This window comes from Callithrix jacchus, chromosome 2, assembly GCF_049354715.1.
Source record: "Callithrix jacchus isolate 240 chromosome 2, calJac240_pri, whole genome shotgun sequence".
Classification (NCBI taxonomy): Eukaryota; Metazoa; Chordata; class Mammalia; order Primates; family Cebidae; genus Callithrix; species Callithrix jacchus.
Window position 1 is genome coordinate 128,030,311 of NC_133503.1, and position 144,179 is coordinate 128,174,489.

General features: G+C 38.3%; 1 long non-coding RNA gene across 2 annotated transcripts; it reads left to right on the forward strand.

The window, feature by feature from the left end:
- The first annotated feature begins 14,520 nt into the window (after positions 1-14,520).
- LOC103791520 (uncharacterized) lies at positions 14,521-69,253 on the forward strand. Of its 2 annotated transcripts, XR_004739824.3 has the most exons (3): positions 14,521-14,721; positions 61,487-63,834; positions 68,716-69,253. It is a non-coding gene; the product is annotated as an uncharacterized LOC103791520 (long non-coding RNA). The 2 variants fall into 2 exon arrangements; XR_617937.6 differs by lacking the exon at positions 68,716-69,253 and having other exon boundaries at positions 61,487-66,253.
- The last annotated feature ends 74,926 nt before the right edge of the window (positions 69,254-144,179 follow it).

Below are 144,179 nucleotides of genomic sequence, written 5' to 3' on the forward strand. Positions count from 1 at the left end.
TTCTCTGTAGCAATGCAAGAACAACCTAATATATCTACAGGAAAAACTCTTTTACCTACAAAAGCAAATTCACAAAATTGGAGGAAGCCACTGTCACACCAGATGCACAGATATCAACCTAAAAACACAAGAAACATAGAAATGCAAGAAAACATAACACCTCCAAATGAACACAATAGTTATCTAGTAAGATTCCAAAGAAAAGAAAGTCTATGCAATGCCTGAAAAATTCAAAATACTGATATTAAAGAAAACCAGTGAGGTACAAGATAACACAGATAACCAACACGAAGAAGAATTTATGTTCTGAATGAGAAATTAATTAAGAGATAGAAATAATTAAAAAATAAAGAATTAAACCAAAATTTCGGAGATAAAGAATTTAATGAGTAAAATAAAAAATACAATCCAGAAGTTCAATAATAGACTAGATCAAGCAGAAGAAAGAATTTCTAAACTTGAAGACAAATCTTTTCAAAGAACCTACTCAGACAAAAAATAAATAAATTAAAAAAATGAAGAAAGCCTACATGACATATGAGACATGGTAATGAAATAATAGCTAAAAACTTACGAAATTTAGCAAAGGATATATACATCCCGATACAGGAAACTCCAAGATCTGCACATAGATTCAACCAATGAAGATTGTCTCCAAGACCCCTTATAGGAAAACTGCTTAAAGTCAATACAAAGAGAATTCTCAAAACAACAAGAGAAAAGCATCAAGTTACATAAAAGGGAATTATCATCTGACTAACAATGGATTGCTTAGCAGAAATCTTGCAGACAAGGAGACAATGGAGAGAAATATTCAAAGTACTGAAGGAAAAAACTTTCAGCCAAGAATACTTTACTTAACAATTCTGTGCTTCAAAATGGAAGGAGAAATATAAAGCCTTTCCTTAAAAAACAAAAACAAGTAATTCATTGCCACTAGACCAGCCCTACAAGAAATGATTGAGGGAGTTCTACATCTGAAAGCAAAAAGGAAGATATTTACCATTGTGAAGACACATGAAAGTATAAAACTCATGGGTAGAACAGATATACAAATGAGAACAAAACCAAATGTTATCACCACAAAAAACCTCATCACGTTGTACAATAAATAATAAAAGTGAAAGACAGAAATAAAGGATGTAAAAATTAATAAAATTGCAAAAGTTAGTCCTCATCTATTAATAAAAACCTTGAATATAAATGGTTTAAATCCATTAACTAAAATACATGCTAATTGAATGGATTTTGAAAAAACTTAATATCCAGCTATTTCCTGTCTACAGGAAACTCCCTTCACCTGTAAAGATACATAGACTGAAAGTGAAAGGATGGAAAACTATTCCACATAAATGGAAACTAAAAGCATGCAGAACTAGCTATATTTATGTTAGCAAAAACAGATTTTCTCTACATTTATATTAGAGAGAAAGAAAGAAGGTCATTATATAATAATAAAGAGATCAATTCAGAAAAGGAATATAAAATCTGTAAATATATATTCACCTAGCAAGAGAGCACCCAGATAATATAAAGCAAGTATTATTTGGGCTGAAAAGAGAGATAGACTCTAGTACAGGAATAGTTGGGGATTTCAACACTCCACTTTCACCATTAGACAGAGAGTCTAGACAACAAGAAAAATTGGACTTAATCTGTATTATAGACCAAATGAACTTAACAGACATCTATCAAATATTTCATTCAACAGTTGCAGCATGCACATTCTTCTCATTAGTACACAGAATATTCTTCAGGATAGAACATATGTTAGGTCATAAAACAATTCTCAAAATATCTTTAAAAATCAAATTTATATCAAGATCTTTTCAGATTATGATAGAATAAAACAAGAAATTAATACGATTTTGTTACTTTGGAAATACTATAAATACACGGAAATTAAATAACATGCACCTGAATGACCATTAGGTCAATGAAAAAAGTAACAATAAAATAAAAACATTTCTTGAAAGAAATGAAAATGGAAACACAACGTGCCAAAACCTATGGGATATAACAAAAGAGGTGCTAAAAAAGAAGTTCACAGCAATAAATAGCTACATCAACGAAGCAGAAAATGTTCAAATAAACAACCTAATGGTATACCTCAAGGAACTACAAAAGCAGAAACAAACTTAACCTGAAGTTAAAAGAAGAAAAGAAATAATAAAAACCAGAGCAGAACTAAATGAAATATAGACAAAAAAATACAAAAGATCAACCAAAGGTGGTGTTTTGAAAAGATAAACAAAATTGATAGACAGCTAGCTACACTAACCAAGAGAAAGAGAGAATCCAAATAAATAAAACCAAAAATAAAAGAGAAAAGAGATATTATAACTCAGATACAAAACATCATTAGAGACTGTTATGAACAACTATACACTAACAAATTGGAAAACCCAGAAAAAAACATGATACATTTTTGGACACATATGACCTACCAAGATTGAACCAGAAAGAAAACCTGAAGAGACCAGTAATAAGTAATGAGGTTGAGATAGTAACAGCCTCTCAAAAACAAAACAAAACAAAACAAAAAACCAGAACTGAATGTCTTTAATCTTGAATTCTACCAAATTTATAATGAACTAACACCAATTCTTCTCAATTAAAAAAGAAAAACTGGAAGGAGAAGGAAATGCTTCCTATTCATCCCACAAGGTTTATATACCCTAATACCAAAACAGACAAGGGCATAACAACAAAATAGAAAATTACTGGCCAATATTTCTGATGAACATAGATACAAAATGTACTCTCAACATAATAGTAGCAAACTGAATTCAACAGCACATTAAAAAGGTTAGACACCATGATTAAGTGAGATTTATTCCAGGGATGCAGAGATAGTTCAATATATGCAAATCAACAAATGTGATATATTACATTAACAGAATGAAGGACAAAAACTGTAGTATCATCTCAATAGATTCAGAAAAACATCTGATAAAACTCAACTTCCCTTCATGATAAAAACTCTCAACAAAATAGGTATAGAAAGAACATGCCTCAACATAACAAAGCCTATATATAAAACAGACTCACAGGTAATATCCTATTGAATGGGGAAAAGCTAAAAGACTTTCCTCTATTAACTGGAATAAGGCAAGAATACCCACTTTCTCCAACTTATTTAAAAGAGTGCTGGAAGTCCTAGTCAGAGGAATTAGAGAAGAGAAAGAAAGAAAAGACATGTGAATTGGAAAAAAGGAGATTGGACTGTCCTTCTTTGCAGATGATATAATCTTGTGTACTAAAAAACCCCTGAGTACTCAAACAAAAATGCTTAGAACTAATAAAATAAATTCAGTAAAGTTGTAGATTACAACAATCACATACAATAATCAGTAGAGTTTCTTTAAAGACATAGAGAAAATAATCCCATTTACAATAGTTACAAAAAGAGTAAAAACCTAGGAATACATTTAGCCAAGGAAGTGAAAGACCACTACAATGAAAAGCATAAAACACCAGTGAAAAATTTTGAAGAAAACACAAATGGAAAGACTGCCCATGCTCATGGATTAGAGGAATTAATATTGCTAAGATGACCATAGTATCTAAAGCAATTTAATCCCTATTAAAACACCAATGACCTTCTTTACAGAAATCGAACAAATAATCCTGAAAATTGTATGAAATCACAAAAGATCCTGTGATTATATAACCAAAGCTATCCTGAGCAAAAAGAGCAAAACTGGAAGCATCACACTACCTGACTTCCAAATATACTACAAAGTGATAGTAACCAAAACAGCATAATATTGGGGCATAAAAACAGACACATAGACCACTGGAACAGAATAAAAAACCCACAAATAAACTCACGTGTTTACAGCCAATTGATGCTTTACGAAGGTGCCTAGGATATACGACGGGGAAAGGATACCTTCTATAATAAATAGTGGTGGAAAAACCAAATATTTATATACAGAAGAATACAATTTTATGTCCTATATCTCACCATATACAAAAAAAAACTCAAATGAGTTAAGGCTTAAACATAAGACTAAAAGATATACAACTGGTAGAAAAAAATCAGCTCAAAATGAACTAAGGACTTAAACATAAGACATCAGAATGGAAAACTAGAAGACAGCACAGGAGAAAAAGCTTCAGGACGTAGGTCTAGGTTGAGATTTTATGACTAAGACTTCAAAAGCACGAGCAACAAAAAAAGAGACAAATGAGACCGTAGTAAACCAAAAAGCCTCTGTACAGCAACAGGAACAATGAACAGAGTGAAGAAACAGCCTGCAGAGTGGGAGAAAACTATAATGCTGGTGGAAATGTAAAATTAGTAAAGCCATTATAAAAAATAGTATGAAGATTTCTCAAAAAACTAAAAACAAAACTACCACATGATCTAGCAAATTCACTTAAGGGTATTTATTTAAAGGAAGGGAAATCAATGTATAAAAGGGACACCTGATTGCAGTACTATTCCCAACAGCCAAGATACGGAATTAACTTTAGTGTCCATCAGTGAATAAATAGGTAAAGAAAATATGGTAAATATATACATACAATGCAATACTATTCAACCAGAAAAAAAGAATGACAACCTGTCATTTGCAGCAACATGGATGAGCCTGGATGCCATTATATTAAGTGGAATAAACCAGTCATGTAGTCACTGCCTAGCTCATCTGGGTATTATACAATTCTATAGAGGTATGCGACTTTGATTGAGATTTTATTGACTAAGCTGTTTTGCAACTTAGTGGTAGAGATTAACTTATAGAGAAAAACTGGTATTAATGCAAGTGATTCTGTACTGAGAGAAATGCAAATTATTTCTGCCTCCTGCAATAAACTAGTTTGGTTTAGAATAGATGCAACTTATTTCATCAGGTAGAAAAAGTAACCCCAAACATCACAGTTTACTGGCCTGTAGGATATTAACCAATTTTTTGTTTAGTAGTAAATTAATTTTATTATGCCTTAGACTATTCAAATATCTGGCCTTCAAATTCTCCTCTGAACTAGTCATACTGTTTTTTTTTTAACTAATGAGTTGGATAAATTATTTGATTTTAGTGAATTTAATGGTTTTATGAAGTTCATGTTTTTAACTTTTAGAAAATCATACCTCTGGGTTATTCAGGAGCATGGACAGTACCAACCACTCTCTCCAGCTGAAAACAGTCTCTGAAATTTCCATGACATTCGATTCTTCTAGTCTTTCTCCCACTTCACTGGGCCACTCTTTCCTGATTTTATTTGCCAGATCTTTCCCTTCTTTTCATTATTTAAATATTGGGGTTCCCTGGGGCTTGATTAAAAGCCCTATTTTCTTCTTTTATATTTTTCCTCTAGATGATTTCATCTGCTTTTCTGTTTTCACCTACATGCTGAAATGCACCAATTTATATTTCTAGGTCAGTCCTTGTCTTATATATCCAGGTGTATACACAACAGGTCCATTTGGGTGATTTGTACTGCCTCAAATTTATTACTTCTCAGAGCAAACTTACTTAATAGTACAGAAGAATATTAATACAAATAGAAATACCACATTTATACTTTAATAATCTTGATGAAATGTTCTGAGGCCAGGGTGAAGTATAACGAGGTATTTGTGTTAAAGCAGACTACATGTTTGTAGTGACTGGGATCTTATTGTCTACAAGATTCTGTGACTTCTTTTTCTGATGATAGTGAATAAAAAATGTAAAAATTTTGCATATTGATCTTTCCATTGTGTAATTGAGGCAGACCACCTCCCTTCTGTATTCTTTCTTTAGACTGAAGGGTGTAGCTGATAACATTCTAATTCGTCTTCATATTAATGATATATATTGGGATATCTTTAAATCTCCTAAAACACATACTTATAGATTTTTTTTTAGCCTGGGTAAAAAAAAGCCTAATTATGTAATTAATTAATCCATAGGATATCTTTAAATCTCCTAAAACACATACTTATAGATTTTTTTTAGCCTGGGTAAAAAAAAGCCTAATTATGTAATTAATTAATCCATAGTTAAAAAATTAAAAAATTAACTATGGATTAATTAATTACATAATTAGGTAGAGTTAATTACCCTGAAGTAGCGAATCACTTTGCTACTCTGTGGGATGGCTAAGACCTATCTGTTTTGATACTCAAGAGGAACCAAGAAGTTTGTGGGAAAGAACTCATTCCAAAGAAATACAGAGACGTAGAGAAGCCTGTGCATTGATATTGAAGAAGAGGGGTGACTCTGAACACAAATTTCACTTAGATTATACTCCGGCCCAATTTCTGTGGACTCATAACTGAGCTCGTAGAAAACAAAATTTTAATGAAAGAACAAGTAAAAAAAAAGCTGTTTTTCCTTAGATGTCTCTGGGGCTTCAAACTCTTAGGCACCAGGAGTGGCACTGATGGTGGTGACAGCAGTACTGGCAATGAAAGCAGTAACTTTAGTGGAAGCAGAGTTTGCTGCAGCTGTGGCTGGATGTCAGTGCTCTTGACATTGTACATAGTTACCCTTGATATTTATCTAGTGACCTCTTTTTCTGCAGGTAGAAGTCTCAGCCTGGAAGGCAGTGGCAGCAGCAGAAGCAGCTGCAGTGGTGTTTCAGGCAGGAGATTCAGCTACTACTGTTGGCATCAGCTGCAGCCAGGGTGTTCATTGCAAGGATTCAACACAAAGAAGGTATAGAACGCAGGAATGCCACGGCAGTCGAGAGGCTTACTTCTCAGCACACATAGGAGAAACTCTCTAGAATGACAAACTCTACTGGTAAAAATGTTAAGGAAGAGAGCAATTCTTTCAGTGCACAAGAGGGTGGACCTTGAAAAATATTATTTGGCTGCTGATTTACATGTTCCACCTCCAGGCTGGTATGACTTAGAAAACACAGGAAAGTGGTACCATACCAGCCACTATACTTATCTGGCTGAAGTCAAAAAGCTATACCTTTCTCACTAATTCTGTTTGAGGGGCTACGGCCAAGAAATCTCTGCTACCAACACAGGCTGCTTTGAGCTGCTTTCTATGGCATTCTGTCATTTCAATGACCAATGCCAAGACCAATGTTTATGGCTGAACAAGAGTTGATGTCTTCAATAAGGAACCAAAATCTAAAATTTTTGCCTATTAAACAAGCCATTCCATTCTGAAGGCCTGGCACATGCTTGGTGTCTTTCTGAGAAAAGCAGCTACAGTGGGGGTTGGGGGGGTATTCCCTGGACACGGATACTCATGTTTTCTGCCATGTGACCCTGCCCCAGTCACAATTAATTGGACTAGGGACTGATGCCTGATACAAACCAAGTAGCCTATTTAAAGACTATGACAAAAACTTTTCCGTAAGGATGGTGACCGGCTGAACTAATCAGATTCTCTCTGTGGATGAGTTTGAAGGCCAGACATCAAGAAAGATTTGGCAGAGTGGAGTTGCGCAGGATGAGAGAGACGGAGTGAAAGAAGGCTTTGATGCAGTCACATGCTATGAGTAAGAAGAAGCCCACAAATGAGGTGGATAAGAGTAGAGATAACTAGTCCAAAGGGGTCAGTAGTCTCAGAAGAAGTAAAAGCAGAGATAAGTTGAGTCACCACTAGGAAAGCATGTTAGACTAGGATGCGTTGTGTTCTGATGCCACTTTAAATCCTGTTCTAGTTCCTGGAAGCCCAAGTGGGCAGTTTTATTATACTGTCAAACAATTTATTCGTTGAATGTAAGTGAATAAGACCACTTACATAAAGTCAAGAGGGAAATAAAAGTATTCAAGAGGTGGACCATTTAATATTAAAATTGTCATTTGTATATTTTCAGAAAATACCCAGAATTTTTGTGTATTGCTTATGTGAGAAAGTAATTATAGGTAGGACAGATAATCCACACTTAAAATACATAATACATATCTATCAGTATAAAACCTGTGTTATTTTCTGTCATTCTTATTTCAACGGGCATCCTTATATTTAACTACCACTACAAGGTTCTCATTTTCTTGGAACCTGAAAGAGCGGAATGATTCCTCCTTTCACCGGGACTCTTCAAGTAAAATTCCATAACCTCGAGGTAACTTGAGTGTGTTCCTGCTCATGGTAACCTACGACAACATAAGACAAAGGCGAAGAGGCAAGTGAACAGGTAGTAAGTTTGTGTTGCCGAACTGTATACACGTTTTCTGAAAGAATAAAGAATAACGAGCAGGAAGACCGAGGCTTTCATAGCCCACCTTCCAACTTGTCATTTAGTTTGCTCCTCCTTCCCACATCTAACCTCTTCCCTGACAACAGCTTATACCATATGATCCCTATAAAGAGAGCAGCAGTCAACTGAGGGTCTAATAATACCTCACCTTCATGAGGTGCTGATGGATCAGAATGACCTGCTCACACCTCTCAGACACACTGGAAAAAACATAGTGCACAAATAGAATGAATGACCAACCGTGTTTGCCAGTTCTAATTTACCATGAGGACAAATATTAGGCATTAAAGGTCAACAGAGCTTCTGGTGATCCTCACTGAAGCACAATGCTGATAGCATTTAATAGAGTTCCATTTAAAGATCATGCCTACAGATGCAGTAATTTCTCTTAGCTGCCCAAAATACTATTTCTGTAAAGTCAAAGTTTAATTCAGTTCTTGACCAAATGATTCTGAAGTATATCTGGAAAAATAAGCAAGTGAGATCCACCAACAAAATTCTAAGGAAAAAATAAGAGTAATTATTTCATAATATGGCTTGGCCCTGCTAGATATTAAATTGTTTTTTTGTAACTACAGCAATTAAAACTCTGTGATTTTGGTGTAGACATATAATCTGAGATATTTTTATACAATCATACCAGAAGGACCCTGCTATAGTATAAAATACATTTTTTATTACCAAGAAATGTGTATTGAAAAGATTCTTGACCCTTATTCTATCTTTAACCCTTATACCAATGAGGAAAAACTTTTACTTTGTTTAATACTACACTGTCGGCATTTTAAAATTAAATATATATCAATTTTACAGTCATGTTAACTCAATAAAATATTTTAAGAGCCTGTAATAACTTAGCTCCTATAATACATTTATTTTATCCTTATTAACTATGACTATAAATCTAATATGATTAACACAATCATTGAAAGTATTGAATAAATGGTCATCATTTATATGAGATCTGAATATCCCCCCATTCCAACATCTACTGCCCCACTGTACCTAGTTTGCATTCATTCAAATAGATTTAGAATAATAAGAAAGTCCACAAAAATGGAAGTGTATATCTTTTAGATCCTCAGTAAGTGCCGTTAGTAAACAGTCAAATCATTTATTAATTGAATGTAAATGAACAAGAACATAGCCCCATCAAGAGAGAAATCACAGTATCAAGGGCCAGACCATTTAATATGTAAATGAGCCAGACTCTCAGAAGATGCACAGATTTCTTTGCTTCCTTGGCTTCTCTGATGAAGTATTCACGGGTAGGATAGATAAAGCATATTACATACAAATAGGTAATAGTTTAGGTCAGTGTACAACTTTTTCACTATTTTCTTGCTTGGGTCATGAGGGAAGGCCACATGCTGGTTTATAGAGTGGGTATTTCACCAACCCAGAAAGAGTAGTCCTTCTCTCAGTAATCCTGGAAATTGATACTGTTGGAGCAGAAAATGAGTATGGAGAGGCCTAAAGAACTCATTAGTGAGTATGGGGTACTTAAGGGAGGAGAGTCCAGCAGTAGGGTGGTGATAAAGACAGACATGGAGTAACTGGGACATTGAAGTTCTGTATTTTGCATATGGCAGTTACTATGACAGGAAAAATCATGCAGTATTCAGTCAGTCTCTAGGTGGCAAGTTGGGTTCAGCCACTGTGGATTTCTCTGGTCTTAGGGAGTACATCTGGATTTCCCATTACTAGTGATATGAGTGCCGCCAGGGATGAGCCCAGGCCTTGTGAGAACTCTGTTCTCTCCCTGGAATGGACGAAGACATCGTAGGGGACATCTGAAGAGAGTGACTGTGGCCAGAGTTGGCTCAGGAAATAGGTGAGGTAATCTATTTTACATAGTACTCAGGTATGATTTATATATATATATATATATCATTGCTCTTTAAGTCTAAAGAAATAGACTAGAAAATGATATATTACATATATTATATATAAAACAATATATTATATATATCATTTTCTAGTATGAAGCATCATCACTAGAAAACAGTAATATCAATAGTGTCACATTCAAATGGCTGCTACAAAAGCATAACATCAAAATTTCACATACCCTACAGAAAGATGAAACAGAATATGTGATATTTTTATTTTACTCTATTTTTGCCACAAAGCCCTTTATTAAGACAAAATCTCACACAGAAGTCCAAATTAAAAAAAAATAAATAAATAAAAGCTGGTCTGATAAAAAGAGGGCTGGGAGACCTAGTCCTCATGCTCATAGCAGACTGATCCTCTCCCCCAGTTCCTCTGAAGGAATTCCTCACATTACAAAGGATCTATAAGAGTCTTCAGAACTCTCCAAGTTAATATGGAAGAAATCACTGGAACTGTGTCTAGAAACACACCTATGGATAGTTGGGAATTCACTTTCTCAGTGGTATTTAAGATAAGTGGGAAAGAACATAGAGGATAAATATATAAGGAGAAGGAGTCGGAAAAATCTGAAAGAAACTATCTCCAAATATTATTTGGTATTTATTTGATGATGATTTTTTAAAAAATTTGGAAATTCTCAGTGATTCTTAACTTGTTGCTTTCTATCTTTCCATGTGTTAACTGTGTTATTTTTCTTACACACAAAGAAGAAAAGGTAGATGGAAGAAAAGCCAGAGTAAAATGAGTCAGATTGAGGCAAATCTGAGAGCTTCTTAGTGACTGAGATGTGGGAGAGATAAGGTTCCAAGTGTGAATGAAATCAGCAGCTTACATTTTATCCCACATTTGCTTATTCTCTGCTCATGCAGCCTCCAGCATCCAGGGCAGACAAAGGACGGTAACTGTTGGTGACCGGCTCTTTGTCAGCCCTGGTCTCTGTGGAAACAAGGTGAAATGGGAAACAGCCTATTTTAGTATTTAGGCTGCAAATTCATCAGAAGTGAGAAGCCTGGTGCTACGTCTACATATTACTTTTTGTCAAGCCTTTCCTTTTGTAAGCACTTTCTCTTTTGATGGGCAGTTTTTTTTTTAATTTTTAACAAGTTGGAATTGTTTTTCTTTTTTCACTCTGAACAACCAAGAGAATGAAAAGCTAAAGTAGTACCTATTTAGTTGTCTTCCTAGGCTGAAAGCAACATCTTGCAGAATTATCACAGAACCATTTCCTCTAGACACCACGTTACAGAATAAATGGAGATAATTAGAAATAGTCAATGCGCTAATGTTTCAGTATTTGTTTAATGCAATTGCACATTGGCGCCTTTATTGTGCTTGCCATCAAATTGCTCTGGGGTATCATCCTCAGAGGCAAAGGCAGATGATGTTTCATGTTAGTTTATTTCTGTAGCTCTCACAGCATTGCACATGAAGTGGTTCATAGGAATACTTTCCAGCTGCTGCTGCTGCTGCTAAGGGAAGAAGCTGCCACTGTGAACCTGCTAACAGGGAAACACATTGGGTCAAAATCCTGTCAGGAAGTTATTCTTCCTGCCAAAGGAGGAATTAAAATCTTTATGTCTCTCCGCAGAGCATCAATATTGGGCCAGACAGAAGAGTTACTTATGAGGAAGACAGAAGGAAGGATGGTACAATTAGTCAAATTGTTCTTTCTGATTTTGTTGAACCTGAAGGAGGGAATCAGAGTTTTTAATGGAAATCTATTGGAAAATTCAGTACTTTGAGCATTTTTGGTACAAGCAAAGACTAAAAGCTATCTAATTGTTGGGAGTCTAAAGCGATGTGGGGGTGGGGGGACATCAGAGAGCAGATTGTCTTGGATACACAAGAGGGTTCCCAGAACTTGGAAGAAGGGAAATCCCAGCTGGGCCAGCACCTTTCCCTTGTATATTCTGGTTAAGGGTCATCAGCATTTCCTTGGTGACAGGATCGGAGGCTGATTTCAGAACTCACTGTGTATCTTTTCAGCATGTTTAATAAACTGCGTTATTGTTCTTTCTCACACTGCTTTGTCAGGGACTCTCAGAAAACACATTCAGTAAAGGCTAAGGAATCTCTTAGGTATTATAAAATCATTTAGCAATGACTATTATTTTTAAGTACAGATATTTTATAGTCTTTATTTGCAGTTACAGTGGTACTTTTTTGGCACTCCAATTAGAGTGAGGAGAGTAAGGCGACATTTAATGGGGAAGCAAAAACCTCACCACTCAATGTGTATAATATTTTAATGCAATATATTTTTTTAAATTAATGCCAAGCATTCACAAAGCTTAAACATCATAATTTTAAATAAGAACAGGTTGTTTTGTTCTACAACTCTGTATTATTGTGCAATAGTCACAGTCATTTCCGATCAGCAGCATCCCCACCAGCTGAGTTATTAGGGTTGATAATGCCATGCAAACAGATTGGGCAATGCAGACCTTTAAATGGAAGTCATGACTTGTCACTAAAAAGCTTCAATTAACTATTGCCATTTGATTTTTTTTTAAAGGGTTATTTTGATCATGTTTATAGGAACATGCAATTTTCCTTTTGTTTCAAGCTCTGACATGGCTCAGCAGGGCAATCCATTTTATTAGTGACATTTTCATGAAGCTTAGAGAAGTGAGCCAACTTGCCAATGTGATGGAAGCTAGTGAGGTTGAGGCTGGAGCTCCACCCGGCTCAGATTGCCTTGCTATCTATGCCACACCACAAACACCATAGTCAGCTGTGTTGGGCCAACATTCCTTTCTATTATATTTGAGATTCCAACTCTCTACAGGGCAAATCCACGTAAGGACCATGTCTCAAATATACAGAGCTTCCCAATAGATATGGTGGACCTCAGGTGCACCAGACCTGTTAACCTTGGAAGCAGTGGACCAGGCCTAGGGGACTTGTTTTCCTTTGACACAAGTCCTTTTTGCCTGATGGATTGTAAAAATAAAATTCTATCTATCTGTCTATATCTATCTATCTATCATCTATCTATCTATCTATCTATCTATCTATCTATCTATCTATCTATCTATCTATCTATCATCTATCTCTATCTATGTATCTATGTATGTATCTATCTATCTATCTGTCTGTCTTTCTGTCTATCTATCTATCTATCATCTGTCTATGCACACACACCATAACGTTGAAAAGGTTGGAAGGTATAGAATGCTGTCAGACCCAGCTACATTTCTATTTGAGAGCTCTAATTCTTTAACATTCCCTCTGTTCTGCTCTCCTGCCCTATCTTAGTAGACTAGAACCATAATGTTCTAATTTGGCAATTTGAAGCTAGTGATTTCTATAATTATTACATCATTCAGAGTTTCCTAATTCCTCCTTTCAATGCTTCTTGTAGTATCTGTATACAAGTTTATCTCCCGAATTAAAGCTATACAACACCTCTTTGAATGGTTGGACCTTGTATTGTTTCTTTGTACATCTTCTTCCTTCACCTTCTTCAACTCTAGTGTCTGGCATGGTGCTCTGCACAAATTGAGTTCTTAGCAAATGTTAATCAAACCAGAAAGTGTTTCCCTGTGTCTTCCTAAGGCGATGTGTAGGGAATATATAAACATGTAGAGATCTATTTGGAATCCTTAAACTCTAAAGATCTAGTCAATGATTCTTTGTTATTATCTTTGTATTAGCTACTTCAAAAATAATAATTTTTGTCATAAGAATGTATAACTGGCTGGGCACAGTGGCTCACACCTGTAATCCTAGCACTTTGGGAGGCCAAGGCAAGCAGATCACAAGGTTAGGAGTTTGAGATCAGCCTGACAAACATGGTGAAACCCCATCTGTACTAAAAATGCAAAAGGAACCGGGTGTGGCGGCATGTGCCTCTAATCCCTGCTACTCAGGAGGCTGAGTTAGGATAATCTCTTGAACCTGGGAGGCAGAGGCTGCAGTGAGCCAAGATCGTGCCACTGCACTCCAGCCTGGGCCACAGAACAAGACTCCATCTCAAAAAAAAAAAAACACAAAAGAATGTATAACTTACATAATACGAAAACAATGAAAAAAATTTAAGTTCCAAACTAAACATTGACTTAGTTGCTAAAACCATTATTTAAATGACAATTGCCCTCCATTCAGATGCCCAGCGAGAGATGATACACATTCATCATATGAGGTGCCATTTTAACATGAAATTTATTAGCAGTAATTTAAAACATTACTTGAAGTTACTTTATACAATTGCAGCATTCTTTCTAATTTGATTTCTGCAAGGTTGTGATATGCTGGTAAAGGTAAACTAGCTTGAGGGTTAATGTACTCAATGGAGAAGAGTGGGTTGTATTATTAGCTCTGTGTACCAGGGCTTTTTGGTTTTCTTTTGTTTTTAAAATCAAGACTTTCTCTTATTGCATAACTCAGTGGGAGTATAGTTGCTTAGTAACCCTGCACTGACTGGGGGCTGTTGCTCTCGGACCCGGGAGGAACCTGCGTGTGAATGAGACAGCTGTCAGCAAGCCTACACTCAGGATTTACCCGGTGCAGAGAGCTCCAAAAGAACACAGCAGAACTCCAGAGCCCTTGGCATTCTGGCTCACTTGAATTTGTCCTCCTGCCTATGACATATTCTTTTCACACATACAATCATTTGTTTGCAGTCTGGAAATATAAAACCATTCAAGAAACGGAGCCCAACTACTGGTAAGCAATTTCTAATCCACATTCAGTATCTCACAATGTGTGTGGTAAGCAACTAAGTGATTTATTTTGTTTTACGTCTGTCTGCTTCCTAAGTTGCGTGTCCTTCCCGTTGGATGGAATCCATCTGTTGTTCTGCTTACAGTGTGCTATGAGCATTTGAAATTCAGTGCTAATAGAGTGGAAACACTTAAAAAATGTTTCTCTTTTTCTTGTTATCTTTTTGTAAAGCAATTCAGCAATTATTAGTTTAGAAATACCAAACAATAATTCCGAAAACTAAAAAACAATGGAGACCAACATTATTGTGGGCATACTGTGGGTGAGGCACTATGTTTTGCATGTATTGTCTGATTTGGTGGTGTGTGTGTGTGTGTGTGTGTGTGTGTGTGTATGTTGGGAGGGAGGTTCTATTATTATCTCAGCTTTACAGATTGGAACTTGTAGTTTAGAGATGTAAAGTCACCTTTGAGGACACACAGCAATTTGCAGAGCTAGGATTGAAGCCAGGCAATCTTAATCACAATGCCATACTATATTGCTAAAATCACTTTAAATTACTTAGTTCAGTGAAAGGTGAGTTGTTTATAGCATACTTTGTCAATGCATGCCATATAACGCTCCAGTATTAAAATCCAAATAACTGGTCTCTTGGATGCTCAGAATAAAAGATCCTCTGCCAGTTGTTCATCTCCAAAAAAAAAAAAAAAAAAAAAAATGTGGTTCAGCAAGAAGGTTGAGAACACTATCACTTTGCAATAACATGATATCATTTTATGGCAGAATTCTGGGTCATCGGAATTTTCCCTGGATCATTAATAGAGCACTGCTTGTCCAGACAGCCCATGTTTATTGGTCCCTCTGAGGGAGAAAAGAAAAAAGAAGAGGAAAGGTCATAGAGATGTGTGAAAGAGGACCTTAGGGAAAGAGACCAATCAGGGCTTCTCTCTGTCCTAGTGGAAATGAGCTCCGGCTCATTTTTTGTTCTGCTCCAAGTTATTTGGCATCTTTTTCTTCTGTCTCTTGTTTCTATTAACCTCCCTCAGGGCAGAATGATAGTCACAACAGCCAATTAGGGAGACACTGAAGGAAGAAGGTGCTCCACAGCCCCTTCATTGTCTGCAGAGAAACAATCACTTCAGTGGGAAGGTGGTTTTAATTGCCCCTATTCTTTTCTTTTCCTCTCCTCCCTCCCCATCAATACCCCCTCGATCAAGCTCCTTGGCCTAAAGCTAGTGAGTTACCAGGGAACCAGACAGAAAAGCACTAATAAGCTAGCACTCAGGTGGTCTGAATTACTGTACAGGCAAAACTCAAGTATTCTGAGATTTTCTAGACCTTGTTTCTAAGCCCCATACGTACAGCAGTGTTTCCAAGGTGAGCACCTTGGACCACCTGCATCAAGGTCACCTGGGAGCTTGTTAAAAAGGCAGATTCCTGGGCAAGGCCCCAGATTTGTGTAATCGGAATCTCTGAGGGTGACACTGGAAGTCAGCATTTTTAACAAGCTGTCCCGGTAGTTCTGGAACACATCATAGTTTGAAAACCACTGCCCTGCAACTTGCAAAGTGCCTTTACATACATCACTAGACTCAAATGTCAAATTCTTCAGAGGTTTATTTTCTTATTCCCCTTTTTGTGTTGCTGTTATTTTCCTCTCTAATCAGTCCATTATCTCAAAATCAGTAGGTCCTCTGTTAAGAAGACTGAATAAGCCAGAGTCAATTTCTCTGCCAAAGATAACAAAAAAAAAAAAAAAAAATACCATTAAAAACCATGTAGGACAGGAAGTCAGATGATTCCTAGTGGGGGACCCAGCATGGAAGAACTTAGCTTTAACATACTCTTTGCATAATTTCTGGAGCGAGACTGAGTTCAAACCCTACTTTGTCACTTTGCCTCAGCTTCCTCGTCTGTAAAACAAGGGTAATAAAGTACTTACCTTATAGGGTTGTTGTTAGGGTTAAATGAATTGATACAGGTAAAGTGCATAGAATGACACCTGGCTCAATACTAATAGCTAGTTAACTAAGACGGCCAGAACGGCAGGTTGAAAAGCTACAATTCAACACGAGTCACTGAGATATAGTTTATAAAAGTTAGGTATCATTGCTATGTTTCATTGTCTTCAATAAAGACATAAGAACAAATTTTAATAGACTGAGTATTAAGAAATGCCATAGCATGCCTTTTGTCGGGATTTTTCAACTTTAGCACTGTTCACACTTTGGGCCTGATCATTCCTTGTCGAGCAGCTGTCCTGTGCAATGCAGATTTAAAATATTTTTTATCAGCATTCCTCTACTAGTAGCATTCCACTATTTGAGATGACCAAAAATGTCTCCAGACATTGCTAAATATCCTTGGGAGGGTGGTGGTGCAAAATCACTCTTGATTGAGAATAATCTTACATCTGACAGTGTAAAATTTCAGAAGTGTCCACAAATACTATTTGGCCTCATCTTCTTATAACCCCCACCCACAGTAGACAGGACAAATATTGTATCATTACTCCTAGTTTATACGTTAGATGATAATGAGATTAAGTGGCTTACCCAAGGTTACCTAGATCATTCTCAGGCTGGTTATGTTCCACATTTAGTTTTTCACTGATAGATGTACCGCACATCTATGTTCACGGCATGCTGAAATGCTGATGTATAAAGCTAAAGTTTTGTGATGTGTGATGATTTTTTAATGGTTTACTTTGGCAAAAGTAACTATGCAAATATTAAATTTCAAATTAATTTAAAGTTTTATACTTTACAGGTAGCCTTCTGTGGTAGTCTGTTTTTGCTTTGCTCTAAAGAAATACCAGAGGCTGGGTGACTTAGAAATAAAAGAGGTTTAATTGGCTCATCATTCTTCAGGCTGTACAAGAAGCATAGTGTTAGCATCTGCTTCTAGTGAGGGCCTCAAGGAGCTTACAGTCATGGCCAGAGGTGAAGGGGGAGCTGGTTGGGCAAGAGAGAGCAGGGTGGTGGAGGAGGGCTCCGATTTTTAAACAACCAGATCTCAGGTTAATTCACTGAGCAAGAACTCACTTGTCATCAAGGGGATAGTGGTAAACCATTCATGATGGTTTCATCCCCATGATCCAGTCACCTCTCACCAGGCCCCATCCAACACTGGGAATCACATTCCAACACGAGATCTGGAGGGACACATCAAACCACAGCAACTTCTTTCTAGAAACAGTTCAATACGGAGACAGTGTACATGTAGTCCCATTCCTACGTGCTCTCTGATGCTTCCGTTGGACACTCACTGAACAGCTGCCATGTAGGGGTTATTGTACTACCCACTGGAAAGTATAGGCCTATTAAGATGGAGTAGCATTCCTTACAGAGCTCAAATGCTACTTGAGGATCAGGCACACACATGCATACATGATAACGGATGTGGGGATGAGAGGCTGTGGATTGGGAGTTGAGGGCCATAAATGCAGTGATAGGAGATGCAGACAAAATGAAGAATTAAACAAATTGACTTTCCCATACAGGGGACGGGAGGCTTTTTCAGGTAAGACTTCTCACAGAAAATAATACTTAGGCTTAGTCTTGTAGGATATGTAGAAGTTAAAAATATTAACTATTTCCTATGTGCCAGGCACTACTCTGCATATTTTACATGTTAATTCATTTAAGGCCAACAACCTTGTGAGATAGCCACTACCATTCTTTTACTGGACAAGAGAAAACTGAGGCACAAAGAGATTAAGTCATTTGCCTAAGGTCACACCACTAACAAAGACCCAGAGCTATAATGGGTGGCAGTTTTGCTCCAAACTCCATGATTCTGATTTTCAGACAAGGCAAAGGAGGTAGGTAAAGTGTGCAGAGATGAAATAGCTCTGAACTGAGGACACCCCAGAAGTCTGCATTGAATCGAATATTCTATTTATTTTTTGTTTTTTGAGACAGAGTCTTGCTCTGTCACCCAGGCTGGAGTGCAATGGCCTGATCTCTGCTCCCTGCAACCTCTGCCTACCAGGTTAAACAATTCTCCTGCTTCAGGCCTCCTGAGTAGCTGGGATTATAGGCGTGTGCCACTACGCCTAGATAATTTTTTTGTATTTTTGGTATAGATGGGGTTTCACTATTTTGGCCTGGGTGGTCTTGAACTCCTGACTTTGTGATCTGCCCATCTCAGCCTCCCAACATGCTGGGATTACAGGCCTGAGCCACCGCACCTGGACTGGATGAAATATTCTTTGTGAGCAGAGAAGTGGCAGGATGTTAGGCTATGCAGCCAAGGAGGAACCCACCAAGAAGGGAGTCTGAGGTCCCCCCGGGAATGAACTTTACTCTGTGGACAGTGGGGAGCCACTGGAAGGAGAGGGGCCTCATCAGATTGTTTTAATAAAGTCAATCTGGCCTAGGTGAAGGGGAAAGACTAGCAAAAAAAGAGACTCTGGTTTTGTATAAAATTAAAATTGCCAATATTTACTGCCACATTTTCTTCCCAAGATACTAAGAAAAAACCCAAACCTTAAATAGCAGAAAAGATACAGCTGCTCTGGCCTATATACAGAATCCTTTACTACTATCTTCTGCATGATATACATCTGTGTTTACTCAAGTCCCATATTTAATTGGATTTAAATAAGAATCTGAGCACAGTCACCCAGAAGGCCTGACATAAATAGAATAGTATCAAGGGGTCGGAGAAGATACATCCTGTCTGCTTCTATAGAAAGCAGATTCAAGGATTCCCCACCTGCGTCTTCTTCCCACTCCTGGTAAAGAGCTGCTCCTGATGTCACGAAGCAACAAATGTGCACTTGGATGAGAGTCCACATCCAACCACTCCCGCTCCTTTCCTCCTCTCAAGAAGCCAACCACATGCTATGGTTTCAATTTCTTTCTCTTGTGTATCAAGCATGATAAAAATGCTTTGTTCTACTTTTGGCTCTCACAAAGAGCCTGTTTCATCATCAACATAGCTGTAAAGCTGAAATACGGTTGGGACTTTTGCCATCACTTTGCAGGTTTAGGTTGCCAGGCACACTTGCAGAGCTTAAGTCTTTGTTTTCTACTTACAGTTGCCTGCCTGCTTTTTGAGGAAGCTCTTAGTAGGTGAGAAGTACTGTGGCCTCGTGATCTGATCATAAAGGCTTCATATGCTCAGGGTTAACTAGGTCTTCTCTTAATCATGACAGTATATTATGCTTTGAACAAAGCTAAAAATAATTAAAATATTAGCCTCTAACTCTGCTGTATAAAATAAGGCTAATCATTGCTAAAGTAGTGAAATTATATAGCAACAGTATTTTTCCTTAATACTACCATTCCAGAACGTAGCATTAAGGAAAATGGAATTGTCCTCTGAGAACAAAACTATAAACTACATCATTGTTGAGGTGAGAGAGATGCAAAATCACCTTAAGAAACACAGGGACTCATGGCTGAGCAAGATGAGACTCATTTGATTGAGGATATTCATGTATCTAAAGGCGTAATGAGTTAATTGGCCTGTGGTTGGTGGAGCATAAACCTAGCTGAACCACTGGGGCAAATACTGGCTGTGGCCTTTAGAGACTGTCTTTTCAGACTCCTCCAAATATTTACTTGTAGAGAAAGAGGCACCCAGTTATCACAACCTGGTGCCCCTAAACATTTTGAATCATGCAATTAACTCCTCTCTGCTCTGATTCCATCTCTACCCAGCAACTTTCTGATGACCATTTGGCTTTCTGTGTCATTTGCCCGTGGGAAGAATACACGTGTTTGGCTGCCTTGGTTGTTGTTTCTCAGTGAAAATTAATAGCTGCTATACTGTGTTAGAGACCTGAGCCTCCTAGGGCTTAGTCAGCATCAGTTAGCACCCACTAATTCTCAGGTTTTGATAAGATGGGGTGCCTCGATGTGGCAGGTTGTCGGCAGGAAGATAATTGATTCAAATGGTGGCTCTTTGTGCGACCAGCAGTTTTCTCTGGCCACACCCTGACAGCCACACAAGGCTTTGCTGTCACCCTACATAGATTTACCACCCTCTGGGCTTCGATTCCATTCCATGATCTGCCCATGTAAGCAGTCAGAAAATCCTAGGAACTCGCATTTATTGCCACTCCTCATACTTTGTTTTTAGGATTTGTACCCTTATTTGTCTTTCCAGAATAGCAGTTCCCAAAAGCCAGTGTGGGAACCATCTGCATCAGAATGACCAGCCTGTGAAGATCAAGGATAGGAGTGCCAGGACCCCACTCTAGATGTCCTTTATCTGGGGTAGTACCCAGGAATCTATTTAATAAGCTCCCTGGGTAATTCTGATAAAGAGCCACATTCCAGAATCCCTGTCTAGATAAGTGGTTCTCAAAATTGGCAACATGATAGAATCACTCTAAGAAAATGCTAATGCCCAGGCTTTGTCCCAGACTAATTAAAACCTAATTTTTGGGCCGGGCATGGTGGCTCAAGGCTGTAATCCCAGCATTTTGGGAGGCCGAGGCGGGTGGATCACGAGGTTAAGAGATCGAGACCATCCTGGTCAATATCGTGAAACCCCGTCTCTACTAAAAATACAAAAAATTAGCTGGGCATGGTGGCGCGTGCCTGTTATCCCAGCTACTCGGGAGGCTGAGGCAGAAGAATTGCCTGAACCCAGGAGGCGAAGGTTGCGGTGAGCTGAGATCGTGCCATTGCACTCCAACCTGGGTAACAAAAAACCTAATTTTTTTTTCTTTTTTGGAGGTGAAATGTGGGCATGGGTGTTTATAAAACACTCTCTAGATGAGTCTAATGTATTGTGAATGTTTTTGGTTCAGAACTGTGATTCTCAAAATGTGGAGCTAAGACCAGATTACCTGGAAACTTAAAATTCAAATTCTCAGATTCCCTAAACCTTCTAAAGCAGCAGACCTGGGGAGGGGTCCCAGCAACCTGCGGCTTAAACCTCTCTCGGTGATTCTGAGGCTTCATTGGCTTACACTGTTTCACAGAGCCTCCTCAATGATTTTCTGTGACTAGTCCATTTTTTCCCAGATCCATCTTCCATAGTAAAAATATTTTCACCTTGTCACCCTGTACTCAAAAGCACTGAGTCCTGGAGGTCCCTTTGTCATCAAGAATTTCTGCATCTTTCCTGCCAGATTTCACGGGGAGAGGTAAGAAGAGCCAGGGTGGTTAGAAAGGAATGTGGGGGTTTTGGGCAGTGGTTATTTAGTAACTGCTGTAGAAGTCTTCCTTCTTCCCTCTCTCCCTCCCTCCCTCCCTCCTCCCTCCCTCCCTCCCTCCTTCCTTCCCTTCTTCCTTCCTTCCTTCCTTCCTTCCTTCCTTCCTTCCTTCCTTCCTTCCTTCCTTCCTTCCTTCCTTCCTTCCTTCCTTCCCTCTCTTTCTCTCTCTCTCTCTTTCTCTCGTTCTTTCTCTCTCTCTTTCTTTCTTTCTATGGAGTCTTGCTCTTGTTGCCCAGGCTGAAGTGCAATGGCATGATCTCGTCTCACTGCAACCTCTGCCTCCTGGGTTCAAGTGATTCTCCTTCCTCAGCCTCCTAAGTAGCTGGGATTACAGGCTCCTGCCACCATGCCTGGCTAATTTTTTTGTGTGTTTTTAGTGGAGACAGGGTTTCACCATGTTGGCCAGGCTGATCTCAAACTCCTGACCTCGTGATCCTCCTGCCTCAGCCACCCAAAGTGCTGGGATTACAGGTGTGAGCCACCATGCCTGTCCCAGAAGTATTCCAGTCATGCAGCTCCTGGTATAGGTTGTGCTGCTGTGTGCAAGGATAATACCAGACCTGGGGTGAGTTGAATCTAAAGTAGAATATAGTCCTGCCCTGCATACACACCTTTGATGACGAGAGACTTTTCACAAGAGTCTTGGCTTTACAATTGGCCATCTTGACAATAACATACAATTTGGTTAAGAACTCATGCTGATTTTCTTCACTAATGTCTATAGGCTTCCTAATCGTTTATAAACTCTACTGAATCCTTGTTCTTAGTTGCACAATTAGCTGTGAAACAGAGACAGAGGTTACCTTACAATAAGGGGAATGTGAAAAGGAGTCCTTCTGCCTATGAGTGTAAGGCAAGAAACAAAAAGGAGAAAAAAGAGAAATTGTGTAGAGTAGAAAGCAACAAGCAACTGGAAAAGTCTCCTGTGCCCCACAATGTATTGTAATTTTTATACATTTAGTGCCACTGTTACATATTGCTTTAATAACAGAATAAATGCTGAACATGAAACAAACTAAAATTGTTTAAGACTAAGCAGTGGAAAAGGATGCAGGCCTGTGAGCTCGATCCAGCATTGTTCCCAGTGAACTTACTTGGAAATCAAGAACAGTATATGACATCTCTGCTGTCTCAAAACCCCCACATAGTACATACTTTGTAATAAAACTGGCTGGCCTGGTCCCTAGTAAAACCCAAATGTTACTACTGATTTTCTTATATCCTCCAGGCACCAATTAGAACTTAGAATAAAAACAACAAAAGAGAAATTTAAAAAATAGTCCTCCAGAGGAAGTAGACCATGCGGCTGCTTATTTAACAGTGATTCTTCCTTTCCTTTTTCTAAGAAACCTTAAATTGCATTCAAGTATATACCTCATCCCCACTTCAGTGGGAATCTCAGTTAGTTAGCTAGCACAGTCCAACAGAAACACAGGAAGCCATATATGTAACTTAAAGGTTTCTAGTAGTCAAATTTATAAAAAGTAAAAAGAAACAGGTGAATTCATTTTAATAATGTATTTTATTTCATCTATCTGAAATATCTTGTCAACATAATCAATATAGAAATTATTTATAAGATATATAGCATTCTTTTTTTCATACTATATTTTTTTAATCCAGTGTATCTTTTTCACATACAGTGTGTATCATTTTGGACTAGCCATATTTCAAGGGCTCAGTAGCCATTTATGGCTAGTGGCCACCATATTGGACATTGACGGTCAAAACCTAGTCACGTTCCCCTGACCACTATGATGGGTATGGGATCTATGATGGCCCAACTAGGCTGATAGAAAAGACCTTGCCTGTTGGCAAAGGTCATCTTTCTCTCTTCTGCTGGCAAGAACAAGGAAGAATAAAGGTCTCATTAACCCATGAGCCTTCTTGGAATTTATGAGGGGAACCAGACTTTGGATGAAATTGACGTTGAAATTAGCAGAATGGGGAGAAAAAATCTAGGGATTTGGTGCCATTACTGGTCTGCTGATTAAACTTGGAGCTTGCCCTGACTCTGAACTTTCTATTTAGTGAGATAATAATTGTCCCAATTGTTTTAGCCAGCTAGTGTTGCTTCCAGCTAAAAGAGTGCTAGCTATATACAATGTACAAGCTGATATGTTGTCATGCTCTGACCCTGATGAACATACCCCCACAAGACTGTGAAATAGTAGGGGAAGAACTAACCTGCATAGGATTGGAAGGGAGGAAAAACCTAAAATCAAACCATATGGAAAGCAGTTGAATTCACTGCATTAAATATAATTTTTAAAATGTACAACATGATAGCCATGTATTGAAGTCAGAATCATCTACAAAGCATGCATGTCCACTTTCTGTTCCAGAGTCATGCGTCTGAATTCTGAGAGTGAGCAAAGCCCAAGGAAAAAAACTAAGCCTATGCCAGATTTATGAGAATAGTTATCTTTATAAAGACAATATGAACTGTAATACAAAGTTATGAAACTGAAGGCAAAACTATTCAATAAAACTAAAGCAAGTGAATCTTAAAGAGATACCTTTAAAAGTATGGGCCTAGGCCGGGCACGGTGGCTCATGCCTATGATCCTAGCACTTTGGGAGGCCAAGGTTGGTGGATCACCTGAGGTCAGGAGTTCAAGACCAGCCTGGCCATCATGGTAAAACCCCATCTTTAAAAAAAAATAAACAAATAAAATAAATAAAAGTGTAGGTCTAAGTTTCCTGCCTAGTGCTAAGTAAAACACACATTTCAATTTGAATTAGAATGTACTTCAGGAAGGAAATTATTAAATGACCTAGCATATTTTTGATGTTTTTAAATGTCCAAACTCCCAGCTTTGGAGAAGAATGAGTCTTTAATTTAATCCCCCTCCTGTTCCCAGCATTGCTAGATAGCTGGGGGCCCTCCATACTTATTGGGCTCCAGGGACCAAATGTGGGCATTGTCAGAAGGGGATTCCAATTAGCAGGTCTGGTTTCACAAAGAAGCAAAGATTGCCCTGAGGTGAAAAGCTCTGTCTCAGAGAAAACACCTTTGAACTTGAACTATCTTTTTTGCTCATCATTAGAAGTCAGCAAAGAATTTAGCCTCTCCTTCATTATCCACACTCTTCAGTAAAACAACAACAATAACAAAATGTATTTTCTCTTATTATGAAGGTGACAATAAAGACAGTAAGTTTACCACATACAGAAAAGAGAGTGACCACTTTCTACTAGTTTTAATGGCACTATTACTGCTACCAAAAATTGCCTTAGGTCACTTAGGGTCCCCAGAGATAAACATCTGAGGATTTAGCATAAGGCCTCATTGGGTGTTTTCAGGACTGCATAATTACCTGGGGCTTGTAAGAGTGAAAAGCATCAGCCTCAAGGTTACTGAATAATGTATGGTTGTGTGTTGGTCTATTAGAGAGAGATAAAGAAGAACAAAAATTCAGTCACCATATAAATCACAATTTTATTATCTTTTTCATTCATTTATTATTTCATTCAATATATTTGAAAGCATTTACTATGTACCAGGCACTGTACTAAGCACTTTACATTCTATTATGATTGAGATAGTAGAGTTCTACCCGTTGAGATGTTCACAGTCTAGGTGGGGAGGGACAAGCAAATCATTAATTCCCAGAAAGGAGTAGGGTACCTCTGGGCCTCTGAGGAGGCCAATGAAGCTTTGCCAATTCCTTTAAGAGCTTCTCACTTTTCTCAGCAGCAGGAATCTCTTCATTCTATACTTTTTAATTTTTTCAATCTATAAACATTTTATTACCTTTCTGGCTACATAGTGAATTTATTGTCTTCATACTGACTGGTAGAAGATAGGAAGGAATTTTTCTTTTGGATGGAAGTAAGTAACCACTTTTTCATTGCTAGAGTCAATATTCAGGCCCAAAATAGACAAATGGGACCTAATGAAACTCCACAGCTTCTGCACGGCAAAAGAAACAGTAACTAGAGTGGATCGGCAACCAACAGAATGGGAAAAAATTTTCACAGTCTACCCATCTGACAAAGGGCTGATATCCAGAATTTACAAAGAACTCAAACAGATTTATAGGAAAAAAACAAACAAGCCCATTCAAAAGTGGGCAAAGGATATGAACAGATACTTTACGAAAGAAGACATATATGAGGCCAAAGATCATATGAAAAAATGCTCATCGTCACTGGTCATCAGAGAGATGCAAATCAAAACCACATTGAGATACCATCTCACGCCAGTTAGAATGGCGATCATTAAAAAATCTGGAGACAACAGATGCTGGAGAGGATGTGGAGAAAAAGGAACACTTTTACACTGTTGGTGGGAGTGTAAATTAGTTCAACCATTGTGGAAGACAGTGTGGCGATTCCTCAAGACCTTAGAAATAGAAATTCCATTTGACCCAGCAATCCCATTACTGGGTATATATCCAAAAGACTATAAATCGTTCTACTATAAGGACACATGTACACGAATGTTCATTGCAGCACTGTTTACAATAGCAAAGACCTGGAATCAACCCAAATGCCCATTGATAATAGACTGGATTGGAAAAATGTGGCACATATACACCATGGAATATTATGCAGCAATCAGAAATGATGAGTTTGTGTCATTTGTAGGGACATGGATGAATCTGGAGAACATCATCCTCAGCAAACTGACACAAGAACAGAAAATGAAACACCACATATTCTCACTCATAGGTGGGTGATGAAAAATGAGAACACATGGACACAGAAAGGGGACTACTAAACACTGGGTTCTATTGGGGGGAAAAGGGGAGGGCCAGTGGGAGGGGTGGTGGGGAGGGATAGCCTGGGGAAAAATGCCAAATGTGGGTGAAGGGGAGAAGAAAAGCAAAGCACACTGCCATGTGTGTACCTACGTAACTGTCTTGCATGCTCTGCTCATGTACCCCAAAACCTAAAATCCAATAAAAAATTAAAAAAAGAAAAAAATATTCAGGCCCTTCCCTGAGCATCCCCTCCCTCGGTCCCTGTGCCCTGGCACCCATATAAAAGTAAATAAAAATTTTAACATTAAGTCAATATTTATTCATAAAATTATATCCTAGTCTTAAAGAAGCTCAGACTTCAGAGCCAGACTGCCTGGGTTTGAAACACAAGCTCTACTCTTATGAAATGTATGATGCTGACAGGTTGTTAAATCTCTCTGTTCCTCAGTTCTTTCATAAGTAAAATGAGAAGTTCATAGGATAGAATGGATGGATGGATGGATGGATGTATAAATATAAGTACACAGACTTATTCTGAGTATTGAATAAATTAATATACTAGCACCTGGGATACAATGTTAATGGTGAGACTGAAGAGGAATTCACACATCAATTATTTATTGAACTCTTTAATGTGCCAGACACATTCCTCTCAATACAAGAAACTTACATTGCTACTTATTGATTAGATTTGATGATCAGTAAGAAAAATGAATTTAAACTTAACTAGTCCTTGAAAGTCCTTAAGAAGTTACCTTTTTGGAGACCCACAGCCCACCTCTCAATAAATCTAGCACTGTCGATTTTTCCTTCCATGTTAAAACAAATTGTTGTTTCTCTGATTGAACATCAAGTGGTATAGCAGGTTTGCTCACAGGGACCATGTTACACCAAAAGGCCACATTTTGAAACAGCACATGTTGACAGTCCTGATCTGAGAAAAGCAGACTTTCTTTCCATGTCGTGGTCATTTAGTGAAATGGCAGGCCAGAACTGTGACCCAATTTGAATAATTTGTTTCCTCCTCTTTGACCCACTCCTCCTTTTGTCTGATTTTGCCAAGACAGAATAATTGAATTCAGAAAAATTAAATATAAAGCAATTACCTTTTACTAACCTCTTGAGGTGTAACCCTTGCTAATTTTAATTTGGAAAGGTAATTCAGGCTGTGCCATGTAAGACATAACAGTGCTTCTCTTCTGAGATGTCGTATGTTACTATTCCCCATGTTATTTCAAATGATAGCAACGTTAAAACAATTTTGTATTATACTTCCCTGAATGTTAGCATTCATTGGGCCACTCTTGTTGCCTTCAAAGCTAAGACCTTGACCCAAAACCACTACCGTCTCTCACCCAGGTGGTGGCAACAGCCTCCTCACTGATGTCTCAGCCTCTAGCATTGCACCTCTCTTCCCCCACAAGAGGAAACCAATAGCCTGAAGAGCCTTACAGGGTCCCTCTTGTTCAACACCCTGCAATGAGCCTCAATTCATTCTCAGTAAAAGCCAAAATCTTCCTGCTCTTTTTAATTATCAAAGTTCATTTTATTGTCCAGGATACAGTTTACCTTGAAATTTTATGAGTGCAAGAAAAAAATCTGACTGCTGCTGCTGCTCGTCGGCGTATTCACACATAGAGTACGGCATCCGTCTTGTTGGTTGATTGCGTTGTTCAAATATTCTCTGTTTTTACTCACCCCAAACTCTCAATCCCCTCGTCATATTTATCACCTTCTAATGCAATATAGGCTTGCTTATTATGCTTAGTGTTTATTGTCTATCTTGCCTTGCTAGAATGTAAGCTCCACAAGGCAGGCGTTATTGATTGATTTGTTTCCTGATGTATCTCATTTTTCTGGAACAGTGTCTAGCACAGAGGAGTGCACAACAAATATTCATTGGATGTTTGAGGAATTATCCATCCCAAGCAAAGATAAAATAAAACAGTAACTTATCTATTTATTTTGAGACAGGGTCTTGCTGTGTCACACAGGCTGGAGTGCAGTGGTGTGATCACAGCTCACTGCAGCCTCAGCCTCCTGGCTCAAATGATCCTCCTTCCTCAGCCTCCTGAGTAGCTGGGACTACAGGTGTGCATCACTACACTTGACTATTTTTTAAAAAATTTTTTGTAGATACTGGGTCTCAACATGTTGCCCAGGCTAGTCTCAAACTCTTGAGCTCAAGGGATCCTCCCCTCTCAGCCTTCCAAAGGGTTGGCATTATAGACACGAGCCACTGTGCCCAGCCCAGGTATGTTTGTTTCTATGCATTTTCTTCCCTTTATTACTCTGTCTCACCCACAAATATGTCTTTTAATCTGTTGTCCCACTAATATGATATCAATATATTTTAGTCAACATTTTTTATTCTTATGGGTTATATATTTTTTAGTCAGAATATCATTTAAGGGTGGATCCAGGATTTGGGGGCCCTCTTCAAGAAAAAGAATGAGAAATTAAAAATACAAAAAGTGCTTGGAAAGAGATTTCTCAGTCATTCATTCCGGCTGTCATGTTGAGATAGGAGATACCACACCCCTTTCTTTCCATTGTGGAAGGAATTTCAGATAGTAGCAAACAGGGGCTTACACTGATAGTTTCCTAGCATAAGCTACAATGTTAATGACAAACAAGATTAAACTAAAAGGCAAAGAGAAGATGAAGCCAAAAAAAGTAGTTTGATTCTGCTAACACGTAACAAATTAAAGTGATTTACCCAAACCACTTAAGGTTAATTACAATGAAGCACAAGGTAGACCATGAATGTCACTAGTCTGACAGATTCACTTTGGCTGCCACAAAAACTAGCACTCGATTTTATGCTGAACTAAGGAGTTTTTTCACCTTCTAACACACAAACCAAAGCTCCCTCCCCTCCCACCTTTTCTTCATTGTTTTAAAATCAGTGGAAGGCTGGAAGAGAGGGAAAGGAAGAGAGAGAATCAGCATATAGTAATCTGAGGAAAAGAAGAGGTTGAAGACATTAGTGTAGTATACATAGTCCCAACTGAGTTTCTGTTCATCTCCCTTCAATACCCATTCTCTATCCAAACAGTGATGTGGTGCTTTGTTTCATTATTTGTTTAATAGAAGTCTTCTCTCATAGAATGGAAGCTTCCTGAGAGCAAGGGTCCCATCCACCTTCCTCCTGCTCTTCCTGCAACACGTCTCCCTCCATGTGTCTGGCATATGAAAGGATTTAATAAATAGCTGATGTGAGAATTCCTTTTATGAATGAGTAAACAAATGGAAGAAAATGCGGCTCTTAGAATCCTCCACTTAGCAGAGCATCTCCTTATTCTTCTTGTTTTATTTCATTTCTACACCAAGGATTTCTTTTGCTCCTCCAAGGCTGGAAGACTTCAACCCCTGAATGGGAAAGTTTGTTATAGCAACTGCCTTCATCAAAACTAATTACACCATAAAGACATCTAATCTGCACTCTCTCTTACCTACTACTCTCATTTTATTTGCATTATGTTAATAATCAAGGCAGAGCAGGAGAAATGAAAAATACTACAGTATTTCTCTTTATCTCATGTGAGCATACATTTGGCCAAGTAACCATAAAATGTTTGATATTTTCACAGGGAGGCCAATGACTTGCAGTCTCTGAAGCTGGTGCTTTAGTTTATTCGACACATTTTCCATAGTCATGTTACCAGTAATTTCAGGGGTCCCAGGGGAAGAAACACTTCTCCTCCCCAAGTTCAGTAATTGTGATCCAAAGGTCTGAGAGCTGTATCACTTGCTTCTTGATTGTTTGGTTAGAGAAAAGTTTTATAAAATGTCCTTTCTATTTTCAGAATATATATTTAACATAGAAAACCTACTGATAATTGTGCCAGCACTTAAGCTATTGTTTTTTGAAAGGGCCTATTCTGTTGCATGTGCCTTTTAAATGTAATGTCTTTAAAACATGAGTTCAAAGGACCACCTCTCCTTTCATTAAACTGTAGGGACTTTGGAATGCTGCAAATTCATGTTCCCAGTAATTCTGGTCCTGGACAAATTTCCTCTTCAACACCCCCTGTCCTTTGTTGTCATCCCTCTTCTCAGCGTCCTTCTGATGTCCAGCTTTGTGATTCCTGCCACGGACATTTCCTGAGATCACTCGAGCATATATTCCATCTCCAAGAGGAATCTGATGAGAATTAGTCATCCATAAATGTGATTATGGATGATAATGAACCCTTTTCAGTTGAGGTATTGCAGCTTAGTAGACTTTTGAAATATTATCACTTTGCATAATATGATTTTTCCCAATGTTCACAACAACTCTGTGAAGGAGAAGATGTGGCTAGAAATATTTCCATTTGTAGGTGACAACACTGTGGTTCTGAAGAGCTAAATGATTTGCTGATAGTGATGTTACAAGACCCCACCACTTAGCCAAAGGTAGCCATTGGGTCAGGGTTTCTGCTCTATAATCCTTTCTGTGTTCACTAAAAAGATGTTACAGGACCCCACCACTTGCTCAAAGTTAGCCTTTGGGTCAAAGATTTCCTCACTATAGTCCCTTTGGGTTTTGTCAGAAAGATGTTACAGGAAAGGGGTCTGGATCCAGACCCCAAGAGAGGGTTCTTGGATCTCGTGCAAAAAAGAATTCAGGGCAAGTCTGCAGCGCAAACTAAAAGCAAGTTTATTAAGAGAGTAAAGTAGTGAAAGAACCGCTACTCCATAGACAGAGTAGGATGTTCCTGAAAGTAAGAGGAGAAATGCACCTGCCGTGAGTACAATGATCGTATATATGGGGAGATGTGTTCTGCTACAAGGTTTGTGATAAAGGATTAATTTTCTTAAGTACTATATTTTGCAAGAATCGATATTATTATCTTTAAAGCAAAAATAGGAATGGCTTTGTTCTCCAGCTTTCGGAATATCTGGACACGCCCAAGTCTGAGTCTGTTTAGTAAACATTATTAATTTGTTCCCTTAACCAAAGACATCTAGAGGCTAGGAATGCCTTTCTGGGAATGCAGCTTGCAAATCCCAGTCTCATTTTCTTAGCCCTCACTCAAAATGGAGTCACTCTGGTTCAAATGCCTCTGACGGTGACACAAAAAGTAGCAAAGTCTGAACTGAAAACAAACTGAGTGAAGATACTTTTGCATTTTTCTGTCATCAGGTTACTAGCATCTGGAACAATCAGATGACAAAATTGTAAGCAAAATAGTTGGCGAATTGGAAGGACTGTGCCTGCACACTAATCTTCTACCCCTTCCCTGATCTTTGAATTATCTGCTCTTACTTCTTTGATTCCACATTTCCTTTCTCCTCCTCCTTTTCAAACCGTATCTTCTACTTTCCTAAGCAGATTCCTTTCTCTCTGTGTCCCTTGGAGCATCCAGTGGTTTTGGCCATACTCTTTGTTCACTTTATACTCTCTACATGCATCACCTTAGATATTTCTTTGGTTTAAACCACCATCTTCAGGTTGATGACCTTAAAAACCCAAATCTTGAACTTAGGTAAGTCTTTGCTGAGTACCACCCTGGTGCACACAAATGCCTACAGGATAGCTATTCTGGATGGTCAACTATTGCTCTAATAAGACATAGCAAACTCAGTTGCCAACTTATAGACTGAATATTTGTGTGCCCCCCACATCCATAATATGATGCCCTAACCTCCAATGTGATGGTATTAGAAACTGAGGCCTTTGGGAGATAGTTAGGTTTAGATGAGACAATGAGGGTAGAGGCCCCAGTGATGGCATTAATGCCCATACAAGAGAAAATAGAGTGTTCTCTATTTGTCAGGTGAGGATACTCTGAGAAGATCACCATGTGCAAACCAGGTATTGGACCCTCACCAAGAATCAAATGTGTCAGCACATAGATCTTGGATTTCCCAAGCCTCCAAAACTGTGATAAATAAATGTCTGTTGTTTAAGTCAAAAATATTAGTTTGGTATTTTGTTATGGCAGCCTGAGCAGACTATGATAAGATGTACTCCTTACCTGCTACCCTCGTCTATTGATTACAATATGAAATTCAGAGTTTGCTATTTTCCAATTTTAGAAAGGCCATTTTCCAATTTTGTCACCTATCAATCTACCCTACTATAGTTTGGATATTTGACCCTTCAGACTTCATGTTAAAATTTGATCCCAATGTTAGAGTTAGAGCCTAATGGGAATGTTTGGGTCATAGGGGTAGATTCCTCTTGAATGGCTTGGTGTCATCCTGTGGTACTGAGTGACTTCTCACTATATTAGTTCCCATGAGAGTTCTCCTATGAACTGGTTGTTGAAAACAGCCTGGCACCTCCTCCTCTCACTTGCCTCCTCTCTCATCATGTGATCTGCACATGTTGGCTCCCCTTCACCTTCCACCATTATCGAAAGCTCCTTGAGGCCCTCATCAGAAGCAGATGTTCTCACCATTCTTCTGGTACAGCCTGCAGAATATTGACCTAAATAAACCTCTTTTCTTTACAAATTACTCAGCCTCAGGTATTCCTTACAGCAACACAGATTAAAACACTCCACTGTATCCACAGCGGAGTGTTAAAAAAACAGATACCTGAAAAATGCAGAAGAGGCATTTGAACTGGATAATGGGCTGAGATGGGAAGACTTTGGAGGGCTCAGAAAAAGACAAGTTGAGAGAAAGTTTGGAATTTTTTAGAGATTAGTTAAGTGGTTGTGATCAAAATGCTGATAGAAATATAGGCAGGAAAGGCCATGCTGATGAAGTCTCAATGGAAATGAGAAACTAATTGGGAAGTGCAGTGGTCACCCTTGCTACTCCTAGCAAAGAAACAGAAAACTTGACTACATTGTGTGCATGCCCTAGGGCTTTGTGGAAGGCTAAACTTAAGAGTGATGACCTAGGGTATCTCACAGAAGATATTTCTGAGCAGCAAAGGGCTCAGGCTGCTGTGTGGTTACTTCTAATTGCTTAGGGTAAACTGGTAGAGAAAAAGGAAACAGAGTGGAAAATTTTGGTAAATTTACATCCTGGCCAAGTATTAGAAAAGAAAAGAGCATTTTCAAGAGGGCAATCAAACGGTGTTGGGAAGACAGTACTTGCTACAGAGATTTGCAGAGATATAAGCAGGCAGGTGCTAATAGTCAAGACAACAGGAAAAAGACAATTTCAAAAGCACTTCTGAAATTTTCAAGGCCGAGCCTCCCATCACAGGCCCAGAGGCCTAGGAAGACAGAATGGTTTCAAGGGCCAGGCTCATGGTGTTGCTGTCCTTTGCCACTTGGGCATTCTGCTCTCCACATCCTGTCCACTATGGTTCCACCCACAGGTCAAGTAGCCCCTGGTACCACTGGGGCCACTGCTCCAAAGGGCACAAGCCATAAGCCTTGGCAGCTTCCATGTGGTGTTAAGTCTGCAGGTGTGCAGAATGCAGGAGTGGTGGTGAAGAATTGGCACCTGCCACCTAGATTTCAGAGAATATATCAGAAAGCCTGGGTGCTCAGGCAGAAGACTACACAAGAAAGACTACTCCCATGGAAAGTCCCCATGGCAAGACTACTAGGACAATGCTGAGCAGAAATATAGGATTGGAGCCTTCACAGAATCCCCACTGCGGAACTGTCTAGTGGAGTTGTGGGAGCAGGGCCACTGCCTTCCAAACCTGAGTTATGGAGCCACTGGCAATGTGAACCCTCAGCCTGGAAAAGTCAAAGGCATTTAATTCCAACCTGTGAGAATAACCATGTAGGCTACATCTAGCAAAGTCATGAAAACAGGGCTGCCCGAGACCTTGGCTTCCCACGCCTCTCACCAGTATGCCTTGGATACAGAGCGTGCAAGCAAGAGGGATTATTTTAGAGTTTTAAACTATAATATATGCTCTGCTGAGTTCCATACTTGCATGGGGCCTGTTATCCCCCTTTTTGGCTGATTTTTTTCCTTTTGGAATAGGAATTGTTAAAATGCACACTTCGAATGAATAGACTCCCCCAAACAGGATTTGTGTGAGCCACATGACTGTTGACTCACTTGGGTGCAGGTGGGCTGAGGCCAAAAAGGGTGTCAGCGAAGCGTGGAGGGACAGGAGTTGGTTTTATATGTTTGGGGTAGGCAGTGGAAAGTTACAGAAGTTACAGTTGGCATTTTTTTGCAAGCTGGGAGGGGGTTGTAGGTTTGCAAGCTGGGAGAGGGTCATAGGGTATGGAGTTATGAGGTTGGCCAAGATCAGCTACAGAGTCCAATGGCCTTGTCAATTGAGGCCGGAATAAGAAACTAGAGAAGAATGTCTCAGGTTAGTTAGGTGCAGCAGGGGCTGATCATTCTTTTTTCCAGCTACTTCAGGTTTTCTAATTCCGGAGGCCCTCAAGAGATGTATGCGGGGGTCACAGGAGTCGCCATGCATCCATGGTGTGGTCAGACCTTACAGGAATGTTTACCAATGTCTGTTTCATCATTGTATCTTGGAAGCAAATAACTTGCCTTTCATTTATTTCTTTTTCCATCCATTCACTTTCAATCTATGTGTGTCTTTGTAGGTGAAGTGAGTTTCTTGTCGGCAGCATATAATTAGTTGTTCCAATTTTTAAAATTCAGTCACTCTGTCTTTTAATAGGAGAATTTAACTTTGATTACAAAAAAAGAAAGAGACAAATAAACAAAAAACTGCACACAGTAACTGCCTCCTTCTCCAAATTTTGAATTTTTGATGTCACAGTTTGCTTTTTTATATTGTCTGTCTCTTAACAAATTGTTGTAGCTATTGGTTTTCATAGTTTTGTTTTTTAGTTTACTTCTAAAGATATAAGTGGTTTAAACTTTGTTATTATAATATTAGTATTGCAATATAGCATCACTTGTTTTCCCTTGAAGTCTGCCAAAGTGATGTTAATTGTAGTACCACTCAGCAAGTGACTTCAACTTTACATTCTTAAAAAGTCCCTCTGCATTCTAATACCTCCTACAGAGCCAGATTTCTCACTATTTTACCAGGATCCTGCTTTTTCCATAGGTTCTCCCTCTTCTCCTTAAGCTGTTTTCAACTGTGTGCCCCTCGCCGCCCATGAATTTCCTGTTTCTTTCTTGTGCAAAGCAGTTTATTTTTTTCTCCGTTTTGCGATCTCCTTTGAAACTGTTGTATATGCATCTCAACCAGTACAAATTAATATTGTGAAATAATTTACAGAATGCTTTGCAGCCTAAATGCTTAATCTCAATTAGGTGCTGGAGAAAAACAGCAATAGCCTGAAAGCCCTAAGGTAAAAACCAGGGATGAGCTTTAATGACTATTTATTCTCCTCTTCTTTTCTTTTGTCCTTTCTTCCCCTCTCTGCTCCTTCTACTCCGCCTCCTTCCCCACTGGATCACACAAACCTTCAGAGAAGCACAAATGAGATAAGCTATATACCTAAGAGAATACATATATATTTGACAATGTGCTACAGGACTGCTCTGTTCACTACACATTAGTTACTGTTCCCTTTACTACTAATTATTTGGGAATGATGAATCCTTAAAAGCTTACTGCAATGTCAGGTTTAGTGCTTGTGCAAAGATAACTAACTTTGATGTTGTACTTGTTTAGAAATATTAACATTTTTATTCTATATTTTAGCGTTATAATTAAAATTAATATTTAACAATCACACACCACACAAACATATAATAGAGTAAGTTCACTTAGAAAATGATGCTTTTTCGCTTTTTTGTATACTTTTAAATGAGCCATTCCAAAACATTTTACCCCAAAATATACTTCTTTGACATATTTCAAGATAACTAGTCACAGTGGCAAGAAACGCAGAATAGCTAAAAGATGCTTTTTGCAGGAAGGAGATTTGCATCTGTAGAGAAAATCTGCATTGGTATGTCCAGATCTTGAAAAGGTTAACTCAACCACAGGCTACTGTCTATTCTTTCTGAGGGCTGCTACATGTGAGGTTTCATCTGCATCACAAGACTGCCTTTGCCCCATGCCTTCATTCTCTCTCCCTCCCATAATGTGTCTTGCCATGCTCCAAGCCCCTATTCTTTCTGTAACTTCAAGATGGTATAAAAGTATCAACCATCTGGCTCTCTCTTTGAGTTTTCCTATTTTGTATGACTCTTGGGTGCATATTAACAAATTTTGTATGTCTTTTCCCTTATGAATATGCCATTTTCCAGTTGATTTTCAGTGAAACTTCAGAGGGTAAAGAGAAAGTTTTCCCTTGGCCCCTACACTTTAACAGATTAAAATAAAATTTACATACCATAAAATTGTCACTTTTAAAGTGTAAACTTCTGGGGCCTTCAGTGTATTCACAAGGTCATATAACTATCACCACTATATAATTCCAGAACATTTCGTCACCCCAAAAATAAATCTATTATCATACCCATGAACAGATACTCAGTTTCTGTCTCCCCCTAGCTTCTGCCAACCACCAATTTCTTATCTGTCTCTATGGATTTGCTTCTTCTGGGGATTTCATAGAAATGGAATTATACAAGATAGGGCCTTTTATGTCTGGCTTCTTTCACTAACCATAGTGTTTTCATAGTCATTTATGTTTTAGCATATATCAGTACTATTTCTTTTTATGATTGAATAATATTCCACTTATGGATATACTACACTTTGATTATTCATTAGTTGATTTGAATTGTTTTCACATTTTGGCTATGATGAATAATTATTCCATGAACATTCACGTGCAAGTTTTTGTGTGAACATATATTTTCAGTTCTCTTGAGTATATACCTAAGAGTGGAATTGCTGAGTAACTCTATGTTTAACTTCTTGAGAAACTGTTAAACTGCTCTCCAAAGTAGCTGCATGATTTAAAATTCTCACCAGTGTCATTAAAAAATTACGTTAGATGATAAAAATGCACTTATAATGCAATGATAAATAGAATTAAACAGGAGACCATTGTGATAAGAGAGAGAAATTGAACTGAACTTTGCATACAACAGGGGCAGCTGGAGAGTTATAGCAATGAGCAAAGTGAGGGAGTCCGTGTGTGGAAAAGTACCAAGAAGAACCTGGTTGGTCACTAAGGGTGAATGATTCTTGTTAACTGGCTTGGCACAATTTTTACTACTATGGGCTCAGCAGGCCAAGGACAGCAGGATAATAATGCCTAATAGAGAAGAGGTCTCAGAGGAGGCTGGCTAAAGTTTGACCAAGAAGGGAGTCCTCTTCACCAGTGTTGTATAAGCATTCCAACTCCACATCCTTATTAACATTTGTTTTCGTCTGTCTTTTTGATTCTAAGCATCCTAGTGGGTGTAAAGTGGTATCTGAGGTTCTGATTGGCATTTCTCTAATGACTCATGCTGTTAAATATCTTTTCATGTGTTTATTGGCCATTTGTCTATCTTCTTTGGAGAAATGTTTATTCACATTCTCTGCCCATTTTCAACTGGGTTATTTGTCCTTTTGTTTTTGAGTTGGAATAATCCTTCATATATTCTGGAAAGTAGACTATATAAAGGACTTATCAGATACATGGTTTGTAAATGTTGTGTCCCATTTTGTAAGCTCTTTACGTGGTTGATAGTGTCCTGTGAGGCACATTTTTATTTTGATGAAGTCCAATTACACCCTAGGGTCATCCCCAGTGATTCACAGCCCTAGTATACAGTGTCTTCCCCTTGAGTGATGGAACCTGGGGTCTGCTTCAAACCAATATAATACAGCAGAGGTGATGGGATATCACTCCTGTGATTGCCTTATTATGTAAGACTCTGTCTTAGTGGATTGGAGAGACAGTTTCTCCCACTGGTCTTGAAGAAGCAAACAGCCATGGTATGAGCTGCCTATCAATAGAGCTGGGAACTGTAAGCCGTCTTCAGTTGACAGCCAATAAGAAACCAGGCCTTCTCAGTCAGAAAACCAAAAAGAAAGTAATTATCCCAACAACTGGAATGAGCTTGGAAGCAGATTCTTCCCTAGCCAAGTCTTCAAATCAAACCAACACATTGTATGCAGCCTTATGAAATCTCATTGAGGTTTTGATTAGCGTTTGACCAGAAGACCCAACTAAATTGTGCCCAGATTTCAGACTCACAGAAACTGTAAGTCTGTGTTCTTTGAAATATTTAACTGATTAATTAACATTTGTTAACATTAATTAATATTTGTGGTAATTAGCTACAGTGAAAGAAAAGAAATACCACCTTCTAAACTAATACTTTTCAATCTGTTTTAATCCATGCCCTGTTTTATAAATGTAAATTTAACCCTCTGTGGTGTAACCTAAAATAAAAATAAAATATTTGATGAAAAAAGCAATGACATAGAATTGCTTTTTCTTCAAATAATATAAAACTTATTTCCAATTTTGATGTTTGCCTTAAAATCCAGAAAAACTTCAAATAGATTAAATAACTTGCCCCCAAATTCACAAAAATAGTTTGCAGCTGTCACCATCATTTGCTGACTCCTTTCTAAATAGCACATTCAATCTTCTTAAGGAAAGAGACCACATTTAATATTATAAAGATCCTTTTTCTGAAGGAAAAATATGACAAGTAGTCTGAGGAAGAATATTTTTTCTGTTGGTAAATACATTAATAGGAAAGGTCTTATGATGTTTAAATATTAAGTCACATATAATTGCACATCGAAAACATCACTGTTGAAAAGATGAGAGTGACCTGAAATCAGGGCCATATGAGAACTCTGTGTCACAGCAAGCATAATTAGTCAGCACACTGTCTGTGGGTCCCAGATTGCTAAGAATCATTTTGGGGCATTATTTAAACATACACAACCCCCAATCTCCAGAGCAGGGACTGGGATTTGTGTGTTAAATAAGTGCCCAGGTAAGTTTATGATTAGGTATATTTGGGAGACTGGATGATGTGGGAAATACACCTGAAATACACCTGCAAATCAATCTATCTGTTAATTAACTAATTAATTAACAGATAGATTGATGTGTAGATATTCAAGTGTTTAATTGCCAATGTGCAGGCTCACTCTCTTTGTTGTGTTTTCAGGGAAAGTTTAAGTAAAAGACGTGTGTCCTGAAACACAGTATCAGTTAAGTATGAAAGAAACTAAAAGCAAATGCGCTAAATTTATTATACAATTGACTTCTATTTTTTTAAATCTTTTTTAAATTTTTTATTTTTTTAATTGCATTTTAGGTTTTGGGGTACATGTGAAGAACATGGAAGATTGTTGCATAGGTACATACATGGCAGTGTGATTTGCTGCCTTCCTCCCCATCAGCTCCATCTGGCATTCCTCCCCATGCTATTTTTTTTCTTTGACACAAAGTTTTACTCTTGTTGCCCAGGTCAGAGTGCAATGGCATTATATTGGCTCACTGCAACCTCTGCCTTCCAGGTTCAAGTAATTCTCCTGTCCCAGCCTCCCAAGTAACTGGGATTACAGTCATGCACCACCACACTAAGCTAATTTTGTATTTTTAGTAGAAATGGGGTTTTGCCATGTTGATCAGGCTGGTCTTGAACTTCTAACCTCAAGTGATCCACCCACCTTCGTCTTCCAAAATGCTGATATTACAGGCATGAGCCACCATGCCCAGCCAGTTGACTTCTATTAGTAACTTCTTTTTTCTGTTAGAATATAAGACCCATGGGGTATGGAAGTATTACCCAGAATAAATATTTTTTGAATTTGTTATTACTAATATTATTTTTTAATTTTAAATTAATTAATTTTATTTTATTAAAAATTTTTTTTTTATAAAGATGAGGTTTCACCATGATGGCCAAGCTAGTCTTGAACTCCTGACCTCAGGTGGTCCACCCACCTCGGCCTCCCAAAGTGCTAGGATTACAGGTGTGAGCCACCACGCCTGGCCTGTTAGTAATAACATTATTAATGAACATGTGAACATGTTCCACTTATCTTGAGAACAGGGCAAGCAAAGGAAAAAGAGGTCTCTCAGATTGGCAAAATAGATCAGATAGTAACAATAGAGTGAAATGAAACACTCAATGGCTTCTCGATTTTTAAGAAACTTTCATAATCAAGTTTGAATCCCCTCTGAATTAACTGACTGGTCCAAATAAAAAATTTAAGAATACTTTTAAAAAACACACGCACATAAAAAACTGGCTTTCTAGACCCTGTGGTCAGCAAATAGATCTTGCCAATTTTGATAAATCAGATGCAAATGAATCAGAAACATATGTAATCATATTTTGAAATTGGGGAAAAGTGCTTAGAAAATGTGTTTAGTTAATGCCAAAGTTTAAATGTTTCAGAAGTAGTCTGTGCCATTCTCAGAAAACAAAACATGCTCACTCTGTCAGCATTCTAACTTCAATGTATTTATATAGTGTCATTTAGCCTTAGAACCAAATTAACAGAAAGAATCATCTTGCAAAATAATCAATATTTTTACTCACGCGTGAACACTGACCTGGCTGGTCTTTATTATTCTTAGTCCATCACATAGTCTTTAATATTCATTTCTTCTCTTTTCCTATCCATACTGCAATACAGGAATAGCCCAAAGATAAGTGGTTTAAACTTCAGTACATCTTTATTCCCGCATCTTCCCATTGGTTGGTGGGTATTAACAAATGCAAATAGGCAGGTGCCCGTAGCTCGGGTCTGAAATTCCAGCACTTTGGGAGGCTGAGGCGGGCAGATCATGACGTCAAGAGATGGAGACCATCCTGGCCAACATGGTGCAACCCCGTCTCTACTAAAAATACAAAAATTAGCTGGGCTTGGTGGTGCACACCTGCAGTCCCAGCTACTCTGGAGGCTGAGGCAGGAGAATCTCCTGAAGTCCGCGAGGCGGAGGTTGCAGTGGGCCGGGATCACACCTCTGCACTTTAGCCTGGCGACAGAGTGAGACTCCGTCTCAAAAAAAAAAAAAAAAGCAAATAATATATGTAATTCTGCATATGTTCTTCAATGTGTGTTCTGGAAAAAACAACCAACAAAACTGAAAACTATTGTAATGCTGGAATATCACAGTATGAACTTGAATCGTAATTGTAATTGCACAGTTAAGAAGGCACTATATAAAGAATAATATATTGCTGGGCACGGTGGCTCATTCCTTGTAATTCCGGCACTTTGAGAGACCGAGGTAGGTAAATCATGAGGTCAGGAGGTCAAGACCATCCTGGCTAACATGGTGAAACCCCGTCTCTACTAAAATACAAAAAATTAGCCTGGCGTGGTGGCGGGTGCCAGTAGTTCCAGCTACTTGGGAGGCTGAAGCAGGAGAATCTCTTGAATCCTAGAGGTGGAGGTTGCAGTGAGCCAAGATGGGGCCACTGCACTCTAGCCTATAGACAGAGCAAGAGTCCGTCTCAAAAAAAAAAAGAGGAATATTTTGTTTGGTATATATCAGACTAGATTTTTTTTTTCTATTTTAAATTTGCTTTGATATTGAGTTGCTATTATTGTTCAATTTTAAGCTTTATTTTTATGTTCAATAAGAGGTTATTTTTATGGTTATGGACTACAATGAGACAGTAACAAAAAACAACCAAACAAAACCCCAGTGTTTTCCGAAATTCATTAAGACAGCCACTCAATATACTAAAACAACAAAAAACCATTCCCCAATCATCAAGCCTGCTACCAGAATTCACTAGTTATATGACTGAATGTACTAACCAGTTTGATCAAATCAGTTCATCCTCCTCAAACGTCTAATACCCTCTTTTTAGACACTTTGTGAATGGAATGAGTCTCAGTCTTTAAGTAACATGATAGCAAATTGTCAAAAAGATTTTTCTCTTCAGTGTTTCTGGAAATGGAACTCTAGAGCTACTTTAATAAAGCCTTTAAAATTGGAGATAATTCAATAGGTCTGAAAAAAAAGACTCTCAAGAAACAGGAAAATAAAAGGATTTATGTAGAACAGATATTAAATCTATAGTGTCACATAAATTCTAGCAAAGAAAACCTGTTCTGACAACTTACAATGTTACATTGATTAGAAAAGTTTTGGAACATTACCAAGGTCCATGAAAGGCATGGGAAGTAATTTCAAAGGAAAGGGAAAAAATTAAAAAATACTCTTTCCTTCTGCGATGAAGAATTTTACAGTATAATAACAGTACAAAGGTTTCTGAAAAGTTGCCATATGTCCCATGGAAGAAGAAATAACATGCAACAGTATGTGTAATTATAACAAATGCCGGATCACTAATATTCTATTCCCATTGTCAAGTGACTTAAAGTACCCAAGAAATGCCAATGCAAACTAATTTCTTGAATTTGCTTTTTACTTTTGTGTATAAAGGAATGGTACATTGTCTTTATAACATCTAATGAAGAAGCCTGTTTTTTCCTCTTTTTTCCATCTTGTCTGACACAGAAATAAGTTAAAAAATGAAAAGAGATGGCTTCTATGACTCCTCACTTAAATGGTTCACAGTCTTAAGCTAGGCAACACTAATCAGTTTATAAAAATGTATCTGACAACATGGATGTGCTTGTGGGACACTATGTTAAATGAAATAAGTCAGGCACATAAAGACAAGTATTGCATGTTCTCACTTATATTTGGGAGCTAAAAAAGTTGATTTCAGGGAAATAGAGAGGAGAATTGTGGTTACTAGGGAAGGGGTGTGGGACACAGGTTGGTTAACAGAAAGCAATAATAGCTATATAAAAGGAAAATGTTATAATGTTCTGTAGTGCTGTAGGGTGAATATAATTAATAACAATTTACTGTATATTTTTTAAATAGCTAGAAGAGCAGATTTTGAATGTACTAACACAAAGGAATGATCGGTGTTTGAGATGATGGATATGGCAATTTGCTTGACTTGATCATTACACATTGTATACATGTATTGAAATATTACACTGTACTTCATTAATATGTGCAATTATTGTGTCAACGAAAAATAATAATAAAATAAAATAAATGAGCAGAAAGAAATGTATCTTAATTAAGCTTAAGAAAAGGCTCAGTCTTATTAAAGTAGATGAATGAGGTATACCTCTACAGCAGTGGTCCTCAAACTTCAGGTGGGAGAGAATCTTCTAAAGAGTTTGTCAAAATGCATTCCCAGGCCTCTCCTCCAGAGGTTCTGATAGAGAGAATCTTCTAAAGAGTTTGTCAAAATGCATTCCCAGGCCTCTCCTCCAGAGGTTCTGATTCAGTGGGTTTGGGATGGGGCTTATTAACCTGCATGTAAACCAGAGCCTCAGATGTACCTGATACAGATGGTTCTCAGACCACAATGTAGAGAATCTCTGCTCTAGAACCTGCCCCTTTCTCCTGTTCTCCTCTCCTCCAGATGCTGGAGGATCAGGGTCTTGATGGAAGTCTATTAGACCTCTGTGAGGGAAAAAACAAAGTTTGAGAACAACGTCCACAGGCTTACTTTCTTCTTCTTCTTTTCTGACTTAAATGCAGAAGAAATGATTAATTATACCCTTCACTCCACAGTTCAAGGCACACAGTAATCATTGTTGACAGCAAAGGATCTCCTTCCCTCCCCACCTCCCTTCTTCCTTTCTTCTCCCATTCTCTTCCTTTCTTCTCCCTCTCTTCCTTATTTCCTTTTTCTTCATTCCAGTTAATCATTTTTCTCTATCCTGCAGACAGATTCTCTAATGCTTTTACTGTGAATCTTTTGTTAGTGTGCTTTTCCTGCAAAATGAGTATTGCTGCTTTGCATGACTACAGTAAATGGGGTTGTGTTTTATTTATTGTCCCTAAGCACCATGGTTATGAGATACATTCATGTGTTGCCATGTGTATATTGAATCTATTGTTTCTAACAGCTACAACCCTGGTGTTTATCTACCACATTATTACATGATAGACAACCAGGGTGTTCCAAATTCTTTGCCACCACATATAATGCTGCAAAGCATGTCCTTGTTCACGTCCCCTCAGATCTGTGTAAGACCCTCTTTGAGATGTATGTCAAGAATAGAATAGCTGGAGGTTTTTGGTCTGAAAGAATATCTTCCCTAAACCACTCCAACCACATTTGCCACTCAAGGTCTCATTTTTACCACTTCAAGAAGAGCATAGTATAGCTTGGCTGGGATGGGAATGTAGAAATATGGGTGTTTATTCTACTTTCATGTGCTCAACACTTTACTGAGTATTACATATTTGATGACATAAAGATAAAAAATTCACATCCTTCATCATAACGATACACACACACACCTACACACACACACACATATATCCCATTTTTACAGATTGGGAAAATAAGGCTTGAGCTCATACAACGAGTACGTGGCAGTTAAGATTTTAGACAAAAATCTAATTCCAAATGCCCTAGAAATAATAAAATAGAGAGACTATTGTCTCTACAGGAGAAATATTACCTTGCTCTTCTGAGAATGTGAAATGACGGGAAAGAATATTTTCCTCACATAACACTTGGTTGCTTGGCAAAAAATAGTTCCTTGTCAAGGTAAGTCTCCAACCCAAGACATAAAGTGTATCTGGCAACATGGATATGCTTGGGAGATATTATGTTAAGCAAAATAAGCCAGGCAGGAAGGATGTGGCAGCAGAATCTTTTAAGGGAAAATCTCTCCTTCAAGCTACCATCTCTTCCTCAGTATTTTATTTAAGGCAAACTCTAGCATAAGGTGGACAGGCCACAGAGCAGCCTCATAAGAATAAAATAGCCCAAATGATTCCCATATGATCACATGCCAGGATGGGGAGGGTTGAAGGGGCAATGATCATTCCCCAGTTTAAGAAAGTTTAAAGCAGTGGGGCTCAACTTTTTCCAGTTTGGTATCTTTTAAAGACAAAAGCAGTGTGTTATTATGACAATGGCTATTCTTTTTTCAGTTTTGAGTGAAATATATAATAGCAAAAAACTACAATGAATTTAGTAATACTTTAGCTTGTATCTAAACATTTTTATGAATACTAGTATTATTTTATTTTTTAGAAATTTTTATTTCATCATATTATTTTTTGCTGGCTGCTGGAAGTTTGTTTTCTACTTGGTGCCAGGCAAATTGTTAGAGGGTATCAGGTAAACTTTGGTGTGACTTGGATAGTAAAGAGTAGGGTGCTCTCAACTTCCTTTTTGGTATTTTGCTCTTTGACAAAAATAACCCAGCTGCGTTCAGCTCATTGCAGCTTGCCTAGTCTAGGGCTGTGATGGGCCTAGGACCTCCAGAAGTGGGTCAGGCCTCTTTCTCAAGGCTTCCCCAGCCAGGCCACTAGTGGACATTCTGCTGGAAACCTTGGGAGATTCCAAGTGCTCTGACGACTCCAATACTGTAGCCATGAATGGGAGAGTGAATTTTTCAAAAGGAAGCTTGCTCACCAGTGATTAGGACCAGAATCGGGGAGACTTTTGTGATGGTAGGGGGATGGCATCCCCAAATGGTCAGTACTTCCATAAAGCTGCTGAAGGAAGTGGAGCCCAGGAGCATTAGTAATAGTGATGAATGAGCAGGAGTGAGCTACTAGAGGGGATGGCTGCTGTGTCCTGCTGGTGGGCTGATGAAAACACTGGCACACCATCACGGGTGGCAGGGACAGAGCTGCCAGGCCATGGTGTTTGAGGAAGAGACCACAGAGGCTACTACTTCATGACCAAGAGGCACATGTGTGTGTGCTTGGGATGTATATTTATTTTACTACAGTATATGCTATTCTTTGCCTATACAGCCTAGAGCCCATGGTCAATCCTTGGTGAGCATTTGAATTCCCAAACCCTTAAAATTATTCACTCTGTTCACTAGTCCACAATAGATCATATCTGGGAAACCACTATCCATATGCCCCAAATCTATACCACTAGGTGGGCACTTAACATGCCACCTTATAATCTCAGGTTATATATTTTTCTGTTAATGTTCATCTTCTCCTTTATCTGGATTGTAAACTCTCTAAAAGAAGAGATCATGTATTGTGTTTTAATGCCTACAGGATCAAGAACGGTGCTTTGTAGAGCCTCGTTAAAAAGGAGGGGTAAAATGATTTATTAAGTAACCATGTTGTGCCAGGCATTGTGATGGGTGCTTTATGTTTATTGTAGACTTGAGGCTGACACTGCAGTCTAATCCCATCATGGTAACTCACCCATTTCCTTGCCTATGATGGATTCTAGCACCCCAGTTTAAGCCAGTCAGAACATTGCATTCACCTAAGGACTCCTTGGATTGTGCCTGGGCATGAGACCTAAACTGGGCACTCGGATTGAGAAGAAATATTTTCCCCCATTTTGGGGGGAAGGGTTTAGTCGTGGGTAGCTGATTAATGGAAGGATCTAGAACCTTGATGTCATGGAGTCACCTAATCAGTTAACCAAGCCAAAACCACTTTAAGGCAAATATTTCTCCTTTGTCCTCATATTCATCACTCACTTTTCTTATCCCACTGTCTGCCCTGAAAGGCTGACGGGTATGGTCTGTGTCAATGGACTTCTTGCCCTCTGGCTTCCGGTTGGCTTTAACCAATGGGGACACAGGTAGGAGATGAAATGTAGGAAGAAGAATATGGTTAGCATATTTATTCTTGGACAGCGTCCTGTTTTGGGATACTCTGTCGAATGAGATAGGAATGGTTTACTCTTTAAACTATTTTGAGTTTTGTTTTTAAAACATTATACTGATATATATGTGCATTCATATAGATATATTTCCCCTATGTTTCTGTAGGCACTGATGATGCATATATCATCTCATATAAACCTTAGAAGAAGTTAAGGTAGTGTTATTATCTCCATTTTGCTGTAAGGAATCCAGGGCCCAGAGAAACAGCTTATCCAGGATAAGGACACAGCTTGAAGGAAGCTTAATTATTAGGCTTAGAAATTGATCTATATTTACTAAATGTTCTGTTATAGTATTACTGAGTTCAGGCTTTCAGTACATTCTTAACCAAAGATTATAATCAGAAAATATGTTCATTTCACCTTACATGCAGATTTTAGCTAGTGCCTTGATGCAATGCACATTTTCTTCTATCATTTAATCACTCTTGATCTGAGAGGATTCTGACATAAACCAGATCATATAAATGGAGGAACCAATTCTACTTCTCTTATAGGACACCCCTGGGATATATTCTAAGAGATTTAAAAGAAACCTTTTTATTTAGAAATAATATCAAGCTTATAGAAAAGTTGCATGAGTAGTACAAAGAACACCCCATATGCTTTACCCAGACTCTCTGACTGTTCGTATTTTGCCGTTACTTTGTCGTTATGTCACACCTGCCTCTCTCTGCATACACACTTACATATTCTCAAATAGTTCAGAATAAAAGTATGTGTGCATACATATATATATGTGAGTATATGTGTGAGTATATATATATGTGTATGCACACACACTCTTTTAATATATATATTCTCACATAGTTCAGGTCCATTTGAGACTATGTTGCATACGTCATGACCCTTCTAAATACAGTTGACACTTGAACAAGACGGGTTTGAACTACATAGGTCTATTTATACATGGACTTTTTTCAACTAAATTAAGTTTGAAAATACAGTATTTGTAGGGTGTGAAACCCATGTATATAGAGGGTTGATGTTTTGTACACTCACATTTCATGGGACTGACCTGAGATGTGCATATATTCTACTTTTGGTGTACATGAGTGGTCCTGATACCAACCCCCACATACACTGAGGGACAACTGCACCTCAGTGTGTATCTCCTAAGAACAAGAATGTTCTCTTATATCACCACAGTAGACTTAACTACTTCAGGAAATTTAACATTAAATACTTCAATTTACCCTGTAAATAATATTTCAAGTTCTCAATGATCTGAGAATGTTCTTTATAGCATTTCTCCCTCCATGTGGAATCCACTCTAAGATCACATATTGTATTTAGTTTTCATGTCTCTAATTTGCTTTAAGCTGCAAGAATTCCTGAACCTTTCAGTGACTATGACTTTTATCACATCACCATTTGTGAAACCTCCAGCTCTCTTCCTCTTTTTGTTTTTGGAGTTGAAGTTTCCTACTTGTTGCCCAGGCTGAAGTGCAACATTCTGGAGCAGGTTGTTCAGTTTCCATGTAGTTGTGCAGTTTTGAGTAAGTTTCTTAAACCTGAGTTCTAATTTGATTGCACTGTGGTCTGAGAGACTGCTGTGATTTCCATTCCTTTGCATTTGCTGAGGAGTGTTTTACTTCCAATTACGTGGTCAATTTTAGATTAAGTGTGATGTGGTGCTGAGAAGAATGTATATTTTGTTGATTTGGGATGAAGAGTTCTGTTGATGTCTCTTAGGTCTGCTTGGTTCAGAGCTGAGTTCAAGTCCTGGATATCCTTGTAATTTTCTATGTCGTTGATCTGTCTAATGTTGACAGTGGGGTGTTAAAGTCTCCCATTCTTATTGTGTGGGAGTAAGGTCTGTAAGAACTTGCTTTATGAATATGGGTGCTTCTTTATTGAGTGCATATATATTTAGGATAGTTAGCTCTTCTTGTTATATTGATCCTTTACCATTAAGTAATGCCCTTCTTTGTCTCTTTTGATCTTAGTTTGTTTAAGTCTGTTTTCTCAGAGACTAGGATTGCAACCCCTGCTTTTTTTTTTTGCTTTCCATTTGCTTGATAACTATCCCTCTATCCCTTTATTTTGAGCCTATGTTTCTCCTTGCACATGAGATGGGTCTCCTGAATATAGCACACCAATGGATCTTGACTCTTTATCCAATTTGTCAGTCTGTGTCTTTTAATTGGGGCATTTAACTCATTTACATTTAAGTTTAACATTGTTATGTGTGAATTTGTTGCTATCATTATGATGTTAGCTGGTTATTTGGCCCATTAGTTGATGCGGTTTCTTTATAGCATCAATGGTCTTTACACTTTGGTAGGTTTTTGCAGTGGCTGGTACTGGTTGTTCCTTTCCAAGTTTAGTGCTTCCTTCAGGACTTCTTGTACGGCAGGCCTGGTGGTGACAAAAAAATCACTCAGCATTTGCTTGTCTGTAAAGGATTTTATTTGCCCTTCACTTATGAAGCATAGTTTGGCTGGATATGAAATTCTGGGTTGAAAATTCTTTTCTTTATGAATGTTGACTATTGGCCCCCACTCTCTTCTGGCCTGTAGGGGTTTTGCTGAGAGATCTGCTGTCAGTTTGATGTGCTTCCCTTTGTGGGTAACCCGACCTTTCTCTCTGGCTGCCTTTAACATTTTTTTCCTTCATTTCAACCTTGGTGAATTTGACAATTATGTGTCTTGGGGTTTCTCTTCTTCAGGAGTATCATTGTAGTGTTCTCTGTATTTCCTGAATTTGAACACTGGCCTGCCTTGCTAGGTTGGGGAAGTTCTCCTGGAAAATATTCTGAAGAGTGTTTTCCAGCATGGTTCCATTCTCCCCATCCCTTCAGGTACACCAAATCAAATGTAGATTTGTTTTTTTGACATAGTCCCATAATTCTGGGAGGCTTTGATCATTTATTTTCACTCTTTTTTCTTTACTCTTCTCTTTTTTCTTTATTTCATTGAGTTGATCTTCAATCTCTGATATCCTTTTTTCCTCTTGATTGATTCAGTTATTGATACTTGTGTAAGTTTCACGAAGTTCTCATGCTGTGCTTTTCAGCTCTATCAGGTCATTTATGTTCTTCTCTAAATTGGTTATTCTAGTTATCAATTTGTCTAATATTTTTTCAAAGTTTTTAGCTTCCTTGCATTGGGTAAGAATATGCTCTTTTAGCTCAGAGGAGTTTGTTATTACCCACCTTCTGAAGCCTACTTCTGTCAATTCATCAAATTCATTCTCTGTCCAATTTTACTCCCTTCCTAGCAAGGAAGGATACTTTGTGGGAGAAGAGGCACTCCGGTTTTGGAATTTTCAGGTTTTTGAGCTGGTTTCTTCCCATTTTTGTGGATTTATCTACTTTTGGTCTTTGGTATTTGTGAGCTTCTGATGGGGTCTCTTAGTGGACCTCGTTTTTGTTGATGCTGATGCTATTCCTGTCTGTTTGTTAGTTTTCCTTCTAACAGTCAGGCCCCTCTGCTTCAGGTATGCTGGAGTTTGCTGGAGGTCCACTCCTGACCCTGTTTGCCTGGGTATCACCAGTGCAGGCTGCAGAACAGCAAAGATTGCTGCTTGTTCCTTCCTCTGGAAGCTTTGTCCCAAAGTGTCACCCACCAGATGTCTTCCAGAGCTCTCCTGTATGAGGTATCTGTTGGCCCCTACCAGGAGGTATATCATAGTCTGGATATGCAGGGGTCAGGGACCCACTAGAGGTGGCAGTCTGTTCCTTCTTAGCTCTCACATTGTGCTAGGAGATCTGCTGCTTCCTTCAGAGCTGTCTGTCAGGTAGAGATGTTTAAGTCTGCTGAAGCTGTGCCCACAGTCACCCCTTCCCCCAGGTATTCTGTCCCAATGAGATGGGGGTTTTATCTATAACTCCCTGACTAGGATTGCTGCCTTTTTTTCAGATATGCCCTGCCCAGTGAGGTGGGATCTGGACAGGCAGTGTGGCTACAGAGGCCTTGCTGAGCTGTGGTGGGCTCCACCCAGTTCAAACTTCCTGGTAACTTTGTTTACACTGTGATGGGAAAACCACCAACTCAAGCCTCAGCAATGGTGGATGCCACTCCCCTCACCAAGCTTGATCATCCCAGGTCAACTCAGACTGGTGTGCTAGCAGTGAGAATTTCCAGCTCCTCCCAAGACTGAACCAGGAAGAAGTCGAATCTCTGAATAGACCAATAACAAGTTCTGAAATTGAGGCAATACTTAACAGCCTACCAACCAAAAAAAGTCCAGGACCAGACAGATTCATAGCCAAATTCTACCAGAAGTACAAAAAGGGGCTGGTACCATGCCTTCTGAAACTATTCCAAATAATAAAAAATGAGATAATCCTCCCTAACTCATTTTATGAGGTCAGCATCATCCTGATACCAGAACCTGGCAGAGACACAACAAAAATAGACAATTTCAGGCCAATATTCCTGATGAACATTGATATGAAAATCCTCAATAAACACTGGCAAACCAAATCCAGTAGCACATCAAAAAGTTTATCCACCACAATCAAGTTGGCTTCATACCTGGGATGCAAGGCTGGTTCAACATATACAAATCAATAAATGTAATGCATCACATAAACAGAACCAATGGCAAAAACCACACAATTATCTCAATAGATGCAGAAAAGGCCTTCAACACAATTCAACAGCCCTTCATGCTAAAAACTCTCAATAAACTAAGTGCTAATAGAGTGTATCTCAAAAATAATAAGAGCTATTTATGACAAACCCACAGTGAATATAATGCAGAATAGGCAAAAACTGGAAGCATTTCCTTTGAAAACTGGCACAAGACAAAGATGACCTCTCTTACCACTCCTATTCCACATAATATTTCTGGCCAGGGCAATTAGGCAAGAGAAATAAATAAAGCATATTCATTTAGGAAAAGAGGAGGCCAAATTTTGTCTCTGCTTGCAGATGACATAACTGAATATTTAGAAAACCCCATCATCTCAGTCTAAAATTGCCTTAAGCTGATAAGTAACTTCAGCAAAGTCTCAGGATACAAAATCAATGTGCCAAAATCACAAGCATTCCTATACACCAACAGACGAACAGAGAGCCAAATCATGAGTGAACTTCCATTCACAAATGCTACAAAGAGAATAAAATACCTAGGAATACAACTAACAAGGGATGTGAAGGCCCTCTTCAAGGAGAACTACAAACCACTGCTCAAGGAAATAAGAGAGGACACAAACAAATGGAAAAACATTCGATGCTCATGGATAGGAATAATCACTATCTGAAGATGTTCCTACTGCCCAAATCAATTTATAGATTTAATGCAATCCCCATCAAGCTACCACTGACTTTCTTCACAGAAGTGGAAAAAACTACATTTCATATGGAACCAAAAAAGAACCTGCTAGACAAGACAATCCTAAGCAAAAAACAAAGCTGGAGGCATCAGACTACCTGACTTCAAACTATACTACAAGCCTACAGTAACCAAAATAGCATAGTACTGGTACCAAAACAGATATATAGACCAATGGAGCAGAACAGAAGCCTCAGAAATAATGCCATACTCTACAACCATCTGCTCTTTGACAAACCTTACAAAAACAAGTAATGGGGACAGGATTCCCTATTCAATAAATGGTGTTGGGAAAACTGGCTAGCCATATGCAGAAAGCTGAAACTGGATCCCTTCCTTATACCTTATACAAAAATTAACTTCAGATGGATTAAAGACTTAAACGTAAGACCTAAAACTATAAAAACCCTAGAAGAAAACCTAGGCAATACCATTCAGGACATAGGCATGGGCAAAGACTTCATGACTAAAACATAGAAAGTAATAGCAACAAAAGTCAAAATAGACAAATGGAATCTAATTAAACTAAAGAGCTTCTGCACAGCAAAAGAAATGATCATCAGATTGCAAAGGCAACCTACAGAATGGGAGAATATTTTGCAGTCTATCCACTTGACAAAGGGCTAATATCCAGAATCTATAAAGAGCTTAAACAAATTTACAAGAAAAAAACAACCCCATCAAAAGTGGGAGAAGGATATATACAGACACTTCTCAAAAGAAGACATATATGAGCCAACAAACATATGAAAAAAAGATCATCATCGCTGGTCATTAGAGAAATGCAAATCAAATCCACATTGAGATACCATCTCATGCCAGTTAGAATGGTGACCATTAAAAAGTCAGGAAACAATAGATACTGAAGAAAATGTAGATAAATAGAAATGCCTTTACACTGTTGGTGGGAGTATAAATTAGTTCAACCATTGTGGAAGACAGTGTAGCAATTCCTCAAGGATCTAGAACCAGAAATACCATTTGACCCAGCAATCCCATTACTGGGTATACACTCAAAGGATTGTAAATCATTCTGCTATAAAGATAAATGCACAGGTATATTTATTGTGGCACTGTTCATAATAACAAACACTTGGAACCAACCCAAATGCTCATCAATGATATACCGGATAAAGAAAATGTGGCATATATACACCATGGAATACTATGCAGCCATGAAAAAAGATGAGTTCATGTCTTTGCAGGTACATGGATGAAGCTGGGAAACATTATTCTCAGCAAACTAACACAAGAATATAAAACAAAACACCACATGTTCTTACTCCTAAGTGGGAGTTGAACAATGAGAACACATGGACATAGGGAGGGAAACATCACACACCGGGGTCTGCTGCGGGGTGGGAGAGCTAGGGGAGGGATAGCATTAGGAGAAATACCTAATGCAGATGACTGGTTGATGGGTGCAGCATATCACCATGGCACGCCAGTACCTATGTAACAAACCTGAACGTTCTGCACATGTACCCCAGAACTTAAAGTATAATTAAAAATTAAAAAAATTTGGGCCAGGTGCAGTGGCTTAAGCCTGTAATCCCAGCACTTTGGGAGTCCAAGGCGGGTGGATCATGAGGTCAACAGATTGAGACCATCCTGGTCAACATGGTGAAACCCCGTCTCTACCAAAAATACAAAAAATTAGCTGGGCATGGTGGTGCGTGCCTGTAATCCCAGCTACTTGGGAGGCTGAGGTGGGAGAATTGCCTGAACCCAGGAGGCAGAGGTTGCGGTGAGCCAAGATCGTGCCATTGCACTCCAGCCTGGGTAACAAGAGCGAAACTCCGTCTCAAAAAAAAAAAAAAAATTAAGAAAGAAAGAAAAAGATGCTTCTAATTTTTAAAATAAAACGTTCCTGATGTTTCTTCATGATTAGATTTAGTTTGTGTGTTTTCTGTTGGAAGACTACATAGGTGAGGTCATATCCTTCTTAGGATATTGCACCAGAGGCACCCAATGTCTGTCTACACCTCTTTGATAATTTTAATGATGATCACCTCTTGAATGTATTATCTGATTTCTCCACTATATAGGAAAGAGACCCGAGTTTGAAAGCCAGGATTTGTCAAACTACAAAGCACTGCTGGCTACCTCCTGTTGACTCATTCACCTGCCCTTACCGGGAACTTTAGTGGAGGCATTATGTGCTAGGGCTCTAAGCAAAGAGAGTTTTCTTTCTCATGAGACCAAGGTCTGGGTAGGGATGTTACAGTCAAAGGATTTCTATAGCTTCTGAATTGTTTTCAAATCCTAACAACTGGCCTCTCACTATTCAGTTAAATAACTCTTAAGGGAAAACAATTCTATCAATTTTTTAAACCTCTTCCCTTTCTAACTCACAGTGCTTTTAGAGTCTCTCAACTTCTCCTCCTTAAAAGAGGTGTCTGCTTTGTTTGTTCAGACCTGGGGTGATTTGTTTCCATACAGCAGGCAAATTGGTTTGTTTTAAGAATAAGTTTAAGGAGAACGGAGCCCAGGGTGGGCAGCAATCAGAGGGGTTTATACAATGGTTGACTCCTCTTTCACATCATGGAGATCCCAGGGGCCTTAACAACTTGGTTCTAGTCCACACTGACAGTGCCAGAGGTCATGTCTCCAGTATCTTTTACTTAATCTTTTCCTGGGGATTTTTTCTGTCCCAGGAGGTAGTTGGAAAAACAGCAAACTTTGGTCAGGCTTTGCAGGTGGGTCTCTTGGCTCATGTGAAATCTGGATGTAATAGATTTAGGTAAACAACTGATCTTAAAACCAGTCCAACTGATGTTGAGTCAAAATTTATCCCAGGCCGCAAAGACCTTTAGAGGGAGTAAAGCCAAACTCCTTACCTGTAATTACATCCTGTTGATTTGTCTGAAGTTACTCCCCTTTGTCACTTCAGGTCTACACAAAGCTCCCGAGAGACAATGATGGGCATTGTTGGTTTGCACAGTGCTAGTGGAAACGTGGGTGCAGAAAGGCAAACTTGTGGCCGGTGCATTTTATGGCAGGATACAAATCACACAGCCGAATCTGGCAACCATTATGAGGTTAAAATAAGCACATATAGTCACAGAACAAAGCAACCAAATTATGTGTTTAACATAATAATAATTACAAAAGCTCTGCAGGCATCTTGTTGAGCTATCTGCTGCCCTGAGTCCCAAGGGCTTCCTTAAACCACGGGGCAACTGAAAATGAACAGTGACAGGAAGCTTGGGTGGAGCGAGAGCTCAGCCGTTAGTTTTCTTTTGTGTGTGAGCAATTGCTTTAAAGTTCAAGTGCAATATTCAGTGTATCATTTGTTGCCACAAACGATCCCTTGGATAGTTTACTATGAGTGCCAGCTTTGCTGGGGTACCTTCTGGGTTTTACAAGTGGTTCCATCAAACAATGATTATTATTCTTCAAAATATTATCCAGAGTGGCTCGTTTCATGACAGACATGTGGTTTTAGTTTTGTTGTAAATGCAGAACAAAGGGTCTGGGAGTGTTTCTTTTCGTTATCTGAGCTGCGTGGCTCTAAGGAAACATCAGATAGTTCATTATTTAAATGAGAAGATTTTCTTGCCTTTCATTTCATTTTCGGTTTTATTTCTGTATATCCATGACATTTTAGCAAGCAAGCTGCCTCCTCTAGAAGAGCCATCTGCTTTGCTTTTCAACTGTGAAACCATCTGAGAGAATGAATACCTTCTTCCTCATAGAAATACATGTGGGGTGAGGGGAATGGTGTTGTTAATTATATATATGATTATGCATGAATATATACATAGATAGGTATATATTTATGTGTATTTGTGTGTGTGTGTGTGCGTAGTGTCTGTTTTTACTTTCTTTTTCTCTTTTTTAAAAATACTAGAGCATAGATGTACAATCAAGGAACTTGGTCTCAATAAAAACGAAGCAAAAATCTCCATCCCAACTTCCTCCCACGTCTCAAACCTTTCTCAGTGCAATAGGGTATGAGTTCCATGAGCATGGGGACTTCGGTCTGTACATTCATTGGTATATTCCTGGCATATAGAAAAGTATCTGGTATATAGTAGTTGCTAAAATAATAGTTGTTGGATGAAGCGGTGTGAATATTAGCATTTCTCCTCAGTAAATTCTGCTTGTTAGGCATGTAACAGTCAGAAATTACTCTTCCTTACTGTGAACATGCCTGTCGTTACTCCCACTCAGGCATGGTTATAATCTTTTGTCTGGTGCTACCGTATACTGTGCTGGGGTGATGGTTCGGGGCAGGACACCTTCTATGACTTGTGTTACATTTTCTTACTACATGACAAAGCAAAGATTCCTTGAGGCCATTTCCTATGAGTTGTAAGACATTACTGCCAACTCTCTAGGATGACTTAAATTATCATCGGTAAGCATACACTTTGGATCCTGGCCTGAGGACTTTTTCTACATGAGTATATTGATAGAAGAAATGGGACTAGGGCCGGGCGCAGTGGCTCATGCCTGTGATCCCAGCACTTTGGGAGGCCGAGGCAGCTGGATCACGAGGTCAAGAGATCGAGACCATCCTGGTCAACATGGTGAAACCCCGTCTCTACTAAAAATACAAAAAAAATTAACTGGGCATGGTGGCGCGTGCCTGTAATCCCAGCTACTCGGGAGGCTGAGGCACGAGAATTGCCTGAACCCAGGAGGCGGAGGTTGCGGTGAGCCGAGATCGCACTGTTGCACTCCAGCCTGGGTAACAAGAGCGAAACTCCATCTCAAAAACAAAAACAAAAACAAAAACAAAACAAGAAATGGGACTCTATTATCTATTGAGATGACTAATAGTAAACACTACTGTGACTCACAAAATCTGAAAAATATACTCCCGTGTATAAGTTAAAATGGCACAGCATAACTAGCCATGAAACAATAGCTATCAGACTGGCCTGATGTCTTATAACTGGAAATGGATTATTTGATTGCAGTGCAGATTTCAGAAAGAGGCATGAAGCCAGCTCAGCCAGTTTTTGGGTTTCTATTGTGGAAAAGATTCATTCACATATTGAACCTTGTCTGGCTACTCATAGAGTAACTGAGAGCAACAGACATTTTGTTCTTGATAGAGATACATAGAACATAAAGGAAGAGACTGGAGATCATCCCTGATGTCAGTAAAGTGTGTAGCTCCTGGACATGAGAGCTAGAAACATGTGACAATCATTTTTAGGAACTGTTCTATCATAAATTTTCAATAATTCTCTATTTACTACAGAATGGAATCCAGAATCATAAGCAAGTTTTGTAAAAATCTAAGCTAATTATACCTACTCAGAATGAAGTCTCTTGGCCTTTCCACAGCCACCCTTTGCTAGAGCCTAGATGAAGAACACTCAGCATTCGCTGAACACCCACACCTTGATTTCCCTATCACATTGTTTTGATGGGAATGCCATCATCTCTGGTGGCTGAAGTTCCAGGAAACAGGTTGATGATGCACTCCTCTTTGGGCATATTAAATATGAGGCACCGATGGTGCAACTAAGGGGAACTTGTGCATTGAAGAGTTGGAGAGAGAGCTCAGCGCTCAAGAGAGAGGTCTAGCCGGACACTGAGATTTAAGAAGCTTTTACCTAATGATTGCATGTGAAGGTTTGAGGTAAATGAGCTCATAGAAAGTGATTATGTACAGCAAGAAGAGACAAGGACACTGATTTCATACTTCAGTACCAGTGAAGGAGATCGTGAGACAATAATTAGAATAAGGAAGGAAACTGGTGTTATGAATAATTAAGCTAATATTTACTGGATGCCATTTATGTGGGAGAGCTCTGTTTAAACATTGTGCATAAGGTAAACAACCTTATAGAATAAGTTCTATTATCCTCATTTTTTTTTTTTTTTTTGAGACGGAGTTTCGCTCTTGTTACCCAGGCTGGAGTGCAATGGCGCGATCTCGGCTCACCGCAATCTCCGCCTCCTGGGTTCAGGCAATTCTCCTGCCTCAGCCTCCCGAGCAGCTGGGATTACAGGGACGCACCACCGTGTCCAGCTAATTTTTTTGTAATTTTAGTAGAGACGGGGTTTTACCATGTTGACCAAGATGGTCTAGATCTGTTGACCTCGTGATCCACCTGCCTCGGCCTCCCAAAGTGCTGGGATTACAGGCTTGAGCCACCGTGCCCGGCCTATTATCTTCATTTTTAAGATAGGATACCGAGGCACGGAAAGTTCAAGACAGTTGACTAAGACTACCAGCTAGAAGATGGTAGGGTTGGAATTAAATTTATCTGATTCCAGAATCTGTACCCTGGTCTCTTCTACAATACCTTGGCAAAGGAAAAAGGAAAAAGAGTTTCAACCTTCAGAAAGTGACCCACATTTGCACACGGCCATATGGTCCAGAGAAGTCAATGAAGATAATAAATGCAAAGTGTCCAGTGGGAATGAGGATTAGGAGGACACTATTGATTTTAACACAAGTTGTTTCAGTGGATTTGAGGCAGTCGAAGTTTGAAGCAAATGAGCTCCTAAGTATCACCTATATTACATCTATTTTAAAAAATTTACTTAACCAGGCCCTGGATCCAGGACACATAAATAGGTTTTCAAAAAATAGTCATTCTGTGAACATTGCAAGAGTAAAATTGAGCATGAGATGGCAATTCTCCACATTAGCTTCCATTCTCCTTCACTTTAGCTGTATAGAAATAGCCTGTGATGAGAATTCAAAGCTGTATAGTTTGTGAGACAATCAGGGCTTGTTTAGCCATTTTTGTTTATTTATATGGGAAGTCATGAGGAGGTATGTCTTAAAGTTGAGGGAAATGAGGCACAGAAAGGTTAACACTGCTGTTTGTGGAGGTGAGGGTGGGGGAGGGGTATCACTTTGTGTTACTTCCAGGAGATTTGAAAGGCTTTTTACTCTTACTGAGACTAAAAATTCAATTCAACATTTAATGCTAGACCTTTAGCCTCTTTTGTAGATTCTGGTGGAAAATAGATGGCTTACATGATGGGCAAGAAAGACCTTCAAGACCCTCTTCCTCTGGTTTCTCCTACGCTCAGGAAACTAAGAAGTCTCTGTTTTCTGCAATTATCTCTACCTTACTGCCACATAGTTAAGGACTGATATGGTTTGGTTGTGTCCCCACCTAAATCTCATCTTGAATTCCCATGTGTTGTGGGAGGGACCTGGTGGGAGGTAACTGAATTATGGGGTTGGGTTTCCCCATGCTGTTCTCATGATAGTGAATAGGTCTCCCAATCTGATGGTTTTAAAAATGGGAATTTGCCTGCACAAGCCCTCTTCTCTTGTCTGCCACCATGTGACACGTGCCTTTCACTTTCCACCATGATTGTGACGCTTCCTCAGTCACGTGGAGCTGTAAGTCTATTAAGCCTCTTTCCTTTGAAAATTGTCCAGTCTCGGGTATGACTTTATCAGCAGCATGAAAATGGATTAATACAAAGATCTTCTAGACCACTTTGGCAGCTACCATTGAAACTGGCCTGAAATATCTATAACTGTTCTTCTCTTTTATTCAAGCCAATTTGAATGGAAAGAGATTTCTTTATTTAAGATATCCTCACTAATTAATGCTCTACAATAGCATAAACTTCTTGTGGTACAAATTCTTTTCATTTAAAAGTCACCAAGTGGCTAGGCGCAGTGTCGCACCCCTGTAATCCCAGCACTTTGGGAGGCAGAGGTGGGTGGATTACCTGAGGTAAGGATTTCGAGACCATCCTGGCCAACATAGCTAGCCATCATCTCTTAAAAAAAATGTAAGTCACTGAATACTAGCAATTTATGTTTTTTTAGTCATACAGTTCAAATGCCTTCTACTAATTTTAAACAGCATCTGGATTTTAAAAGAGCAAAATTCAAAAGAAAACAGCTTGAAAACTTTCATCGGAAAAAACCTGTCCATTAAAAAACATAAGTCTAAACTTTCTCACCTGGTTCAAAAAAACATTTGAATTCACCATATCATTTGTGGGATTTTAGAATGGACTAGTCAGAGAAACAAAGGGAAAACAGCAACATGTGTAAGTGATCACCAACAAAAAGCCCGTTTCCAACTAAAAAACATGGCTTGTACGTAGGTCACAGAACAAATCAGACCAAACCGAAGTGCCAAGTCACAACTTAAAGAAAAAGAATCTGTGAGAAACCTTCGTAAGCAGATGGATTAGAAAGGCTAAATTTCACTCATGAAGACTTGAACCTAGGCTGTCTGAAATAGCAGTCAATAACATTAATAATCATCATAGGGCTCGGAAAACTACAGTTGGGGATTAGGCCAAATGGAGAGGCAGAGGACTGAACAAGAGAAGGGACTTTCCACAGAATTAATGAAAACAACAATCTGGTCATGAGGGGGTTGCTTCTTTCTGCTGGAGTGAAATTCCTCTACAGAGGTTTTCCTTTGTGGCTGCTTACTCCAGCACTAGTAGGAGGACCTTCTGAAGAGATTAAAGCCAATTTAATATCGCATATGCATTCAAAGATGGCAATAAGCAGGTAAGAAAAAAATGTTTTGTAATTGAATCACGTAAGACTATGTGGAAAGAAGTCTGGCTCAGACATTTTCATTGGTTATCTTCTTTCTTTTCTTTTCTTTTCTTTTTTTTTTTGAGACGGAGTTTCGCTCTTGTTACCCAGGCTGGAGTGCAATGGCGCGATCTCGGTTCACCACAACCTCCGCCTCCTGGGTTCAGGCAATTCTCCTGCCTCAGCCTCCTGAGTAGCTGAAATTACAGGCACGCGCCACCATACCCAGCTAATTTTTTGTACCTTTAGTAGAGACGGGGTTTCACCATGTTGACCAGGATGGTCTCATCTCTTGACCGCGTGATTCACCCGCCTTAGCCTCCCAAAGTGCTGGGATTACAGGCTTGAGCCACCGCGCCCAGCCCATTGGTTATCTTCTTATATTAGAGTGTTTCCCATTGAACACACCTTTATGGACTATCTTTTCCTAATAATGTAGCCAAGTTGTTCAAAATCAAGAATTCTTTTGTTAGCTTCCCTGGAATGCTTGTCCAACTTTTTTATTGCCTTTCAATTTTATCAGCTTGCCAGCACATAAGTAACCCACAAGTAGCCCAGCAATAACCCAGGACACAAAGCTGTCCAAAAACTGATTTGCTCCTTCTTCTATCTAAACAATAAGAGTTCTGGTAAGGATCACATATTTAGTTACTGATATGTCCTTTGTTGTATGTCTTACAGGCTTTGTAACCTCTATTAGACCAAATCACACGTGGTGTGGAAGAGGAGAAAGAGCGTGGAATGCTGCCGTAATCAGCCTTGGGCAACCAGAGACGAAGGAACAGAAAAAAAAAAAATCAACAAAAATAAATATAGAGCTCTTACTCCATGTGAGACACTGCCTTAGACATGGTGGGCCATAGAAACAAGTTTAGGATCGAGTTCCTGTCGTTAGGAATCTCTCAGTCTATGTGGAGCTGATAGAAATACAGCGTCATCACTCGAAGCCTGAATTTTGAATGAGTACATTAACAAAAGGCCAAAGACTTATTGCTAAGGGCCCTGAATTAAGAACTGGCATCCTTCCACTACTCTCAGCTGGAAAGGAACAAAATTTATGAAGGACACAGGAGAATGTACCCAGATCTGGAAAAAAAAAAAAGCTAATATTTGATGAGTTCAGACTAAGTGCCAGGCTCTACATGCCTTACACCTAGCAACTCATTTAATCCTCTTGATAACCTATAGTAATTGCTATTGCAATTTCTATTTCACAGATTTGGAAACTGAAGCAATGAGTTAAATAATGTGGCCAATCATGCAACTAATAAGCAGTAGATCTGGGATTATCTCAAGGGTATATTAGTGCACCTAGTGGTACACCTAAAACGACCAAATGGATTATTAACAGATCCAGAGTGAGAAGTCCTGGGAATTGGTATTAGAATTCATTGCAAAGCCTGTGAATTTTCTCTAAATAAAAGCATATGTAATACTCAAATACATAAAAGAAAGTTCTGTGTGCTTCCTGACAATAAGGAGACCAGATAATTTGTACAGAGACTCTTCAATGGATGAACAGCTTGTGTTCCAAAAAATATTTTACTTTTTATTCTATTTTTTTTTTTTTTTTTTTTTTGTAGAGACAGGTACTTGCTATGTTGCCCAGGCTGATCTTGAACTCCTGGCCTCAAGCAATCCTTCCACCTCAGCCTCCTTAAGTGCTGGGATTACAGCTTTGAGCCACTGTACCTGGCCTTCCCTTTCATTCTTATATACAAAGCACCGCTATGTAAACGAGTGCTTGTGCTTTTGTGCTGATGCATGGTTACTCTGTGTCTATGAAAGATGGTACACTGAAAAAATTTTAAGCATTCAATTTTTGACTTATAAGACTTCAGAATCCAGAAGCATCGTGTATACAGAGGAGTTGGAAAAAGTTTGAGTTGAAGGAAGGTTCTCAATCAAAAGAAAGGGAAAGCAGTGTTTATGTAAGTGAGAAGAATATTCCCATTTGCAAATGGAAATTTTGTTTAGGTGAGGAGCCGCTAGTAGTACGATGAAATACAAACCCCATTTAGTCAATCAGGCCACAGAACCATTTGAATTCTATGTACCTAGCTAGGGGAGGTAGTCAGCGAAACCCATTAAACAGTGTTCAGAAGAAACCATCCAGCCCAGTGCAACGAAAATGTTCTTTTCAAGACCCAACGATCTATCCAAACATCATTTTAGATGCTGTGGGAGAAGAATGCCATTGTCCCCACTTGAGTAGACTGCATTATTATTGGGGAAAAAAAAAACAAAAGCATGCAAAATGAGAGCATGAGATGCTGACCACAGCCTAGGAGTTCAGGAAGAGCTTGAAAAAAACAAACACCTTCCTGACCTGAGTTTTCTGAGAAAGTGGAGCTGGAGTTTGGTAACACTCCGCAACAGCTCGAAGATGGACTTTGGGGACTTTGCCTGAGTGCCTGTGGAGAAAATCAAACCCTGGGCTGAATAGTTTGTTCTGAGCACTGTTTAATGAGTTTCACTCTATATACCTCCCCTAGCTAGATATATAGAACACAAGTGGTTCTGTGGCTTGGTTGATTAAATGCTTCATCAGGCAGATAGGCCCCTGGGAACTGTATGCAACATTTTATTGCCTTTCAAGACAGTTGTTTCTCATTGTATAGATGTGCCTGAGTGGATAAATAATCAAGAGTTCCAATGCCAAAGGCTAATTTGCCCTGGCTTTGGAAATGCCTTTTTTTTTTTTTAACCCATAAGCAGCATGAATTATACTGAGAGTTTTGCATGTTTCTGGCTGACAACCAAAGGCCCCCCTTCCAGAAGGATAGGAAAGTTGCCGGATGAAGTTTTCTCACAGAATTTACCACTGACTATAAAGTGAAATTGCTACAATGAATAATCATCTTTCCTTGTGCAATCTTAATTGAGTTGGCAACATGTATAATTACCATGATGGCAGAGGAACCCTGTGATGTTGAATGAAGGACGAATTTCTTTGGCTATCTGTAGAAAGTCTCAAAAAACCTCGTCATCTTAAAGGCCCGACCACCACTAAACTCATTTGAGCAGAGGTACATTATACTTTGCTTGGATTTACCAGGGCTTTCAAAATTCAGTGCTTTCATGCCTTGAAAATAGGTATTTTTGGAAAGTGAATGCTTGCAAGTTAAGGGGATTTGTAATCTTTCTTTCAAGTGCTATTCCTAAGGTTCAAATACGTTAGTCTATCAAGGGATTGCAAACCACCGTAATGCAACACTTACCCAATTTGCAAGGATGCTAGTTTAAAAAAAAACAAACAACCAGCTCTCTCAAGGGGGAAAAAAATGTCACAGTGAGAGCCTACACAGGGGTAAATTATAAAGATCTCCCACGAACATGAGAACGACATAAACTGAAGTGTAATTACCTCCTAAGTAGGAAAATATAGTCTTTGTTTTTTACCTTCTCACCATAAGACTATATTCTCCTAGAAGTTCACGAAAGGTCATTGGCAGAACCTAACCTCTACTTTATTGAAACTACCAAAGCTAAATTATACATGTTTTTAACAGCCTGCTCAATGCTATGCAAAGGCTTCTTTATAAATGCCAATCATCAGTGAAACCTCAAGTCACTGTCAAATCCTTGCAAATAATAGTAACAAAGTTCTTCAGATGCCTGTGACCAGAGACCAGAGACCAGAGACCTGCCTATGACCAGGTTCCATTATTTTCCCCTGACTTCTCATGACTGGAGGAAAGGTAGGAGAGAATGTGATGCTGTAAACATAAGCCCTGAAACTGCTTTGCTTCTTCCAAAAACTGATGAGCCAGATTATTTCTGTAAGTATAGTCTTTCACAAGAGTATATTAAACATGTAAAATCTATGTTAACTTATTTAGGCTCACATGGTATCATTTAGTAAGTTACAGTTGTCAGGGGCTCTTGGTATGCATTTTCTTTTATCTGAATAAATAGGAAATGGTAATATTGCTCAAGGTAGTGGGAGAGAGCTGAGTATTCTTTAACAGTCAGTAAAGGTCACAATTGGAAAACCGGAATTTGCTTATATGATCCTTTCTGTGGCTAGCTCTCTTACTAGGATGCAATTCAATACTTTCTGGGAACATCTGTGCCCTAAAGAAGCATGTCTGTATGCATCCACTTTTGGACTCTCATTCGCCTCTCATGGCTTTTGTTTGGCAGCTGAGAGTGCTCCAGGATATGAGGGTTATTATTTAACATATTCAATACCCAGGGCTAGAACTCTAGGCAGAACCATGTGGGGACCTTTTTGATGTGCTTCAAATTAAAGTGTTTAGGCAACTTCTACTGCTCTTATAATGAGTCTGATGTGATCTGAGATACTGCTGGGTTGACTGGCCTAGTGGGTCTCTTCTCTAAGAAGGTAGCTTGTGTAAAGTGGGGAATCAGGTTCATCCTCTGTATAGGGAATGAAAGTATGTTTCAAAGCTTACACTGTGGGGGGAAACAAAACACACTGGAGCCTGTCAGGGTTGAGGGGCAGGAGGAGGGAGAGCACTCGGAAGAATAACTAATGGACGCTTCGCTTAATTCCTGGGTGAAGTGCAGCAAATCACCATGGCACACGTTTACCTGTGTAACAAACCTGCACATCCTGCACATGTACCCCTGAACTTAAAATAAAAGGTGAAGAAAAAAAAAAGAAAACGCAAGCTATTAAGAAATATCTGTTCCTCACATTTGAGATAAATAGTGGAACTGGGTCAACAGGAACTGGTTTTGTTTGTTTGTTTGTTTGTTTGTTTTCCTCTGCAATGTAACAGTGCTTGGAAGAGTTAATGCAATTTTATTAAAATTTCCATTTTAATGCCAAGAAACAATTGATTCTCTGGAAGCACCTAGTTCGATATTTCATAAAAGCCAAAAAGGTAGAATGTGAAAAGACTTTTCTGTCTTTGTTAAGGTAACAACAATGATAGCAACTATCATGATCATTATCTCTCTCATTTGTATGGGATTTTATAGTTCACAAAACACTTTCATATACATTGTCTCATTTTCTAATATAACTAGAACCTTGCATAATATGAAATCAGCTGTTGCTTATGTCAAGGCATTTGTGGGTTATTAGAAACTGTTGGCCAGATGTTATGAATGGTATAAAAAGTGTGTCTTGGCAAAGCATAGAAAGATCCAAACTTTTGTATAAACTAAATGGCAAGACGGTGAGAGAAAAAGGTACCATAACATGCTTTACTGGAATAAAGGGTCCAAGGCAGGGTCAGTGCGAAGAGAGGCATGAAAACCTACCTTGGCTTTAGTACCTTATTCCAGAGAAGGAAGGAATCCATTGGCAGTGGGGGCTACACAGGAATCTACATGAGATGGGTATTGATCCTGAGTCCAAGATAAGAAGGAAGGAGTACAGAAGCACCTCTACTTATGAGCTTTCCACTTCTGAACTCTCAGGAATTTATGAACAGAGCTGCTTATAAAATAAAACACCTCCAGTCTGTTATATCACCATCAGTTTCATTTATGGATTATTTCATTGATTTGTAGATTCATTTATTTATTAAGCATTATTTTCACACATAATTATTGTTCCAGGCACTCTGCTTTGGGTTGGAGACATATAGTGAAAAAGACAGACAAGGTGCCTGCCCTCAACAGCCTATATGACATAGACAAACAAGGAAACAAATAGCAAAATAAATATAGATTGTGATGTATCATAAAGGAAAATACAGGGCAATGAAACAGAGAGAAACTTTGAACTTCTCTTTGAAACCACAGATCCCCACAGTGGCTCTGTTAAAGAAGGCTTAAAAATTGTGTTATGGAAAATATAACACCCTTTTGACAAACTCTGGGCTTACTTCTTCAAAAGCGTCATGGATAGCAAGATCAAATGCTCATGAAAAATGGTTAGGGCTGGGTGCAGTAGCTCATGTCTATAATCCCACCACTTTGGGAGGCCACAGTAGGAGGACTGAGTGAAGCCAGGATGTTGAGACCAGCCAGGACTACAAAGTGAGGCCCTAGTCTGCAAAAAATTAAAAAAAAAATTAGCTGAGTGTGGTGGTTTCCACCTGTAGTCCTGGCTATGCAAGAGGCTGAGGCCAGAAGATCATGTGAGCACAGGAATTTGAGGCCGCTTTGAGCTGTGATTGCGCCACTGTAATCCAGTCTAGGAGACAGAGCAAGACCCTATCTCAAAAAAATTGAATAAATAAAAAATAAACGGTCATGGTAACATGGAAGTAAATGTATTTTTAGAGTACATTAAATACAATAGGTATCCCCTTACTGAAGAAACTAGGTAGGGCCATGTTAGAAAGTTGGTATGGCAGATAGACCTTCTCTTTAAATAGCTTCTTTAATTTTTGAGGAAAAGAATTGCTGCTATAGATTATCTCATAAGGTTTTGTTAAATAATTCTTGACCAATTAAAAAATATATTGAACAAGACTGTACTAGCTTGAAATATATTCTGATCTTTATTCTCCTTATTTATTTTATTAAGTCTTGGCAAAATGCTCTGTAATTGCCAGATGTTCTCACAAGGCACATGAATGTTCAGTGCAATTTTTTTAAGGCTTTATCTTCACACAAGTATTGTGTGCTAACCAACTGCCCTACTGGAGCTCCTAAGGCTTTAATTCACTTATTATAAGGCTGAATCTAGAGCAAATCTCCCTTCTCTGCACCAACAAATTAGCCCACCCTCATGGTTCCTAGGAGGGTACATATATGATTATTGTTGACACATTTCTTGCTTAATCAAACTGATCTGAATTTTTTTGTTTGTTTGTTTGTTTTGTTTTTTGAGACAGAGTTTCGCTCTTGTTGCCCAGGCTGGAGTGCAATGGCGCGATCTCGGCTCACTGCAACCTCCGCCTCCTGGGTTCAAGCAATTCTCCTGCCTCAGCCTCCCAAGTAGCTGGTACTACAGGTGTGCACCACCATGCCCAGCTAATTTTTGTATTTTGGGTAGAGACGGGGTTTCACCTTGTTGACCAGGATGGTCTCGATCTCTTGACCTCGTGATCCACCCGCCTCAGCCTCCTAAAGTGCTGGGCTTATAGGTGTGAACCACCGCGCCCGGCCCTGATCTGAATTTTGAATGTGTAAAAACAGAGATACAAACAATTTGGAATGCAAATGGGGGAATGCAAATTAGGGAAGAGGTGGATACCCAAAGCATGATATTGGCAGAAGCATCTACTATCCATGAGTAGATGCTAGACGAGGAAAAACAACAGAGTCAGAAAATATGTAACTTATACGTTCCAAGTCTCTTCTCTTGTGCCCACATTGCTAATCAGAAAGAATATTCTTTTCTATTGAGCTTGACTGGGGGTGAGGTGCTTAGGGCCTTTTTAGCACATTACAGACAGCTTCTGTCACTTTATCAGAGATGTCATATGGGATCAAATCTATTTGCCATGGTAGTGTAAAGGGTATTGCTCACCTAAATATTTGCATATTAACAGTTAATATGGTTTGGCTGTGTCCCCACCCAAATCTCACCTTGAATTGTAGTTCTCATAATTCCCATGTATTGTGGGAGGGACCCAGTGGGAGTAATTGAATCATGGGATCAGGTCTTTCCTATGCAGTTCTTGTGACAGAATAAGTCTCACAAGATCTGACAGTTTTCTCAAAGGGAGTTCCCCTATACAAGCTCTCTGGCCTGCTGCCATGTAAGATATGACTTTGCTCTTTATTCGCCTTCAGTTATGATCATGAGGCCTCCCCAGCCACATAGAACTGAGTCAATTAAACCTCTTTTCTTTCTAAATTACCTAGTTTGGGGTATGTCTTTATTAGCAGTGTGAGAACAGACTAATACAGCAGTCTTCCAAGTCTTAACTTGAAATAGTAGTGTAGGAATTGGAGGCAACAATTTAGGAAAAATAAAGATGATATTTTTCCTAAAAATACAGGGATCACCGTTTGTTTCTCTTGCTCCCCAAATCAAGGTCACCATCTTGAACAGATCCTTCTTGCTGTGTCTCAAGGACACAGAAAATGGCTGGTGTGTTCCTCTCTGTGAAGAATTTGCTGACATTTGAAAGAAATGGCTAGTAGAAGATTCACTGGACAGTGAAATTCGTTGTGCCTAGGACATATTCAGTCTGTTTTTCTGCAGCACCAGGAAAGAAGGCACAGTGTCATTTTGTTCTGGAGATTCTTGACACTTTTTACTCTGTACTTTAATTTTGGCAACCTTGGACTGATGGGGTTTATAGATATTTATTATCAAATTGTTATGTATTCACTGATATCCTTTCAATTCAATAATTGTTTTAAATCTCTTGTGGTGTCCATTGAGTATGTTACCAGGAAACTGAAATATTTTCTGTCTTCCTCTTTTTTCTCTGCAAAATAGAAACAAGATAACTAGACATAGCTGATAGTCATTTTCTCTCAGAAATTCAAATATATTATTTTTAAGTGCTTCTGTAAGTATTTGAACTGAAGATAATTGAAAAAATAAAAATCTAAAGACCAAAGCAATTTAATCAATGATATTTTTATTTTTGACCTTTAAGTCAAGAATTAATATCTGTATTAACTGCAAATGGATTTAATCATCTATATCTGATTTCATGTTAATGATACTAAACCCAACATAGATATTGCAATCATGGGTGTGATTTTTACCTAGGCATATCCAGGAGCATTTGTGACCAGGCAGAACACAGAATGTTAAAGGTGCAGCTCAGGTGCTGAAGGTGAGCCTATAATTTACTAAATCAAAGTTCAGTGAAATCAACTCAAGATATTTATAGATGTTTATTAGTGACCCTAACGGATCCACTTTACTTACCTGCAGGATAATTGGAGTATAGTAGTATAAGTAGAGTTTTCAGTAGAAGGAAGCAGCCTATTGTTAAAGACCAGTTGTTCACTTTGCTGATGGTTAAACACTGCTCTAGTATAAAGGAGAAAAATATTTGCTGTGTATTCCTTTTTCCTATTTAGGTTTAAATGAAACCTAAGTAGCTGCAGTATTGTTATAGAGGAGACACCTAAAGTCATCAGTTTTAGGTAAAAGGCTAGTGAGGCCACTCCTGAAATTTTGCCTTGGAGGGGCTACAAATTGCTATTATTCTTCTGATTCCATGTGTGTGTACTATAAGTTTATTTTCTACAACTTTGAAGACTCTGAATTTTCCTTATGGCATGTGTTTAACTTCTTTCCAAGAAAGTCATGCCATTAATTTAATTACTAAGATCTTTATTTGTATTTGACTTATTAAATATGTGTTAGAAATTGCTTAATAGAGTGTTATTTATGGTTGCATAAGAAAAACACTGCTAACAAATATAACTAAGAAAAAGAGAAGACTGCTGGGGCGCATCAAATGCAGCATATAGTCAAGCTATTGTAAAAGTAGTCATTTATTATCTGTGACTATATTTACATTTTCAATATTTGTGTTGTCCAGAAGGATTTTGTTGCAAAAGAATGGTAAAAGAGGCCCGTAATCATTAATATAACCAGATAAGTTCCTTGCAGAAAGGCAGAAAAGTGCTCCAGAAACATCATATGCTGAATTCTCTAGTAATTGTGGATAGCTGTGGATAGCTGGGTTTCAGCCAATTTTTGACAGCATATAAATAATTTGATATATACCAATGAAACTTTGGAAAAGTTCAGATGAGCTTTTCCTTGGAGACATGACTTCACAAAGCTGGGCTGCTGATTACAGTTCATTCAGTGCCAAAAGATCCCCTCTTCCCAGCTTTACACTCCAGTACTTATTATATGGGCTCCCAGAATGGGGCTAAAAATGAGGCCTCTTTTTTGTATCTTGGCTGGTATATCTGTTGCAGAGAAAAAAGAAAACCAATGATGCGAGTTTCTAACAGGGTTCAAACACTTTTCAGGTTCACCATTGTTTTTATTTTCTAATAGATTTTTGTTTGAATCTTGCCACACTTCTATTGCTATCTCTCACTTCTGTTAGCCCCAGCTTGCTTTCTGCATACACTCTACTCAAAAGATGCTGGAGAAAATGTGAAACGTGTTTATACAGTTATACAGTTCAACACGCTGCCACATCTGTGTCTACACATGCAATATGAAGTAAACATGTCTCCCAATTATATTCAGACTCTAACAAAATGGGAATCACTTAGAATAACCACTTAATAACTGCTCATATATATGAATTTAAATGCAAATTAATTTGATACCTGAGAAACATTTTGTGGGAGGAACATTTCGTGGGAGATAATCCTCAAGAAGTATTACTTAAGTATTTCCCAAAGTTAATACGTCAAACCCACAGATGCTGAAGGCTGAGTGGGATGAAGTAGATAAAGGCTATAGTGATTGGATAAGCTAAGGAAATGGTGTATGCATTTTCACATGGTGAAAAAGCTGTGACAAGTCCTGCACTTAATGAATCTACTTCATTTTGCTGATGCAACCATTCTTTAAAATATTTGATGAAAGAACCTTTTTTTTGCCTCACATAAAAACTACAAATGTGGCTGGGCATGGTGACTCATGCCTGTAACCCCAGCCATTTGGGAGGCTGAGGCAGGGGAATCTCTTGAGTACAGGAGTTCCAGACCAGCCTGGACAAGAGTGAGATCCCATCTCTATTAAAAGTAATAATAGTTTGAAAATTAACTTAAAAACGTTCTGAAGAACTAGTATTTTGCCAAACATACTTTCAGAAATACTAACCTGAACAAACCCCTCATTTTGCAGATGATAAAACTGAGTTCCTGGAGACGAAACTGCATGCATAAGATCCCACAGCTAATTAGCAGCTTATTGGGCTTAAAATGTAGGGGTCATGACGTTCTCCGTTTCGGTACTTGTTCTACTTGTCTATAGAAGATAATGCGGTAACACTTTTTTCAAAAAGCTTTTTAAAAATGGAGGTGTAATTTACAGAAGTTTCACCCTTTTTAGTGTACAGTTTTATTAGTTTTGAAACCACCATCACAATCAACAGTTACCTTTTTCTTAAAAAGTTAAATGTTTTAAGGAATGTGTGCTGGAGTGCATGAAGATAACTTTAATAGAAACATATTTGAGTTCAAAATCTGTTTAAATGGAGAAACCTAGACAATCCTGACTAATGCAGCTTACTATATAGCATTCAAATATGACCATAGGCAGAAGAATTAAACTGAGAAAAAGAAATTACAAGCCAAACAGCCAAAGGTTAACCTGTACTGTGAGAGAAACATATAGCCTAAGAAACTGCCAGGCATGGCAATTTCTAAATGACTGCCTGTCCATACACATCTAAAGAGAAGAAAAGGAGCGGGCAAGAAATAACCTTGAGACTTCAATCCTGGGGAAGAAGCTCCCAAAGAACTCTGAATTCAGGGAACGACCATTTCTTAATTGAGATACGTTTGTTCAAACTCACTCCATGATTTTTCCTTTAGATTTCCCTTTCTCCACTCCCCTTGTTCTTTTCATTCCTAAACGGAATCAGAGGTCTCCTCTCCCTTTTTCCCTTCTGCATCTCTGTGATACATGTTACTCAGTGGCGAGCTAAAATCATCATGTTTTACTTAACTACCAGTCATCAGAAGCCCTTCAGGATCACTCAGTTTTGAGAATGGAACTTCTAATTTCAATTTCATATCATAAGTACATTTATGCTACTTGATTATAGTGTCCAAGGGAATTTTATCTTTAAAATACCATGCCCAGTTTTGTTTCTGAGGCAAAATGGTCTCTGGTCAAAACCAGAAAATCTCACTTTATTTCTTTTGTAGATTTTCTTTGCTCTTCTTGACCATTTCCAGTGGAGTAATTGGGCGAGAGAGCACCTCATGTGGGACTGTTCCTTTTCTTTCACCCCTGAGGGCTAACACATCCTTTTAGCCCTAACTTGGGCCTGGCCTGTTTGTTTCACAAAACAACCATCTTTTACCATGCTGGGTAGAAACAAGAGATGGATACTCTCAGGAAGAGTGAGCATGCCTGCTGTGTAGGTAGGTCTTGCCCAACTTTAACATGAAAAGGACCTGGTAAGAAAGAAAACACAAAGCCTTCAAAAAGGACAACAATCGCCATGTGGAGGCAAAATGAAAGTGGGTTGTGTATACAGACTCTCCATAGGGATTATGCTGAGGAGACAGGAGGCTGCTGGGCCTCTTCCGGCAGGTCAGATGGCTGAGCACAGAAAGTGCAGCTCTAGTGCTAACTGGCAGCTCATGTGCGGCTGAGCACTGACTCCTGTCCCCACCCTCCCCCGCTCCAGCTGTGGGCCACATGGAAACCAAAGGCTAAGTGATGTCTGAGAATGCTATCACCAACTCTCTACAGGAAAACATGGTTCTAGAATGGCAAGTATAACTGAGCTGTTTAAATCAGTAGATATCAGATTGTCCAAGAAGGCACTCCACTCTAAGGAGCCCTTCCTACATGTCAGATGCTATTAGGTGGTTTACCTCCTTTAATATTTATAACAAGCTTGTGGATAAAGACCAGAGGAAAATCTTTATTTTGTGATATTGAAAGCTGATGTTCAATGAGGTTAAGAAAGTTTTTTAAGCTACAAATTGATTAAGTAGCAAAGATAGGACTTGAACCCTAGTCTGGTGGACTCTAAACATGTGCTCCCAAACTTTTCATGATATTGTAGGCCAATGTGACAAGAAAAAACAACTTTTGCTCAGTATTTTTTTTCTTATATCATGTGACCTCAAAAGGAAGCAGATCTTTTGCCTACTTCAGACACAGAACAACTTGTGTTTATCTTTGGTCAATGCTTTAGTTTTACTATTTAACACAAGACAGTTTTCATTGTTTTCAAAGACAACTCTGATGGTGTATTTTACTCATTGGATAGTAAAAACTAATCAACACACAAATAAGAGTAAACTTGAAAAGTTTCTGTGAAAAATTCATTCCTCACCCCTTTCCTGATGGTCAGGGAGGTGTGCTCTGAATCACCATGTCATTTTCTTCGATTATTAATAAATTCCCTTATACTGACGTAACTCTAATAACAACTTATGGAGAAAGTATCTAGTTTGCATTAAATATACCATGTCAGATGAGGAATTATCTGTTTGTCTAATGCCATGGAGGAAACCACCAGAGAATTGGGCATTTTTTTCAGTTTAGTCAACCAAGCTTTCCGGTTTCTTAATCTCACAAGCGTTATGGCCCACTGACATATTTGTTTTGCTTATTTCATGTGGGAAGCAGAATTCTAACTTTTCTGCTGTTGCTCTTTTGTAAAGGAGATATTAGCACATCCCTGAGTAATAAGTAACATAAAACTCAAGCCAACCACAGGAATGTCAGGTCTTTTGCTGTCTCACATGCTTGCCAGGCAGCTGAAAGAATGTCTAAAAAAGATATTTTGCAAGGTAATAAAAGACCGAATCTCCTTCAGATATATATTTTTGGTGGGAATTTACATATGCTATTGTTTATCATATCCTATCAGCTATGCTGAAATAGACATGACAGTCACATTTGGAATGAACGTAAAGCTTTGTGTATGTGCCATACATATGGAAATAAAATGAGTTTCCAGGAAGTCCTAAGTGCTTTGACTCATTTTTATTTTTTTCTCTCTCAATATAATGAGAGAACACCCATACCACATGGGAAATAAAATCACAGTTACAAGCATTCAAACAGACTTTCTGATATGCAAAGTTCATAATATCCATGTTTGTGGCAAGACCTGGAGCCCATAATAACATGTAGGCCTTGAAACGTATGGGGGGCCCAGCTAAACACCCAGATTTGCTAAAGGCTACCAGGATAGTTTTTGGTACTAGTGCAATTTAAAAAATAGGAAAAGTTAGAGCAATCTACTTAATTCCAATAGATTTTATGTAAATAAAATTAGATAATTTATATAAAAGTGTTTTGAAAACTATGACATTTTATTAGAAAGAATTTATTCCATACAACATAGATGAATCTTGAAAAGATAACTTCAAGTGAAATGGCAAAAGAGAAATTTAAATAGTATCACATCATTTTTATAAAGCTCAAAAACAAGGAAAACTTGTTTAGGCTACCTATAGATTTGATAAAATTATATTAAAATTGGAAAGGAACAACATGCACAAGATTCAGTGCAGCTCTTACTTCTGGGGAAGACCAAAAGATGAGATAGAGAGAAAACACACAGAGTCATGTTCCAGTTTTGGGGTAGGTGGTGGGTTCACAGGTATTTATTATATTATTATGGTCTAAAAGTTAAGTTACCTATATTTTACAGTTACTAAAATTATATTAAAATAAAATGAGAGCATTTATTCCAGATGGTCTTATCTAATAAGAAAACTCACATCCCAATTTTGTCTCTGAATTACTAATGATACTTTTAGCTTCAACTGTTCTTCAGATTGCTTTCTTTTCACTTTCCCTTCTTTTTCTCTTTTTCACTTGCTCTTGAATCCACAGACTTGTACTGAATACATAGACGCTCCCAAAGCAGTGTAGCATTGATGCATAAACTAGCAGAGCAGTAGTGGAGTCTTTGGAACCAGATTCTACCACTCGATATACAGGCCTTGAGCAAGGCCACACAATAGCTTATTGCTTTAGTTTCCTAATTCTTACAATGAAGACAAAAATCAAACATTTCACAGGCTGTCATGGCTATTCAATGAGTTAATGTTTGTCAAATTCTACATACTATGTTGTTAAATTAGATAAACACTATGCTGGCAGGAGAGGTGTCTGAAGCTCACTCTCAAAGTTCTTCAGAAACTAAAATTGGCCACTAAATACTGTAACATTGCTTGAACAAACAAATGTTATTTTGTAAACACATTTTGAGAAAGAGTAACTGACTTGGGCTTGTTATCATCATTGGATTAGACTCATGAAAATGAAAGTATACTGTTCTTCCGTCTAGCCCCTACAACAATCCTGTGTATTCACTCTTCCCCAGAGATACAACTTGAAGACCACACAGATGGAAATGGTGGCCCGGTGAGATAACACTGTCAGGCTGCTCCTTAATTACCTTGATGAACTGTTGACAAAATATTAGACCAACGAAAGTTCATAGACAGAGACAAAGAGGAGCTGACACATGCAGTGATTTTCTTGTTATTCCAAGAACTGTTACAAACTGTGACCCCTAGGACTAGACTGTAGACTCTGTAGACCCAAGAAAAACTCAGGAATACATCTAGGGTTTCAGTCAAATTAATTCCAACAAGGATGAGAATTATGTTTGCAGGAATTAATTATTCGCACATTTTTCAGAGTCTCTGGGGGTAAATATGCATTCTCTGTTCAATTTGGTGGTAAAAATTCTTTGTGTGTGTGTGTGTTTTGAGAAAACCATGCAAATATTTACTGAAGCATTAAAACTTATTATTTTTTTTGATTAATTTGAGATATTACAATTCAGTATGAGAAATGGTTTATGTTGTTTAATTTTCTTAAAGATATCCAAGTTATGATAAAGTTGTTAAAGCCAGCTAGCAAAAAAATATGACAACTGCAGTAACCAGAACTTACAAGAACAAATATGCAAACATGTGGTTTGGGGTAGGAACCAAATGAAAAGGTTATTGTGAATACAAGAGAAGGAAAATTAAGAAAGGGATGAAAAGAGAACAAGAAAGAAAATGGAAGGCAAATACATAGATAAATACACTGATCTTAGCCAAAAGACTGAGAAGCATATTGATGATAGATAGATTAGATGATTGATAGATAGATAGAGAGAGAGATAGACAGACAGATATAGATATTAAAGAGTTCATCCCATTCCACTACCTCTTTAGAAAGGAAAGCTGCTGAAGCAGAGGAGGGTGAGAAAAGATTACCTTTTCTTTGGCTTAAACACAGCTCTAGTCTTTCATTTTCTAGTCTTTCTTTTTCAGTGCTTTTCAGTTTAGAAAAAACTTAGGAAAACGAAGGAGGCTAGAATGTGACAATTCTTCCCAAACCTGAAGGGGATTTATCTGTTTTGTTTCTGTTTTGTATCACTGTTTGAAAAGGAGGGCACTAGGCTAATGTCCCCTGAACATCACACACACATAGTTACATACGGTCTTGCTTCTGAAGACCATGTACATCATCCAACACTATAAAAGCAATGTTGTCTTCAAGCAGGCCAGTAGGGTAGTTGTGGCATTTCATCACTCACCTGAATAAAGAAGTATATCTTTCTTGTTTAAGCAGCCTGAAATTGAGGGGATGAAAATTTTTCAGTTCTACGAAACATATTTGGAGCCTTACTATTGCTTCCTTAGCAAGATACAGAGAATAACCCTCACAGAGGCTGAGCATTTGCAGTGTACTCAGCGGCTGGCCTTCTGTCTCCATTTATCACTGTGTGTTATTGCTGTACCCCAAAGATATTGCTGACAGGCTTTGATTGCAACAGAAGGCATCTTTGTGGAGTCATGCATATGGGGCAGTTACACAGCACATTTCACACATTGCTCTCCGTGAGAATGAACATGTGAAGTGCCAACTGCTGACGTTAAAATATGGCTACAGTGTGAAAAGAAACTTGCTCAGAATGTAAGAGATGTAATAGGTCATCCTGTATAGGACAACACTAATAACAAAAAAGAAAGACAGAAAATAAGTTTAAAAATGAGGAAGGGAAAATAAAATCCCTGAGTATTTGAAATACCCTTTTCAAGTAGGAAAGAAGCTATTTGCAACCAACAAAGAAAAGACTGTTCTGCAGCTCCTTATTTGACTTCATCTTTGCGTAGAGTCATCACTAAAGTGTCTGTTTTTCTACAGCCTAGTTTTGAATGTAATGTAAAAAAAGAAGCAAATGTTTCATTTGAAACGTTTTACAATTGAGCATTTATATGTATTTACCCTACAAACTGCATTTATATGCAGTTACCCTACAAAGTCAAGCCAAGACTAAAAAAAGTTTTATATTACAAATGGAAAGGATGTTTTCAAAAGTCAGGGGGAGAAATAAACAGCTCGTTTCCATTGTGAGCACTACAAATAGAATCTAGTGTAATGACACAGGTTTTATTATCCTTCTAACAGGAGTTAAAGCTAAACGTTCGCTAAGAGGACAGTTGGGTGTCACAATGCCCATTTGACCACACAGAGGTTCAAACTCTCAATTTCCTTGAATGATTATGTTTGCCTCGGCTTAAATTATTTAATTATTTTAGACACTTTTGAGACAGCTGCAACATTCCACTATTGCATTATTGACACAGAACACAGCACCATTGTTATTTTAGAATGATAAAATATTATTCTAAACATGGTGATAACTATGGCAAATAGGTTAGCAAAGCACAAAGTAGCCATCACCCACTGAGTGGATTTTAATACTTTGCTCCATTTGCTTCAGTTTTGTTTTTGTTTTAGAGAGGAAGTATTTGAAACAGAAGTACTGCCTACATATTTATCCCCTGGAGATTTCTAAGATCCCATACCATTCCACCTTCCTTCTCAGAGAAAATCACTGTCCTGAATTTGGTGTTTATTGCAGCTGCATATATTTTAAATATTTATTGTATTCATAAGTGCTCTCGAGTATAATTTTGCTTATTTTAAAGGTTTATATAAACTTATATGTAAATCATATTACAACCATTATCCTGCAACGTGCATTCTTTCTCCTCAGAATTATGGCGTTGGTATTCAGTCACGATGATGCATGCAGCTCTTATGCATTTCCTTTAACATCTGTGGAAATGTTAAAGTCAAATTAATTCCAACCAGGAATATCTTTTCTTTGTATAGGTGCATTTATCCTCTTTTCTGTTAATAGACATTTAGATTATTTTCTCTTTTTTTGGCAAAGAAAAACGGTCATTTTGTACGTGTATTCTCATGTACAGGTGAAAATGTTTCTCTGAGGTATATACCTAGATGTGGAATTGCTCATTATGGAGTATACCTGTCTTCAGATCCACCAGATATTGCCAAATTGTTCCATATCGTGGGTATACTACCAGTGCTCTACAATCTTGCAAAACTAGGTCAATTGTTTTTGAGTTTTCTCTTTAAAAAAACGTTTTATTACATAAAATTGTAAGCGTAGTGAAGTATAATGCAGTGAACCTTGAATGCACCGCCTCTTCCTACCAACTTACAGTCAGTCTTGACTTGGGCACACAGCCAGTCTTTACACACCTACTCCATTACCACTCTTTGATATTTTAAAGCAAATCGCTAACAGCACCTTATTGCCTCTGAAGCTGATTCATTTGATGTCTCTATAATATGAGAATCACAAAAAAATTATAAAGTCATTATCATACCTAAAAAATTTTAACAGTAATATTTTAACATCATTAAATACCTAGTTAGTGTTCAAATTTTCCCAATTGTATTATATATCTTTATAGTTTGTTTATCTGTGTAAGGATCCAAATTTTGATATGTCTTGTCTCTTTTAATCTCTATGCCCCCCTTTTTCTATTTATTGATTACTTTTACAATTCATTATTTGAAGAAACAAGTATATTTGACTTATAAAGTTTCTCATAATCTGAATTTTGGTGATTTCCACTTAATCCACTAGTGCTGCTATTACAAAATACCTGAGACTACAGAATTTATAAACAGTAGACTTGTATCACTCACAGTTCTGAAGGCTAAGAAGTCCAAGACCAAGGTGCCAGCAGATTCCGTGTCTGGAAAGAGCTGTTCTTTGCTTCCAAAATGGCACCGTGAACACTATGTCCTCTGGAGGGAAAAGGGAGCTGAACAAGTTCCCTCCAGGGTTTTCTGTAAAAGTACTAATCTTATTGTAATGACAGAGCCTTCATGACTTAATCACGTTTCAAAAGCTCTTCTTAATACTGTTGCATTGGGGATTAAGTTTCAGCGTAAATTTTGGAGGGGCATGCATTAAAGCCACAGAACTGTCTAGGGTTTTATTTAATAATTTACAGTAACATTTCATACATGGCAGTATGTATTATATTAACTATGTTTTCTTATTTTTGTATTTTTAATGCTCTAGCGTTAGTGGCCTCTGTGAATGGAAAGAGACTGCCCCTCCCAGGACTAGCAAGACATAGTAAAGGACTAGCCCAGAAGCATGCCTTTCACATGTAGACTAACCAACCAGAGCTTGTACTCTGAGGCACCTCTTATCATCAGGCTCTTAACCAGGAGGCAGTATTCCTCTGCCCTAAGTACCGAGAACCAAGTCAGACAACCGAAGAACACCACTATGGTCCAGCATCTGCCAACATTCTTCAAACAACTCAACCTCAACTGGTCTGCTTTGCCTTCCCCTTGAAAAACGCCATAAAGGTTCGGAACCATGCTGTCCCCACACCCCTTCTGCTTCCTGAACAAACCTGGTGTTTCTCCATGTGGCCCTGAATGCTGTGGTATACCCTCTCCTCTTGTGCAATGTAAATATAAAAATCTCTCAATGGTATTAGCTTCTCTATGTTGTCACTCAGTCACCTCTACAAATTAAAATCCCATCGGTACATGACACATGTACTTCTATTAGAAAGCATGTAATGTCTTTTCTCACTTTTGGTGATCATTGTGTCCAATTATTTATTTCACTAAGGGTTGTAAAATGGTGATATTCTAATTCTGTCATTTTTCTTCATTTATTAGCTAGAAATAATTTATAAAGGGAAATTTTCATTACTTATTTGGTTCCTTTGGGTTATAGTTTTTATTGGAAAGTCTGATGCTCTGCATTTTCAAAGCAAATCAGAAATTCAGCTTTTGTGAATTCTCTTGAGTTGTAAGTTTTGGTGACAAATTCAAATACTTTAAGAACATCCTTTGACTGTATAAAACACATATACAGGCTGTTTATGGTTTGAGGGCCGCTTTTCTGTGATCCCTGGATTAGAGATCAGGGCTCAGAAATCAATAATTCCAAATGTGGCCTTTTGACATGCTGAACTGAAGAAGCTTCGTGAGTGCTCTCCTCCACCCACAGTCGCCTGAAAGCTTTATCCTTCTAAGATCCAGGCCCACCAAAAGGAACAATTGTTTCTCCTCTCCCTGTAAAACCAAGAATGCAACGATGCCTGAACAGACCTTTTCACAAGGTAATGGACAAACTCATTTGTTTCCTGAGCCATTCATTCTCCCTAGTAAGCCCCTCAACAGAATTTCTCTTCTCCCCTCAGGTAACCCGTTTTGCCAGGGAATTATCTAAGCTTCTGAACTGCTTGGGATGATGGGCATCCCTCTGTGATTCTCCCCATGTGCACATTATATAAATGTGTGTGCTTTTTCTCCAATTAATCTGCTTTTTGTGAGCTGATTTTTCAGCAACTCCTCAGAGGGCAAAGGGAAAGTCTCTCTTGGCCCCCACAGGGTTTTCTAAATAAGATGATAATTTTTAAATTTTGGTATTTGAATGGTTGGAGTACTTCAGTCAATAGAGACAAAGGAAGTAAAGCCTCACTTTACTTTCCCTTTGCGTTTTTTCAATCTACAAATTCCTCTTTTCCACCAGACTAGCAATTCTGAGACACTCCAGTAGGGGGCACCCATCACTCCATTTGAGGATCTCTGCCACCGCTAAAGATGGAAATGTGCTGCTTTCCTTAAGTTGTATTGAGATAAGAAAAACTAGATAATCATATGAGCACAGACTCTGGAGTCCGGAAGAAGTCTTGGAAAGAATTAATTCCACCCCAAGCTATGTAGGTGAGGAAGCTAAGTTCCACCGACATTGAGTGGTTTGTTCCAGGGCACATCTTAAATTAGCCGTATTGGCTGCTTTTTAGGTTTCTTAATAATTTTCAGGTTTTCTGCGGCAGTGTACAGTTAGCTGAGCTAGTCACGAGATTGCGTGAACATCCCAGGGAAATGCTAGTTTTTTTTTCCACTATGCATAATTAGGGTTTAATTAAATTTAATTATTTATAATTATCCAAGTAGAGATTGAATATGCCATATTGTCTTTACTGTGCTTGAGTAAAAATATGAAAGGCCTGTGAAGGCAGTAATTGAATAAGAACGAAGAGCCTTGTATGTGTGGTAATTACACTGTAGTTTCCTGCTAGTTTCTAACGCTACTGATGGAGGTTTTCATAAAGGACCATTCCCTCCTCATTATAAATCTAGGTAGAATTATCCTTTTTTTAATACTATAGGCTTATTATAAAAATTGTTCACACATATGTGGTTGTGTATGTGTACAAAACAGATATTGAAGCTTTTAAACAAGCAGTATGAAAATAGCAGAAAGTAAGCTTCTTTATTACAAAAAATAATTAACTGTCATCTAATTTACCGATAATTCCAGGTAAATAATAATAGTACCCGTTATAATTTCTTGAGTATTAGTCCATTTTCATACTGCTATACAGAACAGCCGAGACTGGGTAATATATAAAGAAAAGAGGTTTAATTGACTCACAGTTCAGCATGACTGGAGAGACCTTAGGAAACTTAGCATTATGGCAGAAGGAAATGAGGAAGCAAGGCAGCTTCTTCACAATGCCGCAGGAATGAGAAGTGCTGAACAACGCAGGAAGAGCTCCTTGTAAAACCATCAGATCTCGTGAGAACCCACTCACTATTATGAGGACACCTGGTCTCTCCCTTGACACATGGGGATTACAGTGGGGATTACAGGGATTTTGGGAATTTCAATCCAAGATGAGATGTGAATGGAGACGCAAAGCCTAACCATATCACCTGCTATGTGTTAAGTGATGCTACACACTGCAAATTATGTTACTTGCTCTTTTTAACACACCTAACAGGTAGCTAGGATTCTTATTGTAGTTTTGGTGATAAATTCAAATTCATAGATGGAGAACTGAGGCTCAAGTGATTAAGTGACCTTGGATTTGACCCGAGGCCTCTGACTTCAGAGCCTTTAACATTAATATCCATACTGTGCTGCCTACCTAAGTAGATGTTTCAGATGACATTAGCATTATCTAAAATTCTTACGAAGATCACTCACTATAGTCTTTTAGAGGATTAAAGGGAGTTTACAAAACTGTTCCTCATTCCACATTTCCCTTGGAAGTTCTGAGGCTTGATTTCCTCAATGCAACATCTAACTAGTGACATTGCTCAAACTTTTGGCTTGTGTTCCTTTCTTAGCACATACTTTATAAAATGTAGTTTGAAGTGAGGCCCCTTACAAAGAAAGTGAAAAGATCCCAGAAAGCAATGCTATCAAAATGAATCAATATTGTAAGAGACTTTTTGTGAGCATTAGTGAAGAAATTATCTGACACTATGTCATACATTTAGATCCCAGTTAAACACATGATATGCAACAGTTGCCTATAAAATGTGAACATGCTGTAGATATTTTAAAATCCCAAGTTTCATGCTTAATGAGAAGGAGCTGTTGTCTGATGTCAAACAGAGTAATACTGCATTTTTGAGAAATCATATCTTTGACGTTCTCTATGAAAGTAAAATTAATCTGTGAGTAATTAGGTATTGGGATGAAAATTTTTCCCTGTTTTCTCAGATAATACTTAGAACTTTAAGTAAAGACAATTAGTTGTGGTTTACTCTCACAGGCAATAGAGCGGATTGCTAGACTGGGATTGAACTGGGAAACTCTGACATACAGACTTCTTTAAACCTTCACTGGTCACCAGTATTTGTCCCCTTCCATCTTGAAGAGTATTCACCAACTTTAGTGGCTTACATATAAAAGAGATAGTGTCAGAAGTTTTTTGCTCCCATGTTTTTCAGTTTTTATTGGTTCTAAAATTTATTTGCATGCTGTAGGTAGTGGTATGTACTTTCTACTTTGCTACATACTCACCATTCCATATTATATTAGTTCTAGCTGTTTTACTCACTTATGTTTCTCTTGGTCATTAAGGTATTTGATCTGAAACCCTCTTTTATGGTCTAACATGTATAAAGAAATGCAATATTGGATTTTGTTTGAGCAGAGCGATTATGATACACTGAGGGCAAAAAGGAGGAGATAATTCTTCATAGATTGGGAAAAACTTCAGGAAAGGTTTCAATAAAGAAGCCCTTGAATTGTTATTGTAATCACCTGATGAATTCGTCCTGCCAGACAAAATCCGTTCACTGAGACTGTGGTATTGCAATAAAGAAAGAGTTTAATGGACATGGAGCCAACCATGTGGAAGATAGAGTTATTACTCAAATCAGTCTCCTCAAAGGCCCAGAAGTGGAAAAATTATTCAGAAGTTTTTCAAGAATAGTTTGGTGGGCAGGTGGCTAGGGAGTGGGGAATGCTGATTGGTTGGGGATGAAATAATAGGGGTGTGGAAAATGATTCTTGGACACTGAGTCAACCTCTGGTTGGGGGCCACAGGACTAGTTGATCATCAGAAATGCAAAAGTCTGAAAAAAAGTCTCAAAGGCTAATCTTAGGTTCTACAATACTGACATTATCTATAGGAGTAATTGAGGAAGTTACAAATCTTGTGACCTCCAGAGAAATGGCTGGTTATTGTTAAACTATATCTTAGCAGCACTCAAGCTCCTTTCTAATTCTCACCTTCTGGCCTTTCACTAGTTTTACAAAGATAGTTTAATTTTGGGAAGAGCTATTATCATCCTTGCTTTAAGGTTAAACTATAAGTGAAATTCCTCCTAAAGAGGAATGACCAAGAACAGCTTGGAGGTTAGAAGCAAGATAGAGTCGACTATGTCAGAGTTCTCTTACTGTCGTAATTTTGCAAAGACAGTTTCAATATTAAAAGAGGAATAGGTATTTCCTAGGTTTATAGGGGAGGGGAGGAGGTTATGCTGGGTATAGGGAGCATATGACTAAAGAAGAAAACTCAAAGGAGAGAAAGGGACCAACATTATGGAGGCAGGTAGGGGCTAAATTATGGAGACCATGAAATGACAATTGAAAGGTGAGTAAGTATTCTCTTTGTGTACTGTGAATAATATAACTCTAATCTAATTTCTATTCCAAATATGTGCATGATCAGATACGGGTGTAGCAGAATTATGGCCTGGGGGTAAGAAATTGGTTGTTTACAGTGTGATCATAGTTTCCTGAAGATCAGAACTGGAAAGGGGCATGAGAAGGAAATGATAACTTTCCTTGTTATCTTTTGGTGATGAAAATCTTCTATCTAGACTAGGATATTGGTTACATAAGTCAAAACTCATCAGATTGCACATTTAGGATCTGTTACTATATGCAATAATACTTCGGTGAAAAAATTAGAGAACAGAAAACACTGTTATGTAATAATGACAATAATAATGGTGCTTTAAAGTTCTAAGAGCAAATCCCTCAGGGTGAAGACAATTTGACTTTTTGTGGTATTAGGTTATGTTTGCAATTCTTCTTTGTCAGATATTTTCTCCTCTCTTCCATTCAAGCAATTATTACCCAAAAAAAATATTCCAATGAGAAAGTAATCTATTTTCAGTTACAATTTTTTATAGATGATATTTGGCAGAAATATTATTAATGTTTGTATTCCAGTCTTCTATCCAGTGGGTGCTACTTAAACAACATCAACTTTGAATAATTGAAAAGTAAATGTGAAACATTCTGAGAACTCTGAAGAAGAGAGATGTACATATGAATAGGAATAAGGCAGACATCGCCATATGATCGGTGTGAACACAGTCTTACTTCCTTGGGCCAAGCAGTTCATTTGACGGACTCTGTCATAGGCTCACTGGCGGAGAACTCAGTTCCTGTAGTTGTATAGATCTGAATTGGCAACTTAAGTGTAAAATTTAGTAATTGTGTGATATTGAACCTGTTACAGAACCTCCTGAATTAGTTTCCTATTGCTGCTGTAAAATGACAACAAACTTAGTGACTTAAAACAACACAGATTTGTCATCTCTCAGTTCTGGAGACTGAAAGTCTTAAAATAAGTAAGCAGGACTGTGTTTTCTCTGGAGAAACTAGGGAGAACTCATTTCCTTGCCTTTTCTGGTTTCTAAAGACTACACGTGTTCCTTGGTTTGCGGCCTCTTTTGCCATCTTCACAGCCAGCAGTGGTTAGTTAAGTCTTTATCATGCTGCATTACTCTCATTCTCCTCTTTACAGTCAAATCTTTCCTGTTTTCCTCTTATATGGACATGTCTGATTACATTGGGCCCACTCAGAAAATTCAGTTTTGTCTCCCCATCGCAAGGTCTTCAACTAACCACATCTGCAAAGTGTGCATATTCACAGGTTCTGAGGATTTGAACACTGACATCTCTACGTGTCATTACTCAGCCTATCACAACCCTCATCAGTAGAATAGGAATAATAATACCCACCTTATGGGGTTACTACTATAAGGATTAAATGGACAGTGTCACTGCTTGGCACATGTAATGCATTTTGAGTAAACTTAGTTTTCTTTTTAATTTTTAATTGTGGCAAAATCTACACAAAATTTACCTTCTTAACCTTTATCAAGTGTACAGTTTTGTAGTGTTAAGTACATTCACATTGTTGTGCATATAATCTGCATAACTCTTTCTTTTTGTAAAACTCTATACCCATTCAACAGCTTCCCATTTCTTCCCTTCCCCCCAACCCTGACAACCACCATTTTACTCTATGTCTATAAATTTGACTACTCTTAAGTATCTCAGGAAAGTGGAATCATACAGTATTTGTCTTTTTTGACTGGCTTATCTAATGACCCTAAGGTCCATCAATGTTGTAGCATGTGTCAGAATTTTCTTCCTTTTTAAGGCTAAATTATATTTTATTGTTTGTATATATCACAGTTTGCTTATTCATTAATCCATCAGTGGACACTAGCTGCTTCTACCTTTTGGCTACCATGATAGTGCTACAATGAACACGAATGTACAAATAGCTCTTGGAGCCCCTGCTTTTAATTCTTTTGTGTGTATACCCAAACGTGAAATTGTTGGATCATGTGGTAATTGTATTTCCAATTTTTTTAGAGACTGCCATTTCATCTTTCATAATGGCTGCACCAATTTTATGTTTCTACCAACAGTGTACAAGGTTTCCAGCTTCTCCATATTGCCACCAATACTTCTTTTCCTCTTTTTTAAATAGCAGGTGCCCTGATAAGTATGAGGTGATATCTCATTGTGCAAATTTAGGTTTGGATATTAATAGCAATAAACTCTGCCATCCTGAAGGATGGTGGTGTAACCCTGGGCAAGTTACTTTGCTTCTCAGAACTTCGGGTTCTTACACTGAAAATGGGGATAGCAATAATTTGCAGTACTGTAGTCAGGATTAGAAATAAGAAGTAATGTATATAAAGTACCTACACTTACTAGAAATGATAAAAATCTGTAAGAACAATGGCAAAGTTTTTAGGGTTCTCCAAAGAAACAAACCAATAGGAGAAATACATATCTATGCCACATATATAAGCATATATATATATATATATATATATATATATATATATAGAGAGAGAGAGAGAGAGAGAGAGAGAGAGAGAGAGAGAGAGATTATGAAGAATTGGCTCATGTGACCATGGAGGCCGAGAAGTTCCATAATTTGGTATCTGCAAGTTGAGACCTAGGAAAGCTGGTGGTATAGTTCAAAGTCCTGAGAGCCAGAAAGCTGACAGTAGGGATTCCAGTTAGAGTGTGAAGGTCAGAGAACCAGGAATGCTGAGGGCCAAAGATTCATGTTCCAGTTCCAACAGCCAAGCAGAGAGAGAGCAAATTCAATCTTCCTTCACGTTTTTATTCTGTTAAGCTCCTCAGCTGGTTGGGGAGGGTCATCTGTTTTGCTCAGTCCATCAATTCAAATGTTAATCTCTTCCAGAAACACCCTTACAGACATACCCAGAAATAATGTTTAATCAGATATTGGGGCATCTCATGGCCCAGTCAATTTGACACATAAAATTAACCATCACAACAACCATCAATATGATGATATTTAAAGGGAAAAGAATGAAGGAGAAACTCATCCTTGGTAGAGGACAAAATAATTTGAGCTGACTTTATTTTGAAGATTGAATAAAAGAGATTCTACTAGCTTAATTTCACTTCTTAACTATTCTTTACTTAAAATTTTATTAAGAGGTTCAGGATTTGCTTTCTTTCTCTTCATTCCTTTGAATCATGATACAAATTTAAATCTTCTTACTTTGTGCCAAATAGTGTATTTCTTATGTTAAGCTCATTCAGTGAATGCTAGGGCAGACTAAACCTATATAATTAGTCTAACTAAAAGCCAGAAAGTTAGCTGTCAATGCCTCTATTTAACATGACATGTGATGAGCATGTTGTAAATCCAAACTGAGTTCCCAGTGTGACAGGCTGGTAATAAGTTCAGACCCACCATGTAATTCTTCAGCATGACATTCATGATCCAACAAAAGAAAACTCACCTATGAAAGCAGATTGTTTTTGGTGTAGAGGTGTGAATGAGTGAAATATGAATATTTGTGTGTTTAGAGTACAGTGTAAAAAGCCTGTTATTTACTGGGGGTCTATTTTTCTTCTGATACACACATATATGCTTATACATGGAGACAAATTGTTTGGATTCAAATACTGGGCCTTTCACATACTGGCTCTGACTTCTTAACCAGGTTACTTAGCACCTTTTTCTTCAATTTCCATATATGTAAAACAGGATATAAATAACATGCCCCTCAGGATTGTCAAATATCAGATTGAAGAATGAACTAAGTAAATTAATACATGTAAAACCCTTAAAACAATGCTTGGCACATATAAAGGCTGTATTAATACTTGTTACTATAGCTGTAGGCATTTAAAAATATGACATTAGAACTTGTCACTTCATGTAGAATGTTGTCCAGGTGTTAAATGATGGATTTAGACAAGCTGGACACCAAGTTTGTGTTCTATCATTCTGCAGCTGATTTAGGATTGAGGATGAACTGCTGTATTATCCGGATACAAGAGTTATGAGTTGTCTGACTGCATACTCAGTCTAATACCAGAGCGAAGCCAAAAGAATGAGTCATTTTACTAATGAAATACTAAACTTCTGTATGTTTTACTAATATCATGGGCAAAAGACAGTTGAACACTGGCTGCTGAACAATGTCTGCAGCACTGTAGGGTGCACATGCAGGAGTCTAGTTAAAAAACTAAAAATTCTTGTTGCAAAGCAATATAAAACTCACGAATTCTATGTCCTAATCATATGGGCAGTGCATTGTGCTATATAATCTATATCTCTTAGCATAATGCAGTAAGCTTGTTCTTGTAGGGTTACCTGTGGCCCTTGGCATTTGGTTTATAATGGATTAGTACCACATCTAATATTTTATGGATAAAAAGGTATTTTTCTTAAAGTTAAAATGGTGTACATGACATAAAACAATGCCAGATAATAATAGATTTTAATTTTGTAAATATTATTTCTTTAGTTTCTTCCTGAACACAGCTTATAAAATGTAAAATGTGCATAGTGGTTTAAAAATGTTATCTGTGGAAAATATACTTACTGAATAGGTGATGGACTTGGGGGAATTTAGCAGAATGTTTGCCCAAGTAGTTTGAATCCAGAATTCTAAGTGATAATGACTGGCAAGCCTTTGGAGGTCTGTCTTCCAGTTCTATTTTAAAGAATAGAATGTGAGAATGGGGTTCTGGAGAGGTTAAATTATGTAGCTAGTGTTGCATAACTTTTTAGAGACAAAGCTAAATGAGAACACTGGTGTCCGGTTCTTTCCACAACATTAAATTTTATTTTATTCCTTTCTAACTTTTATGGACTTGTGGAAGTCAAAGGAATCACTGCATCCACATCACTTTTTAAATCCCACATCCAAACAATAATCCACAAATACATTTACTTAAATACGATTGCAGTTTCCTACTAAACTCCAGGCCTCTCTTCTGGGCTGTTGTCCTTGCCAGCAACTCTCTCATAAGATATGATTTTTCTTGAGGGCTGAAACAGGTAACATTGAGAGTCAACTGACAAAGGGCCAAAGCCCTGAAGTCACCAGTTAACATCCATATATATTTACATATATATTTATTTTAAAATGAGCATTTCAGGCACAGCCCAAGTATGAACTTTTCCCACTGACCTCATTTCGAAGGAAGAGAAAATGAATTGTGTCAAAAATTCAGAACAGTGGAAAAGGACTCATAACTGGCTTAAACTGCACTGGCCAGTCCATAGTACACCAGTCTATACCCACAGCCCCCTGTGGCATGGGAGAAGGTCACCATAGGACATTTATTCTGCAAAAGTTGTCATGTGTCATGTCCTGTAGTCCTGTTACGGTGGCCACAGTTGATTGGTGCATGGAGCTATACCTCAGGAAACCCCATTTAAGCAGACACACAAGAGACTGTTGGTTTGTCTTGAGAAGCATATTCCCCTGGAGATGTTTCAAATCAAGGATAACTGATCAGACCTAATCAGCTGTGAACTGTGGCTAAATTATGAGAATGGTTGAGTCACCAGCACTGGGAACAAAGGGCTCATGCTTCTTTGAGAACAAATGACCTGTTGTTTAAACTGTCATTAAGAGTCACTTAAACTGTAAGATGACTAAAGTAGTAAATATTTTTTGAGCACCTACTGTGTGCTGGACACTGTTCCAGATGCTTGAAACACATAATAAATGAAGCCCTAACTTCATGTAGTTTCTTCTTAATGGGGCCGGAAACAGACAATAAGATACTAATATAATACATAAATAGCACTATCACTTAGAAGGTGGTAAGTGTTCTACAAATAAGAAAGGTAGCGTTTGGTAAGGGCGGGATCAAGAGAATTCATAATGCTGATAGGCAGGGCTTGCAATTTTAAACAGAGTATTCAGAGCAGGTAATACTGAGAAGATGTTTGAGCAAATACTTGAAAGAGGTGATGAAGTCAGCTATATGGATAGCTGGTAGATGATGTCTCACTGTTCTAACTCACTTTTAGCCTTGCTATATTGAGTTGTATGAAAGGGGGCCCATTGGGAAGTTGCCTGTGGCACCAATCTGTAAGGGGTGCTAAAATAGCACTAAAACTAGAGTAAGGTGTGCTCACCAGAACTTCTCTCAGAAAGAGTAATATATGTGGTTGAAAGGAATTCTTGAAAAAGGTGTTTAAGGTACAGGTGAGATCCATCTCAAGGGATATCAATGTCTCTTGGACATTGTATTCAAATAATTCCTAAACTCGTTTTTAAGAAGGAAAAGTTTCTTTATCTATAGGCTTTTATTTGGGGGATGTTTCCCTTTCCTGGGTGAATCTTTCATTTTGGAGTCAGATCTGAACTTCTTTGGAAAATTGTGCAGAGATTAAACCCTGACACTCAAGTCTGGTGCTTTCTTTTTTCTAAGTAATTCTTAGCATCTCTCCTAGTATTGGAGAACACTGGGTTGAAGGAGTGATATTGTTAGACTGCATGAGTGCAGTGGGCACGTTGCTATCCCACCCGGATTATTAGCTCTGTGAATGCATACCTCTAACTGCTGGGCTTTGCCCCTAACAACTGTCACTTACAACTGCCCTTGGACGCTGGAGCTACTAGAGCTGCCATTCTTTTGAAATTTCCAGTTCTTTTCTTCTCAAGTCTCCCTTCACCTTTGTCCTTCTGGCGTGGCTTGTAGCCTACGTGTACTGGGGTGGGATATAAATCCAGTTCCTTCATCTCAAGCCTGTGATGCCCTTGAGATTAGGCTAAAATCACACTCTTACTTAGCTTCTTCCCCTTTTCCTATTCTGCTTCCCCACTCCCTTATTGGTTTCTTCTAAATCCTTGCACCTGAATTTCCACTGAGGCTTTGTGTTTGGGGTAAGTCCAAACTATGACAACAGGGTGCCCACAATTCTTGGTCAAATCATGACTACATATTTCAGCCTCAGAAGTGCTTAAAAGCATATGACTCCTGAGACGCTGCCCATAATTATTTTCTTTGTTTACCCAACCCTTTTCTGTTCCTTGAAATTGAGATGAGCCTAACTATGCAAATGACAAGTCCTTCCCTAGGAAAATGCAGCAAATTCCAGAGTTTTTGATGGTTCACAGAAAGCCATGTATGTGTATAGTACAGTTGACCCTTGACAATGCAGGGGTTAGGGGCACTGCCTTCTACTATGCAGCCAAAAATTCACATATAACTTTCAACTTCCCCAAAACTTAACTATCAATATCCTACTGTTGACTGGAAGCCTTACTGATAATATAAACAGTTAATGAACACATATTTTGTGTGTTATGTGTATTATAACTATATTCTTACACTATATTCTTATATAAGGTAAGCTAGAGAAAACAAAGTGTTACTAAGAAAACAATAAGGAAGAGAAAATATGTTTCCTACTCATTACATGGAAATGGATCATCATAAAGGTTTTCATTCTTGCAGTCTTCATGTTGAGCAGGCTGTGGAGGAAGAAGCAGCGGGGGGTGGCAGAGACAAAAGAAAAGTGTCATATAAGTATACCTGCATACTTCAAAACTATTCAGGAGTCAACTGTAGTTCTTTATTTGTGGTGAGATGGTTTTGTGTACGTTTTATAAACATGTAAAGATATTTAACCATGTAACACTTTGAGTGGAAGAATTATTAAATTCTTATAACAGATAAATCTTTAGAAACCTTTTTTCTGGAGCATTTGTTCATTAATGACAAATTTAATCAATTAAATTTCCTGAAACAGTTGAAACAACTAATATATGGGTATTGCTGAAGAGTTTGCATAAATTAAATATTTTAAAAACCAGATAAATATACATAAATTAATATGGTTATATATAAATGTATTCTAAAACACCAACACTATGGGTTTAAAGTCAACTTCTTCTTTTCTATGTTAGTTTCTATATGAGCCTGGAGTTTTAGGTATGTTAATTTTGATATTTTCCAAAGGTTTTAAGAATATAATTTTAACATATTGCTAGAGTTACAGAAATATTACCAGGTCAAAAAAAAAAAAAAAACCACCTCCTTAGCCAAAAGAAGCCACAAGATCTGGATAATCGGTGGATCCATTTCTCGTTGAGACAGTGAAACTTGGATGCTCCTTCCAAGTTGATGCACACCCAGGTCATTTGGCTGACCTTCCTTTGTATAGTTAAATTTACAAGTTTGGTCAAAAGACTTGAAGTCACAACTTCAAGATGGGTTTTCCTTCTTCATGTATTCAATGCATAGATCTATAGAACCACCTTAATCAGCAAAATATAGAATGTTCTTATCAATCCCAAAATTTTCTGCATACCTTTCCAGTCAACCACACTACACACACACACACACACACACACACACACATGCACGCACAACCAGAGTACCCCAGGTAACTAATGATTTGCTTTTTCTCACTGTAGATGAGTTTTGTTCTTTCTATAATTTCATATAAATGGAATATTATGTTTCTGGCATCTTTCACTTGCATAAGGTTTTTGAGCTTCATTCACATTGTTGCATGTACTTGTAAGCTGTCCCTTTAGATGGTCGTGCAATATTTCAGTGTATAGACACACTGCAGTTTATCTGTATATTTGGGTTATTTCTAATTATTGGCTTTTCTGGAATAAAGTTTCTAGAAACATTTACATACAAGTCTTTATAAGAACATGTTTTTATTTCTTTTGAGTATCTCTGAGTGGAATTGCTGGGTTGTGTGGTAAGAGTACATTTCGTTTCATAGGAAACTGCTGGTTTTGCTACACCACTTTTACATTCCCACCAGCAATTTATAAGAATTCTAGTCCCTCCACATCATTGCCAAGCTTTTCACTCTTTTTAATATTAGCCATTTGAGTGGGCGTGAAGTGGTATCTTGTGGTTTTAACTTATATTTCCCTGATGACTAATGACTTTAAACATACTTATGTGTTTTTTGGCCATTCATATTTGTTTTTTGTTTGTGAAATGTCAGTTTAAATCTTCTCCCTGTTTATTTTACTTGAACTGTCTGTCTTTTTATTCCTGAATTTTAAGAGCTCTTAGTATATCCTGAATACAAGATTTTTATCAGATATATGTATTGTGAATATAGCCTCTCAATTTATGACTTCGCTATTTCATATTTTAATGGTGTCTCAGAACAGAAATATTTGTTTTGATAAAATTCAATGAACAATTTTTACTTTTATGGTTTCTGCATTTTGAATTCCAAGAAATCTTTGTTCATGCCAGTGTCATAAAGATTTTTTCTATGCTTTTTATTTTAAAGAAATTGTATGGCTTTAATTATTTACATCTACTATATAATCCATTCAAGTTAATTTTTATGTCTGGTATGAGGTAAGAGTTGACGTTAATTTTTCCCCATAGAGATATTGAATTGTTCCTGTAGCATTCATTGAAAATGCTTTCATCAAAAAACAATTGACCAAATATTTATAGGTCTATTTCTGAATTTTCTATACTATTTCATTGAGCTTTACACTGTCACTATATTGTCTTGATTACAATAGTATAGTAATTCTCGAAATCAGGTATTGCTAAGTCCTCCTCCTTTGTTCTATTTTTCAAGATTGCTTTGGTTATTCTATGTCCTTTATATTTCCATTTATATATTACATAGTTTTGGTTAGAGCTACCATGAATTCATCTCTCTTTCTTTGACTCAGCATTTTACTAACTTTTCTTAACTATGTGGTTTTGTTGACCACAAAAGCTTTTCCCTATTTGACAAACATTTATTGGTTGCATTTTCCAGTTAATTTTTCTAACTGCTTTGTTTTGTATTATGGAAGATGCTTTCTTTTCTAAATATGTATAGAAAGTATCTCATGAACTGCAATTAACTCATCACTATCAAACTACATACAAATTTTATTTTTACCATTAAGGCCCATTTGTAAACACTGATATCATGATTAATTTTTTTACTTTATTTCAAGAAAATAACACAAACTGTATTGATATATCCATGTAATTAAAATACTTTCACTTATTTTATATAAAGAGGAAGAACACAATTTAGTTTTCTAAAAGATAGATCGTCCACATATTTCTGGGCTATAGGTATAACCTTCTTTGAGTTTAAAAATAACATTAGAATCAAAGAATTATTTCACTCTGGAAGTTTTTATTGGTTCAGATTTACTGCAAAATAGCCATTATAATGACATGTTCAAAAAGATGAAAGAACACACTTCATGATCTAAAGTATGTCATAGAGGGGTTAAACAGAAGTTTAAGACAATAACCTCACAGATGCATGGCAGGAATTCTAGGTTTATATTTTGGAAAGGAAACGGTGTAGAAGAGATTTTAAATACATAGTGTTATATTCACAGTAACAGTCATAGGGACTTTGGTTTTTTACCCAACTCTCCTTACTTTAGACTTACCAGTAAGATAGGTTTCAACCATAAGTTGCTATATATTATATAGAGAGTCTGTCCAAAGTTGTACCTAGCATGATGGGATAACAAATTGAATTTTTACATATAAATGGATAGCTGCGTTTGCTACAAGTATAGATTTAAAAATGCCAATCATTATAAAGATTGCATGGCTAGCTAATAAGTATGAGTCCAACTTCCAATTGACCTGCACCGAAATGCCTCTTTTACATATTCATGGACTCAGCTATTATTCTTCGGGACATATGTAATAAGGCAGTCTTCCTGTCAGGGCCCTTTTGTGGCAAGGAACAGAAACCCACCTAAGCTAGCTTAAGAACTTAAATTTTTACAAATATATGGTGATGATGATAGAAATCAAATATTACATTCATTATTTATCCAGGTCCAGGACCTGAAATCGTATAGCTATTAGGAATTGAGGTTACTCTATGTCCCTGGGGGCTTCAGGGTTATGGAGTCTCTACTACTCTCTGTGTATATGACCCATCTTCATCTCTGCCTGTCTCTCAATTCAGCTTGTACATAGCTCAGAGGGGCTGATCCAACCCTTGTTGCATCATGAAACCTTTGATAGTTATGTTTCTGACCCTCATCTGTTGACTAGTCTGGGACTTCAGGCTCCAAATCAGGGAAGATTGGCTCTACTTAGAGTTTTCAACAAAGCCTCACAAGCCATAAGTTTTGGAAGCAAATGGAGCCACCACCATCTTTGGGTCAGTTGTCGCATCAGATCCAATGAGCTGTGGTTAAGCCTGAGGTTATCTAGTAAAGAATATGGTCATTCAGGCCAGTGGGGCCTGCCACACAATGTGTGTTGAATGTTGAATCAGTGAACAAATAATGAGTCAATGTCTTATCTGAAAAAAAAAAATAAAGCAGAGGACCTTGAAGATAAAACTTAGTGATGCTATAGGATTACAGGCAACAACAACAACAAAAAAAAAACAGAAGAGAGGGCGTTAAATTTGTTTTCAGACATTTTACACTGAATAGAAACAGGCTATATTTAAAGTTTTGATGTCATTTGTTCACCACATAGTTACATGGTTTAGGAGCCCTGCTGCTTGGAGGAATGAGACTAGATCAGAAGAGCAACAGTATGATTTCATAAGCCTAATTCTTTATATTATTTCCTTCTGCTTTTAGGTTTTGCTGATTCTTTTGTGAGTTTGAAAATATTTCCTGTCATATTTCATAGTAGTCATTTCTGCATGTATGGAAGGAGAATGTAATTGGCATGTAGGTGGGATGTTTATTTCTTGATCAATATGTTTATTACCTTAATCTGAAAAATCTTTGTAAAAAAATAGATATTATAACCGTTTGGTTTAGCTGTTTGTTGTATACTTCTTTTATTTACTTATATTTTGACGGAGTTTTCACTCTTGTCACCCGGGCTGGAGTGCAATGGCATGATATTGGCTCACTGCAACCTATGCCTCACGGTTTCAAGAAATTCTCTGGCCTCAGCTTCTCAAGTGGCTGGGATTATAAGTGTGCACCACCATGCCCACATAATTTTTGTATTTTTAGTAGAGCTGGGGTTTTATCACACTTGCCAGGCTGTTCTTGAACTCCTGACCTTGGGTGACCTGCCTGCCTCAGCCTCCCAAAGTGCTGGGATTACAGGCATGAGCCATCATGCACAGCTGCTATACACTTCTAATCTCTGAAGATGCTTTTCTTCTCAGTTACCTCATTTGTCTTCTGGACAAGAGACATTTTGGAATCATTCTGCTTTTTTAAAAAAATGAACCCTTTTCTTAGAATTTTTTCCCCTTTTACTGGATTTCATGTAGCTTCATAAACTTTCCTATACATTTTCCTTATCATGAGTGGAGTTATGTTTAACTGAATAGAGAAAATGGGTCCTTGTAGGCCCCTATATCTTCTTCCCTTGATGTGCTTCTATATTGAATTCTTTGCTTTCTGAACCATAAACTGAACTCGTTTGGTGCTATGAGGACTGAATGTCATCCATCCACAGTTCCTTCAGAGGCCCAAAAAGTTTGTTTTCAGGGATCGTTCTGCTGAGGACTGTATCCGAACAGCCTGCAAATGTACCAGGTTGGCCTTTACTACATTCTACCTTGTCTTCACCTCTGCTTGCCTCCACTTGATCTTTAGAAATGTTTTCAGAGACTTAATCCATGCTAAACCCATTAAGAAGTAGTGTGGGCACACACTAGGCACACGGGGTCCAAAAAGATGGATCTTCACACTTCGAGAATTCATGAGCATAAGGACTTTTCAAATGACTCCTCTGTTGGTAACACTATCATCCTTCATTTGAGTATGTTTGACTTAGTCTTAACCCAGATTACCAAGCATTTCTGAGGTTAGCGATCAGTTCTACCCTCTCATCATCTCTTCTATTGCACTTGAACTCTCTGGAGATAGACTTGATTCTTAACAACTTGAACAAATATCATCTGGCTAAACAGAGACCTGTGTTAACAACTTGGCACAGCTGTAGGTCTAGCGGCACTCACAGGGAAAATGTGTCAGTGAGGCATTGTTTGTTTTTGTTTTTTGAGTAACAATATTTTAAGGTATCAGGGAAATTCTGCCAAAATCTTCCTGCAGCAGCTTACAGGTCCCATTACATGTACTCCAGTGTCCTTGTGACATTCAGAGATCTTTTCTTTAATTAAAGCGGATGTGAATATTGAAATATCATGCTTGATAAAGTAAATAATGTGGCAAATAATTCAGAGAATTATAGCTCATCTTCTAAGACAGGACAAAGAGAAAATCACCCTGAGAGGAAGCCTTCTTTGGAAATGTTCACTGTGGATAGATTTCTTACTTAGTGTATTGTGGTGATCTTGCTCTAATGCTCTTTATTTCTCATCATTCCTTAGCAATAAACCAGAAATAGGAAACCACTTTCAGGTTCCAGTGGGAGTGGGATGTCAAATCCACAAAGCTGAACTTAAAAGTGTTCTAACAGGTTAAAAAATAAAAGACCACAGAAACCACATGGCCCACAGAAGAGGCAGAAGCTTGTTTACAAGGTCAAGTCAAAGTGTAGTCAAATGAATGACCTGTATCTGGGGTAGAGCTGTGCCAGAAACAGCCTTGGATTCTCCTGATGGTAAGACTGAGGCAGGCTGAATATTTCAGATAAACACATAATTAAAAAGGTCTCACTCTCTATGGCTTCCCAAACCATGCCTTCTGTGTACATATACATGTATATGTCAGTCAGCGTATGTGGATGAGTGTGTACATGAGTGTGGTGTGTGTGTGAGGATCTGTGTGGATATGTATGTATATGCAAGTGGAGTCTATCCCACCACTGGTTATAGGTGCGATTTGGGCTCTTCTATTGTTTTTCACCATAATCTTTAAAAATCAATGTTTTGTTCTCATTTTTTCTTTCAAGTTTGCTTCAGACTTGCAGATTCCTAATAGATTGATTTCTTCCTCTTCCATCAACTCTGTCCCTTGCTCCTCCCAAAGTGCATTCACTCATCATTTCCCCTGTCACTGTTATTGTGGATGTACCACACGTGCAAAGTTCTGCTGCAAGCTAGACGCCATTCCTCCATGCAATACTTGCAACATTGCTGTGTTGTGGGTTATCTCACTTCTTAAATATGAGAAACCTGAGTCAGAGAGGCGAAGTGGCTGGTTAAGGTCACAAAGCAAAAGCTCGAAACCTAGCAAACCTTATTATTGAATAAAGTTGTCCATTGTTAGCCAAAAAACATTTTTAACAATTATTTAACAATTATTCTGACTAACGATGATGAAATGAAGAGCCATCAAAAGTCTGCCTTCCCCTGGAGTCACAGCTACTTGGGAAGCTGAGGCTGAGGATCCCTTGAGCCAGGATTTCCAGGCCAGCCTTGGCAATATAGTGAGACTCCATCTATTGAAAACAAACAAACAGATAAATATTACCTTCCCTACAATTAAATAAAATGAATGAAATTAATTAGCTAGTTATGTACAAATTTTTAACAAAATTTAAAAGAGGAGTAAGACAGAGCTTAAAAAAATTTGTGAGAAACAACTAAACAAAGGGTCATCATCAATGATGTTAAGTTCAAAAAGTGACAGCTGGGAAAAGAAGCAAAAGATTCCGTCCTGGTGTGACCTTGCCCTACCGTGCCAGCCACAGCGCTAATGAGCAACGTCAGCAAAGGACAGAAAATACTAATATCCCAAATACAGAGAGAAGCAAGCAGAGCTATCATTTCCTTTTTCTGACTAACAGGTGGTGGCGGCAGCTGCTGAGGAGAGAGAGGTGAACCAGGAACAGTAAACACCAGGTGCTAACTCTGGGGCGATGACTGGACCTAAGGAGGGAATAGGGAAGTCATCAGACAGACACAGGAATAGGACACATCTCCTACAGCATCCTCCTGAAAGGAGTAAATCTCAACGTAGAACATTTAGCAAAGAATGACCAGGCTTGGGAAACTCTGCATCTTAACCCATGTGCTTGGCTGGGGATGGGCAGGCAGGGCATTGAATGTCTGGTGGGTGCAGGGAGAGTGCTAGAAAAACCTTACCTGAGCTAGTCCGACCTTAAAAAAAATGAAACCAGGAATGACAGTACTGCACAGCCTTCTTCCATTTTATTTTAAAAACTGTTTCTGATTTCCATAATGCTTCTAAGGGATTACCATGTAAATTTCCCAAAGACCCGTGGGGAAAGGTCACTCAGAGTACTTAGCAGAGAGCTCCAAATCAGAGCTACTTGACACCTGCAGAGAAGCAGTCACTTCAAAGGACACATGAGAGGCTCTCTCCCAGAGGATCAGAATGTAATCCCCTCCTTAGGCAGAATGCTCCTGCATTTTGTGGGCAGTTTCCCAAATTTTCCAAGAGGATGGATCTCACTAAGTCCAGTGGCTCTACTGTTAATCACTATAAGAGCCTTCCAAATGTCTAATGAAAAGATGGGGTTACTGAAGACTGAATGCTTCGCACCTCATCCCCAGTAACAGCAACTCCTCGGTGGGGCAGGATGTGTCCAGCTTTGTATGTGTTTTCCCTAAGCACAGTCCTAATCGGCACAGCAAGTATTGAATAATGAATAGAATTGATACAATTCTATAGCCACTCTACTAATACTGATGAAAATCCTAAGTGTTCTAGAACCTCACCTAGAAGATCTGATGTAGGAGGAACGAGGAAAAGGCACATGTTCTCACCTTCCTCAAATTAACATGCCGTGGCCTCCATTGACTAACACAAATTCTTAACATTTACCAAAGAAAACAGGAAAACCTTCAGGTCCAAAATGCTTAATTAACTATGCCCCTGAAATTTCTTCTTCATATATTTAAAGCATTCCTTTGTCGGGGTTCTGTAAGCTGCTGGTTTGCAGTGCAGTGCTTAAAGCACACTTCTTCTGTTTAAATTAACCTAGAGCATGCCGGTCATGCTTATGTCAATACGTTGGGGATAGGGGAAAACTCACACATATTCTGTTCCCCAAAAATGGAGCTTGCCTTTACTTGTTTTGAATTTAGCTAGTATTTTTTTGACTTTTTGTCAGCAAATGTCTTCTTTTGCCTTCTAGGGGAAGCTTGTTGCCTCATTCTTCTTCCCAGAAAATCTCAACTCAAAAAATAAAAAACAAACAAATAAAAAATCAGCCCTTTTTCAGAAGTTGAGGCCCAGAGAAGTGAAGAAAACCTGTCCCAGGTCATACAGGTGATTAAGCAGTGAAGCAAGAACTCTCAGACACCTCTCCAGTTCTCTTACATTGTAGCACATTCACTCTGCATTCAAATCGTTTTCTAGAACTTGGGTGGATATGGCCAGTCTAGAAAGATAATTTCTCTAAATCTGAGACTCTTTCCTTTCTTCCTTCCTTTCTTTCTTTTCTTTTCTTTCTTTCTATTTCTTTCTTCCTTCCTTCCTTTCATCTTGTTTTCTAATTAGTATAATTTTCTTGACATATTTTAACTATAATTCTTATTAATGGTGTGTTTCTTGTTCTTTGTTTAAAAAATGGCATATATGTTTATATACACACACACACACACACACACACACACACACATATACTTCTTTCCCACAAAATTATCTAGTTAGAATGACATTCCAACTGGAAGTGGTTGCTAAATGACATAGGTAGATGTCCTCTTAGCCTAGAAAGCTAAATTCAACTATGTCTTTGCCTAGCACACCCAGTAAATTCTGTCATGGGTACTGACATTGTTTGGCTGCCTCCATGGAATCAGGAGTGATCAGATTACATTCTCCTCTTTACCCCAAGAAAAATCTCTATTGCGATAGTACAGGATTTACTGCAAGGCTGGTAAACAGAACATTCAGATCTTACAGTCCAAAGTTTTAATGCAGAGACTTAAAGCGCTCTCCTAAATGTCAGAGGCAAAGAAAATTTGTGTCTTATTCCTAACAGGAAAAAAAAAATCTTCCCAGAAAGAATCTCTGATTTCAGTTTTCTGATATTCGCATCTCATGTCAAGTCACGTAACATCCCGCCCTTCTGCTGGCTGTGGAGAGGGAGATTATTGTGTTGCTTCAGGATTCTTGTGATTTAGAAGTGCTAAAGAAATGTGTCATTCTCACAATGGACCAGCTTCTTTCTTGCTAAGTTTTATACTAAGATTTGGGCAAAAAAAAAAAAAAAGCAATAATGCTGATAGTTTTTATGACATTAAATATAAAACAACTGTCCAAATACAGAAAAATAGATCATTCCCAAAGATTTGCTGACATTTGTTTCTGATCAACAATATTCCTCAAAATTTAGCATTATGGGATTTACTAAGCAGACGAAACAAAATGAAACCTCACACCTCTGAGAAGATCCTACCTATTCTTTGTGGGACAGGTGTGGGTGAACTTGCTGAAGTGGTATAGACTTGCCCCCAAAACAGCCTGCTGAGTGTTGCTGAGGAGTGGCAGCTTCCAACCTAACTCTACAGGAAAATCTCCAGGCCTGGGGTGTGGTTCAGAAGTACCTTTGCTGGGCCACATCCTGACATTTTTATTCCCTCTGGGGCAGGGCCCAGCAATTAGTAATTTTTTAAAAGAAAGCTCAGGAGGTGATTTCATGTGTAGTCAGAATCGAAAACCATGAAGAGACTGGCCCAAGTGAATTCAGTTCTCTGCAGGAACAATTAATTAATCAAGTGCTATGAACCAGGACACTTTACCTAATTCACTCAAATATCCACCTGATGTGCATAACTTTCTCATGAATTTACAAAAAGAGATATGATCAAGGTTTTCTGAATATATGTCTGAGTAAATGTATAGATTTGTCAGCACATAAAACATTAATACCAATGCTTAGTCTCACTGACTTTCAGCAGAAACTGCTGTATTGATTTGTGGTCTTTACCGAGGCAGAAATAGATTGTAATTGGAATCAAATTGCTCTGAAAATTCCCCTGGCAAATCCATCTCCTAAGGAACACTCTTTAAGAATAAGGAACATGTTATTCTATCTTGTAGGCTTCATTCTGCCTGGTCAGGCCCACAGAGGCAAATCAGCTGCTCTGCAGACGCACTCTTCTCCCGTAGAGAAACTCCTTTACAGGCAGGGAAGCACTGCCGTTCCCTCAGACACCCTGGCCCACTCAGCCCTGTGGAGCCAGGGAAGACGGGTGAGCAGAGAAGGAAAAATGAAGAACTGTCATGTCTGCTAGGGGTCCAGAGACCAGGGCAGGGATGGGAGAGAAGAGTCTCTGGAGGGAAGAACAATGGGGCTTTGCACCTACATATAATGGTTTTCAATTCTGGCTCCCTGTTAGAATTACTGGCAAAATTTTAAAAATACTATAGCAATACTCCTGTTGCATTTGGACCAATGAAGTCAGAATCTTTATGGGCAGGGCCTGTGCCATCATATATGTCTTTAAAACTCTCAGAGATTCTAAAGGGCTGCCAGAGTTGAAAATCACTACTGAATTATCAGCCTCTTAAAGAGCAGGTAAGATAAAGTAGCTATTTATATAGTATAATTTCTTAGGTGCTGGGAAAATCCACTTTCCCTTCAGTTCCTACCTTACCCATACCTTAATGTGTAAAAATTCTACAATTAGAGATGTATTCCTTTGGCTTAATCAAACGTTGACCTTGTTCTATGTTATAAAGCACACATTTCAGAAAGAAGGATTATGTAGAGCTGATTTGAATCATTTTAATCATTCTGGGTATTTTAAAAAAGGAATAAAAGACTACAAAGTCAGAAGGAATGTTGGGGTACCAGGAAGGACAACACCAGGATAGGGGCAGAAAAGGGGAACTAGAGACTAAATTAGCCTTCTTCTCCATTGTTCCTGAAGATGACCTCTGCAGACTTCTGAATGCGGGAGACTTGTAGGCACAGACTCCCACTTCTGAAACTGGGAAGACAAAATTCAGTCATTACGTGGGAATAGCAGTAGGGCCCCATCCAGCTATTCTTTTGGTCCTTAAGCCTCTGTAGATCAGAGAGCAGATCTAGGCTGGTACCGTGGGCTGATAGATGGCTGAGCAGCAGCCATTGCAGCTAACTGAGCCTAGCAGCAAAAGAGATATGACAAGGAGTCAGGTCCCTGACCCAATCTACCATTCTCCACTCGACCACAATTCAGACCACCCCTCCATTCATTGGATTTACCTTGTTCTATGGAAGCAGATGCTGTTTCTTCTTTCTAGGGGCACTTATTGGCTATTATGTCATTTTGTTCCCTGAATATAGATGGCTTCCAGCTTATAAAGAAATTGTATTCCAAAAGTTCAGATGTAATGTAATTATTTGCACACATATTATGTCTCTCCTACAGAAACATATAATATGTTATGGTTAGGTTCCTAGGTCAATTCATGAAAAACTTCCATCATAAACATTCCTGAAGGAATGTAATCATATGCAACCAAGGAAATAGGAGTTTTCAAGTCAGGATATCTTAACTTGTAAATCCAGTGCCTCTTTCTCTGCCCAGAGGATTAATCAGGTATTGTCTCTTCAAATATCTCTTCCGCCCAGCAGAGATATCCTGCTGTAGCAACATTTTTGGGAAATCATATTAGGTTAAGTATAACGTGATCAGTGCATATCTTATAAGTCATTCAACTTAAGTTTATTCTGCAGTATTTGGGATGAAGAATGAGAGAAACTTCCCTCCAGGTTTATATTTTATAAAGGCATATATTTATAAATGAGACATATGGATAAAATCCACATATTCACTTCATAGCAGAATTGCTTCCATCAAGGAAAAGATACTTTTTTTTTTTTTTTTTTTGGAGACAGAGTTTCGCTCTTGTTACCCAGGCTGGAGTGCAATGGTGCAATCTCGGCTCACCGCAACCTCCGCCTCCTGGGTTCAGGCAATTCTCCTGCCTCAGCCTCCTGAGTAGGTGGGATTACAGGCACGCACCACCACGTCCAGCTAATGTTTTGTATTTTTAGTAGAGACAAGGTTTCACCATGTTGACCAGGATGGTCTCAATCTCTTGACCTCAGGATCCACCCACCTCGGCCTCCCAAAATGCTGGGATTACAGGCGTGAGCCACCACGCCTGGCCGGAAAGGATAAATTTTTATACTTAAAATTTGATTAAGGGTATTCAATGCATCAGTCTAATCAATCCAATAGCAATCTAGCAATTTTTTAATCTTGAAACTTGGTATAGAGCATGGAGCATGCCATCTTTGAGGATGTTTGGTATTTCAGGAATAAAGTCAAGTGACAGAATGGCTTCAGCCAAATTTTAGGGCCATGTGACAGATGTATTAGTGGAGAAAAAAATGTTTTCCTAAAGATGACTTTGAAAGGTGGCATAGATGTTTCGCTCTGCAGACTTATTTTTATGCCTTACAAAGTCACAAAGTTGTGATGGGCTCTACAAAAGTAATGGAGCATTGAGCCAAATAGGCAAAGTGAGCATCCCTGTAGGACTCAAGACAGAAGAACCATGAATGCAGCCATCCATGGAGGTAGGGAACCTGCCTTTTGAGCCACATAGAGATCTTTATCGGATGAAAGGAAAGAAAAACAACAGCTGAAGCAACAAGAAAAGAAATGAAAATCAGGGGTTGAAGGTCCTCAGAGAAAAGCTTCAACACTCCCAGCCTCTGACTGCTGGACTGTGGATTTCCTTTGAATTCAGAGAAGGCAAGAAGAAGATAGTACTTTTTAAACTACCATTTCTTACAAAAACACATTTCTTTCTCTAGCCATCTGCTATTGGCTGATGACACAAGAACCGTCTGAGATGTGAATCAGTACCTAAACTCCTGTGTAGGGTCCTCTATTGCCCTTTAATTCTGAGGTTCTAGTCATCCATCCAGCCATCCATTCAATGAATATGTAATGAGCATCTACTAAGTGCCAAGCAATGTTGTAGATCTAAGGATAGAGTAGTGAATAAGACAAAGTCATGTCCCTTATTTTATAGGGGAAACAGAAAATAAGCAAGAAAGTTAATTATATAAAATAATGTCAGCAATAAGGGCTCATTAGAAAAGCTCAGCAGCTAGGGAAATAGAGTGTGAAGGGATGACACACAGCTATTTTAGATAAAATGGCCCTGCTGAAGAGGTGATATTTGAGTGGACTCCTGAGTATAGATGGAGTCAGCTATTGGAAAATGTGCAGAAAAGATGGACCAGGTGGAATGTTTGCTACAGCATGGGTCCCCATGGTACTGGTGGCCTATTAGGAACTGGGCTGCACAGCAGAAGGTGAGCAGCAGGCAAGCGAAGATTCATCTCTATTTCCAGCTGTTCCCCACTGCATTACTGCCTGAGCTCCACCTCTGGTCAGATCAGCAGGGCATTAGATTGTGTTAGGAGTGGGAAACCTACTGTGAATTACACATGCCAGGGATGTAGGTTGCATGCTCCTTATGAGAATCTAATGCCCGATGATCTGTCACTGTTTCCCATCACCCCCCAGATGGGACCATCTAGTTGCAAGAAAACAAGCTCAGGGCTCCCATTGAGTCTACATAATGGTGAGCTGCATAATTATTTCATTAAAGAGCACAATAAATATAATGTGCTAGGTTCATTCTGAAACCATTCTCTGTCCCTGGTCTGTGTAAAAATTGCCTTCCATGGTCCCTGGTGCCAGAAGTTTGGGAACTGCTGTGCTATAGCAAAGGCCTTGAGGCAAGAACAAACTTGGCACATTGGTAAAAAAATAAGACACCCTTTGAGAGCAAAATGGGGTGAGACTGGTAGATAAGCTCTGACAGGCAAGCACAGGGTAGAATATGTAGTCTGTGGATGCTGACAAGTTGGTAAGGAGTGTTTGAAAAGAAGCTATTAGAAGGTTTACAGCAAGGGATTGATGTATAATTATTTATGTTTCATAAACAACCCTGGAAAACTCATTTCTGCTGGAGGAATAGGTATTAGATTTACCTTATACCTAAAACAACTAACAGACCAAGTAAAAATATATAAAACAACAACTCTCAAGACAATGGACATCACCGAGAGAAGGATGTCTGAGATATGAAAGACAAATAAGTGAGCCAAATAATGGCCCTGCTTACCACCTGGAGAAAGTGTCCAGGTCACAGTGCAAGGACAAGGAACACAGGCAGAGTCCAGTGATGTCATGAGCTGAAGAGACAGCTGTGAGTCTGGGGACACCAAAGTAGCAAGAGATCACAGAGCAGAGTACCAGAGAGGAGAAAGCTGCACAGAGAACTCCAGATATCTGTAAAGGAACCCTCTTGAGAGTATTCATTCAGCTGAGTCCAGATTAGGACATGCCTGTATCCATTCATTCTCACACTGTTAGAAAGAATTGTATGAGACTAGGTAATTTATAAAGGAAATAGGTTTAATTGACTCACAGCATAGCATAGCTTCGGCCAGGGAGGCACTCAGGAAACTTACAATCATGGCAGGAAGTGGATGCTTTCTTCCCAAAGTAGCAGGAGACAGCATATGAGAGTGCAGGAAAAACTACCATGTATAAAACCATCAGACTTTGCGAGAATTCAAACACTATCATGAGAACAGCATGCAGCAAACTGCCCCCATAATCTAATCACTTCCCTCCCTTGACACATGAGGATCACATGTCCCTCCCTCAACATGGAAATTACAATTCAAGATGAGATTTAGGTGGGGACACAGAGCCAAACCATATCATTCCACTCCAGCCCCTCCCAAATCTCATGTCTTGTCACATTTCAAAACCAATTATGCCTTTTCAACAGTCCTCCAAAGTTTTAACTCATTTTAGCATCAACTCAAAAGTTTACAGTCCAAAGTCTCATCTGAAAAAGGCAAGTACATTCCACCAATGAGCCTATAAAATCAAAAGCAAGTTAGTTACTTCCTGGATACAATGGGAGTACAGGTATTGGGTAAATGCTGCCATTCTCCATGGGAAAAATTGGCCAAAACAAAAGGGTTACTAGCCCCATTCAAGTCCAAATTCAGCAGGGCAGTAATTCAATCTTAAAGCTCCAAATGAATCTCCTTTGATTCCATGTCTCACATCCAAGTCACATTGAAGCAGGAGGTGGGCTCCCATGGTCTCTGGCAGCTCTTCCCCTGTTGATTGGCAGGATACAGGCCCCTCCCAGCTGCTTTCATGGGCTGGTGTTGAAATCCTATGGCTTTTCCAGGCACATAGTGTAAGCTGTTGGTGGATCTACCATTTGGGGCTTTGGAGGTCAGTGGCCCTCTTCTCACAGCTCCACTAGGCAGTGTCCCAGTGGGTTCTCTGCATGGGGGCTTCAACCCCACATTTCCCTTCCATACTGCCCTAGCAGAAGTTCTCCATGAGGGCTTTGCCCTGCAGCAGACTTCTGCCTTGACAGCCAGGTGTTTCCATATATCCTCTGAAATCTAGATGGAGGGCCCCAAACCTCAATTGCTTACCTCTGTGTACCTGAAGGCCCAACACCAGATGGAAGCCACCAAATCTAGGGGCTTGCTCTCTCTGAAGTCACTGCCAGAGCTGTACCTTGGTCTCTTTAGCCCCGGCTGCTGGGAGGCAGGGCACCAAGTCCCAAGGCTGCACAGAGCAGGGGTGGCCCTGGGTCTGGCACAAGAAATCACTTTTTCCTCTTAGACTTATGATAGGAGGGGCTGCCACAAAGGTCTTTACATGGCCTGGAGGCATTTTCTCCATTGTCTCAGGCACTTCTCTGTATTAGTGTGAGAATGGACTAATACAGTAAATTGGTACTGCAGAGAGTCAGGGAACTGCTATAAAGATACTTGAAAAAGTGGAAATGACTTTGGAACTGGGTAATGGGCAGAAATTGGAATCATTTGGAGGGCTCAGAAGAAGACAGAAAGATGTGGGAAATTTGAGAGCTTCCTAGAGCCTGGAGACTGGTTTGACTAAAAGTGCAGTTAGTGATGTGGACAATGAAGTCCAGGCTGAGGTGGTCTCAGATGGAGATGAGGAACTTGTTGGGAACTGGAGCAAAGCTCGATCTTGCTATGCTTTAGCAAAAAGACTGGTGGCAATTTGTCCCTGCCCTAGAGATCTATGGAACTTTGAACTTGAGAGAGATGACTTGGGGCATCTAATGAAAGAAACTTCTAAGCAGCAGACATTCAAGAAGTGACACAGAATAAAAGATTAAAAAATTTGCAGCCTGACCATGCCACAGAAAAGAAAAACGCATTTTCTGGGGAGGAATTCAAGGCTCCTGCAGAAATTTGCATATAAAACAAGGAACCAAAGAAGCTAGAGGAAAGATTGAAAAAGTTAAGTAAATACATGGAAAATATAAAAACAACCAAATTTAACTTGTGCAAATGAAAACCACACTGTGTGACTAAAACATTCACTGGATGGAATTAATAGTAGAATAGACATCTTAGTAGAAAAGATTAAGAAGCTTAAAAGGCCGGGCGCGGTGGCTCATGCCTGTAATCCCAGCACTTTTGGAGGCCGAGGCGAGTGGATCACGAGGTCAACAGATCGAGACCATCCTGGTCAACATGTGAAACCCCATCTCTACTAAAAATACAAAAAATTAGCTGGGCATGATGGCGCGTGCCTGTAATCTCAGGTACTCAGGAGGCTGAGGCAGGATAATTGCCTGAACCCAGGAGGTGGAGGTTGCAGTGAGCCGAGATCGTGCCATTGCACTCCAGACTGGGTAAACAAAAGGGAAATTCCGTCTCAAAAAAAAAGAAAAAAAAAAAAAAAAGCTTAAAAATATAGCAATAGAAACAGCTTCCCTCCCTCCCCAACCCCCAAAGAAAAAACAGAGAAAAAATGCTAAACAACAACAAAACCCAGAGTATAGTGATCTGTGGGATAACATCAAATAAGCAAATAATTTGAGTAACCAAAGGAGAGTTGAGAGAGTGAGACACATTTGAAGAATCGATGGAGAAAAACTGTCTAAACTGATGAAACAATTAGCCCACAGATGCAAGAAGCTCCATAAACCTCAAGCACAAGATATATAGTGTAGTGTTCTTTGTATTGCCTGGGGTTGAATAGTGTCCTGCTTTGCTAGATTGGGAAAATTTTCCTGGATAATATCCTGAAGAGTATTTTCCAGCTTGGATTCATTCTCTCCATCACATTCAGGTACACCAATCAAACGTATATTAGGTCTTTTCACATAGTCCCATGTTTCTTGGAGACTTTGCTCATTCCTTTTTATCCTTTTTTTCTCTATTCTTGTCTGCACAAAGATATTCCTCAAGAAGAGCAACCACAAGGCACATAATCGTTAGATTCACCAGGATCAAAACAAAGGAGAAAATGCTAAGGGTAGCCAGAGAGAAAGGTCAGGTAACTCATAAAGGGAAGCCTATTAGACTTACAGCAGATCTTTCAGCAGAAACCCTACAAGCCAGAAGAGAGTGGGGGCCAATATTCAACATACTTAAAGAACAGAACTTTCAGCCCAGAATTTCATATCCTGCCAAACTAAGCTTCACAATTGAAGGAGAAATAAAATCTTTTATGAACAAGCAAGTACTCAGAGATTTTATGACCACCAGGCCTGCTTTACAAGAACTTCTGAAAGAAGCATTATACACAGAAAGGAACAACCAGTATGAGCCTTTCTAAAAATATACAAAAAAGTCAAGAGCATCAACATAAAGAAGAATTTACATCAACGAATGGATAAAATATCCAGTTAACCTCAAATGGCAGTAACCCTAAATTTAAATTGACTAAATCCCCCAATCAAAAGATACAGCCAAAACCTAACGGTATATCCAAAGATACACAAAGACTTAAAACAAAGTGTTGGAGAAAAATTTACCAACCAAATGGAGAGCAAAAATAAATAAACAAAAAGCAGGAGTTGCAATTCTCACATTTGATAAAATAGATTTCAAAGCAACAAAGATACAGTGGTAAAAGGATTAATGCAACAATAAGAGATCTTAACACCCATATACATAAGACCCATAAAGAGATTTAGACTTAATGAGACAGAAAATTAATAAGGATATCCAAGATTTGAACTCAGATCCAAAACAAGTAAACTCAGTAAATATTTATAGAGCTCTCCATTTTAAATTCACAAAATATACATTGTCCACTTTAAATACACAAAATATTGATCGGCCGTTATTAATACCCATTTTTAGAATGAAGCAATATTCCCGTTCTCTCTCCCTCTTTTTCTTTCTCTATCTTCCTCTCCTTCTCTCAAGTAAACTCAATAAATATTTATAGAGTTCTCCATTTTAAATACACAAAATATGGATTGGCCATTATTATTACCCATTTTTAGAATGAAGCAATATTCTCTCCCTCTTTTTCTTCCTCTTTCTTCCTCTCCTTCTCTCATTTTTTTACTTTTCAACATCCTAGCTCCTCAAAAAAAAAAAAAAAAAGATAGTGTAAACTACATCAAGACACATTATAATGTAAGTACATACAGAGGAACAGTCATAAAGAAGATGGCAGATTTTACATCAGAAACAATTGATACTAGAGGAAAGTGGATAGCATCTTTAAAACACTGAGTGAAAGAAAAAAAAACCTTAGCAACCTAGAATTCCTTAAGCAGTGAAAATATTTTTGTAAAAAAAAAAAGCAGAATAAAGAATCTTTCCTAAATATAAAAGCTAAAAATATATTTTTTAAATCAGCAAAGCTGCATCATAAGAAATGTTAAAGGAAATCCTTCAAGGAAAATGATACCAGATGGAAACATGAATCTTTACAAAGGAATGAAAGCAACAGAAATCACAACTATATGAGTGTGTATATAGATTTTTTTCTGAATACTTAAGTACTTTTAGAAAATAATCACCCATTTTGGTGGTGCTGGAGCCACACTGGGCTAACTTTACAATGCTAACAGTGCTTCTCCCCAAATCTCTGTTGTCTGGGTGCTTTTAATCTCTCTTACGTTTATCTGTTCTTTAGTATAAGTAACATAATGGGATATTGTGCTTCCCACGGTCCCATAAATATGTAGTGCAAATTGGCCTACACTCTAACACTTTATTTCACTTGATGATTTGAAATTATTACTATGTGGTGCTGTCAAGAACCTTAAAATCACTGTAGATGACAATAAATGCCTCATCTTTGGGACAAAGTTTATTGTTAGCACTCACCCAGGAGCAGGAGGTTAGACAATAGCCTTTGAGTTTACACACCAGTGTGTAAACAAGTCTAAGCATTTGAGTCCCTGTCTGTCCCATTGGAAGCAGTTTAGGGTCAGACAGTGGCTAGAAACCTAAGGAGAGGAGACCCTCACCAGGATGACTGGAGAGCTGAGGGCTACCTTGGCTTGTGCAGTGTAGTGCAGTTAGATAATAGTTCATCACTGGCTATCATCCTTGGCTTTTCTTACTTTGCTTATGTTACAAGGTCTCAGCAATTTATAGAACTATCACTCCTGTCCTTCCTTCCACCTGTGATGTCTGCTTTGGAGATAAGAACCATTTGTGGAATATTATACTAATACTTAAGAATAACATGCACTATGTAGTTATAATCAAACCTAATGTTTTCAGATGACCTAATTACATCTTCAATGTGAAAAAAGTAAAAAACAAAAAGAATTCACCTAAACGTCTGGGCAATCCAGTGTCCTTTCAAATGTAAGAACGGAATTCCAAATACTTTATCTATATAACTAAAAGTCAATCTATGGATACCGTATTTGTGAATGACCTTTTAAATATAAGAAAACTTTATGTAAAAAATTACTCATTTAAAACAAAAATAACAAGTATACTCTGTAGTGCAAAGACAATCTCTAACTTGAGATGGTTTGACTTACAATTTTTCTACTTTGCAATGGTGCAAAAGTGACACACGTTCAGTAGAAATCTTACTTGAGAGCCCATATAATCATTGTTTTTCACTTTCAGTATTTACTAAATCACATGAGATATTCAACACTTTGTTGTAAAATAGGCTTTGTGACAGTTGATTTTGTTCAACTGTAGACTACCGTAAGTGATCTGAGGATGTTTCAGGGAGGCTAGGCTAAACTATGATGTTTTGTAGGCTAGGAGTATTAAGCACATTTTCAACTAGTGACATTTTTAACTATGGAGGATTTACTGGATAGTATGTAACCCCATTGTTAAGTTGGCAAGCATCTATATATAGACCTAATATATATATGACTTCAATAGCCTAAAAGATAGGAAGGGAAAAATGAAGAAATACTGCTGAAAGTTCCTAGGCTAAATAGGAAATAGAATAAAATTAATTGAAGGTAGACTGTGATAAGCGAAATTTGTGTACTATGAATGCTAGAGTTGCCATTAAAGAATAATACATCAGGCCGGGCAAGGTCACTCACTTTTGTAACCCCCAGCACTTCAGGAGGATGAAGCAGGTGGATCACCTGAGGTCAGGAGTTCGAGACCAGCCTGGTCAACATGGTGAAACATATCTGTACTAAAAATACAAAATTAACTCAGAATGGTGGCATTCACCTGTAGTCCTTGCTACCTGGGAGGCTGAGGCAGGAGAATTGCTGAAACCCAGGAGGCAGAGATTGTAGTGAGCTGAGATTGTGCCACTACACCCCAGCCTGGGCAACAGAGTGAGACTCCTTCTCAAAAAAAAAAAAAAAAAAAATCAAGTTATACTGAATAAGCCAGCAATGAAGATAAAATATAATCATAATATAATTAATTCAAAAGCATAAAGAAAAATAGGAAAAATGTTAACAAAGAACAAGTGGGATAAATAGAAATCAAAAGTAAGATGGTAGATTCAACCCAATCATATCAATAGGCACATTTAATGCAAATTCTCTAAACACATAAGTTTGGCAGAGATTGTCCAAATAAATTAAAAAGGAGGTAATTATACTTTAAATATAAAGAAAGAAAAGTCTATAAATTAGAAGACTGGACAAACACATATTATGTAACTAATAAAATTCAGTTTGAATGGCCTTATTTATATAAGAAATAGATTTCAGAGCAAAGAATATTGTCAGAGATAAAGAGGGCCATTTCATAATGATAAAATAACTAATTCTTTAGGAGGACATAATCATTATTATGTATCAGGTAATACAACCTCAAAATATATGGAGTTAAAACCAACAGAATTGCAAGATATATCCACAATTACAGTCAGAGATTTCAATATCTAGTCTCAACAATCAATAAATACAGTCAGAAATCAGTAAGAATAATACAGAAACCATCTCAGTAAGAGTAAGACAGAAATCAGTTCAGACTCGAACATTATCAGCCACCCCGACCTAACTAACATTAATTGACCACTTACAGCAGCAGAATACACATTATTTTCAAGCGCACACTGAACACTGAACAAGACATGGTATATTCTGGACCATAAAACATATTTCAATAAAATTAAAGATAAAACATTTTTAAATAATTCAAGTCATATGAAGTATATTTTCTGCCCATGGTGGAATTAAATAAAAACTCAAGAACAAAAGATATCTGGAAAATTCTCAGATATGCAAACCATATCACACACTTCTAAATAACCTATGGGTCAAAAAAAAATTTTTTAAATAGGACGTATTTTGAACTGAACAAAAATGGAAACACTACATATCAAACTTTTTGGTGCAGTCAAAGTCATATATAGAAGAAAATTTATAGCTTTCAGTGTCTAAAAGAGGAAAGTTCTTTAATCAATAACTTCAGCTTCCACCTTAATAAGTTAGAAAAGACAAGTATATTAGGTTCAGAGTAAGCAGAATAAAAGAAATTAAAAAAGTCTGAGTGGAAATCAATGAATTAGAAAAGGGAGAATTAATAGAGAAGTCAATGAAACTAAAAACTGCTTCGTTGAGAATATTGATACAATTGCTAAAACCTCTAATCAGGCAGATTAGTAAAAATGAAAGGAAACACAAATAACCAATAATAAAAATAAGAGACATTTCTTCACTATAAATCATAAAGATATAAAAAAGACAAATTCCATGAAATGAACCAATTCCTTGAAAGACACAAACTACCAAAGCTCAATCAGAAAGCGATAACCTGAAAATAAAATTGTAGTTAAAAAAAAAACCTTCCTGCAAAAAAAAGTCCAGACCCAGATGGCTTCATTAGTAAATTCTACTAAATATTAAAAAAAAAATTCTATACAAATTCTTCCAGAAAATTGAAGAGTGAATACTTCCCAATTCATTCAGTGAAGCCAGCATTATTCTTATACCAAATCAGGTAAAAAGGTTTCAAGAAAGGAAAATATCCAGTCCAATATCCTTCACTAACATAGTTGTAAAAAATTAAAAATTAACACATCGAATTCAGCACGTATAAAAAGTATGATGCATCATGACCGAAAGTAGTTTTTCTCAAGAATGTATTTTTTAACAATAGAAAAATCAATAATTTATCATTTCAACAGATAATTTAAGAAACATTATGTCATCATATCAATATATGCAAAAAAAAGCACTTGACAAAATCCAACATGCATTTCTGATAAAAATTGTAGCAAACTAGGACTAGAAGGAAACTTTCTCAATCTGATGATTACTCCAAGAGTGGCCCAATATAAGCAACACTGGCATAACCCAGAGGCCTGCTAGAGATGCGGAATCTCAAACCCACCTTAAACATTCTAAATTGGAATCAGAGTAAGCAGAATAAAAGAATTCTCTGGCGATTTAAAGATATGTGTGTATTGATCATGTTTCTCTAGAGGGACAAAGCTAATAGGATATATGTATATATGAAAGGGAGTTTACTCAGGAGAAATTGACTCACACAATCACAAAGTCCCATGATAGGCCGTCTGCAGGTCAAGGAGCAAGGAAGCCAGTGGTGCATGAGTCCAAGTCCCCAAACCTCAAAAGTGAGGAAGGTGATGGTGAAGACTTCAGTCTGTGGCCAAAGTCCTGAGAGCCCCTGGCAAACCACTGGTGTAAGTCCAAGAGTTCAAAAGCTGAAGAACTTGGAGTCTGATGTTCAAGGGAAGGAATCATCCAGCACGGGAGAAAGGTAGGACTGGAAGACTCAGCAAGTCTGCTCCACCACCTTTTCCTGCCTGGTTGCCTCCAGCCATGCTGGCAGCTGATTAGATGGTATCCACCCAGATTGAGGGTGGACCTGCCACTCCCAGTCCACTGACTCAAATGTTAATCTCCTTTGGCAGCACCCTCACAGACACACCCAGGAACAATACTTTGCATCCTCAGTCCAATCAAGTTGACACTCAATATTCATCATCATGAAATGCAAGATTGAGAAACACTGCACTAAGTTTGATTTATGACCATTGCTGATTCACAATCACTTCCCTAAAGCACTCTACGTAGAGAGGATGTTCTGAACATTTTACTATATTCTAACTTGAACTTCCATTTTCCTAGATGTATAATGGACACATATATATTCTACAGGTTTTTTTAAGAAGTAAATTAAACAAGACAATAAAATATATGGCATAGTGTCTGTTGCTATTGTTATTTTCCAGTGAATGTATAAAATAAAGTGCCCTTAGTAAAATGTATTTATACTTAATAAAATGGATTATTAGAAACTTACATCTATAAAGAAATCTAGTCTATCTCCTCATTTCACTGATGATAAAACTAATTTCAGAAAAGTCAAGTGACCTCTCCAAGGTCACATGCCAGAAAGGTTTTCTGATTTCAACTATAATGTACTTTCTTCTACTGTACATGCTCTGACCTATTTAATTCAATACTAATACAAGGTAATCTGTAAAAATTAAAAGCAGGAGGTTGCAGGGGAGAGATGGACGATGATAATTTACTTAATGAGTGCAATGTATGTTATCTGGGTAACAGATACCCCTAAAAAGCCTTGACTTTACTACTGTGCAATCCTATGCATGTAACAAAATTACATATGTACCACATAAATTTATACAAATAAAAAATAAGCTTTTGCTTTAGATGCAGAAGGTAGAGAGATTCTTTTTTTCTATCATTACCAAACATAGAAACAACAAAAATTACAATCTCAAATAAAATTACAATCTCCAGTACTGTTTAATAACTTCCATTTTCTACTATAAGTTACATATCAGTTAAGAATATCTTTAAACACAGCAAATGAGTACAATATTGATTTGGAGAAAGTGGTGGGTATTGTGTATTTAATGTACAAAGTGTTTGACTAGCCAAACCAGGCGATAACCATTCATTTGGTTGATTAAACTCTACATGAATATTAAAATGTTAATGAAACAGGAAATTTCCCTAACCCATATGTCGGACTCATGAAGAGAGTGACTCATTTACTCAGCCCCTTACTCAGCTCTCGACCCCTTGTGGGAGGGAGAGCATGCAGGTGAGCTGGTGCATGGGCCGGGATGAGTGCTTCTGGGCGCCAGCAGAAGCAGAACTCCATGTGGTCCCAGCGTTGTGTCTAGGCGGGTGTCTGTGATCCCTGGAGCCCCAGAGGGCATGTGTTACAGTGCTCATTTAGCTTTGCTGTCTATGGACAACTTAAGCATTTAACAGCTCTGTGTGACAGCCTCTGTATTAGAGCTCTTGTTTGGCATCCAGGAAAAATCAGATCATGTGAACAAATTAAAGACGGTAAATGTGAAGGATTTTATTGCTGATGAAAGTGGCTCTCAGCAGGATGGGGAGCTGGAAAGGGGATGGAATAGGAGGGTTGTCTTCCTCTGAAGTTTGGCCATCTCCGCTCAACTTTTCTCCAAGATCCCACCATCAAGCCATCACTCTGAAGTCAAACTGCTTATTCTCTTTTCTCTTTTTCTGCCACTTGGTTGGTCTGCTACTCTGCCAGTGGAGCCTGGGGTTTTTATGGGTACAGAATGGGGACGGGGGAGAAGGCAAGCCAAAAAGCAACAGTCAAGCAGGAAAACAGCTGCATGTTCTCACTTTGGGCTGCAGTTCCAGACTTGAGGGAATAGGGGATCACCCTCTACTACCCACTATTTCCCTGCCTCCTGTTCATATCATTAGATTGTCCCATTTTGATCAGTATTTGTAAATAGCATCTCACTTTTATATAGTATGATTGCTTCATGAAGCTGTGTAATAGTTGCAAAATAGTTAACAAATGATTTAGAAAACTACTAAGTAAAAAGAATAAGGAATGAGAGAGAATTGAGTGGTTGTAATTCTGAAAAGAAATTAAGTTCTGATTTTAAAGTGGTATTCCTGGAGGCTGAACTCTCTTCTTTAAAATGAAAAAAAAAAATCTAAACCCATTCAAACGAATTTCCTGTCAATTAAACAATTGTGTCTGATTTACTGTGGGGTAGAATCAACTGATGGTTTTACAGAAATTTATGTTTGGATGGAAATCCAGATGAAAAAATTTGTTAAAAACAAAAGTTATTTCTGCTTTGGTACATAAGCACACAACCTCTCCTGCTGGCATATTGAAAGGATTTGCCATTTTCTCAAAGGGATATAATCCAAATAAATGAAATGCAAATACCAATGAACCCTAGCCCTCTAAGACTGTATTTTTAAAAAGACAATAATAAGATCATTGCTCTGAAGTAAGAAAACAAATGTCTTCACATATGAAGAAAGCTGATGTGTGAAAAAGTTGGACATTATTTTTATTTTACTTCAAGTAAGTTTAAACCCAGAGCAGAGATGAAAAGTAACACTGCTACTTTGATCTAAACGACAAAGAAATCTAGCATCTAGCAGATAGTAGAGCTGGGAAGGCTTTTTAGAGCATTATGTTTTAGTAAAAATAAGATATCAAATATTTCTGGTTCTTCTTATAAACAAATAGGCAATAATTTAGCCGGTTTTTATTTAATTTTTGAAAAAACAGTTATAAATTCTAATAAGTAAGGTATATCGTGAAGAATGGCTTGAGATTCTTAAATTTGTATTCTCAGGGGAGATCTTTCCTAAAACAATTGAACCATTAAAAGATAAGGGAAAACAGTCATGTAAAGGAGTAGTTAGAACCACAGTGATGCATGCTGTAAGAGAGGTAGGTTATACTTCAGGGACCATGGGAGTATAGAGGACACGAAACAAGGTGAGGCTATAACGTATTCCTCAAAGACTCTCCCCTGACCCCATCCCGATTACCTTTCCCCCTCCTGGTTCTCTCCCACTTTTAAATTTTCTTAACAAGCTGGAGACTTTAAAAAAAATGCGGACAGAGGCAAACAGGATCCACAGTGTTATTTAAGAGCCTCTTACTTGGAATATTTTCTTATGGAACCAAATCAAAGTTTTTAAAAACAAAAATAGAAAATTAAAAAAAACAAAAATGTCAAAGATTGAAATCTTCTATGAAAAAGCTCCCAAGGACTACCTGAATCTATTTATTCTCATTAACATATAAGACAGTTATGCTTAATAAATATTCTTAAATAAATGGCATGATGGATACAAATATGGGTAAGATTTAATACTGGGGAAAAGCAAATCTAAGGGTAAAAAATAAATATTTTTAGGCAGAAAACAAACGTAATGTTCCATGGAGGCCTACGCAAATTCAATGCAAATATAAAGTTATACACAAATACTTAAGGCATCCTATTTTATTGCCTTCATTGTGTATCTCAGGAAAATTCTCTAGAAACTATTGGACAAATAACCGTAAGTTGAAAAGAAATGTGTTTAGTTCAACTCAGATCCTTTTGTGAGTTTTAAGAGTATTTACAAGTTGGCTGAAATACCTTTGAGACATAGGAAGAAAAGCTTTACTCAAAAGTCATCAAACGACCATCATAAAAAGTCATGGCTTCAGGGATTATGGGTGATGACAATTTATTTCAAAGAAAGAAAAGAAGAAATTTTAGATAGGATGAGCCAGACATGAGAGTGGTGGTGGTGGTATTTCCAGAAAACAAAGTGTGAGTTTACTAAAATATTTTCATAACAAACAGCTTTTTCTCTTCTACTTAAATATTCATACCAATAATAATAGCACGGATATTTGTTATCTTATGAAGAGGTGGATTACTTATTTAACTCTGATTTTGTTACTTTGACATGTCTTGATACAATTAGTGCTTCAATTAAAAAAATACTCGTAAGTATGAGATGGTTACTTTAAATTTCCATTTAGTATTTTCTGAAGATAAAAAAATATGAAATAAAAGAAAACAAAGCAAATTTTTTTTCTGTTCATGTAGTCACAAATCATATACATCTTATCCTTCTTGCTGCTCTTCCCAGCTATATTTGATATGGATGACTATTATTTTATGCAGGAATACCTGCTTATTTTTAGAGAAATCCCATTTGTCACAAAGTAAAAATGAATTGGCCCAGTCAATCATTTCCTTTTAAAAAACTAAAACTAAAACCCACTGTCAGAAAACACACACACACACAAAAGAGAGAGCCACAGAGTAAACACGCCTCCTGTGTTATGGTACGTTCCTTTCCTATTTGTCCCCCCAGGATGTGTCTGGGCTCACAGTGAACACCAGAGGCCACATTTATGTGCACATATTTCTCTGTAATGATCTGACTTTTCTGATGAGTGATGATGTTACATGTCTTGCCCAGTAAACCATCACTCTCCCCAAACACATGATCCATAAAAAAAAATCTGAAAATATATTTTGGCTCATGTTTATAAAAACATACAGTGGATTGTCCACAAACAAACTTTTAAATTTCTTGTATACCAGTATAAAACTGTCCCTCTAGTTATTGTTGGCATATGGTGCCTGTTCATAGTTACCACACTATACCCTCCCCTATTTCTTTTTTTTTTTTTTTTTTTTTTCCTTTTTTCTTTTTTTCTGAGACGGAGTTTCGCTCTTGTTACCCAGGCTGGAGTGCAATGGCGCGATCTTGGCTCACCGCAACCTCCGCCTCCTGGGTTCAGGCAATTCTCCTGCCTCAGCCTCCTGAGTAGCTGGGATTACAGGCATGCACCACCGTGCCCAGCTAATTTTTTGTATTTTTAGTAGAGACGGGGTTTCACCATGTTGACCAGGATGGTCTCGATCTGTTGACCTCGTGATCCACCCGCCTCAGCTTCCCAAAGTGCTGGGATTACAGGCTTGAGCCACCGCGCCCGGCCTACCCTCCCCTATTTCTTATCTTTGAGGAGCCCTTGCTGGGAGAAAAGTCTCCCAGCAAAAGGAAGAATAAGGGCTAGGTTGTTCTTCAGCTGTGGAAGGCCAATATGACTCAACACAGAAGGTTTCTCCTCCCGGTGCCATGACACAGGGCCAAGAATATGCTGCCATTGGGAACTGGTTCTCATGTGAACTCAGATAGGAATGGGATCAGCCCTACCTGTGATCAAATACCTTTCTCATGTTTTGGCTGATAGGCAACTGAGGTGGAATAATAAAGGTTGGTGGTAAAAGAACTGCTTCACTGGGAATTTTAGCTGAAGGGAATTTTGAAAGAACTTCATCTAGCTTAGCCCAACAACTTGCAAGGGAAGAAACTACACCGTGAGATGGCTTTTCTAAGTTCTCCCTGATAAGTTAATGGTAGCACTGAAATTACAACTAATGACCAAGTCAGTGTTATAAATTCCTAATAGAGGATAAGCAAAATTTTGAGACTGAAACAACTCAAAATTTAATGAAGACCATTCCCTGTATGTTATACATTCTAGATCATGTCATTGCACTCTGTAGCGCATTGACTCCAGTGCCCTTGGAGTTGAACTACCCTATCAATAGGCATATAGGGGCCAATGTTCCTGAACATTGCAATCAAGGTGAAGTTCTTGAAAGGGATTCTTAAAGAGAGCTGTCCCCATCACCCTGGGATGGGGAAGACTTCCTTTCAGCAGTGTTGCTTATTTGAACAAGGACCATGTTACTTAATGTTTCAACTGGAGCATTTTTACAGTGAAAGGAGGTAATATTAACAATTTGGGATAACAGGAATAATCAGGACTGTCTCAGGCGAACCAGACGCATGTTTACCATACTTGTTAAAAGTATGTCAGCTCTTATGGCAGTCCCTCCATCTATCTGCAGTTCGTTTTCTACTGTTTACAAAAGGCTTACATCTGTTTTTATTCTTTTGTTCTTCAATAAACCAAATCTATTTTTGAGGTTCTTTCCACAGAGCAATGGAGTTGACTTCATGCTGTACAAATTTAAGATTTGCTTTCGATATTTTCAGGGCTGAAGGAGACCTGTTCTCTCTAGGACTGTGTACAGAGCACAGCCCCGTAACTGAGATATATGTGGTTCTTCCAATGCTCTTTGCTTTGTTCTCTGTTGAGAATTTAAAAAGAAAAAGAAAAAAGAAAACTTTGTCCTTTTGAACCATTTAGCAACTTTGCTTGGCTGGATCAGGAATACTTTCTTGGGTGGTATAGATGCAGAAAAGAAGAGAAGCTCTGCTTGCTTCAAAGTGAGTAATGCAGCAAAGCTCTTCCAAACCTTGGCTGGCCAACCAAGGTGACTGAGTATGGATGTGCAGACTACATGCCAATGAAGTTGACTGGGCAAATATTGCTCTGGGAAAAGTGTTCCAAGATAGGGTATATGGGGAATTATATGTGAACTTGAATGAGGCTAATTTTAGAGATTTATTTTCAGACCTGGAAAAGACTTTAGAAAACATTTGTTTAACCCTTATATTTTATAAACGAGGAAACCGAAGCCCAGACAGGGGAAGAGATTTGCTGACTTTAGCAGTGCCTATGCCCAAGTTTTCTGACTTCTTTTTCAGGGCCTCTGAAAGACTCATGTTATACAGCTCCTCAGGCACTATTCACGCAGATTGCAATGACATGATTTAGAATGTATAACATATGGAAAGTGGTCTTCGTTACATTTTGAGTTGCTTCCATCTTAGAATTTTGATTACCCTCCACTTACCAATTTATAACACTGACTTGGTCATTATTTCTAATTTTGGTTCTGTTATTAACAATGAGGGAAAATTTGGGAAAATGATGTCACAGTGTGATTTCTTCTTTCGCAAATTGTGGGGCTAAGCTAGATGAAGTTCTTTCAAAGGTTCCTTTAGCTAAAATTCCTAATCAGTTCTGAATTCACTGTCCTACCACATAAAGTTATTTGAATAAAAAATACAGTATAAATCCGGCCAAGTGCAGTGGCTCACACCTATAATCCCAGCACTTTGGGAGGCCAAGGCGGGTGGATCACCTGAGGTCAGGAGTTAGAGACTAGCCTGGTTAACATGGCGAAACCTGGTCTCACCTAAAAATACAAAAATTAGCCAGGCATGGTGGTGTGCACTTGTAGTCCCAGTGACTCGGGAGGCTGAGGCAGAGGAATTCCTTGAACCCTGGAGGTGGAGGTTGCAGTGAGTCGAGATTGCACACTGCACTTCAGTCTGGGTGACAGTCTCAAAAAATAAACAGAAACCAAAACCACCACCACCACAACAAAAAACAGTGTACATCCCCAAGCTGTAAGAAACTAATAGAGGGAAAGGTCAAAGCACTCTGCTTTTGTTTGTTTTTTTGAATTCCCTACTCCCCTCCTCTAGCAATCCTCCCTCTCTTCTTTTTACTCTCCATTATCTCTGTTAATTACATTTCTCTTAACTCTCCATTTAATTTCTAAATTTGCTCACCATAACATTTATTCTCCTTCTAATACAAAAGCACAGCAAATAAAAGCAATTTTAATATCGAACTAACAAAAAATAAAGAATGAAGGAAAAGAACACAAAAAGAAAATATTTATTTTAATCTAATCAGCCTAATTTGTCTTTCCATAGAGAGTCAAATATTTATTTTAAGAGCCATTTATGCATCATCTGACCAGGTACTCATCTCTAGGAGGTGACATATGGTCATCAAGACATAACTTTGGCCCTTATAAAACTCACAAACATAGGAACAAAAAGTTATTCATGACCAGCAAGAATACATTTTCTCCCAGTAAATTGAAAATCAAGTGACAAAAGTCAGCAAAGTCTGAAATAGCCTTGAGACCTTGAATGTTCTGTAGAGACCAAATTCAATTAGACCTGTAAGAACCAATCCACGATGAAAGACAATGGACCCTAAACTTTATTCATGCCAATAGCTGTCAGATTATTATGGAAAAAAGGAAACTAAAATACTTCTTATTGCTTAACTATAGCATTGAGTCAAAAACAGTAACACAATGCACCACATTGTAGATCTATTCTTTGAACATGTGCCACAAGAAATAGAGGGAAATAAGCAAAAGATTTTAATGGTAGCGATTAAAAAAGAATAACAAATGTTTGTGCTTTCTTGTTATTCTTTTCTTCCTTTTCCTGTAAACCCACATATGCTTTATTGACCGTTCACAACAATATTTCTCACCAGGAAATACAATCCTCCAGTAGTACTTTCACCAAAGTGGGGTACTAAGTCTTACATGATTGTTGAGGAATAACTCCCTTAACACAAAGAGAGCTTCTTTAATACTTTATCCCACATAGTTAGCTTCTCAGCACTCAGGGCTTCTAAGAGTATACAAAGAGACTCCTGTTTAGTCCGAATGTAGATCAAAAGATTTGGTTTTTGGAGAATGGCAGATTGTGTTAATGGTACTTACAGAAAGTAATAATATCTCCTGCTATGATTGGTTGTCTGGTTTCAAACGCATAGATTTCTGATTTATATATTAAAAGCGTAATTTTCTCCCTTTTTATTTTGCTTAGGAAAGCTAAAATATATGGTAATTTTTAAATCCTTTCACATTTAACTGGAAAAAAAAGTGGTAGCATAAATCTGGCTGGGCAAAAAATTCTTTTCTCTAAATATGCCCTAATCTCTGTGTTTTCATCAACTCAATTATTCCTTTAAAATGATGACTTCATTATCTTGTCCATCAACCAAAAACATTGAAAAACTACTGGAAACTCTTGCTAAATGGGACTAAATTCAATGATGGATATAGAATTCTAATTAATTTCTGTGCAATGTACAAAGCTCAACTGAAGAACTGTGGTTGCAGGCAACAAAAATAAAAACAGATGAACTACGCTACATCAGACTCGAAAACGTCAAAAAAAAGAAAACTAAACAACTACTTGTTTACATCAAATAACACAATCAACCAAGTGAAAGGTAACATATAGAAAAATGGGAGAAAATATTTGCAAGTCATATATCTGATAAGGGCTTAATATCCAGAATATACAAAGTACTTGTACAACTCAACAACACAAAAAAATCAAATAACTTGATTAAAATATAGGCAGAGGACTTGAATAGACATTTCTCCAAAGAAGATATACAAGTCAATCAATCATATAAATAAGCATATAAAAAGATGTTTTATATCAATAAGCATATAAAAAGATGTTTCAGTATCACAAATAATTAGAGAAATGAAAATCAAAACCACAATGAAATATCTCCTCACATTCATCAGGTTGGCTACTGCTAAAACAAAGCAAAACAAAACACAGAAAATAACAAGTGTTGGTAAGAATGTAGAGAAGTTGGAATCCTTGTGAACTGTTGGTGGAAATGTAAAATGGCATAGCTGCTTTGGAAAACAGTATGGTACTTTCTGAAAAAATTAAAAACAGAATTACCATATGACTCAGCAATTCCACATTTAGGTACATATCTGAAAGAATTAAAATCAGGATCTTGAAGAGTTATTTTCATACATATGTTTATAGCAGCATTTTTCACAATAGCCAAAAGATAAAAGCAGGTCAAATGCCCATTGGTGGATGAATGGGAAAACAAAATGTAGTATATACACATGGGAGAACAGTATTCAGTCTTAAAAAAAGAAAGAAATTCTGACACATGCTACAACATGGATGAACCTTGAGGATATTAGGCTAAGTGGAATAAGCCAGTCACAAAAAGATAAATACTGCATGATTCCACTGATGTGAAGTATCTAGAGTAGTCAAAATCCTAGAAAAAAAAGGTAGAATGGTGACTGCCATGGGTTGGGTGGAGAGAATAGAAAGTTGTTTAATGGGTACAGAGTTTCAGTTTTATAAAATAAAAACAGTTCAAGATTGGTTGCACAACAACATGAAAGTACTTACTACGATTGAACTGTACACTTAAAAATGGTAAATTTTATATTATACATGTTTTATCCTAATTTTTAAAAAATTGAGATGATGATGATAATAACTGAGTGGCCACTCTCAGTTATATGGTTCAGAGTTGCCCTTGAATTTGAACAACTCCTGGGCTATTATTGCAGCTTCAGTGTGATAATGGTCTGAGAATACGCAAGCACTAGTACATATGCCACACTTAAGGAAACCAAATGGCGTCTCCAGCTAATGGCCCTCTAGAAGGTTCTCACTGTAAATCCTGGAGTCTGCTCCATTTGGCTTGAACTTGGTTTATGCTCCAAGTCCTGAATTAGCAAAAAATATATATATTTTTTCTCCTCCATAGGCATCATGAGTATTTATTTAAACATATGGGTTTCAAAAGCAAATTAAATGTGAGATAAGTGTTTTAATTAATATGCTCAACCAATGAGACAGAGTCTGACTCTTCTGCTAATTTCGGGAATCTAGGATGTGAACATTAATTACCATATAGTGAACAGCTCACAGCTCACTACAACTGATTTGTTAAATCAGTCTTTAAAACATTTTCTATTTGAATGGGAGAAAAATTTTGCAATCTATACATTTGGCAAAGGGCTAATATCCAGAATCTACAAAGAACTTAAACAAATTTACAAGAAAAAAACCACCCCATCAAAAAGTGAGCAAAGGCTATGAACAGAAACTTCTCAAAAGAAGACATTTATGCGATCAACACACATATGAAAAAAAGCTCATCATCACTGTTATTAGAGAAATGCGAATCAAAACCACAATGAGATATCATCTCATGCCAGTTAGAATAGCAATCATTAAAAAGTCTGGAAACAACAGATGCTGGAGAGGATATGGAGAAATAGGAACACTTTTGCACTGTTGGTGGGAGTGTAAATTCGTTCAACCATAACATAAATTCTTATACATAAGACAGTGTGGCGATTCCTCAAGGATCTAGAACCAGAAATACCATTTGACCCAGCAATCCCCTTACTGGGTATATACCCAAAGGATTATAAATCACTCTACCATAAAGACACATACACGCATATGTTTATTGCAGCACTATTCACAATAGTAAAGATTTGGAACCAATCCAAATGCCCATCAATGATAGACTGGTTAAAAAAAACGTGGCACATATACATCATGGACTACTACGCAGCCATAAAAAAGGATGAGTTTATGTACTTTGCAGGTATATGGATGAAGCTGGAAGCCATCATTCTCAGCAAATTAACACAGGAACAGAAAACCAGAAACTGCACGTTCTCACTCATAAGTGGGAGTTGAACAATAAGAACACATGGACACAGGGAGGAGAACATCATACAACAGGGCCTGTCGGGGGTGGGGGGCAAGGGGAGGGACAGCATTAGGACAAATACCTACTGCATGTGGGGCTTAAAACCTAGATGATGGGTTGATAGGTGCAGTAAACCACCGCGGGACATGTATACCTATTAACAAACCTGAGCGTTCTGCACATGTATCCCAGAACATAAAGTAAAATAAAAAAAAAATAAAGTTTTCTGTTTGTTTAAATCGGGGCTTAAAATAGATATGACTCTCCCAATGTGTCCCCATTTGACCCTGGTTGAGAGGGTTGACCCTGCAGCATTGGTTAGCGCTATTCTCAGTGCTGATGACAAAACAGACCAGCTGGGAACACCTTGCACAGTGGTGACAGGGCCTCGGGTTCTGATGATAGATGTTTAAACATAATTTTGGTTCCATTTTCATTTTTCTTCCCTCATCTTCACTTTTCTGTTAAAATTATTTCAGTTTTAGAGTCCCATTGAAACTTCCAACTACGTCATGTGCTATGTGTTTGTTCATGCTCTTGTTAAAATGTTATTTGCATCTCAACCAAGGAAAAATACAACGGGGTTTTATTGTATTTAGTTAGAATTTCCTGAGTCCCCAAGGGAATTAGAATTAGGGTTGGCAGTTCAAACAATACATCCTGTATAAAAGTTACAGCACAATGAAGGCATCTATAGAGACTGAATCCACACGCCACAAAGGCTACAAAGCTCTACCAGAAAGGTCAGCATGTCTGTGGGCAAAGCATCTTCAATGACCTTCCTGAAATATCTGGTTCTTTTCCATTGAAGAAAATACTTCACGAGGTATCGATGTGCCAGTGTCTCAAGCAATGTGTGGGTCGCTGCAGTAAGTGATTCCGTTCTGCCCTTATGGAACAAGCAATGCATTGTAACCCCTAACAGAAAACTCCAGCTGTCCCTTTACACGCCAGTCTTTTTGGCAAATGTTCAGATTTTTTTCCCCCTTGAATAGTCATAATTCATACAGAAAGCCAGACACAGATTTTTTTTTTTTCAACTGACTTTGTTTCTTTGGCTATCTTATCCCTAATTGCTCCATGCAAACCTACCCCTCCACTCTGGTAAACTTGATGGAATCAATTCCATGAACCAGTAAATACAATATTTAAAAATTCACTCTTTGAGACATGGACAACATTTATTGCCATTTTTGATTCAAGTAGAGAGGAAAATTGCGTCAATCGTCATTAGGAGCTGCAGGTGTGCTTGGAGAGGGAGAAGGCTCTTATTCAGGAACCATAGATAATCCCTCTTATAAAACTTCCCTAGTTGCAATTTTTTTTTCATTCCTTGGGGAAATGCTGTAAGCAGGAAATCACATATGTGTATTAAAAGTGAGGTGATAAGCCAATTTTACCAGACGGTACTTTCGAGAAATGACAGTGAATTTTAAAATTGCGTGGCTCTTCAAAATTTTCTGATTTACTTGAACTCAATTTTAACCAATTCATATGATATATGATGAACTCATTTTGTGTGCACCTCTTTATATATGCCTGTGCATACGCTTTTACAAAAATAATGTCGTTTGAATTGGCAGGAAGTCTCTGTTTCCTGTCCTGAAGTATGCTGTGAGTGAGGAGAACATCTGAGCAGGGGCCTTTTCCTTTATTTTTTCCCCTTTTTCTTTGTCTCATGAGCTGTGCTTTTTGAGTTCTTACTTAAGCATAGGAACCCACGTGAGAAGAGAGCTAAGTGAGGCTCATTCGTGAGCATTTTTTCTTCTACACAGCTGACCTGAGATGGTTCTGGTTTTGAGGAGTAAATATATTTTGGGTGACTCTTGTGCACAAGGCTCTCTGCCAAGTGTTAGAAACACAGTTCTCACCCTCAAGGAGCTTACTATCACACAGGCAGAGCAGGTTATACACATCTCCTAGGTATACAGCCACACACAGTAGGAATTTTCAGGGACCTGAATGAATGGAGCAGGTAGAACAAACTACATGTGCCCATGCGGGAGCTGGCGGCAAAAGCTGGGGCGAGGGCTCAGTGGAGAAGGAGATGGAAGAAATAAGTTGGCTTCTACGGTGGACAGGGCTGGGATTGTCAAAGGATGAATGTGGAGGAAGAACCATGAGCCAAGGAGGAATTTTTGAATTTGTCCCTTGCATGGGTTGGATGCCAGGCAGAAGAGTGTGTACTTTATGACATGGACAAGAAAGAACCTGCTGAAGAATCAAAAGCACGTTGCTGCCACAGATATGGACCATAATCTGATACTCTAGACTAGATCTTTCTAGCTCCAGGATTCTTAAGTCTTTGCAAAAGTCTGTTTCTGATGCTGTGCTGTGTCTTGCAGATCCTCAAAGGACAAATTCCCCCAGCTATGGGAAATGATGCCAGCAGATAGGCTTCAGTTGTCAGACTCCTCTGGGACTTGCCTCAGTTGAAGAGAACTGCCCCTTCCCAGAGCAGTCCACACCTAAAAACTGCTCAGTGGGGTGGGAATGGTTATAAAGGCCTCATGCCCTTTTCCCCATTTAAGCCTCTGAAAGGCAGTGCTCGCTTCAGGGTCACCTATGGCGTCTGCAGAGGTCTTGTTGTAACTGCTCTGCAGCCCAGTTTCTCTCTCTGCCCAATCCTGCTTCCTTCCTTCCCCTTCTGCGGTGATTGACCATGAGAGTTTTGCCTGATAAAGCTCCTGCCTACTAATCTGCATCCCAGAATCTGCTTCTCAGACAGTCCAACCTGAAACAGTATGATCTTCCCTTGCCCCTATGTGTCATTGATAAAGCTTCTTTTGGGTGGTTTTTCAGTCACCATCTTGCTGAGTCTGTGGCAAATTGACAGAAATATGATCCTCCCCCCAGGAAGTAACAGTTGTTTGCTAAATGCAGTGTTTGAGGCACAGTGCTGGACATCATGGAGCAATCTGGTGCAGACCCTGAAGCATAGAAATAACACCACAGATAGCATGCAAAGGTGGAAATGAGCTGCACACACAGGGAGACTCGTGGAAGGCAAGATTAATCTGTGGTGGAATGAATGAGTAGGGACAAGTTCACGGAAGACCTTGTAGGATGGGAGGGTTTGGGAAAGGCCAAGAGGAGGGACAAATACAGAAAATTCCAGTTAGGGATACAAAATAAACTGAATTTGGAAACCTGTATTCTAGGGAAATATTTGAAATCAATAACTCTGTCAGGACTAGAGCGATTATCTTGGAAAAAGGGGGCTAATGCTGGAAAAGGTGGAGTTGTATTATGCAGGAACATGGGAGGTTTTGAGTAGTCAGTGTCCTCTAAAGTGACATATTGCTCCAAAGCCCCCCAGCAGGTTGTGACATCTCAGCTTGAGACTAGTTTCCAATGGGTAGGTGCTTTAAAAACCATACTCAGGGCCTAGGAAGGTTACTGGGACACTGAAGTCTCCAGAAAATGTCAGTGACTTAGAAACAAAAGGAGGTAAGTATCCCCAAAATAGGAGGTAAGTATTCACCTAATAATAAGAAAATGATTTTTAAAAGAGCTCCTTTCAGCTTTATCCTTTCCAGATTTTGAGGAAGGAGGAAACTGCTGCATAGAGAGTTTTCTAATTTGCATAATTATGAACCTTCAGCTATTAATTAGACAAGCTGCGATTTAAACCCAGGTTGCCTGACTCCACAGCAGACCTACTTAAGCAGTCCACAATATTGTCCTTTATGAGAGTTGTTACAATAATTCTGGTGAAAAGGGAGAGGGGGGAATTCAAAAATAGTTTTTGTTTTTATTCTCACGCCAAATGATTTACTTTTTTCTTCTACTCTAAATATATGTGCTCAAATTTTTAGATTCTGTATGCTCATAGATATTCTTCTTATTCATAATTTTAGTTTGACATAATGCCTTGTAGCTGAGTCTATCTTCAGGCCCCAATTGCCTCATGGCCCATTTCTCCATGCAGTTTATTAACGTCAGCTTCCACTGCATATTTCCTAGATTAGATTCTCAAGAGGAAATACATTTAGTCTAGCTTATCTTTTAATACAAGACAATGCCACAAGTCACTGCCAGAGAATTAGATGTCCTTGGGTCTCTGCGTTCATCTCAATCCAATCAGCCGCCATTACTGGGGTAGGGGGGGGTTCCTGAGAGAGAAAATGTGACTAACCAGGCATAAGAGACTGTGAGTGTGGACATTTTTCTCATGAGCTAGGCAGGCACTGCTGTCAGACTGAGTGCAAAGGAATAAAGCCATAAGGAAATACTCTTCGATCCCAGTGACAGGACTTTTCTCCTTAAAGCCTTCAGAAGAGTTTGGTGGAAAGGAGCTTGCTAAGTCTCCCAGCCACCTTCCCCTCCCTTATGCCCTACCAGTAGCCCTGGAAAGAAGAAATCCTGTTTAGCTAGTGCTTTGATAATTAAATATTTGTTTAAATCCAAAGGCAGAAAAATTAAGTAGAAAAAAATTTTTTTTAACTTTTTTCTTGGTGACTCTTTAATCTTGTCAGAAATGAACAAGCATCTGAACAGGATTAGACAAATTCTGGACTCGAGGTATTAGTATTGAATTAAAGCTCAACTGATACGTAGTCAACTTTGATCAAAAACAGGGGTTGCTGACTCTTTACAACCTTAAGATCCTGCATAATTTACATTCATCATAAATGTCTTATTTTTTGCCACCACTGAGTCGTTTTCAAATTGCCTTTTACTTAACCTAATAATTCAAACCTTGGTGTCAAGCATGATTCATAAACCATGGCTGGAAACATTTGAAGCATTACAATCCAATCTAAAGTAAGGAAAGAGACTACTGATGCTAACAGAAACCACTTTCAGAATGCAGGTGGTGGTGTATTAAAATCATTTAAATATTAAATAGAGGGTTAACCACACATCCATAAGAAGAGGTCAATTGAAAGCATGTTTTATCAAAATCATAGTTTTGATTTACAGTTAAACCACTGGTTCCCAGCCAGTGTTCTGGTGACAGTTTTGCTTCTGGGGAACACCTAGCCATGTCTGGAGACATTTTTTGGTTGTCCTAGTGGAAGGCGAGGATGGAAAGGTACTCCTAGCATCTAGCAGATATAGACCAGGGATGCTGCTAAACACCCTTTAATACACAAGACAACACCCACAACAAATCATTATCCAGCCCCAAATGTCAGCAGTGCCAGAAACCCTGTGTAAACCACAGTAGGAATTTGATGGTGCACCATAAACTGAGAATCATCAGCTCTTTGGGTGACATCAGGCCTAATGGGTTGGTATTTTTATAGCATGCAGCTATTTTTCTTCATAAAGCTTCCACATGTGCTTCAAGTCCTGTATTAGTCTGTTTTCACACTGCTATAAAGAACTACCTGAGACTGGGTAATTTATGAAGAAAAGAGGTTTAATTGACTCACAGTTCCACAGGCTTCATAGGAAGCATGACTGGAAGGCCTCAGGAAACTTACAATCACAGTGAAAGGCAAAGGGGAAGCAAGCACTTCTTATCGTGGCAGGGCAGGAGAGGGTGGGTGGCAGGGCGGGGAAGCACCATACTTTTAAACCATCAGATCTCGTGAGAACTCTATCATGAGAATAGCAAGGGGGAATGCTGCCCCCATCACTTCCCACCAAGCCCCTCCTACAACATATCTGGATTACAATTCAATACGCAATCTGGGTGGGGACACAGAGCTAAATCATATCAAGTCTTCACTCTTGATTCTTTATTTGATGTTGTTACTTGTGGGTATATGTCTATGTCTTTGCATTGAAGGATTAATTATTTATTCCAGTTTTCTCTGTAGAGCTTGTTTCAGTATTTATTGGACGTGCCTGTTTAGCAAATTTTTACTGCTCGGTTGCTGGCTTCGTTTCAGCTCCAGTTGGTACTTAAAGCCCAGGTTGGCCTCACCTGTGGCAAATGTTCAGAGTGCTGCCTATCCTGAACTGGGGAGGTCCCAAAGGGATTATCCTGGCAGTGTGGGAAGTCTGGCCGGGACTTTGTATCCAGGGACCTGTGGAATATACCTCATACAGCATGGCACTGCTGAACATGCACTGTAATTTGATGTTTCCTTTGGCCCATTTACAGAGCAGAGTTTCCAGGCTGGGGATGGCAATTCTGCCTCCCCAGTTTGTCTCTGCCTGACCTCAGGGATATGTCTCCCTTTGGGCATTCACAATACTTCCACGAGTTAAAGCAGAGACAGGTCTTCTGCCAGGGAACTCAAGATGGTGGGGACGCTGGTTGTCCACCTAAAATCTCACTTTTCCCATGTAGAAACTATGAGTTGTGAGGATATTTTCCAGCAGCTTGGTGCCAGGCAGAATGGGAGAGGGGCATCTCATATGTGGAATCTGGGTCTCTTACCATCTGTTCAGTTTTTTTAACTTCTCTGTGGCCCTAGGAATTGTCTCATCCTTGTATATGAGTTCTGTCATGTTTCTGGTGAAAATCTCAGCACTGTATATTTGTGTGTGTGTGTGTGTGTGTGTGTGTGATAAAGAGTGAAAGCCTCTTGCCCCTCTGCTGCCATTTTGGAACTGGAGTCTCATTCTTGAAAGGACATCCTATAATAAATCAAAAAATCATTTAAAAAATGTTGAACACCATGTGCATTTTGTCTTTGCTTTAGATATACTGTATATCTAATGGTATTGTGGAGATCACTAGCAAACCATAAGATCTCATTCTCCCCTTCTTGCATAGGGTTAGAGTTAGTCATTGCTGGGCACATGGCTGTGCAGTCAGATTTTATATTTCCTAAGCTCCTTTACATGTGACTTTCCCCAGTGGCTCTTCATCAGCTCTATTATAATGACACTATGTCAATATATGGAAATACAGTCTGTATATGGAAATACAGACTCTGTTGGCAGTATTTAAGAATGGCCAGGAATATGGGTTTTTATGTGAACACTCCGAACTTTAAAATGTTGGCAAGACATGCAAAATACCGAATTTCTTGGACTGGTAATCAACAAGTTAATCAACACAGTGATTCAGTTCCAGGATATCTGGTCATGTTAGTGGATTGGAGGCAGAGGTCGATAGTGATGGGAATGGTTGAATCTAGAGATGGTTATAGATGGAGAGAAAAAAGTAAGAAATGTATTTAGTGGACAGGGTAGGAAGAGATTAGGTTGAACACGATTTTCTAAAATCTTTAAAAATTTGTTTCCAAGATTTTATTTTAGAATAAAATACAGCCATACCACTTCCTGAAATCTTTCTAGGAAAGCATCAGAACAAAGAACGCCTTTAAAAACAATAACAGTTGTATCTCCAAGTATCTAATTGATGCCTCTGTCAACAATATGTAAGCACGCCTGTTTTCCTATAGAGTATTCAAAATTGTTTTCAGGAATATTTTTAATCTTTGCCTATATAATACTCAACAATAGTGTCCTGGCATAGTTTTAATTTCCATTTCACTTTATTTTGAGAGGAGTTAAGCATATTTTTATGTTTTATCAACCATTTATCATCTCTTGTTATATGGTTCAATTTTGGGTTCCATTTAGAATCCAAATTTAGAATTGGAATTTGAGCTATTAAGGGGACCCTTTTTTCTGTGAGTTTGGCAGGGGCATACTGACAGATTTAGGACAGTTGGGTTTTAACATGACCAAAGCCTCAAGCTAGTTTGGTGGTATGCAGAAAACTCAAAAACCTCTAGTTCACTCATAATAATAATTTGGCCCAGAGACTATGTCCCTTAAGGTCACTGTGTAAAGGATAACTGCATAAATCATTCCTGTTCAGAAACTAACAATGTGATTTTAGGTATCTAAAGAGGGCTGCAGATAGGGTACTGAAAATACTTGAACTTTTTGTCAAATTTCAAGTTTCTTTCTAAACAACTTTCTATGTCTTCAAAATTTTTATATTGTATCTCTTACCACATCTTACCTATCAAGTACCTACAGACATAAGAAAAATGTCTATGAAAAGCAATGATAGGCCAGGTGCAGTGGCTCATGCCTGTAATCCCAGCACTTTGGGAGGATGAGGCAGAAGAATCTCTTTAGCCCAGGAGTTTATTACTAGCCAGGGCAAGATGGTGATAACCCCTCTCTTTAAAAAAAAGAAAAAAAAGCAATGATGGCTCGTGTCAACGGCTAAAAGTCAACTTCTATAAAACATTTTGTGGTTAAAAGAATTTTAAAATTATAAATTGTAAATTAGGGTTTAGATGGAAATTATAGATAAATATCCCTCAATAATAAAGTTTGGGAAAGTAAGGATTTTATTTTCAACATGCTCTGCATTAAAAAGATAATGGTGGTCCTCAAATTCACCCTCTTAACTCTCTACTAACTCACGAGAGAGCTAAGTATATAATTTGAAAAGTTTCCTAGATTATGTTATTCATTCTCTCCTCTTCCCACTGACTTCCCTCACCAACCCTAGCCTTAAATTACTGAACCAAACTCACGTTCTTAATTATGAAAACAGGAAACTATCTGCTCCTGATTCTCCCTCCTCTACCCATCCATAAATATTAATAAATAATGAGAGAGAAGTGCCAAAGGAGCTAGACATTAAAAATGTTTACAAGATCTACAGGTACCAGGAAAAAGTTTATCTGACAAAAACACAAAATCCTAAGACAGAAATACAGGGCCATGCAAGAAAAGACCTAGGATATTTGTACTAATTAACTCCAAGTTGTAATCCTACCTTGAAGACAACAGGTATTGTGTGCTCAGAAGGGGAGCCCTCACTCTACTGTAGGGGTGCTTTCCTGTAAAGTGTTGGAAGATTACTTAAGTCACTGCCTTTGAAACAAGATAGAACCTGATTACCAATCAATAATGTAGAGAAATGATGATTTCAGTTTTGAAGAGTGTTGCAGTCGGACACATTGGTGCCTCCCAGTGAATTGCACTCCCAGTATTCATGCCGTTTTGTTGTCCGTGAAGAGGTTGACACATTCAAGCCAGGTCCCCAGGAGGAAGGACCCTGCAGCATCGTGGTATGTATATAGCGTAATAATAATTCCCGCAGACTTCCCCAATGGGGCCTATGGCAATTTACTCATGTAACTGTATTCCAGGGAAAAGGGAATACTGGAATATTTTGAGGAGTTCAGGACACAAAGTCCTAGTTAACACTGACCTGGGGGCCTGAAGCATCAAGATGGTGAGTTTTTACATTAGGTCTCTTTATGCTGGAAAGTTCAATGGATACCTGTTGACTATGGACTAGCCCCGTGACCTGCTTTAACCAATGAAATGTAGCAGAAACAACACTATACAAGCTCTGTATCTACATCTTAAGAAGACTTTGTAGCTACTGCATGCTTGTAAACCTTAGCCATGTAGGAAGCAGATTATTGGGCACAATAATAAGCGGGGCCACTCCTGCTTCTGCTCTTGATTTCTGGATTTCTGGATTTCCGAGGCCAAAGCATCAAATGACAGTCATTGATTTGTGGTTGACTGTGCTGGAGGGATGTACCTAATCTTCATGAATATGATCTCCAAACCAGTACTTCAGCTGCACTGATACAAGGACATTTCGTGGTTTGTCACCCTAACAACTTCTAGGTGCTCTAGTATCAGTGATTCCCATGAGGATGTGCACACTGCATCCTCACTTTTATTTTAAAGGTGTGTTCTTTTGTTTGATTGAGTGATAGGTAGGATGACATGTTAGTGCGTCAAAGACTGTAAGCCCTTAAATAGTGATGCTGGTTGAGGCCTTGTCTCAGAATTCATGCCAACTCCAACTAAGAACTGATGTCAACTTCAACCCTATGTACTATAGACTGCAACATATCTCAGTATTATGCTTTTTCAGGAATACAGTCAAATCAGCAATTGGCCTCCTTTGCAGAAGGTTAGGATAATTATTACTTTACATAATTATCGTGATGTTGCAGGTTCCTTTTTCTTAGGAGCCTGGCCTCTCCCAGAGTCAGAAAGCTCTGGGCCTAAAAATGGGCTCAGTTCCTAAAACCAGGAAAGGGATCCTGACTTTATGCTGGGTAGCTTCCTTCAGGCTATTTAATTTTCTCTATGCTCTTTCATTTATTTTTATTACATCCTTGTTGTCTGTCCATTAATCCTGCTGCTAAGGAGGCTATGTCCTATTAACTTTCAGAAACCAAACCCTGGGATCTCCAGCCCATGTTCACCTCCCCCACTACACCTGTCACTATGTTTTTCTGTACCTGAGTTCCAGTTCGCTCAGCTTTCTAAAGTGGTTTCAGTGAACTGTGCTCTCTTCTGCTTCATCTCTCACACATGTTCTTTCTGCCTGTGACCTCTCCCCTTCCCTTTGTCACTATCTTCCCCTGGCTTTCTCTTGTTCATCATGTAGTTGTGACATATCCCTACAGAGTATTCAGTAGCATCCTGCACTGTCTCTTATCACATATTTTGGGATGTATGTTAATGTGTTTAATTGACTGTTTGAACCACTATGTTGAATGCTACAGAAGCTTGTGGTTTTTGCTTACCATTTTATCCATATCATCTGGTCCCAGGTAGGCATTCATTAATATGTGTTGAGTAAATAAATGAATATAGAACTGGCACACTTTTTTTCTGATAAAAAACAGTGCTATAAATTGTGTTTATAGATAGGCTCAGTTCCACAGCTCAGAGAGATCATTTATTATCTACATTTTTTGGGGCTCATTTGTATATATAACCATTTTGGAAATTCACTTTAATCCTAAATACGTGATTTACGTGTTGTCCTTAAGAAGATTCCCAACCGGTGAATTTAGTCCTGCCATTAATAAGGGGGGAGCAATAAGGAAAGCGGTTCCTAAGAAAAAGACCTGTGGGAGATTTGGCAAACCACAGGCATAAGGTTTTGGAGAAAAGTGTTAGAAGATCACTTAAAGGGCTAAAAAGCAGACTGGGTAGCGCCAACATGCTAATTGTACAGACATGTAGAAACATACAACTTGGGAGAGTTATTCTATGACTCTGATCTATGAAAAGAGAGGAAGTTATTATGCCTTGAAGTGCCTAAACTGCTAGTTGATCATATGACCCGTGGGCCCACATTGCATTAGAAGTAATTGCAAATGAATGCTCATATGTGTTATTGCTTAACCTTCCCTTTTATGTTTCCACTCCAATAAAAGGACCTGAAGTACTGTCTCTCTTTTGTATCTCATTTTCCCAGGAACACGGTGAAATGAAAGCTGCAAGGTACTACATGTTGGAATGATTTAGTTGATCAGTTAATTCTTCAATGCAAATACTTTTCACAGTCATCATCAAATGCTTGGGATCACCAGGGATTCTGTGGTTATGTGAGATGCCAGGAAGAAATTAAGTAAACGTGGAACACACGGACATTTCTCCTGCCTTTCCTTGGTTTTAGGTTTTTGGCTTACTATTCTTTATTTGGGTGATATCAACTCAACTTGGATAAGAAAGAAACAGCTTGGAGTTTTGAAAAGAGCCTGGATTTTGCAGCCAAGTAAATACCAAATTTCAGCTCTGCTGACTACTAGCTGCGTGACGTCAGGCTAGTTACTAATTTCTTTGAGTCTCCATGTCCTCTTCCTAAGTAAGAAAGGGATAAGAACAGAATGTATTATGAAGTGGAAGGAAGATACTGTATGTAAAATATATAACTCAGAGTAACTATTAAAAAAAATCTGCTTCTTCCACCCCACTTCATCCTTTAAGTAAAAATAACATTTATTATTCGTTAAATTGACTAATGTAGCATTAGGTTTAGCACCTGAATCATCAGGTTTAGGTGTTCTATTATTATTAAAAACCCTGGCTAACTAACAATGTTTTAACCTAAATAAACTTAAGAGTCAATCCCACATATTGCAGGAATCTTTCTAGGTAGAAGGGCCCAACTTGGAAGCAGCACATGGGAGCACAAATTGTATGCCGTAAGAGAATCAGATTTTGGAAAGCTTTCCCAGAAAAGGGATTATATGCTTTTGAGAGATGGGAAACTAGAGTAGAATTCTGTGATTGCACTAGTTTCTTTTGAATTGTTGGTCCTGCTTGGAACTTAAGCACATCTTACTCTTTCCCAGTTGGGTCATGCATCGTTTTTGAAAAGTACATATTCCCTTTTGTCCCCAGTTATTCCACATAGGGACTGTAGCTTGATTCAAATTCATTGCTGTAAACAATGTTTCAAGATCTAGCCAAGCATCTTACAAACACATTTATTATTTTCATATGACTAAGTTTGATTGATTACCACTAGGAAACTGCAAAAAAGTATATGTCCTACTGATGGTGGGTTAGGAGCATTGTTGTATAATCCTCAGTGATGGCATTTTCTAAACCAGAAATTAGAGCCTGTTAGGGCTCAGAAAACACAATCCCAAAGTGCTTTGACCTGAAGGAGATTGGATGGGCTTCAGAAGCAAGGTCACTCTGACTTTCCCCTGCCTTTCTGTGTGAAGTATGGTCATAAAAGAATTATCTGACCTACCTTGCCTCAAAATAGGTCGTAAGACCCTCATTCCAGAGGACTTTTGCCCTACATGTTGTAGGAAGGAATGCTAGACAGAGAAGCCAAGAAGATTCTGAAGAGACAAGCCTTGCTGGGATACCACTCCCTTCCCCACACTCTCCCCATCACCCCACCCTCAATTTACTGCTATTAGATTACACCCTTTTTGTTCAATCACATTTCCACATGGCTGCCCATGCCTCATCAAACTTACCATAAAAATACATTTTTTCCTGGGTCTTTGGGTCTCCATTTCTAAAGGCTCTTATATCTTTGAAAAGTTTGTTAAATGATTATGTTACACTTTTCTCTCGCTAACCTGCCTTTTGTTAAAGGAGTGTTGGCCATGACGCTCATAATATATGAAGGAAAGGTATTATTACCTTTTCACTCCTACAGGCCTATGGTCTAGAAACAGGAAAAAATATTTTTAATCTTTATGTTTTGCATAATTTGGTAAGTGTTTAACCTTTAGGAAAATGCATTTCACTTTCTAATGAGCAATAGGGAGCTAACCTCATGCAATGTAAGAACTATGTGTGATGAGCACACACATGGGCTTATGTGCAGACGTGGTTTAGTGGTCTCCTGGAAGGCAGGTAAGTGGGCTAGCATAGCCAGGACTAAAAGCACTGGCCTAAACAATATCTAGTGTGGTCCTCATCGAGTGCAGAGGTGTGTTTCAGGACTGAATTGGATCCACTCTGAACATATTTTACCAAACAAGAGTTTGACTTAGCAAATACAACCACACAAAATGGAGTTTCCTGCTGCTCAGGAAAGAGGTTGATGGGTTAATTTAGAAACCCCTATTCCCATGAATGGTGTCAGGAATTGTCAATTGACCACATCTACATGATAAATAATGTGGCAGACCAAAGGCCAGGACCTGCCCAATTTTCCAAGGTGTTGAGGATAGGTGCCTTAAGACACAGTGTTTGAGAGAAGACAGGATGTGAAAGGCTATCCTTGCTCTGAGCCTGGAGGACACCCTTCAACACCCAATCAAGCTAAATGACATTTCACAGGTGCGAGAATATTTAAGGCAATATGTACTATACTTAGAAGTGCATTTGGAAAGTACAATTTTACAAAGATATAGCTATGGAAAACGTAAGACTATCTTTAACAATAGAAGTCTTTACACACCTTTTAGGTTAAAATTGTTGAATATTTTTTCCTCTGGAAATGAAGTTGGCTCTCAATCAAAAGATTCTCAAAAATAACCAGAGTTTTAAAAAATCATGCCTGATTAGTTTTTCCCCATTGATCCAGAAGCTTCAAATCTTAAATAAAACAAAAACGTGTTGGAACGCAAATTCTCCCTTTTCTCATACTTTGAAACTCTCCTGTGACTTTCAGCATATATTTTACTGAGTATGCCAGCTGTTTGGGGTTTCTTTTTTTCTCTTGTGAATTATAAGTTCCTAAAACCCAGAAACTTTAAAAAAATTCATTTAAAAATAATTTCTTACAGAGAATAGCTTCTTATGACTACAGTAGAAAAGTGAAAAATAGTAAATAATATTAATTGAGGCTTGGCTCAGTGGCTCGCACCTGTAATCCCAGCACTTTGGGAGGCTGAGGCAGGTAGATCACTTGAGGCCAAGAGTTTGAGACCAGCCTGGCCAGCATGATGAAACCCTGTGTCTACCTAAAATACAAAAATTAGCTGGGCGTGATGGTGCATGTCTGGAATTCCATCTACTCAGGAAGCTGAGGCACGAGAATCTCTTTAACCTCAGAGGTGGAGGTTCCAGTGAGTGAAGATCACACCACTATACTCCAGCCTAGGTGACAGAGTGAGACTTTGTTTCAAAAAAAAAAAAATGAGTAAATTATAGTAAAGTAAAATCATTTTTGGATGTGAAGCAGAGACTTGAGTCTGCAGAAATTCTATTTTAATTGTGTTCCATCAAGGTCTTGGAGTTTGGTCTCTGAGTCGACCACATAACAAAGGATTATTATGTTCGTGCATTGCAAGTTATGGGAAAGATCATAAATTATCTTGATGACTCATTTCCTCTGTCACTCTAGGACTTCTAATATGGGGAGATCTTTTCTGTTGCTTTTCTTTAAACTTGTAAGATAAATGGGGAGAAAGGTCCTGAATTAAGTTTGTTCAGTAAGTGTTATTTAATGTTTATATAAAAATTAAACTGTGTTATAATGATGTTAATAACCAATTGATTCCAAAGGCCATGCTTAAAGGCCTCTGCCTTTAAGTTCAGTTTTCTCAGTACCATTTTGTAGAGTGGCTTGTGACCACAGGAGGTTATTTATTTCATCCTAAGCCACACAGGATATTTCCCATACGTATGCTCAGTATACCGTGGAGTGTAACAAAGGTCCCCTGTTCTTGAGGCAGTGATTGAAAAGGAAGTAGAATAGAATCGTCTCTTTAATTTCTGAATGATGTCTACTATCAGATTTTCTGAAATGCAATTCAAAACCTTAAAAGGTTGTGGCATTTCTAGATTCCTCTATGTCATTATCTAGTCACCCACAACAATTTTTTATATGCTTATACATTGATTAGATATAAATAGCTTCATTTTGCTCTTTGCCTCTTTGACTAGGCATTTATTATATATGCCTTGTGTTTTAAGATTTTTTTCTAAGTACTTAAGACAGTCCTAAACAAAATAAATTCTGAATCAACATATCAGAATCTTCATCTGTAAACTTCTGGAAATCTGCCTATGGAGTATTGCTGTGTGACTGCTAACTGTTTCATTTTGTTGTCATTGTTTTTGTTATTCCAGAATCCTTCAGCATTTGCTTCATTTCATTGTTCTCTCATTTTTCAATTTTTCATAGAGGCCAGATAATGAACTGCAGCACTGTAATAGCAAGGATGTTAATTCTGTGCAATGCTTTGAAATATATTTCATTTTGAGAGAGAGAGAGATCCATGATGGCCATCTAGCAGCAGCTCAGGGTTGCAGCTCACAGTGAAGGTGCAGGGAGTGAGTGGATGCCAGACTTCCAGATGAATTTTTGTTGCCTACGGACCAGGACATTCCCAACGGAGGATCCCCACAGGTCGCCAGCGTGGCTCTCTTGGCCGGTACAGCTGTTTTGCCAGCATCCCAGCGTGGCGGTTCTCAGTGCGGAGTATGTGGGACTGGGTGCCCTTTTAGTTGGCATTTGGAGCTCTGAGAAGGCAGAGTCATCCATTCAGCTGACTGAGAGGGGGACTGAAGCCGGGAGCCAGCCTGGGAGATTCCCAGGCAGAAAAGCGCCATGAATCTCAGATCCGCTGTTTCAGTCGGCATGGTTGCTGCACGGGAAATTGCATAGATCCCGGTGCCTTTTCGGTGGGTGACTGGGGCACCTGGGAGAGAATTGACCATTCAATTAGGAAAAGAAAAAAAGGGGGCTCCAAGGCAGGGAGCCAGGTGATTGGGCTCAGCTTGTCCCTTACCCCACAAAAAAACAGCAATTGGAAATGCTGATGGTTGAGAGTTTCACAGCAAGCACAGCTGAACCCAGGAAGGTCCAGCTCTGTGGGGGAGGGGCATCTGCTAAAGGAAAACAAAGAAACAGAAATAATATCACCACCAACAAGCTGGATGTCCACTCAGAGACTCAATCTGAAAGCCAGCAATCACAAAGATGGGAAGGAACCAGCACAAAAAGGCTGAAAACATTAAAAATCAGAATGTCTCTCCTCCTTCAGGGGATTGCAGCTCCTCATCAGCAAGGGAACAAGGCCTGATGGAGAATGAGTGTGATGAATTGTCAGAATCAGGCTTCAGAAGGTGGATAATAAGAAACTTCTGTGAGCTAAAAGAACATGTTCTAACCCAATGCAAAGAAGCTAAGAACCTTGAAAAAAGGTTTGACGAAATGCTAAAGAGAATAAACAATTTAGAGAGGAATATAAGTGAATTAATGGAGTTGAAAAACACAACACGAGAACTTCACGAAGTATGTACAAGTTTTAACAGTTGAATTGATCAAGCAGAAGAAAGGGTATCAGAGGTCAAAGACCAACTTAGTGAAATAAAACAAGAAGACAAGATTAAAGGAAAAAGGATAAAAGGAATGAGCAAAGTCTCCAAGAAATATGGGACTATGTGAAAAAACCTAATCTACATTTGATAGGTGTATCTGAATATGACAAAGAGAATGAATCCAAGCTGGAAAATATTCTTCAGGAAATTATTCAGGAAAACTTTCCCAACCTAGTAAGGCAGGACAATATTCAACTCCAGGTAATACAGAGAACACCACAGAGATATTCCTCAAGAAGAGCAACCCCAAGGCACATAATTGTCAGATTCACCAGGGTTGAAATGAAGGAGAAATGCTTAGGGCAGCCAGAGAGCAAGGTCAGGTTACCTACAAAGGGAAGTCTATCAGACTAACAACAGATCTCTCAGCAGAAACCCTACAAGCCAGAAGAGAGTGGGGGGCCAATATTCAACATCCTTAAAGAAAAGAGCTTTCAACCTAGAATTTCATATCCAGTCAAACTAAGCTTCATAAGTGAAGGAAAAACAAAATCTTTTGCGAACAAGCAAGTACTCAGAGATTTCATCACCACCAGGCCTGCTTTACAAGAGCTTCTGAAAGAAGCACTACAAATAAAAAGGAATGACCATTGTCAGCCTCTCCAAAAATATATCAAAAGGTAAAGAGCATCAACATAATAAAGAATTTATATCAACGAATTGGTAAAACAGCCAACTAGCATCAAATGGCAGTATTAAACTCACATATATTATTATTAATCCTAAATTTAAATTGACTAAATCCCCCAATCAAAGACACAGACAGGTAAATTGGATAAAAAGTCAAAACCCATTGGTATGCTGCGTCCAGACCCATCTCACATGCAATGATACACAAAGACTCAAAATGAAGGAATGGAGGAAGATTTACCAACCAAATGGAGAGCAAAAATGAATGAATAAATAAAAAGCAGGAGTTGCGGCCAGGCACAGTGGCTCAAGCCTGTAATCCCAGCACTTTGGGAGGCCGAGGTGGGTGGATCACGAGGTCAACAGATCGAGACCATCCTGGTCAACATGGTGAAACCCCGTCTCTACTAAAAATACAAAAAACTAGCTGGGCATGGTGGCACGTGCCTGTAATCCCAGCTACTCAGGAGGCTGAGGCAGGAGAATTGCCTGAACCCAGGAGGCGGAGCTTGCGGTGAGCCAAGAACGTGCCATTGCACTCCAGCCTGGGTAACAAGAGCGAAACTCCATCTCAAAAAAAAAAAAAAAAAGCAGGAGTTGCAATTCTTGCCTCTGAT